The 144,179-nt window shown below is 42.3% G+C and overlaps 4 protein-coding genes and 2 non-coding genes across 10 annotated transcripts; 3 read left to right on the top strand and 3 right to left on the bottom strand.

Moving 5' to 3' along the window:
* Nucleotides 1-22,610: 22,610 nt before the first annotated feature.
* Nucleotides 22,611-27,901, bottom strand: LOC103184204 (probable G-protein coupled receptor 83). Its single transcript, XM_007902090.1, has 4 exons — nucleotides 27,594-27,901; nucleotides 26,341-26,466; nucleotides 24,632-24,765; nucleotides 22,611-23,270 (listed from the first exon to the last, which is right to left on the bottom strand). The coding sequence occupies exons 1-4, from the start codon at nucleotides 27,876-27,878 to the stop codon at nucleotides 22,649-22,651; spliced, it is 1,167 nt and encodes a 388-aa protein (XP_007900281.1). The 5' UTR covers nucleotides 27,879-27,901; the 3' UTR covers nucleotides 22,611-22,648.
* A 32,259-nt stretch (nucleotides 27,902-60,160) lies between these two features.
* mre11a (MRE11 homolog A, double strand break repair nuclease) lies at nucleotides 60,161-94,863 on the bottom strand. 2 transcript variants are annotated; one of them, XM_042333972.1, is made up of 20 exons: nucleotides 94,814-94,863; nucleotides 93,007-93,111; nucleotides 91,188-91,320; nucleotides 90,123-90,283; nucleotides 85,552-85,639; nucleotides 83,280-83,421; nucleotides 82,893-83,007; nucleotides 81,483-81,668; nucleotides 80,210-80,381; nucleotides 79,340-79,420; nucleotides 77,702-77,825; nucleotides 76,310-76,416; nucleotides 75,523-75,696; nucleotides 72,790-72,852; nucleotides 72,195-72,411; nucleotides 71,390-71,494; nucleotides 69,894-69,952; nucleotides 69,689-69,759; nucleotides 64,873-64,960; nucleotides 60,161-60,657 (listed from the first exon to the last, which is right to left on the bottom strand). In XM_042333972.1, the coding sequence occupies exons 2-20, from the start codon at nucleotides 93,024-93,026 to the stop codon at nucleotides 60,604-60,606; spliced, it is 2,160 nt and encodes a 719-aa protein (XP_042189906.1). In that variant the 5' UTR covers nucleotides 93,027-93,111; nucleotides 94,814-94,863; the 3' UTR covers nucleotides 60,161-60,603. The 2 variants fall into 2 exon arrangements, with proteins under 2 accessions (XP_042189906.1, XP_042189907.1); XM_042333973.1 differs by having other exon boundaries at nucleotides 94,766-94,846.
* On the top strand, nucleotides 65,208-101,179 carry ankrd49 (ankyrin repeat domain 49). Of its 4 annotated transcripts, none has more exons than XM_007902083.2 (3): nucleotides 65,208-65,261; nucleotides 98,614-98,949; nucleotides 100,131-101,179. In XM_007902083.2, exons 2-3 carry the CDS (start codon nucleotides 98,662-98,664, stop codon nucleotides 100,590-100,592), a joined length of 750 nt encoding a protein of 249 aa, XP_007900274.1. In that variant the 5' UTR covers nucleotides 65,208-65,261; nucleotides 98,614-98,661; the 3' UTR covers nucleotides 100,593-101,179. The 4 variants fall into 4 exon arrangements, with proteins under 4 accessions (XP_007900274.1, XP_007900256.1, XP_042189908.1 ...); XM_007902065.2 differs by lacking the exon at nucleotides 65,208-65,261 and adding an exon at nucleotides 94,888-94,943; XM_042333974.1 differs by lacking the exon at nucleotides 65,208-65,261 and adding an exon at nucleotides 94,903-94,964.
* trnae-cuc lies at nucleotides 84,802-84,873 on the bottom strand. The gene has a single exon. It is a non-coding gene; the product is annotated as a tRNA-Glu (tRNA).
* A 20,559-nt stretch (nucleotides 101,180-121,738) lies between the features above and the next one.
* LOC103185149 (alpha-(1,3)-fucosyltransferase 4) lies at nucleotides 121,739-123,006 on the top strand. Its single transcript, XM_007903530.2, has one exon. The coding sequence runs from the start codon at nucleotides 121,739-121,741 to the stop codon at nucleotides 122,759-122,761; it is 1,023 nt and encodes a 340-aa protein (XP_007901721.1). The 3' UTR covers nucleotides 122,762-123,006.
* Nucleotides 123,007-142,259: 19,253 nt separating this feature from the next.
* On the top strand, nucleotides 142,260-142,332 carry trnae-cuc. The gene has a single exon. It is a non-coding gene; the product is annotated as a tRNA-Glu (tRNA).
* The last annotated feature ends 1,847 nt before the right edge of the window (nucleotides 142,333-144,179 follow it).

Genomic DNA, 144,179 nt, shown 5'->3' with positions numbered 1-144,179 from the left:
ATAAATAAAGAATTATTGTTTGGTCACTGAATCCACGACTGCTTTTCTGGGGGTAATAATTCCTTAAAAAAAAATTGGTCACTCATTCCACGAATGTTTGTGGGACACTGCTGTGTGCAATTGGATGCCACATTTCATCCACAAAATACACAGTCAATTCAGTTTACAGTATATTTATTCTGTGAAGCGCTTTGAGATGTCTCAAAGACGTGATAAGGATCCATATCAAATGCAAGTATTATTATTATTATTATTATTATAATACTCTTTTGTCCAAGTGCAAGGCTCAGGGAAGCTCCTAACAAAACTGTTAGGATAATGGCAGCTAACACTCAGTGAGCAACAGTGAGATCTATAGTTGATCCCATGTATGAGCCAAACCTCCATATCCCAGATGCTATGACTTCCAAGGTTATCCTGTTTCATGTGGTCCACGTATAATATTTATTCATTTGGGCTAAAAAAATATTTTTTGCTTGGTAAGTCTAACAAGGGTAAGCAACCTCAAAAGTTTATATTATCTTACATTTGTAATGTCAGTTATTTATAAATTAAAATTGATTATAATTATTTATTATTGTATCAGTCTGGCTCAGTCATTCACTCCATGGCTGCTTGTGAGACATTGCTGTGCACAAATTGAATATTTGTTTGTCCACAAAACACAGTCACACTACTGTATTGTATATCACGTGAAGCACTTTCAGATGTCCCATGCTGTGATAAGGTGTGACATCAAATGCAAGAATTATTATCATTCATAATAATATAGATACAAAACTTAGTGAATGGAAGAGAATACCCTTTGGCTCTTATCAATGAATTTACTACTATTACAGTTCAACAAACATTAAGTCCAGGATTTAAAATAGGTAGTAATGGATCCCTGATTTCCAAGATATACTTTGTGAAGAACACAGAGGATCAGTCAATTGTGAAGAAGTCAGGAACAAGATGGGATGACTGTTCTTGCCAGGGTATGGTGAGGTGTATTAGTGTGACAGGCTGGACTGCCCCGACAAGTGCTTCCAACAAGCCAGACTGCCTGACAGTCTGTCATTAACAGTGCACAGAAGTGCAACACAAATAGGTAGACTGCTTCATTAACTGGAGTTACATTTAAACATTACTTTAAAGTTTGTTGGAACAATTAGATGCCGAAGCAGCATTTCAGCGATTGATGTAGCATGAAGAATGATGTAGAATAATGTAACATTCATGATTGTGATAGTAGAATGCAATTATAATAATGTTTTTTTACACGCCTACACATGATATCTCCACCAGGGTGGTGCAAATTGTATTCTGTAGCTGGCAAGAGCAGTTGTGCTAACAACCTTTTATTGTATTTCTCTGGTTCTAAGATCAATCCCGAGATGGAGAATGATTCAGCATGCAGCAGCAGCATGCTGTATCTGATGAATTAGTAAAACTACTTAGCCATCTGCTTGGTGTAAAGGATTATTGATCTTAAACTCTCCTGAATACGAAGACAGGTAGGGAATTGCACTGCCCACGCTTTGCATGTAGGTCGTGACTTCCTTTCACTAGTCGAACCAGTTGAACTGTCACAATGATGAGGCTTGATGTTCCCAAAACGTGGCACAAAAAGGAGGAAACAAAGTTGCCCTCGGAAGTAATTTATTTTTGTTGGTGAGTTAAAAATCCTCGTCATTGACTTTAAGGCTTTGCACCTTCCTACTCCTGTGTCCTGCTAACCCCATATCAACCAATCCACTTCTCTTCGACCCTACCCCTCCCCTCCCTGCCTTCCACACTCCCTGATCCCAACCCCCTGCTCGGGTTCAAATCCCTGACTGTCCAGCGTCTTGGGACATCCTCCTAACGTGAAAGGCGCTATACAAATGTAATTTGTTGCTGTTATAATGAATAGGATTCCAGCAATGTTTATTTTCAGCATTTGTTTTAATAATCAAATTTTTGTGCCAAATGTTCAGAAGTGTTTGCCACCGAGCCGCGATACTTATCAGTCCAAGTCACAGACCAATCGAATAAAATCGCCGTCTGATCTGAATCAATCCACCTTCACGAACCAGGAGAAATCCTATCTCACTGACCGCACTATCACACTCTCTGCCTGTCTACGCTGTCACTCTCTGACTGACCACACTGTCACACTTTCTGACTGACTACACTGTCACTCTCTCTCACTGACCATGCTGTCACTCTTTCTCACTGACCACGCTGTCACTCTCTCACTCTCTCTCACTGACCACACTGTCACTCTCTGACTGACCACACTGTCACTCTCTTTCACTTATCACACTGTCACTCTCTCTCTCACTGACCACACTGTCACGCTCTCACTGACCACACTGTCACTCTCCCACTGACCACACTGTCACTCTCTCTCACTGACCACACTGTCATTTTCTCTCATTGACCACACTGTCACTCTCTGAATGACCACACTGTCACTTTCTCACTGACCACACTGTCACTCTCTGACTGACCATGCTGTCACTCTCTCTCACTGACCATGCTGTCACTCTTTCTCACTGACCGCACTGTCACTCTCTCACTGACCACACTATGATCCTCTCTCACTGACCACACTGTCATTCTCTCACTGACCACATTGTCACTCTCTCACTGACCACATTGTCACTCTCTCACTGACCACATTGTCACTCCCTCACTGACCACACTGTCATTCTCTCACTGACCACATTGTCACTCTCTAACTGACCACACTGTCACTCTCTCTCTCACTGACCACTGCACTGTCACACTCAGAAATTATTGCCTCAGAGAACAATTGTTCATCTCATTCTATATCTGAACCTATATAATCTCTAAATTTTCCAAAACTATTCTCGAGCAGATAATTTTCTACTTTTTTGAAGGAATTAACCATTATCCAATCTTGTTGGAATCTGTTTCATAAATCCAATCCACTTTGAAAGGAAATTCAAATCTATATCGTTTTTGAAATGCCTTAATTTTAAACCTTTGTCTTCCAGTGTTGCTCTTATAGTTTAAATCAAAAAGCCTACTTACACCTATATCACTTACTCTGCTCATCATTTTAAACACCTAAGAACTGTTCCCTTATCAATCTTCTCTTTTCCAATGAGAACAACTTCAACTCTTCAAAGCTTTTGTCATACCTGGGAGTTCTAAACCCAAGGATTACGTCAAAAAGACCTCCAAGCTCCGAAACACTAGCCATCTGAATTGCTTTATATAACTACAAGTTGTTGTGGTTCGAGAATTATCCTTCTTCACAAGATCATAAAATGAGTTCTGATGGATGATCTTTTCACCCATCTGATCTCAACCTGTAACAACCAACAACAACAACATTTACATAGCCCATACAATATCCATGATATTGGTAAAAAACAAGGGCTGAGATGCAACAAGGTGAATATCAAAAGCTGGGGAACAAACTAAAGAATAGAACATCCAAGGTGGTGATCTCTGGATTACTCCCTGTGCCTCGGGCAAATAAGTACCATAATGGCAGGATCGAGCATATGAATGCTTGGCTGGAGAAATGGTCCAGAAAAGAGGGCTTCAGGTTTCTGGATCATTGAGACCAGTTCTGGGGCAGGTGGGACCTGTATCATATGGATGGGTTACACTTAAACAGGGCTGGGGCGAATGTCCTTGCAGACAGGCTATCTAATGCTGTTGGGGAGGGTTTAAACTAGTTTTCAGGGGGGAAGGGAATGCAAAAAACAAAGAGCTAGAAAATGGAGAAGTAAAAGTGGGGTAAGTGCAGAAATCAAGTCAGTCTTGGAGTGCATGTGCTTAAATGCACGGAGTTTAGCAAACAACAACAACAACAACAACAACAACAAGATTCCATTTATAAAGCGCCTTTCACGTCAGGAGGACGTCCCAAGGCGCTGCACAGTTGGGTCATGACCCGAGCAGGGGGGAAATGGTCAGGGTGAGGGGAGGGAAGGGAGGGAGTGAGGAGGGGGGAAATGGTCAGGGTAAGGGGAGGGAAGGGAGGGAGCGAGGAGGGGGAAGAGAGTCGAGAGGGGAGCTGAAGGCTCAGTCAAAGAGAAAGGTTTTGAGACCGGCCTTGAAGGAGGAAAGGGAGGAAGCGGCGAAGGCACTGGGGGATAGAGTTCCAGAGCCTGGGGGCTGAGAGGCTGAAGGCCCGACCACCGATGGTAGGGCGGTTGGGGCGGGGGACGTGGAGCAGACCGGAGCCAGAGGAACGGAGGGTACGGGCAGGTAGGTAGGGGGATAGTAGGTTGGAGAGGTAGGAGGGAGCAATAATAATAATAATAATAATAATCCTTGCATTTGATATAGCGCTTTTCACGTCGGGAGGACGTCCCAAAGCGCTTCACAGAATAGACTGTAAAGTGAATTGACTGTATATTTGTGGGCGAACGCGGCAGCCAATTGCGCACAGCAATGTCCCACAAACAGTCGTAGATTGAAAATGACCAATTTATTATTGTTTTTGTTTTGGAGGGATTATTATAGGCCGTGAATGGCCTTGTAGGTGAGGATGAGGATCTTGAAATCAATCCTCTGGGGGATGGGGAGCCAGTGGAGGCGAGCGAGGGTGGGAGTGATGCGGTCCCGAAGCCTGGTGCGGGACAGTACACGAGCTGCAGAGTTCTGAATGACCTGCAGCTTGTGGAGGGAGGTGGCGGGAAGGCCGGCGAGGAGAGAGTTCCCATAGTCCAGCCTTGAGGTGACAAAGGCGTGGACCAGAGTTTCAGCAGCGTGAGGGGTGAGGTAGTGCCGTAGTCTGGCGATGTTCCGGAGGTGATGGAAGGCGGTGCCAGTTGTGGTGCGGATGTGAGGGAGAAAGGACAGCTCAGGGTCGAACAAAACGCCGAGGTTCCTGACTGGCTTTGAGAGGTGGAGAGTGCAGCCTTGGATGCTGATGGTGTCAGCGCCTGAGGTGCGGAGGCGCTGACGTGAGCCAATCAGGAGGGCCTCGGTTTTTCGCACGTTGAGCTGAAGAAAGTTGTCTCTCGTCCAGGACTCGATGTCGGACAGGCAGGCTGTCAGGACATCGGTGGTCGTGGAGTTGAGAGTAGAGGAGGAAAGGTAGAGTTGGGTGTCATCCGCATACATGTGGAAGTTAACTCCATGTCTGCGGATGATGTCACCAAGGGGGAGCATATAGAGGGTGAAGAGGAGGGGACCGAGGACAGAGCCCTGAGGGACTCCACATGAGACAGTGCGGGGGGTGGAGGAGAAGCCATTCGTCGAGACGAAATGAAGACGGTGAGAAAGGTACGACCTGAACCATTCAAGGACAGTGCCTTGAAGGTTGAGGTGGGAGGACAAGCGGTGGAGTAGGATAGCGTGGTCGACCGTATCGATTGCTGCCGATAGGTCGAGGAGGACGAGGAGACAGAGGGAGCCCTGGTCACAGATGGTCAGGATATCATTGGTGACCTTGACCAGGGCAGTTTCTGTGCTATGGGCAGCACGGAAACCTGACTGAAGGGGTTCGAAAAGAGAATGGGTGGAAAGGAAAGAGCGCAGTTGGGAGGCGACAACTCTTTCCAAGACCTTGGAGAGAAAGGGGAGGTTGGAGATGGGCCGGTAACTTGATAGCTGCGACGCATCAAGGGAGGGTTTTTTCAGGGTGGGCGTGATGATGGCAGTTTTTAATGGAATGGGGACAGAGCCAGAGGAGAGGGACAGGTTGATGATGTCAGTGATATGTGGGGCAAGAAAGTGGAGCTGGGAGATAAGGAGTGGAGTGGGGATGGGGTCAAGGGAGCAGGTGGTTGGTTTTAGGGATTGGATGAGTTCAGTGACAGAGGGTGGGGAAACGGGTAGGAAGGTGTGTAGGGGAGGATGGGTAGGAGTCGGAGTGTGGGAGGGAAGGGGTGGGTGGTGGGTGGAAGTTGGAGGGGAAGTGACCGCGCAGCGGATTCCCTTGATCTTGGATTCAAGGAAATCCAGCATCTCCTCGCAGTGAAGGTTGGAGGAGATGACCTGTGCGGGGTGGCGGGGGGGACGGAGGAGTCGGGTTGTGGTGGAAAACAGTAGCCTGGGGTTGTTCTTCGCCTCCAGGATTAGCAAACAAGATTGGTGAGCTGCAGGCTCAAGTGGTCATATGGGGATATGATGTAATAGCAGTAACAGAGAGTTGACTCAAGCAAGGACAGGAATGGGAGCTGAATATTATGGCTATAATGTATTCAGGAGGGACAGGGAACAAAAAAAAAGGAGGGGTTGTGGCAATGTGAATCAAGGATATGGTTATAGCCGTGGAAAGGGTTGAGGTGCTGCAGGGCCCCAAAATGGAATCTATCTGGTTAGAGTTAAGGAACAAAAAAGGAGCAGTTACACTGGTAGGGGTATACTATAGAGCACCAAATAGTGGGAAGGAAATAGATGAGCAGATCTGCAAGCAGATCTCAGACAGATGCAAGGCCAATAGAGTCATGGTAATGGGGGACTTTAATTATCCCAACATAGACTGGCAAAACAACAGTGCAAAGGACAAGGAGGGGGAAAGATTCCTAAATACAGGACAACTTTCTTGATCAGTACGTTTCCAGCCCAACGAGGAAGGAAGCAGTGCTGGATCTAGTTCTGGGGCATGAAGTAGGGCAAGTGGAGCAGGTTTCAGTGGGAGAACATCTGGGCAATAGTGATCACAACATCATTAGATTCAGAGTGCATATGGAAAGGGACAAGGAATCATCCAGAGTGAAGATATCAACTGGAAGAGGGCAAATTTCAGTGAGTTAAAAAGGGACCTAGCCAAGGTGGACTGGAAAGAAAGATTGGCAGGTAAAACAACTAAAGAGCAGTGGGAAGTCTTCAAGGATGAGATAGCTCGGGGACAGAATAAATACATTCCCACAAAAGGGAAAAGTAGGGCATCCAAACCTCCCTGGATGACAAAGGTAATTGTATCTAGAATGAAGCAGAAAAAGGAGGCGTATGATAAATGTCAAACCCAAGATACAGAAGACAACCAAAGAGAATATAGGAAGTGCAGAAGAGAACTAAAAAAGGAATAAGAGGGGCAAAAAGATTATACGAATAAAGGTTAGCGGGTAACATTAAAGGGAATTCTAAAATATTTTACAAGCATATCAAGAAAAAAAGGTTAGTGAAAGATAGGGCCAATTAAGGACCAAGGGGGAAATCTTATTGTGGAGGCAGAGGGCATGGCTGATGTACCGAATGAGTACTTTGCATTTGTCTTCACAAAAGAAGTGGATGCACCAAATGCCGCAGTATCGGAGGAGAGAGTAGAGGAAATGGATAGGATAAGTATAAACAGAGAGGAAGTACTGAAAAGGTTGACTGTGCTGAAGGTAGATAAGTCGCCCGGTCCGGATGGGATGCAACCAAGATTACTATGGGAGGCACGGGTACAAATAGCGGAGGCATTGGCTACAATTTTTCAATCTTTCTTGGACACAGGAGTGGTGCCAGAGGACTGGAGAGTGGCCAATGTGACTCCCCTGTACAAAAAGGGACAGAAGGATAAACTTGGGAACTACAGACCAGTCAGCCTAACATCAGTAATGGGGAAACTCCTGGAGACTATAATCCGGGACAGAATAAATCTTCACTTAGAAGAATATGGGTTAATTAGGGACAGCCAACATGGATTTGTTAAAGGCAAATCTTGTCTAACAAATCTAATAGAATTTTTCGATGAAGTAACGGAGAGGGTGGATAAAGGTAGTACAGTTGATGTAGTTTATATGGACTTTCAAAAGCATTTAACAAAGTGCCATATGAAAGACTTGTAAGAAAGATAGAAGCCCATGGTATATAAGGGACAGTGGCAGCATGGATCCAGAACTGTCTGGGAGACAGAAAGCAGAGAGTTGTGGTGAATGGCTGCTTTTCTGACTGGAGGGAAGTGTACAGTGGCGTCCCCCAGGGATCGGTATTAGGACCACTGCTCTTCTTAATATACATAAATGGTCTGGACTTTGGTATAGCAAGCACAATTTCCAAGTTTGTGGATGACACAAAGTTAGGTAGTGTGGTAAACAGTGAGAAGGATAGGAGCCAACTGCAGGAAGACATAGACTAGAATGGTAAAATGGGCAGACACATGGCAGATGAGTTTCCATGTGGAGAAATGTGAAGTAATGCATTTTGGTAGAAAGAATGAGGGGAGGGAATATAGGCTGGTAATACAATCTTAAGGGGGGTAAAAGAACAGAGAGACCTTGGGATGCAGCTAAATGAATCCTTGAAGGTGGCAGGACAGGTAGATAAAGCTGTAAAAAGGCATATGGGATTCTAGGCTTTATAAATAGGGGCATAGAGTACAAGAGTCAGGAGGTTATGATTACGAGGAGACCTAATAGAGGTCTTCAAAATCATGAGGGGATTTGATAAGTTAGAAAGGGAAAAACTGTTTCCATTGGTGGGTATGTCGGTGACTCGAGGTCACAGATTTAAATAGTCTCTAAAAGATGCAGAGGGAAGGTGAGAAGAAATTTCTTCACGCAGAGAGTTGTTCGAATCTGGAACGCATTGCCTGAAAGGGTGATGGAGGCCGATTCGATAACAACTTTTAAAAACGTGGTGGACAGATATTTGAGGAGAACAGGTTTGCAGGGTTATGGGAAAAGGGCTGGGGAGTGGGATTGACGTTACATTGCTCTTTTGAAAGAGCCGGCACAGACTCGATGGGCCGAATGGCCTCTTTTTGTGCTGTACAATTCTATGATTCTATGATACTTCATGCAAGCTAGTGTTTTGGAGTGCTACTAGCCAGAATACAAAACTACTGTCTTCTGATTATAGCTTCAACCAGCTTCTTAAATATCTTAGGCTCAATCCCAAACCTCAAACCCAACTGAAATTCATAGTGCAGGATGATACTCTAGTGCGTTACTGTGGAGTTCTGCATTGCTGATAATGCCGTCTATGGAATTAGATGTTAAATAATGTCCTATTAATTTCCAAATCAATTTGGATGAATGTTAAAAGATCCCATGACACTTGAGAAGAGCAGGGATTTTCTTCCAATGTCCTGGGTAACGATCCTCTAGATTATTTAGTTACTCACTGCTTGCTAGGTATCAGCCTGCCTCACTTGGTAGCATTATTACCTTTAAGTCAGATGGTTTAGGTTCAAGCTCCACATTGGCAGATCATTGTCTGGGATCACATTTCAGTCCAATGCTGGGGAAAGCTACATCGGCAAAGGTGCCATCCTTCAGCTGAAACATTAAACCAAGGTCTGGTCTACCTGTTCATATGGATGTTAAACATTCTACAGAACTATTCAAAGAGAGAAGGGTTTCTCCTGTTGTCCTCCACAGATAATTATTGGTAATTTATTCAATAGCTGTTTGCAGAACTTTGCTGTGTCTAAATTGGCTGCAGCAGTCACCTACAATAATAAAGTCCCTATACTCTACAGTAAACTTTATGAAGAACTTTGAGATGTATTGACAACATGATAAGATACTATGTTTTCGTCAACCAGGTGTCTGACACACTATATCACATGCCAGGATTATGTATATATTATAGATATAATATAATAATTCCATGGTTTTCAGATATCCTCCCTACTTGAAAGGAGCTATATAAATGTAAATTTGTATTGTAAGTTGTATTGAAGAGAAGGATCCCTCTAAAAGATCTTTTTTCATAGATGAAATGCCATATTCATTTGGAGTCCTGTAGCTCAGTGGTTAGAGCACTCGCTTTGCAAGCGAGAGACCTGAGTTCAATTCCAGGCAGGTCATGGCGAAACCTTGGGCAAGTTTCCTTACTCCACACAGAGCCTAATAATAATCCCTCCAAAACCAAAAACAATAATAAATTGGTCATTTTCAATCTACGACTGTTTGTGGGACATTGCTGTGCGCAATTGGCTGCCGCGTTCGCCCACAAATATAGTCAATTCACTTTACAGTGTGTTCTGTGAAGCGCTTTGGGACGTCCTCCCGACGTGAAAAGCGCAATATCAAATACAAGGATTATTATTATTATTATATCTTATCAAATCATTACTCAAAGCTCATCCATCCAACATTTCCTTACCCTCGTGTTTTATTATGATACATCAGACTGATACCAGCAGTGAAATTGAATCTTGGATTATAGAGAACAGTTCAAAACTACTTGGGTTTTGGTCTTGCAGCTCATGTCTCAACTATATTATTGGTTCATATTTAGTCAAGAAGGAGGTTTATCTGAACTCTGACCAACTCCATCAAGATCGAAAGATCTAATATTGTACTGTAATTCAATATAACAAATGTAACCTAAAAAGGAAACCATACTATGTTAGAATAATTACTTTCAACTTGGGTTGAATGCCCTCAAGATGCCCACAAAGTGTTTGATTAGTTTTGTTGACATCAACTTAACATTGACTGGAAATATTTAGTGAATGATCAATACATTTTTTCGCTGGTTATTTAAATCTAATTCAAGCATCAACTTAAATCTTCCACTTTTGTTCATTGATGGTACAGCTTTAGCAAAAACAGCTAACAGCACAGAAGTGGCTGAATAATTTATGCTTGGTTCTGAAGTGTGAATGGAAGAGCTTTCTCATGGCCCAAGATAACCTTGTTCAGAAATTCATGCTTAATTTTGTATTTTAACTCCTACGCACAAGGCAATACAGGGAATTCCAATTTCATGGCGAGAGCTTGACAGGCAGAAGTAGTAATATGAAAAGACTTCACAATGTGTAACATTGACTTACATGTTCAGCCACTGCAATAAGTTTTGTATTCTTAGTGCAAAACATAGACATTTGACCTAAGGATCAATGACTCATGCTGATTGAGTAGAGAATTCATCATTTAGTCACATCACTTTTATATTTTAGAGGATTGACTATGTTACAGGGAAGGATATTGTCAACGAATCTGCTGGACACCATGAGTCTAAAAACTCTGGAAATAATTGAGTTTACCAGTTTGTGTTCATCTTTAAAACAAAAATATTAAATTAATGCTCTGTCAGTGGCATATGTGCGTAATCCATTATCCAAGTACCTTGGCAAGCCCACAACAGCTCAAAATTGCTACTAGCTTCGTACTTCAATTTCAGGATCCTTGCGGGGGTGGGAGGCTCAAAATCTTGACTATTCTTGTGAACGTATTAATCAACTACTGGAAGCTTAAGTACAAAATCCCAAGATTATAACCAAGTGAAACTCTATTAGAAAAAAAATCAGTGTTCTTTACTGCAGGAGAACATTGTGCTGACCACTGAAGAAACAGTAATGAAAATAATCCTTGCCTCTAATGTAACACCTTATCATGTTAATACACCTCAACCTTACGACAGCACATTGCACAGGTGTTACGGGCTCATAGGAACTCTCAGCCTCCATTGAGAGCTACTCAGTATGATCCAAATAGGATAGTTAGAGTCTGTGGACCCTCAATAAGCTCTCAATAGATGTTTTTAGGTGCAAGACCATTTTGTTTTAAAACTTAAGTCGCCACAGAATTGTGCAAAAATCTTAAAATTAGTTTTAATTTGGAAATCTGTTTTCCACAGGTCTTAAAATAATTGACTTCTAAACTATGAAGTAAATTAAAAATTTTCCACAGTGACTGTTTGTGGGACACTGCTGTGCGCAATTGACTGCTGCGTTTCGCTCACAAATATACAGTCGATTCACTTTACAGTATATTCTGTGAAGCGCTTTGAGATGTATAGAAGACGTGAAAAGCGCTATATCAAATGCAAGGATTATTATTATATTATTTAATTCTGCTCCATCTTAAATTTTATGCCAAACTGGTCTCAGAATATTCAAACGTATTTTGTACAGTGGTCAGATTTAAAGCTTTTGAATTATTCCTGTTTTTGTGATGTGAACTCAAAGGTCATAGAAGTAGAAAAGCTTTCAGTACGGAATTCAACCATTCATATCTGTGCTGATGTTTGCTTCTCCATTCCTATACTTTTCTAATCTCATTCCTATACCAATATCAGTTTTGCCCTCTGGAATTTATCCAATTTCACAATAGGTTATGAGGAATATAATCTTTGTTCATAACTGGAACTGTATATACATTAGACACAAGTGTAGACTAATGCTCCTGTTCACCAAGTTTTTGCTGTCACTAATAATGCTTGAATTTGATATAGCATTTTATCATGTCGTTGAGATGTCTCAAAGCACTTCACAGCCAGGATTTTACTGTTAAGTGGAGTGACTGTGTATTCGTCGGTAAATGTGGCCGCCAATTTGCATTAGAGATTGTAATGCAAACACAAATGCCCTGATCCATGAAAAAGTGTGACAAGGCACCCCAGAACAATAAATATAAATTGCAAAAATCAGAATCTCTTAAGACCATATAAAAGCAGAGCTGGTAAAATCTGATAAGATTTCCTGGCAGTATAAACTGAAATTTGTGCTGAACTCTACAGTGTTCTGAAGTGCCACCAATATCTCACGATGTACAATAGCAATTATGCTTTCAAACAGAAATCTATCACAACCATTTTTTCATGAATTTGCTTCAAAAAGCAATACCTGCATAATTGTTTCGTCCTGAGGTTTGCTTTTTATACAGCTTGCACTTCATTTTGGAAATGTACCAAGGTTTAGCTTAACAAAACAGTGTGATAGGAAGGGGTAGCTGTAATGGAAATATATCATCTGTTTTCAATAGTGCAACAGCTCCCATTCTTGTATTCTGTGACCAATGTACTCAACAAAAATAAATGCATATTTTTACTGATTAAGGAAAACAAGACATCTTCTTGCAGAAGTACCTGGAATTGTAGATCAGAATTTGTTAGAATTTTCCTGGCAATAAGCTGCACATCTTTGTATGTCAGCCTTGACCCGGTTGGTAGAACTCTGGTCTCTGAGTCAGAAGGTTGTGTGGACAAACGTAGTCCAGGACTTGAACTCATATAGTCCAGGCTGACACTTTTATACATTGGTGGAGATGCTCTGCATTGTTGGAGGTGCTATCCTTTGGATGAGATGTTTAACTGAAGTCCGGACTGCCTGGTCAGGTGGACATTAAATATCCCATGGCATCATTCAAAAAGAGAAAGGAGTTTCTGCCAGTGTACTGGCCAACAATCCCCCAAATAAAATTTGTCATTCACTTCATGGCTGTTTGTGAAATATTCCTTGTGTGCAAATTGACTGCTGGGTTTGCCTACAAAATACACGGTCATTAAAATTACAACAAATTCTGTAAAGAATTCCACCCCCATGTTAGATTGATCTAACATATACATATGTGTATATGCAAGATGTGCATGAAAGAGAAGAAAAGTATTGAGAAAAGAAACGGAGAGAGAAAAATAGAAATTTAAAATGAGAATGTTAAAGAATGAAGGAAACATATAATAACAAAAGAGATTTACCATGAACCTGTGGCCAACATTTTAAAGACTGTTGCTTCCTCTTCCATACTGTAAATCTAAAGGCTCTCCAAAATGGTGATATTATGATCTCATCTTTCTTATACTAATTTGACAGACTTGAACACTAAGTGCACATTTGATTCCAACAATTTATCTCTTGGATTTCCATGTGTAGGTGGGATATGTGGAAATCTCATCTTGGTTTGGATACTCTTAAGCATGTTGATGGGTTTCCACAAGTGTCAGACACCTGGCTAACCAAAAAATGCAGAATGCTTGCTGTGCCGCTTACCAAGGCTCAGGCTTGTGTCATATTTCCATTGGAATTTGACCACAGTAAGGATTGGGACTCTGTTTATTTAGAGAGGACCTTTTGTTAGTCTTTGTATCAATGCAGAAATTGTCAGTTTAAAGCAGATCTTTATTTTGCCAACACTGGCAAGGATATGATGAGCAAAAGCTCCAGACTATAACCAATATTGTCCTTTCTCACTTCACTTCAACAACAACAACAACAACAACAACAAGATTCCATTTATAGAGCGCCTTTCACGTCAGGAGGACGTCCCAAGGCGCTGCACAGTTGGGTCATGACCCGAGCAGGGGGGAAATGGTCAGGGTGAGGGGAGGGAAGGGAGGGAGAGAGGAGGGGGGAAATGGTCAGGGTGAGGGGAGGGAAGGGAGGGAGCGAGGAGGAGGAAGAGAGTCGAGAGGGGAGCTGAAGGCTCGGTCAAAGAGAAAGGTTTTGAGACCGGCCTTGAAGGAGGAAAGGGAGGAAGCAAGGCGAAGGCACTGGGGGATGGAGTTCCAGAGCCTCGGGGCTGAGAGGCTGAAGGCCCGACCACCGATAGTAGGGCGGTTGGGGCGGGGGACGTGGAGCAGACCGGAGCCAGAGGAACGGAGGGTACGGGCAGGTAGGTAGGGGGATAGTAGGTTGGAGAGGTAGGAGGGAGCAAGGCCGTGAATGGCCTTGTAGGTGAGGATGAGGATCTTGAAATCAATCCTCTGGGGGATGGGGAGCCAGTGGAGGCGAGCGAGGGTAGGAGTGATGTGGTCCCGAAGCCTGGTGCGGGACAGTACACGAGCTGCAGAGTTCTGAATGACCTGCAGCTTGTGGAGGGAGGTGGCGGGAAGGCCGGCGAGGAGAGAGTTCCCATAGTCCAGCCTTGAGGTGACAAAGGCGTGAACCAGGGTTTCAGCAGCGTGAGGGGTGAGGTAGTGCCGTAATCTGGCGATATTCCGGAGGTGATGGAAGGCGGTGCCAGTTGTGGTGCGGATGTGAGGGAGAAAGGACAGCTCAGGGTCGAACAAAACGCCGAGGTTCCTGACTGGCTTTGAGAGGTGGAGAGTGCAGCCTTGGATGCTGATGGTGTCAGCGCCTGAGGTGCGGAGGCGCTGACGTGAGCCAATCAGGAGGGCCTCGGTTTTTTTCGCACGTTGAGCTGAAGAAAGTTGTCTCTCGTCCAGGACTCGATGTCGGACAGGCAGGCTGTCAGGACATCGGTGGTCGTGGAGTTGAGAGTAGAGGAGGAAAGGTAGAGTTGGGTGTCATCCGCATACATGTGGAAGTTAACCCCATGTTTGCGGATGATGTCACCGAGGGGGAGCATATAGAGGGTGAAGAGGAGGGGACCGAGGACAGAGCCCTGAGGGACACCACATGAGACAGTACGGGGGGTGGAGGAGAAGCCATTCGTTGAGACGAAGTGAAGACGGTGGGAAAGGTAAGAGCTAAACCATTCAAGGACAGTGCCTTGAAGGTTGAGGTGGGAGGACAAGCGGTGGAGTAGGATAGCGTGGTCGACCGTATCGAATGCTGCCGATAGGTCGAGGAGGACGAGGAGACAGAGGGAGCCCTGGTCACAGATAGTCAGGATATCATTGGTGACCTTGACCAGGGCAGTTTCTGTGCTATGAGCAGCACGGAAACCTGACTGAAGGGGTTCAAAAAGAGAATGGGTGGAGAGGAAAGAGCGCAGTTGGGAGGCGACAACTCTTTCCAAGACCTTGGAGAGAAAGGGGAGGTTGGAGATGGGCCGGTAGCTTGATAGCTGCGACGCATCAAGGGAGGGTTTTTTCAGGGTGGGCGTGATGATGGCAGTTTTTAATGGAATGGGGACAGAGCCAGAGGAGAGGGACAGGTTTATGATGTCAGTGATGTGTGGGGCAAGAAAATGGAGCTGGGAGATAAGGAGTGGAGTGGGGATGGGGTCAAGGGAGCAGGTGGTTGGTTTTAGGGATAGGATGAGTTCAGTGACAGTAACTTCAGTAACAAGCTAAACCATTCAAGGTTTAGTAACAAGTAACTTCAACTGACTGCCCTGTTTCCTTCCTGATTTTAAAAGCTCCTTCATTCTTAGGAGACAAAAATACTGTTAGATTGTATACTGTGTTAGGGTGTACAATGCACCAAGAAAGATAAATTATTGTTACTGTGAACCAATGATAAAAGTTTAATGGCTTCAACAAACTGAATCTTTAGTTTTCTTATTACTGTTCAGTGAACAGGTAGTAAATTCAGCAGATGGCCATTACACCAAAAAAATCAATATTCTGTTAAGCAAACATTTCACTATAGTGACAAATTAGTGTGAATCTGTTTAGTTCCAGTACCCAATTACTGCATCACATAAACCCACACTCTTCCTTCAAGCTCTGGTGAGGCTAGTTGTGTGACAAGCTTATCAAAGCAAAATCCATGCTCTTTTTCCCTTCTATGAAATTCTGGTTACATTTAAAAGCCCAATTATCTTTGGTGAATTCCTTTTCCATTTCCTGTGTGTGAACACGATACAGATAAACTGTTGAAATACATGAGTAAGCTTTGCCCACAATGACACATTCTGCTATCAGATGCTTCTAATTTGATAATTGATAATCCATATGTCTAGCCTGCCCATATGTCTATGAGCTTGACATAATGAAATAAAAACTATTTATGGTTTTCTACTGACAGTATTAGTAAGAAATACTAAAATTATATTTTTTTTCCTTTGGTATTTGCCAGTAGAGAATAGCTGTCTCATTGCAGTGCAATGTCCATCAATTACTGTTATATTAAAAAGAAAAACGTCAAATGTTAGAAATCAGAAATAACACCAGAAATACTAGAAAAACAAGGCAAGTCAGCCCATAACTGAGAGAAATGTTGGTTAACATCTTGAGACTATCCCTTCTCAGGACCGAAGCAATGGACCAATGAGCATTTATTTATAGAGACTGAGAATTGTAAAAAAAATTAAATTAGGAAGATGTTAAAAATTACAACATACACCAAGAGGCACCCAATGAATTAACAGATTGCGAAATTATGTTAATGGAATGTTTATGGCATGATTATCAATAATATTTCAACAGATACCTAGATGATCAGACTAACAAAGCCACTGTAAATAAAACGGCAGAATCTGGCATTGACCACAGGAGAGATTAATTGCTGGGTATTGTTTGTGCATTGTAATTAACTAATAAGTGAAAGATTAAATCTGAAGATTCTGAAAAATCACTTTCTGAGGCGGAAGGAGCCTGATACATAAAAATTGATGCTGGGAGTATCCTTCACCAATTCAGTAGCTAATAGCAGACTAAAGGTTGATAGATTTCTAAGGGATAGAGGGATGTGACTAGTGGAGTGCCACAGGATCATTGCTTGGGCCTCAATTATTTACAGTCTATATCAATGATTTAGAACTTAACATATCTAAATTTTCAGATGATACGAAGACAGGTGGGAGAGTAAGCTGTGAGGATGACACACGAAGAATGCAAATGGAAATAGACAGGCTAGGTGAGTGGGCAAGAACAACAATAGCAATAAAATTACATTTGTAAAGCGCCTTTCACGTCGGGAGGACGTCCCAAGGTGCTAGACAAATAGAGTTACAGACCCGAGCTGAGGATCGTGGTGAGGGAGGGGGAGGGCAGGGGGGGAAGCAGGGAGATTGAAAGCACGGTCAAAGAGGAGGGTCTTGAGATGGCTCTTGAAGGTGGCAAGGGAGGGGGGAGACAGAAGGACTATGGGATGGAGTTCCAGAGGATGGGTGCAGAGTGGCAGAAGGCCCACCTGCCGATAGTGGGGTGAGCAAGGTGGGGAGACGTGAAGCAGGCCAGAGCCCGCTGAGCAGAGGGAGCAAACAGGGTGGTAGGGGATTAGGGGGTCGGAGAGGTAGAGGGGAGCAAGACCATGAAGGGCTTTGAAGGTGAGGACCAGAATCTTGAACTGTATCCTCTGTGTGATCGGAAGCCAGTTGATTTGGCAAGGATGAGGGTGATAGGGTCATGGAGTCTAATGTGGGAGAGGACACATGCTGCAGAGATCTGGATGATCTGGAGCCTGTGGAGGGAGGAGTTTGTGAGGCCGACAAGCAGTGAGTTTGCATAGTTGAACCTCGATGTAATGTAAAGGCGTGTATGAGGATTTTGGCGGCCTTTGGTATGAGACAGTGGCAGAGCTGGGCAATGTTGTGGAGGTGGGGGAAGGCAGAGCAGGTCATGGCGCAGATGTGGGGTAGAAAGGATAGTTGAGGGTCAGACTAGACCCCAAGGTTCCAGACTCGCTTAGTAAGGTGGAGTGTGCAACCATGGATGGTGATGCTGTCAGCGCCTGAGGTGAGAAGGCGCTGACGGGAGCCAATCAGGAGAGCCTCGGTCTTGTTGAAGTTCAACTGAAGAAAGTTAGCTCTCATCCAGGACTTGATGTCTGACACACATTCTGTCAGGACAGCAGTGGTCCGAGAGTCAAGGGTGGAGGCAGAGAGGTAGAGTTGGGTGGCATCCGCCTACATGTGGAAGTTGGCCCCATGTCTGCAGATGATGTCACCAAAGGGGGACCAAGGACAGAGCCCTGAGGAATGCCGCACAGGCCGGTGCGGGGGCTAGAGGAGAAGCCATTTGAGGAGATGAAGTGCAGGCGGTGTGAGAGGTACGATCTGAACCAATCCAGGGCAGCAGCTGGAATATAACGTGGGGCAGTGTGAAGTTATTCACCTAGGTAGTAAAAATAGAAAAGCGGATTATTTTCTAGATGGGGAGAGACTAGGTAGTGTTTGTGTTCAGAGGGATTTGGGTGTCCTTGTACACCAGTCACAAAAAGTTAATAAGCTGGTACAGCAAGCAACTAGGAAGGCTAATGCATGTTGGTGTTCATTGCAAAAGGGTTAAAGTACAAGAGTAGGGATGTCTTGCTACTGTTGTATAAGGCCTTGGTGAGACTGCACCTAGAATATTGTGTGCAGTTTTGGTCTCCTTATTTAAGAAAGGACATACTCACCTTAGATTCAGCGTAGTGCAGGGTAGATTCACTAGGTTGGTACCTGGGATGAGGGGGTTGACCCTTGAGGATAGGTTGAGTAAACTAGGCCTATATTTTCTAGAATATAGAAGAATTACAGGTGACCTTATAGAAACCTATAAGATTCTTAAGGGTCTTGACAGGGTAGATACCATGAGACTGTTTCCCCTGGATGGAGAATCTAAAACTAAGGGTCATAGTCTCAAGATTAAGGGTCAGCCTTTTCGAATTGAGTTGAGGAAACATTTCTTCACTCAAGGGTAGTGAATTTGTGGAATTCTCTATCCCAGAAGGCTGTGGATACTCAGTCTTTGAGCATATTCAAGACTGAAGTTGATAGATTTCTAATGGATAGAAGGATTCAGGGATATGGGGATAAGGCGGGTAAATGGTATTAGGTTAGAAGATCAACCATGATCTTATTAAATGCCAGGAGCTCAAGGGGCCGAATGGCCTACTCCTGCTCCTACATCTTATGATATTAAAGTATAGCTGCTTCCAAAGTTGGAGAAATCACTTATGGTAACTTATTTTATAAGCACTCTTAAATCTTTAACTGAACCTTAGACATTCTTCTTTACTCCACACTCCTCTATTTACCTAGTAGTTAGTAGGAACCCAGTTGTTAGTAGATTAGTGGTTCCCTTTCGGGGGGGAAATAATCCCTCAAAAAAATTGGTCAGTCAATCCATTACTGTTTGTGGGACACTGCTGTGTGCAATTGGTTACTGTGTTTCATCTACAAAATTCACAGTCAATCCACTTCAGAATATACTCTGTGAAGTGCTTTGAGACATCTCAATGACATGATAAGGCACTACATCAAATGCAAGAATTATTATTATTCGAGGTTCAATGTAGCCATTTATTCATGGAAAGCGAACAATAACATGAATTATATTAGCATGTTGGACTTTATCCATTCTGTTATGTAAGATTATGATCAGGACAAGAACAAATCAAGCATTGAGGATGGTGCAACCAAAACCTAAAGCTTTACCTTGGGATGTATAGTATCTTCCAATCAATGCCAGATATATATTTTAAAAATTGGTCACGTCAATCCATGACCGTTTGTGGGACACTGCTGTGCGCAATTGGCTGCCGCATTTTACACACAAATGTAGTCAATTCATTTTACAGTATATTCTGTGAAGCACTTTGAGGCGTCTGGAAGACATGAAAAGCACTATATCAAATACAAGGATTATTATTATGACTCAGTTGGAAGTATTCTTCCATCAAGATTACTAAGACTGTGAATTCAAGCCCAATGTCTGGACTTCGAATTCACAATTTAGCCTGACACTCTTTTGCAATGCTGGGGAGCCACTACATTGTCAGTGGAACTATCCTTCGAATGAGATGTTAAACCATATTTCTGTCTGCCTGTTCAGGTGGATGTTAAAGATCCCATGGCACTATTCGGAAAGAGATGGGAATTTCTCCTGATATCCTGCCCAAGAATCCCCCAGATAAAATGCATTCTCTTCATGGTTGCTTGTGCAATGTCAAATTGGGTGCTGCATTTGCCTACACCTGCAGTGTACCCAAGGCTCCATCCTTGGCCCCCTTCTTTTCCTCATTAACATGCTACCTCTCAACAATGTCATCTGCAGACATGGGGTAAACTTCCACATGTATGCGGATGACACCTAAATCTACTTCTCCGCCACTTGTGACTCTTGATCCACTGATCTTCAGCTTGTCTGTTGGACATCAAAGCCTGGATGAGCAAAAAAATCCTTCAGCTTTACATCAACAAGACGGAAGCCATATTCCTTGGCTCCCATTGACATCGTCACTCCTGTCCTGCGGTTCTAACCTTCTCAGCCTCTCCCTAAGATTTACCGAATCTGTACATAACCTTGGCATCAGGTTCGATCCAGCTATCCTTCCTATCCCACATCCAGTCCCCAATCAGGGCTGATTTCCTCCACCTCTGTCACATGGCCTGCCTCCAACTGTACCTCATACCCAATGCAACTGAGACCCTCATCCATGCTTTTGTCACCTCCAGCCTTGATTATACCAATGCCCTCCTCACCAGTTTCCCCAGCTCCAATTCAACAAAATCCAACTCAATCTCTCCACCTTGCCCTCACCTTCCTCTTTTCAGATCTCACCTGAAGATTTCCTCTTCAACTGTGCTTACAATCACCTCATCCCTCCCCCCAGCTCAGCATCAGGGTCCAACACGGTCAAGCATGCCAAGACATTACCCCACATGAAGGGCACTATATAAGACATTTTGTTGACATATTAAAATATTATATCAAATGTAAGGATTCTTATTATTTATGAAATTTTTAAACAGCAGAAATCCAGAAATGATCTATATGGAACTGTACTATTCATTGGCCCTAACATCACGTTCTGCTTACTATTGCTCAAGCAGTTTTCAATTAAATCATTTGTCTTGTTTTTTACGTATACTAATAAAACGACAATGTCTGTCTGCGCTTCAAGAAGGATCTCAATAACCGATTGATGTAAAGACATGATTTGTATCGAAAAGTTCATTCATCGGAGGTTATACATCGGAAAGGTCTTGCATTTGGGAGTGACATGGGCATATTTGTTTTCGGGTATCTCCTATTGTTTATGAGTTATTTCAGGGGTTTTTTCACTGCAGTTACATTTGATGGCTGCTGAGTCAAATGTCGCTGTGGCATCGTGTGTCAAAGAGCACTTATATATGTACGCACACACTACAGTTACATCTGGTGGCATCCTGCGTCACAGAGCACGGACGTAGCCAAGCAATGGGAACAAAATAAAGAACACAGATGAAGCTAAGCCACGGCAACAGCAACAAAATAATATTTTTAAAGCGCCTTTCACATTGGGAGGACGTCCAAGTGATTATAAATTATACATTTATATTTATCATTATAAAGATTGCTAAGTGAAAATCAAACCTTTCAAGGATAAGTAAAAATGCTAGACAAAAGAGAGAAGGCCCATTAAATGAAACTGAAGAACAAAATCCTCCCACAGGAGTCCTCTCAGGTGAGTATAGATAAAGATGAAATGTCTGTTTGTGTGTCTATCTGTGTGTCAATCTACATTTCATATTGGATCCTTTGGTTGCAAGCGTAGCTGCAATGGGTACAGCTGGTATATTACAAATAAGTACAAATAGAATCCAAGCTCAGAGTTTCTATTTAATAATCATATCCATTTGAAATACATTTTATAAACATAGAATGGTACCTATTATGTTGTAAAACTTAGGTCATTTGTTGCCACAGGAACTCATTCATTTGCACCTATTCAGTCAGTAACTTGCAGATTACAAATAATGGTATGTTATGAATAAATTACCATTACTACTTTTTATTCTATCACAACCCTATTATTTTACACAATTGTTGGTCTATCAGCTAGTTTTTCTTTAATTGACATTTAGCTGCCACATCAATCAATCAATTAATCATTTTTCTTAATCTTCACATGACCAGATATGCATGTCAGGCCTTATGGATAGCTATAGGATGATTTTTCACTCATCATTAAATGTGCAGACCTTAGGCCTGAAATATGATTGTAAGACTATTTGTCTTCATACCTAAGATCATGCAGAATTGTGGAAAATCTTTCAATTCCATATCAATTTAGATGCGGTTTTCAGATGTTAATAAAAGGAACCAGCATCTAAATTAAAGACTGAATTGAAGAATTTCCACAATTCTGCATGATCATAAATTTCAAGACAAAATTATCTTAATGGCTAAGGGTGCCCTTCGAGCACTGTAGCAGTGATATCATGCTGCACTTTGCTTCACACATTTCCAGACTTTGGCAATGTGCAGATATATTATGGGATTTGCTGACAACTGTAAAATCAACCCTTTAATGCTTGAGACCCCTTTAGATAACTAATATCCCACCCTCAGTACTTAAGTGCTCTGATTGTACATTATACAGTAGGTTCAGCTACAAAAACGGCAATAGCACCATTGTAGTAAGCCAGCTTTTTAGAAAAAAGATATCATCTTCATAACGGTTGTCTTGCAATATATGAAAAGGCAGAAATTTCATCAATTAGCTGACAGCAACTATTGGTTCTACTGCCAAAATATCTGTCTTTCCTGACTGTGTGTTGGAGCGAAGATTCTGAGGCACCACTGGTTCCCTCTTGAAGTTCCTATGCGCAGGCCAAGCTAGTCTATAAGAAGGGGCTGTGGAGGGGAGGATGGCTTCTGGTACAGTACGCTCTCTTCTGCATATATTCAAAAGAGATTTTAGTTCAGAGCGAAAACTCTCATTAAGCCAGCAGTAGATAAAAGGGTTGTAGCAGGTGCTGCTCATTGCAAACCAATGGAAAGCAAAAAAGAGAGCATTGTTGGTGCGAATGGTTTGGCTAGAGATAAGGACCACATAACAATTCAAAGGAAACCAACACACAGCAAATACCACCACAACCAGCATCAGCATTTTAATTGTCTTTTTCTTTTTCCTTCGATGTGCGAAATATTGCTCTGTTGTCACGTCCCCAATGGCATTGCGAAGCCATAGCTTCTTGGCGACCATGGTGTAGGTGATAGTGATGATCAAAAGAGGCAGCACATATAGCAGGATAAAGGTGGCCAGATCCAGGTATTTCCAGAATAGGTCTGCTGGTTCTGGGAAGTCTGGGACGCACAAACTTCGAATCTTTTCTATGCTGCAATTATTTAAAAAACATAAGATTTTTAACATATATCATTTAGTATAATTATAATTAATACTTTGAAGAATTTATTACAGCAACAACAACTTGCATGTATATAGTATATAGGATGTAGGGTGTCTCAGAGTGCTCAGTGGTGGTGGAGCTTGACTTGAATAAAACAATTATAAACCTTGTTATGCTTTTATTTGAATTAATGCTATTCTAGAATGATATTTCTTTGTGGTAGAATTTCTGGGAATATTGTATTGTTACATGTCATTTAATATTTTGCATTGTAAATGACTGCACTTCCATAAAAAAACCTGCATTGATCTGTTCAGAAGCTGTAAACATAATGCGATTATAGCAAGAATTGTTTAATAATAATCCTTGCGTTTGATATAGCACCTTATCATGTCTTTCAGATATCTCAAAGCGCTTCACAAGTCTGTGAAAAGTTTGGCACCCATATTACTGGGCTAGTCTTTAAAAAAAACTAATAAGTTGTGCATTTGATATAGTGACTTGTCACACTAAGACTTCTCAAAGTGCTTCAGAGTTTTCTGTAGTGTAGTGAAGTAAGCCTGCGTTTGTCTACAAATCCGGCAGCCAATTTGCACACAGCAATGTCCCACAAACAGTCATGAAATGAATGACCAATTTTCTGGGAGACTGTTGGCTAGGACATTGGGAGAAGCGCTCTTCTCTTTTTGAATAGTGCCATAGGATCCTTGACATCCACAAGAACAGGCAAGTGGGACCTTGGTTTAAAGTCTCCTCCAAAAAGGGCAGAGGAGTATCTAGGGTGGAAGCATTGGAAGGATCGAAATCAGTATTTGTCTGACTTGGCTCCACTTGTCTGCCTCCTCCCAACATGGCTCTGATTGACAGTCTGGGCTGTCAGTCAGTCAGCAGGTGGGTTGTGGACAGATGAAACAGCAAAACGATCGCGAAAAGGTACAAGTGAGTTTGGGCTGACTTTGGCCAACTTCAAAGTGATTGGGGGGGAGGAGTCGTGAGCCTCTCTGAGTCTCTCCTCTCACTCCTGACCCCACCAGTGGAAAGAGAGCAAAAATGCAGTGCTCCCCCATTGGAATGTCAGGCTGGACTAAAACATAACAATTTATAAATGACAAATGGCTGTGGACTTGCCTATTAAGATTTTATTTTTTATAACGGTTTCTGAAAGGGCCCTACACAGGGAATTATGTTTTTTTTTAAACATAATTTAAACATTAAATTATTTTTTAAACATTAAAAGCGAAACGGAAGGCCTAATTTTTCAAAGAATAACAATGTACTCAAATTCCACGCAAATTCACTGCATGTGAAATACAGAGAATAACAATCTACATGTATTTGCATAGATTTACCTGTATTCGAATTTGAAGAGTTTCTGATAGATTGCGTGGGGGAGGGAGAAACAGCAGCCCATGACCCAGATGATAGTGATGTAAATCACACCCTTGTCGGTTGACATACGTGGTTTCAGAGGATGCATAATAACCTATACAAAATGACAGCAGCCTATCAAATAAATAGGAATCAAGCAATGCATTACATTGTGCAATTTCAGCCCCAAACTGCTACCTTACATCTAAAGTGACCTTCTAATTTGACCGCGATCGTGAGAATTACTTGAGTTATTCTTTAGTCCCAGAACAGAAGGGGTTTCTGCTGGAAGCAATGCTCTCAAGCACGAATGCCGGCTCCAAAATACAGATCTTCTGGGAATATTGTATTGTTACACTTTAATTAATATGTTGCATTTTAATTGACTACGCCTCCAAAAACAAACTCCGTAGAGAATTAAGAGAAAGGAAGAAAGGAAATGTAATGTAAAGGAGAGTAAGAGAGTGATTGGGGAGAGAAGGGGTGGGTGGGGAGTGTTGAAGCGACAGTAGATTTTAATTTAGACAGATACACGTTGAACTGTAGAGGGTCCCAATGTCAAATGAAGAATGTCGTTGCAACTTGTGAGCCTTGCCCTTTATTCAGGGGGGGTTTAAACATTTCCCACTGATGCCTGCATTTTGCAGGTGAGATCAGCAATGGCACAATCAGCACCAAGTGCTGAACAGCACCAGATCTGAGAGAGAGAGAGAGAGAATGAATGAATGAATGAATGAATGGGCTGAGCCGGAGTGAGCAAAATAGGGACCTCAGAGGTAATAGCATCACGTGTATCAATCCCAGCAGGAAGGGACAAATATGGATTGCCTTCCTCGGTTCCAGCTTAGTCACCAGAAGCAAACTGTGCGCGGGTGCAACATATTTCATGTATTTAGTGACTCGGGAAAGGTTACAGTAAGGATATCCGCTGCTGCGAGTTGGCTGTGGGCTTGTGAGGACATGCATCGATGCCCAAGGTCACTGGGCGTTATTCGTGGTGCAAATAGGACGGCGAGTCTGCAAATTCACTGCGATTGATTCGAAATATGGATTTCAGAAGCGAAGAGGTTGGAATTAGATGATGCAGGAGATAGTGCGAAATGCAACGTTAGTTGCCTTTGGGAGTGGAGGCTACACTGGCAGCTCAGCTACGGCTTACAGGGCGGTTTCACCAGGACCTTTCCATTCTTTACACGAATGCATCCCTCGGGAAATATATCAAAGGCAAAAGCAATTGTATCGCATTTTTGTTCCAGGTTTTTTTTTTTCTCTCAACAAATTCGGAACAACAATGCAATCTTGTTGTCCTGCCTCCAGCTTTACATTCTCTGCAGTGAGTGAGGGCAGGAAACCAAGTGAAACCATATTGTGGAGCTGCATTTGTCTTAACCACACTGTTAGATTTTCAAATGTACTTCATTTGATAGTGATTTGGACATCCCCCACCCCACCCCTTCGTATCACAAGGAACTTTTTTTTCGTAAGACTGGTTAGGAGCTTTTTTTTATGTTAATGCAACAGCAGTCAAGTTTGCATTCATTCAGCAAGGTTGCACTACATAGAAATAAAAGTTAGTGTCTGGAAACTTCTCAAGGAGATGAACTAGGAAATATTTGTACACTTCCTCTCTCCCCCCCCCCCCCCCCCTCCCTTCCTGAAGGATATTGGGTTGTTGTAAACTGATCAGTACCTGATGTCTGTCCAAGGCAATAGCTGTCAGGGTAAGAGTGGAGACGTGTAGGGAGCAATACTGAGCAAAGCGACTGATGTGACACATGACCTTCCCGAAAACCCAAGTGCTGTTCACAAACCGGACCTGTCAATCAGAATCACCAGAAAAGGTTACTCAAGCACTGCAATGTTCATCAGAGATAAGACAGGACAGAAGCTCGACAATATAGGATAGATTGCCTGTCGGCGAGGCATACGAGGCAATCCATCAGGCACTAAATAAAAGGGTAGAAGTTAAGTTCCCAAGGTTAAAGATAATACAAATAAAATATTTTTCGCAAATAAATCATGTCTTTGTGATTGTATTTAATAATGAATACAGTTAAATGCTAGTGTCATCTTAAACGTTTTGTTAGGTTTACTGCTCTATGATTATATTGATTAAAAACTATGAAAGTTACACCAGTGCTATAAGAATCTTTCCACACCTGCTGCAAACCAGCATTCCCTTCAGCTACCTTGGCACATCAAGCAAAGCTTACTATTAAAATCGCGCGTTTTAGTTATCTGTGGTATTCACCTGCATCTACAAACATTGGATGACTTAAAAAAAATGAATACATGTCGTGCGTGAAAGGCTATTTGAAGTGGAAAGTACACCTGTGGACAGGTGTTCAATAAACACAGAACTACACTCAGACACTGAAAGCGCCCGAGGAATTCTATTGCGTTATTGAATAGTTATTTACTCTGTTTATATAGTCTTATTGAAATTCAGATACAGTAGAGACTCTGAGTGAGATGGACACATAAGGCGACGTGTTTGGAGCAGGACTGAGTGTATGATTGACAATCTAACCAGTTAGCACTGCTGGCCATGCTCAACTGACATGAGTATTGATATGTGATATAGACTTCTCTTGCACAGAAAGGTAGCCCGGTGGAGAACATGGTTATTTTTATACCTGGTGCTGAGCTTGGGACATGATGCGAATATCGAGTGGAGTACAGACTTTTAGGAAATCCCGACGTAAGTCGATCCACGTCAATGTCTACATTGGACGCAAAAATACCAAAGGCTATGTTGCTTATTGCACAGATTGAAACAGATCAGTCCCACCCGCTGCACCGTGTGTAATTTTGATTCAATGCAACTTTCTCCCCCACCCTCCGCCGCTGCTGGTGACTGGTTGCAGTTGTTTCATTGTGACTAAAGCAGAGTCTGGTTGAAACTCTGCATTTGCACGGCTCGGGAGAAGAGTTCAGCCTTACCAGAGTGAAAGGAGTATTGAGAAGAGTGATCATGATGTCCGCTATGGCCAGGTTAACGATAAACAGGCTGGTGGCAGAGTGCATCCGTTTATTCTTTATCACGACCTGGCACACCAGGACGTTTCCAAAGAGAGAGATGACTATGATAACGGAGTAAGCCACGATCAGCAAAGCTTTCACCGTCGCATGTTGGGATTCCGCCTCGTATTTTGCCGAGTCCACAAAGCTCTCCCAATCGTCCAGAGTGAAGTTGCCCCACGGAAAGGACACCGACCTGTTAAACATGACGCGCGACCCGGGGCCGCCGGTGTTACAGAGCCGGTGCCGTTCTTTCAGGAGTATCGGCTGCGGTAAGGAAGCGAGAGAGCGAGAGAGAGAGAGAGAGAGAGAGCCCCCACCTGGTGCACAGACACGACCCCGGGTGTTTAAAACCCCTCTCGGCAAAGTTCTGCTTCTGCAAAGTTACTGCGGGGTGTGAGTGCGAGCAACTGGGCTTTCAGGTGGGACATCAATGTACCAACCATTCAGATCCGGCCATGTGCCCTCACAGCCTCCAGCTCCAGTGCCTCGGCCGCCGAGGAAGTCCCGGGAGCTTTGCTGACTGTGTGCTGAGTGCCAGTCCAGTGTTTGGCCGCTGTTTATTATTGCAGCGCTGTGATGTGACATCTTATTGCTGTCGGTTCTGTTGATGCTTTATATATATATATATATTTATATATATATATATGAATGGAGCTGGAAACCCACGCACATGGTGACACACACTGCAGCCAATTGAAGCTCCTGCCTCTTCTAAAACAACTGACGTCTTCTTTTCGTCAAAGATCGCCCCTTCCTCCTCCATGACCTGAATAGTATCACAGCGTTGTCTTCTTTTGTATTCCGCAGAACCAGGTAACAGTCAGATGTGATTAAGGAAAAGCAAGAGCTCTGCTCTTTCAATAAGACCACCCCCCCCCCCCCCCCCCCCCCCACGCCCCCACCATGATATCCGTGATCTTCTTTCCTCCACTCCTTCAAAATACATTGATGCCACAAAGAAAAAAAAACTGCAAAATAATTCAACTGCAAACGTGTTCCAAGCTATATATTTATATACACACACATATATATATATATATATATATATTTAGAAACTCTTAGTAAAATTTAACAGAGTCGTAACTTTTTTTTCCCCCCACGCACTGCATTTCCCCTTTGAGCTCTTGAAGTCTATCTGCAGTAGTAATTCATTCATAAAATCCATCCGAGTTGAAATGCGTTTGCTTTAAGATATTAGCATTGGTTGTAAATGGGGAAGACGGGATGAATTCATGAAGTTTCAAATTCTGGCATTGTCGGATCGCATTGCCAACCCGGGGTGAAATAAAGAGCATTTTGTTGGATTGCTGTCTCCCTGCCTTAGGATCGAAGCAATAATTATAAAACTCCACTGCATCTCCTGTTTCCCTTCGCCTGGCTGTCCTCCACAGGCAAACATTCCCCTCACCTAACAAATGTATTCCAATAGCTTTGCGTAGGTGTTTGTACAAGAGGGAGCCTTGCTCCTATTTCCAGTTCGTTTGATAAACTTCTGCAGATCCCTCTTTACCCAGTTTCGACCAGTCTGCAACATATTTATTATTTGCCTTGATCCGGTATTTGACAAAGTCGGGGGCTAATCTTTATAATTCTGAGCACAGATGTTGCAGGAAATGTGTAACCCCGCATCATTTGGCAGCCACCAGGCAGCCACTTACTCCTAAAGTTATTTGCATATATTTGCTGTAAACTAGTGCTATTTGACCACTTATGGAAGGAGGTTTGTGCATTCATTTGCGGCCAAGGACTTGCTTCCTTTCATCCTTCATTACAAATCTCACCACCGCTCCCTCTAATCATAATAATAATCCTTGCATTTGATATTGTCTTGGAAACGTCTCAAAGCACTTCACCAAATATACTGTACTATATATTTTGTGGGTGAATCGTGGCAGCTAATTGAGCGCAGCAGTGGCCCACAAACAGTCATGGATTGAGTGATCAATTTTTTTTTGAAGGAATTATTCCCCCGGAAAAGCGATCCGCCAATTGACTAACAACGGGGATCCTACTTTTAAGCGCTCTGTGATGCTACCCTTCGTCGAGGGCACTATATAAATGCAAGTTGTTGTTGTTACCTGTCCCTCTCCTCTGGCTCTGTCCCCATTCCCTTAAAAACTGCCACCATCACGCCCACCCTGAAAAAACCCTCCCTTGATGCGTCGCAGCTATCAAGCTACCGGCCCATCTCCAACCTCCCCTTTCTCTCCAAGGTCTTGGAAAGAGTTGTCGCCTCCCAACTGCGCTCTTTCCTTTCCACCCATTCTCTTTTCGAACCCCTTCAGTCAGGTTTCCGTGCTGCCCATAGCACAGAAACTGCCCTGGTCAAGGTCACCAATGATATCCTGACCATCTGTGACCAGGGCTCCCTCTGCCTCCTCGTCCTCCTCGACCTATCGGCAGCATTCGATACGGTCGACCACGCTATCCTACTCCACCGCTTGTCCTCCCACCTCAACCTTCAAGGCACTGTCCTTGAGTGGTTTAGGTCGTACCTTTCTCACCGTCTTCACTTTGTCTCAACGAATGGCTTCTCCTCCACCCCCCGTACTGTCTCATGTGGAGTCCCTCAGGGCTCTGTCCTTGGTCCCCTCCTCTTCACCCTCTATATGCTCCCCCTCGGTGACATCATCCGCAGACATGGAGTTAACTTCCACATGTATGCGGATGACACCCAACTCTACCTTTCCTCCTCTACTCTCAACTCCACGACCACCGATGTCCTGACAGCCTGCCTGTCCGACATCGAGTCCTGGACGAGAGACAACTTTCTTCAGCTCAACGTGCGAAAAACCGAGGCCCTCCTGATTGGCTCACGTCAGCGCCTCCGCACCTCAGGCGCCGACACCATCAGCATCCAAGGCTGCACTCTCCACCTCTCAAAGCCAGTCAGGAACCTCGGCGTTTTGTTCGACCCTGAGCTGTCCTTTCTCCCTCACATCCGCACCACAACTGGCACCGCCTTCCATCACCTCCGGAACATCGCCAGACTACGGCATTACCTCACCCCTCACGCCGCTGAAACCCTGGTTCACGCCTTTGTCACCTCAAGGCTGGACTATGGGAACTCTCTCCTCGCCGGCCTTCCCGCCACCTCCCTCCACAAGCTGCAGGTCATTCAGAACTCTGCAGCTCGTGTACTGTCCCGCACCAGGCTTCGGGACCACATCACTCCCACCCTCGCTCGCCTCCACTGGCTCCCCATCCCCCAGAGGATTGATTTCAAGATCCTCATCCTCACCTACAAGGCCATTCACGGCCTTGCTCCCTCCTACCTCTCCAACCTACTATCCCCCTACCTACCTGCCCGTACCCTCCGTTCCTCCGGCTCCGGTCTGCTCCACGTCCCCCGCCCCAACCACCCTACCATCGGTGGTCGGGCCTTCAGCCTCTCAGCCCCGAGGCTCTGGAACTCTATCCCCCAGTGCCTTCGCCGCCTCCTCCCTTTCCTCCTTCAAGGCCGGTCTCAAAACCTTTCTCTTTGACCGTGCCTTCAGCTCCCCTCTCGACTCTCTTCCCCCTTCTCGCTCCCTCCCATCCCTCCCCTCACCCTGACCATTTCCCCCCTCCTCGCTCCCTCCCCTCCCTTCACCCTGACCATTTCCCCCCTGCTCGGGTCATGACCCAACTGTGCAGCGCCTTGGGACGTCCTCCTGACGTGAAAGGCGCTTTATAAATGGAATCTTGTTGTTGTTGTTGTTGTTGTTACTTATTGCTAGGTAAACTGAGGTGGGTGAATGAAGAAATTTGCCCAATGTTTCGTCCTGCCGGGAATCAAACCCAGGTCGCTCGCTTGCGAGGCAAGTGCTCTAACCACTGAGCTACAGGACTCCACTGATTGGAACAGACATTGAGTCCATCTAAAAAGGCCTGGAAAGGATAACAACAATTTGCATTTATATAGCATCTCAGAGTGCTTAAGACGCTACCCCCGTGTGTAAGTGCTATATACCTAAAAATGGCACGTTTTATGTCTCAACAAGTGTTTTTTGCTATATGGATATCATATAGCTATCAAAAGGAACTAGATATCTAAAACGGAGTAAACTGCAGGGGTAATGGAGAAAGGGCAAGTAAATGGGACTGGAAGAATTAACACAATAGGCCAAATGGCCTTCTATGATGTAAATGTATATGGTTCTATGGAAAAGAAATATGCCACAGTCAAGAGTAAAATTTGGATAGGGGTCAGTGGTGTGTTTAAAAAACCCAAATGATAATAAAAATAATAATAATAACTGCTGCTATCATGTTGAAAATGCAGTGTCTTAAGTATCTCAGTGCAGGAAATAGTTATTAACTTAAATACACACAGATGCATACATTAAACTGCAGAGCACAGACTCGGAAACGAAACACAGAGACAAATTTTCCTAAAGTCTGGGAGCAAATATTTTTAAGAACCAATTGGAGGAAAACATTATAAAAGCAACATCAACAGCAACTTGCATTTACTGGAGTCCTGTAGCTCAGTGGTTAGAGCACTCGCTTTGCAAGCGAGAGACCCAAGTTCAATTCCAGGCAGAGGGCGAAACCTTGGGCAAGTTTCCTTACTCCATACGCCTAATAATAATCCCTCCAAAACCAAAACAATAATAAATTGGTCATTTTCAATCTACGACTGTTTGTGGGACATTGCTGTGCGCAATTGGCTGCCGCGTTCGCCCACAAATATACAGTCAATTCACTTTACAGTGTGTTCTGTGAAGCGCTTTGGGACGTCCTCCCGACGTGAAAAGCGCTATATCAAATGCAAGGATTATTATATAACGCTCTTAAATCAGGATAGCATCTCAGAGTAATAAGAGTGTTACTTGATGACAGTATTTATCATTGTACCTTTCTGTTAGTATTTTAAAAAAAGTGGCCAATCTTGGTAAGAGTCTAAAATGCAGATTCGGTTAATACCCCATGGATTAACCTGATTCAAGTTCATACAGATTCCCTTAATTATGTAAATAATCATATTTATCTAAACCCACATTTGGGCTTTTAGCTCACAGTGTAGGCTATTACTCCACCACAGTGCTGGGCTGGAGAACTGCCTTGCCGGAGGTGCCATCCTTTAGATGAGACAATATATAATATTATAATAATAATAATCCTTGCATTTGATATAGTGCTTTTTATGTCTTATAGACGTCTCAAAGCGCTTCACAGAATATATTGTAAAGTGAATAAAATGAGGTCCCATTTGTCTGTTCAAGTGGGCATTAAAGATTTCAGGATATTAGTTCAAAAACATCAACAACTTGCATTTATATACTTCCCTTCATGCAGGGAGCATTTAGGACTTATGCAGAGCACTTACCCATTGTAGAGCATGACGCCAAGCTGGAAGGTGTGGGGGGTGGGTGGGGGGGGGGTGTTGGCGGGTGTAGGAGGTGACCGTCGGCACAGTCAAAAGGGAAGGTCTTCATGTATAATTCGAAGATGGACAAGGAGGGGACAAGCCAAGGCAATTATTTCAAAAAGAAGTGAGATTCTCCTAATGTCCTGCCAACAAATTTTCAGATAAATAGACAATTCACTGACTGTTTGTAGGACATTGCTAAGTACAAATTAGTTTCTGAGTTCACCTACAAAATACACCGTCATTACACTTGACACCAATTAGTTGTGAAGTCCTTTGAGATGTTTCAATGTTATAGGCACTATATCAATGTAAGATTAATTATTATTACAGAATAAAGGATGGGATACTGTAGCACTTAATGATTATCAGCAACTCAGATTATTCCAGAGTTTGCTGATGGTGACTTTGAAACATTACTTCAATCTTCAGAAGTCTATCGTGAATCAGTCTGAGCTTTTAATCCTCATGATAAATTTGGCAGAACCCATAAGGAAGAAAAATGGAATTGAAATGGTGTTATAGCACAACTAAGAATGTTCCGAACCTAATTTCATATTCTATACTTTACAGCCATGATTTAAGTGGAAATTAAAATAATCCCTAAAATCATTTATTACTGGACTTCTTTACCATACCAGAAATGTATATGTTTATGAAAGAATTGATCATCCAAGAGAGATCCCATTTATTTTGGTTGAGTGAATTCTCCTCATCTATCATTAATCACATTTTCAGTTCACTCACAGGCTATCATTCTGATGACTCAGCTAGAGCTAATTGAATTTTGAGAACTAGAAAGTTGTCATCTTTAGTTTATTTCATTTTCCGATATTTATTATATTTTCCTGCTCTACATCGAGACATGCAAATCACATGGAGATATGTTGCATTGCTGGAGGTGCTATCCTTCGGATGATATGTTAAACCTGATCAGGTGAACCTGGGCTCTTACAATATTCACAATGACATCAGGACTCAAATCAGAAACATACTACATCAGTATAGCTCTGTTTAAGCACAGACTACATATGGCTGCAGATTTGGGGACCATATTAAAGTTGTTTCATGGGACAAAAGGCAAGATTTTCATAGACAAAGGCATGGCACAAGTGGGAAAGAGAAGTTTCTCCCAACATCATGGACAACTATCCTCAAATAAAAATGGTCATTCACTTCATAGTTATTTGTGAGACATTGGTGCGTGTGAAATTGACTGCCGCATTCACTCACAGAATACACAGTCACTTCACTTTATATTAAATCTTGTGAAGTGCTTTAAATTGTCCTCCTGAGGTGAAAGGCACTATATCAAATGCAAGAATTATTATTATTATTACTATAATTCCCACCACAACAAACAGTGTACACCATGAGCACTCTCTACAATTGATCAATTAGAGAAGCAGCACAAGGTACTGGATACCAAGGACACCAAGGCCTGACTTGGATACACAGGGACACCAAGGCTTACTTGGATACCAAGGACACCAAGGGCTTACATGGATACACAGGGACACCAAGGGCTTACTTGGATACCAAGGACACCAAGGGCTTACATGGATACACAGGGTCACCAAGGGTTTACTTGGATACACAGGGACACCAAGGGCTTACTTGGATACACAGGGACACCAAGGGCTTACTTGGATACACAGGGACACCAAGGGCTTACTTGGATACACAATGTCATTGTGAATCTTTCCAGGATTCACAATGACATCAGGTATCAAATCAGGAACACACTACACCATCATCATCATTGATCTGTTGAAGTACAGAAGACTGCAGATTTGGGGACCATATGTTAAAGTTGTTTTATGGGACAAAGGCAACATTTTCATATACAAAGGATGTTTCAAAGATAATAATAATAATAATCCTTGCATTTGATATAGCGCTTTTCACGTCTTCTTGATGTCCTAAAGCGCTTCACAGAATAGACTGTAAAGTGAATTGACTGTATATTTGTGGGCAAAACGATGATGATGGAGATTGGGCCTCGGCCATCTTAAACTTTTGGAATTTCATGTAAGAACATATGTGCAACATGTCAAGCGCATCGCCTAATATTTTCACTTTGACTGGTCACAGTTTCATCTAATTTGCAATAATAATAAATAATAATAATCTTTGCATTTGATATAGCGCTTTTCACGTTTTCTAGACGTCTCAAAGCACTTCACCGAATATACTGTAAAGTGAATCGACTGTATATTTGTGAGAGAAACGCGGCAGCCAATTGCGCACAGCAGTGGTCCACAAACAGTCGTGGATTATATGGTCAATTTATTATTTTTTTCTCTCTTGAGGGATTATTATCAGGTATGTAGAGTAAGGAAACTTGGCCAAGGTTTTGCCCTGTCAGGAATCAAACCCAGGTCTCTCACTTGCAAGGAGAGTGCTATAACCACTGAGCTACAGAACTCCAATATTCATAAAAGGTTTGTAAATAGTTAATCCTGGATTTGCGAAACCTCCAGAACTCCACTCAGACATCAATTTCATTAAACTTGAAACCAACATTAGTGAAATCATCAGAGTCATCTTCCAGAGAGTCAGCCATGACACATCTCAGGTTCACTATTAACAAATCCTATTACAAACATCATGAATTAGATCACCGAGTGTTAGCTTTCAGAATGACACTGTTTCTAACACTAGAGATTACTTTTTGATTTTACAATTCACTAAGCCTCTTGATCTCTAATATATTGGAGGTTTGGAGAGGGTTCAGGTAAGAGCAACATCTCTGGAAGATGGAGCTCCAAAATGTGAGGAGATGCTGACAGAGCTGAATTCATTTGAAAAGAAAATGATTCAGACCTTTAAAATAATGAGATGAATTGAAGCAGTCTTTCAGGGGAGTAATTTTTTTTGTGTGGGGGAAAGCAAATACATTTCCCTCCCCGCACTGAATAGTGAATTAGTGGAACAGAGAGCTTAAACCAGTGGTGCCAACCTTGGTAGTGGCCCGCAACACATTTTAAAAATAACTCCAGTAACAGTAACAATTACTGGATCTCACACTGAAGTAACATCATTGCCGCATCCGCTCACTCTGAACGCTAACAAGGTCAATGCCAGTCTGTGAACTGCAGCCTTTGAGTCAAGTGTGTTGAGGTTTAATTGTTTGACCTTGCAAGTGTTTGATTTTTACCCCAAAACATGTCGCTTAATAGCGTCAAAAAGAAACGTCAAAAAGAAAATATGAAGAGCACATCGCGTTCAGAGTTTAATCCGCTTTGGAAAGGAAAGTTTTTGTTTACATAAGGGAGAACTTCAAAACTAATGTGCTTGGTTTGTGGTGCAACAGTTGCTGTGCCTAAAAGATTTTATTTGGAGTGGCATTTTGAACAAACACATGCTGAATTCAACACAAAATATCATGTTGGCTGGGCTTTGTGTACAGATTTTACTTCCAGCCTCTCAGCAAAACAGTTTATTTTCATTAAAAATGAGGATATTATATCTATGGTCAAGGCATCCTATGAAATTTCTCTACTCCTAGCTCTGAAAAAAAACTTTACTTAGACAGGGAAACAGTAGTTAAAGAGAAACAAAACGCAAAATACTGCAGATGCTGGAAATCTGAAACAAAAACAGAAGTAGCTGGGAACACTTAGCAGGTCTTAGTAGCAGGTTTTAGTGGTTAAAGAGAGTCTGTTAATTTTTGCTGCACATATCGGTGATCCCAAAATTAAAACAATGGTAGATGATTGTGCTTTCCTGAAACACCGTTATGAGAAGGATTAATGAGATGTCTAGTAATGTGTTAAAAAGCAAATTATATTTTCTATCTCCGTTTAAGTACTTTTCATTAGTACTGGATGAAAGTTGTGATTCTACTACACGGCACAGCTCAGTGTCTTTGGTAAGTGTATCAATGAAAATTGTGATCTAACTGAGGAACTTCTTGGTTTACGTCAGCTTGTTTCAACCATAGGAGCGGCTATTTTTGAAGAACTAAAAAAAAAAGTATTGAAGACAATAAACTTGACTGTTTCAAATAGGAGAGCATTTGATGCAGATGGAGAACTTGCAATGACTGGAAAGAGGAATGGTTATGTTTCTTTGTTGGAAAAGTTATTCAAGTACCATTGTATTATTATCAGGAGGCCCTTTGTGCCTAAAACTTGTACTTCTCTTGTGTACTTGATCCTGTGGTACCTTGCATAAACAAAATTTCTGCGCATGCATTAAACCGCTGGGAATTTCGTAATTCAATAATAATAATAATAATCCTTGCAATTTTATCTTCTAGACGTCTCAAAGCACTTCACAAAATAGACTGTAAAGTGAATTGACTGTATATTTGTGGGCGAAACGCGACAGCCAATTGCGCACAGTAGTGCCCCACAAACAGTCATGGATTGAAGTGACCAATTTATTATTGTTTTTTTTCTTGAGGGATTATTATCAGATGTGTGAAGTAAGGAAACTTGCCCAAGGTTTTACTCTGCTGGGAATCGAACCCAGGTCTCTCACTTGCGAGGCGAGTGCTCTAATCACTGAGCTACAGGACTCCGACAACTTGGACAACTTGTTTGATGAAGACGCAAATGAGAAAGGGGAGTTACTCCTTCATTGCAATGTTCGATGGCTATCAAAGCGGAAAGCTGTTGAAAGATTTTGGAATTTAAAAGAAAAAGTGCTTATGTTTTCAGAGGAGAAGGGAGAACTTCTTGAAAACTGCAAAATCCTTCAAGACAAAGACTAGCTCTGTGACCTTGCTTTCCTTATGGACATTACCAGTCATCTTAACAACCTCAGTGCACGCTTGTGTAAGATACATATTTTTCTTTGGTCCCATACACCATTCTGATCTCATCAATCCCAGTTTCCCAAACAATGCAGATTCCTTGGGATTGATCTCCGTCAACTTCAATCTCTCTGACTGATTTCTTATCTATGCTGAGCTGTGGTCTTGTGTTATTCTGCAGATATTTAAATAATATTAGATTAAATAAGATAGCAACAATTAAGGGTTGAAAGGAAGTGTTAAGCTAAGTAGAGGCATTAAGGTAAAAAAAACAGATGCAATTAGTCAGAGTTGGTTAGAATCTAATTACAACTAGACAAGGAGGAATTGTTGATGATAATATGTGTGACAGATGAACTTTGTAATAATAATCCCTCCAAAAAACAAAAACAATAATAAATTCGTCATTTTCAATCCATGACTGAAAAATCCTTTTTCGATTTGTGGACACTGCTGTGCGTAATTGACTGCTGCATTCGCCCACAAATATACGGTCAATTCACTTTACAGTATATTCTGTGAAGCGCTTTGGGACGTCTAGAAGACGTGAAAAGCGCTGTATCAAATGCAAGGATTATTATTATTATTATTATTATTATTATTATTATTTGTGTATTGGGTCATGCCTTAACCATATATGGGTAAAACAGATTAAGAATTAAGGTAGAAAACCTGTGTGCTTAGCACAAGAGAGTTGAAACGAGGCAAGTACAGGAATGAACAGGGTCAATTCGCTTCCCAGAGGAACTGGGTAATACCGTTTTCTCTGTAAAACTGCCGTTTTAATCTTTGTGTGGGTTAACTTTGTACTTGTTAACCAAATACAATTGCTTGGCATCGCACCACTATTTTGGTAGTCTCCTCTGAATCTTACTGATTTACGCTTGCAAGGAAAGGATTGCCTTTTTCGATATCTGTTTAATTTCAGCTTTCAAGGCCAAACTTGACATAACCATAATGTGTCTCGAAAAAAACTGGATCACTTTATTCATTTGCAGCAGTTAAAGAGTGACGGTAACATCATCATCATTTTCAAAAAATATCAGAATGCGATTTCTTCACTAATTAATACCTTTGATGCCAGTTTTCAAGATTTTAAAGAAGCCAAAGATAATACAGCACTTTTCGCAAATCCTTCCTCTCTTTCAGATACCGAGGTTGAACATTATCCACCAGAAATGCAGTTAGAGATTTTGGAACTTAAAAATCATTCAGATCAAAATTTTAAAAGATTTTTTTTAAAAAAAAGCAAATTCAAAGAACGGTATGCTTTTCCAGTAAGCCAGGACTTTAAGTCATTTTGGAAATTTATCCCTAAATTTTCCTAAATTACAATACCATGCATCTGTACAGATTTGGATCAACCTACACCTGCGAGCAGTCCTTTTCAACAACAACAACAAGATTACATTTGTATAGTGCCTTTCATGTCGGGAGGACGTCCCAAGGCGCTGGCGCTTTTCCACCATGAACTTCATTAAAAAATAAATACGGTTCCAAACTAACATATGATCACCTTAATAATCATCCTCTACTGGCGTGCTTAAAACTGACACCAAATATTGAAGATATCATGAACAAAAAACAAATTCAGAAGCCTCATTAAGTGACTTGTTTGATATTTTATTGTGAATTTCTTAATAAATGCATCTTTCTTTACCAGTAATATTTTTCTTCTTAATTTTATTTTTTTCAAAGTGGCACAGCGATATGTGCGATATCTCACACTGTAGCACACCTTAGAAAAAAGTTGGCCATCACTGGCTTAAACGGTCATAACCCTAAGACCATCATCTTAAAATTCTTTTTAAAACTGAGGAAATCCAGCGAAAGAGTTGTTTAGGCTTACCAGTTTGCAAACTGCCTGGCTTTTTTACTTTTCATGTTGTTTCTCACCTGAGAAAAGGCCTGAAAAATTCAACCAAAGTTGGGAAAACAAACCATCAAATGGAATGGCCATAAAATGGAATGTATTTTTGTGTTTTTTCTAATTTTTTGTTGAATTTAACCTGTAAACCTGTTGCAGCTTTTGAGAACACTGTGAGTTGGTGCTTTAAATAAATATTGATACTTTACTGAATAAATTAAGTCATACCACGACTCGTGTAGTTTTAAGCCATAACCTTCCACAAATAATCCTTCTGGAATATCTTGTAAATTTATATGCTCCCTCTGGGCATGTCATCTGCAGACACGGGTTAAACTTCCACATGTATGCGGATGACATACAAATCGACTTTGCCTCCTCCAGCATCGACTCCAGGTTTTGCCAAAGTTCTAGCAGCTTGTCCAGCAGACACCAGGGCCTGGATGAGTGCAAACTTCCTGCAGCTGAATGTAGACAAGACGGAAGCCATACTCCTTGTCTCCCATCAACATCTTCACTCCTGCAAATCTAAACTGCTCAACCTCCCTGGGCTCTCCCTCAGACTCATTGAACCAGTGCACAATCTAGGCATTCGATTCGACCCCCAGCTGTCCTTCCTCCCTCACATCCGGTCCCTGACCAGGAACCGCCTTCCTCCACCTCCACCAAATTGCCCGATTCCGACCGTACCCTACCCCAAATGCAGCCGAAACCCTTGTGCATGCGTTTGTCACCTCCCGCCATGCACTCCTCACCGGTCTCCCCAGCTCCACTATTCAAAAAATCCAGCTCATTCAGAACTCTGCCGCCCACATACTGACCCGGACCAAACTCCGTACCCACATCTCATCAGTTCTGACCAGGCTCCACTGGCTCCCAATCACCGAACAGATCTACTTCAAGATCCTCACACTCGTGTTCAAATCCCATCACTCCCTGGCACCTCCCTACCTCTCCGACCTCCTCACTCCCCAATCCACCGCCCAGTGCCTCTGCTCGACTGGCACCAGCCTCCGACCTGTTCCTTGCACCCTCCGCTCAACCAATGCGTCGAAACTGTGGAACACTCTCTTTCAATCCCTCCTCCTTGCCCTCTCTCTTCCCTTTTTTAAGTCCCATCTGAAAACCTTCCTTTTCAAACGTGCTTACAATTACCTCACCATTCCCCCCGGTTCGGAGTCAGGCTCTGCCATTGTTAAGCACTCTGAGACACTACACTGCGTGGAGGGCGCTATACAACTGTAAGTTGTTGTTGTTGTAAACCTTTTGTGTGTAGATAATTTTGTACAATGTGTTGTGAGAAAGATGGTGAATTTTTAAAATAATAATTCTTGCATTTGTTATAGCGCCTTTCATGTTGTTAGGATGACTAAAAGTGCTTCACAGGTCAAGTATAAAGACTGTATTTTGTAGGCAAACATGGCCAATTTGGACACAATATTGTCCTGCAAACAACCTTGAAGTAAAAGACCAATTTGTTCTGGGAATTGTTGACCTCTCTTTCTGGAGGACATTAGAAGCACCAATGTACATCAAGTCTGTAGAACAGCAAAGTGAAGCAACAGTCCACAGCATACTGTGAAATAAAACTGGATCACACATGAGATTATCAAAGACAGCCTTCCTGCAGTGAATGGACAGGAAATTTCAAAACAGCTTGCCGTCTGAGCAAATTAATTGTCTAATCAGAGTAAGTCAAATCACAGCCTGTGTCTCTGCTACTTGCTGTTTTCTTCAACAGTATTATAAAATGAAATAAGGCACACAGCACATTTTATTGCATCAGTCCGTTTGTTTTCTTCGGATTAAGTCTTGGAGAATTAAAATATCCCTGAACAAATACTCATGCATCTTATCAATGTTGCACAGTAGGCTCAGGCATGCCCTAGATCCCAGGGATTTCTCAGACTCTTATTCAGAAGTGCTATCGACGAGGAGCTTTGAAAGGCAGCATATGACTGAGTAACAACAGTGACTCACATTTGGTTAATAAAATGCTTCACTTTTTGCGAGACAAACATTGTTTGGTGACTGAATATATGTTAATTTGTGGTGTAAAATTCCAGCTGAGATGATATTTACTTTATTAACCTAGCCTTTCAGAATACCCAGAATTTATCAAATTCTTAACTTTAAATTGAAAGTTGCTTTTAAGAACTCAGAAAAAAGGGCTTCAGATTTAAAACTGAATTCAACAATTTGCCAAATTCTATACTGTACGCTCTGGAACATCATGCTAATAGAATAAATCTAGATTTGGGTGGGATTTTTACCCCTAATGTTTCCACTACCTGAAATCTCATCTGTGCCTTCCGATTTTCTTTCCCTTTTGCTTTAACAACAAGTCAATTAAAAGACTATTTAGCCTAATGAAGTACATTAGTTCTACCATCATGGCATCTAACGGTACTTTGAATAATCCAATGTTTTTGCTTCATTTACTTTATAGATTCATTCTAAACATTTATAACTATTTGAGCACTGAAGAGTTTCCTCATATCGTTTTTTTCGCTAGTTTTGATTATAATTATAATCTTTACATTTGCTGCAGCGTCTTTCATGTTGGGAGGAAATCTCAAAGTGCTTCACAGGATTTTACTGTGAAGAAAAGTGACTTTTATTTGTATGCAAATGTGGCAACCAATTTGTACATGCACAACAATGTGGCGTCCTGTACCGTCTTGGTTAGAGCATCAACTCACAAGCAAGAGGGCCTGTGTTCGATTCCCAGGCACGGCGAAACATTAGATAAGTTTCCTTACTCTACACGCCTCTGGGTACCTAGCAGTGAGTAGAAACCTGGTTGTCAGTTGCTTGGCAGATCGCTTTGCCAGGAGTAATAATCTCTTTTTAAAAAATTTATATTGGCACGCAATCCACGAATGTTTGTGGGACACTGTTGTGCATAATTGACTGCAGGATGTTGCCCACAAAATATACAGTCAATGCACTTTGAAGTATATTCTGTGAAGCACTTTGAGACGTCTCAAAGACGCGATAAGGTGCTATGTCAAATGCAAGGATTATTATTATTGTTATTATTAATAAAATAACAATAATAATAATCCTTGCATTTTATATAGCACTTTTCACGTCTTGTGAAGCACTTTGAGACGTCTCAAAGACGCGATAAGGTGCTATGTCAAATGCAAGGATTATTATTATTGTTATTATTAATAAAATAACAATAATAATAATCTTTGCATTTGATATAGCACTTTTCACGTCTTCTAGATGTCTCAAAGCGCTTAATGTCCTCAAACAGCCAAGAAGTGAATGAACAATTTTATTTGGGGGATTGGTAGCAGGACATTGGAAGAAACTTCCTTCTCTTTTTGACCAGTATCTCTTTTCAGCTAGTACTAAGAGATCTTTACCTGAACAGACAGATGGGACCTCAGTTTAATGTCTCATGCGAAGAACAGCATCTCTAACAATGCAAGACATCACCAGTACTGCATTGGACACGTTTATGTGAGTTGTGGGTTCAAGTCCCAACTTGGGGCTTGAATGTACAACCTTCTGACTCAGAGGAGAGAGTGCCACCAAACCAGACAGGCTGACACAGGTTATGTTGCATGCCTCTACTTTCTCTGAAGTAAGAGTCAGAGTTTACCATATCCATTAAATGTTTTAGACTGTGTTGAGGTTTCTCATTAGCCAGGCTGTTTCTTTCAGACTTTAAAACTTAAAGATGATTTTCTAATCTTCCTTCACAGCTCATCCCATTGACACTGAGATGCATTGTTGTTACTCTTTTCTGTATCTTATGTATTGCAAACATATCATTTGTATGGCATGGTGACCAAAACTGAACACGTGTGTGATAAGTTTTGGTCCTCATGCCACACAAATGCATTATGAAGCTTTAGGATAATTCCTATAGATTTGTATGTTATTGTTTTAGTCATATTCCTCCCATATTTCTCCTTTTAAATTTATTTAACAAAACAAGGTGTATTTTACACTGGATCGCTCAAATTAGCAATTTTCACAATGCCTTGAAAAAAGGATTCTCCGTTATAGATGTAGAGAAAAGATTGTTACTTTTAACAGTTGCCATAAGCTTTAGCCATTTACTCTAGGGTTCCTTTCTGTGTCTCCCTGCTTTAATTTGTTCCCCCATTGTATACTGATCTGCACTACCTCACATTTATCACTGTTACATTTAACTTGACAATAGCCTACAGATTATTTTAGTATCCAGGTCTTCTATGAAGAATAACGACAATTAGGATTTTAGCACTGATGCTTGTGAAGCTCCATTCAACACTTCTCCAAGGCTGAAATATACAATTCACAAATATTCTCCATTGGTGATGAACCGATTGTTATTAAATTTAACAAGTTGAAGAAAATCAGACCCACTAACCTACTTAGGCTCATTGTCCTCTGTTTCCTACTTTTTGACCTATTTTTTATTCAATCTAATCTTATACAAATGTAATGTTCTTCTTCTTCATCTTCGTCTTCTTCACTAGACTCCTGTGACTTTTAATTTAACCTTTTGTATGTAGCTTTGACTAAAGACATCCTCACAACGTGAAAGGCACTGTATCAAATACAAGGGTGATCTATTAAAAGCTTTCTGAATGTCGGAGTAAGCTACATATAGGAAGCTCCACTATTTACATAATCTTAACTATCATCAGAGAAGTGAAGGACACTTGCCAAGGAATAGGTTACCTTCTAAATTATTATTTTAATACTTATTGCTATACAGGACACTACAGCCATTAAAACAGATTCCATTATTTTGCGTTATCAATATTAGATTAATAGACCTACAATAGCCAATCATTTTCAGGTTTGTCAATTTGTTTAAATGTAAGTGCTATTTTTGTCTGATTCCACTTCAGTGGAACCTCCCCAGCATTTAACAATTCCTTGTATCTTGACAGCCAGTGTTCCACATATTTCCTCCAAGGTCTCCTTCAGCAGCACTATATGGCTCAGGAGATTTGTTAGTTTGGGTTTGTACATTATCAAGTACCTCTCCCAGTGGACTTCTGTGACAATAGATAAAACTACAACATTTGAGTGCCAACTTGTTTTCACTAGTCAATACTCCTAAAATGATGTGTTTAATATTTTAGTCATTTGTTACTTTTAGAGTTTGTTTATTTCTCTTTGTTTGTTGAATCGTGAAAGAGTGTGATATTGCTGTATTTAACATCTTTAGCTAAATCATGTTTGGAGAAACTAAAACCATGGTTGGAGAAACTAATACCAGGGCTCACAACCTTAAAATCAGAGGCCAGCCCTTTCGCACTGAGTTGAGGAAGAACTTCTTCAATCAAAGGGTGGTGAATGTATGGAACTCGCTACCCCAAAGGGCTGTTGACGCTCAGTCCTTGAACATATTGACTGAGATAGATATATTTCTTATTGCAAAAGGAATTAAAGGATATGGGGATAGGCAGGGTTATGTTATTAGCTGGAGTTAGATTAGAGGATCAGCCATGATTGAATGGCGGGGCAGGCTCTTAGGGCCGAATGGCCTACTCCTGCTCCTACATGTTATGTTATGTCCAGGATCCTCTATTCACTACTAATACTTCTTTGAGATAGGTTTGGTATAATTTGTATTTAATATTTATTTCTGTTTAAATTAAACTGCTCATCCATTTTGGGGGAATACTTGTTTCACCTGCACTTTGGTCACATACTTAACATTATAGTTTTAAGAATTTCCCATTTTTTCTCAACCAAGATATCTTTCAGCAATATTTCCCAGTTATTACTTCTGTTAGTTTATTCCTCGCTTCACTGAAGTTCATCTTTTAATATGTTTCTATCCTGCGATGATTAACACATCACAGAAAATTCTGATCTGTCGATGTCTGACTATGGATGTGACCCCCACCTCCTCCCAATGTTATCACTTGGTTATTTATTGGTTATTCAGATGGATTTAGATGAAGGTTCTTTGACCCATTTGATCTCATCCTTCCTACTATTTGTGTTTTTGGGTCAGGCTGGTATTTGACACTTGCGGAAACCCATCACTATGCTTAAGAGTATCCAAACAAAGCTGTGATTTCCATGCATCCCACCCACACATGGAAATCCCAGAGATAGTTTGTTGGAATGCAATGTGCACTCTTTCCCTGAAGGATGCATCCTGCTCACCTAATTCAACAACAACAACTTGGAAGTATATAGCACCCTCCACACCAGACGTCGTCTCAGAGCGCTTTACAATAACGGATCCCGGGACCGAGCCAGGGGGAGGGGGAAGAAGGTGACCAAAGGCGCAGTCGAAAAGGAAGGTCCTCCAGCAACAGAATTCCTGAGAGTAATAGGCGCAGTTTGGCAAGAGCCAAGGCTTGGGGACCCCAGAGTGTGCTTTGGGGTACTGCTCAGGAACTCTATCCCCCAGTGCCTTCGCCTTGCCTCCTCCCTTTCCTCCTTCAAGGCCGGTCTCAAGACCTTTCTCTTTGACCGTGCCTTCAGCTCTCCTCTCGACTCTCTACCCCTTCCTCGCTCCCTCCCTTCCCTCCCCTCACCCTGACCATTTCCCCCCTGCTCAGGTCCTGGCCCAACTGTACAGCGCCTTGGGACGTCCTCCCGACGTGAAAGGCGCTCAATAAATGGAATCTTGTTGTTGTTGCTGGAGTCTAACCAGCTAAAACCGCAGAGCTTGCCATGGATATGTCCGGCAAGCTTTCCCACTGCTTGTCTAACTAGGACCCCCCTACTCGTTAGGGATCTGGCTTGCAGGGCTAACAGGAGCTCAGTGAGATGACTCCCTGCCCCCAATGACTGGTCTGCCCTTCTAGGTCGTGCTGATGACCCAGGCTGGTCATGTTGTTATCAGCAGTGCCCAACTCCACTGGCTTCCCATCACATAGAGGATACAGTTCAAGATCCTGGTCCTCATCTTCAAAACCCTCCATGGTATTGCTCCCCCCTACTTCTCCGACCTTCTAACCCTATACCATCCCGCTCACTCCCTCCGCTCAGCAGGCTCCAGTCTGCTTCACGTCCCCCACCTTGCTCGCTGCACTATCAGCGAGCGGGCCTTCCGCCACTCTGCCCCCACTCTCTGGAACCCCATCCCGCAGTCCCTCCATCTCGCCCCCTCCCTCGCCACCTTCAAGACCCACCTCAAAACTCTGCTCTTCGACTGTGCTTTTGATCTTCCTGCTTCCCCCCCTGCCCTCCCCCACCCCAACCCTCAGTTCGGGTCCATAACTCTATCTGTCCAGCACCTTGGACGTCCTCCCAACGTGAAAGGCACTTTACAAATGTAATTTTGTTGTTGTTGTTGTTGAATGTTGTTGTTGAATGTTGTTGCTGCTGAATGCTGCTGCTGCTGCTGAATGCTGCTTAATGCTGATGAATGTTGTTGCTGCTGAATGCTGCTGTTGCTCCCTGAATGCTGCTGCTGCTGCTGCTGAATGCTGCTCCTGGCTGGCTGGGCTGGCACCTAAAGCAATGTGAGTAAAACTGGACACAATACTCTTAACTGGTCTGACTAATAATTTATACAACTTAAGCATCACTTCCTTGGTTCAATTTTCAATTTGGTTACAAATCCCAGTGCACACAATGCAGTTCTGTCACTATGAATGGACACTGCTGAAAACTTTTGCTGTGTTCTGCATGCTGGCAGTGTACTATTACATTACAAACAGTGTACTGGTCCCTCCGTCACGCCCCCTCCCTCGCCACCTTCAAGACCCACCTTAAGACCCTCCTCTTTGATTGTGCTTTGGATCTCCCTGGTTCCCCCCCTGCCCTCCACCCTCCCCCACCCCGACCCCCAGCTCAGGTCCGTAACATGGTAACTCCAGCGCCTTGGGACGTGATGTGATTTTGCTGCTGCTCCTGGTACTGCAATTAAGCAATTCCTTCATCTTCTTTCAGAACACAATAGTCCTCTGAGATGGACTTAGTCAGGTCAGCAACGAGCGTAATCTGCATTTAGCCATTGCCACCATGTTTACGTGGGGTATTGGTCCAAGCCAAGTGCCTGAAGTGAGAGTCTGTGGATGCTCAAATCACTGCACAGTTGATCTTTTTATAATCTTCAGAGTGTCACTGAATGATGATGATGCTGATGCTGATTATAATTATGGCGTTGCATATTCGTGCTGCTGCTGACGATGATGAATGTTGTTGCTGCTGAATCCTGCTCCGCTGCTGCTGAATGCTTGCTGCCGCCGCTGCTGCCTGTCCTAATCTCCCTCTACCTTGCTAACCATCTACAATTGATGCCTTTTAGTCCCTAACTCACTCACCAGTCGAAATATTTTTGATTCACATCCAAACCTCTCACAATTCAAAAGACCTTAACCTTCCCTGTTCCAATGAAAATAGTTCCAGTTTCTCTAATCTCTGCTCATAGATCGAACCACTCATCCCTGGTATCATCCAAGTGAATCTCGTTTGCACCCTCCCTATGGTCCTGTTACCTAAACCGAAGTGACTAAAACTGCACACAATACTCTCCATCCTGCTGCTCTGCCCTGGAATACTGCAGACACACCTGGCTCAGGAACCAGACCGCCACAGAGGGCTGGCTCGATTCTGACATTCAATTGCCAGCAAGTCACCTTGAAGCCAGTTTAGCTCCAAGCATACCCCGCTTACCTCACATACCTTTCCCATCACATCAAGCTTTTATTTTAAACGAGTTCAACATCTGGCTTCAGCCATTATTGCTGGTAACTTATTACAGTCACTTTGGTAAAGAAATACTTTTTAGTGTCTGTCTTCCAATTGCCCTTTGCAAGACTGAATCTGTGCCCCTTTCTTCTTTTGTCTCTGTATGTCTGAAAGCAACTTGCTTTTAACACAACAACAAAAAATCAGTGTTGAGTCCTACAAACCAGCCCTGATTGATGCACACCATGGACAGCAAGTCCAATGGCAGCAAAAGAAAGCTTTTAATTCAAGCATTACAACAAAATTAAGGGGAGCAGAAGGTTACACCAGAAATTAACTGGACCTTCTGCTCAAGGGAACTACTCATTTGACTATAATTTTATCCTGTCATCTGTCCTTCAAATAAATGTAATGGCTGAAACATTAAAGCATATACTGGCTTCTTAAAAATCATATTTAATATACAAATTTTGTCAATTTGTCCCCCCTTAAGTGAATAAACAACTAGACATGGTGAGGGTGAAATGTAAATTAATTCTCAGTTTAACAATATTTTTTAAACAGTTTACCATGACAGAAGTAGAAAAGTTACAGCGTTCAGTTCAACAGAACTTCATCAATGCTCAATAATTATTTTTATCATTACAGCCAATAATCCCCATATAGGTGTCAGCCTTGCTCAGTTGGTAGCTCTTTCACCTGAGTCAAAAGGTTATGGATTTAAAACCCATTATAGAACTTTGAATTTACCTAGTCTAGGCTGCTAATCCAATACAGTAATGGAAGTTCACTGCATTGCTGGAGGTGACGTCCTTTGGATTATATAATAAATTTCATGGCTGTTTGTGGGACATTGTTGTGTGCAGGGTATTCACTTACAAAATGGTAAAATCTGTGAAGCGCTCTGAGACGAGTCTCAATGTGAAATGAGCTTATGTCACATTAAACAAAGTTTGTTATGTTTTCCTTCAAGGGTTTCCTCTAGCACATCTGTCCGTAAGTGCCTTGAGACATCTTCCCAATGTTTGAGGATTGTATATAACAATGTGTATTGCCTCACATACACAACAAAATGCATGAATATATGTTGCAGATGGTTACATGATAATAATTTCCCTGGCAGGTCTACACCATTGGTCTACCTGCTTAATTATCCAACTTCTCAAAAGATCCTTTGGACACAACCATTTCTTATCTATTTCTTAGATAATTCCTGTTCCTTGTTGAATGCCTATATCGTAAATCAAAAATGCATATACGGGGAGGGCCAGGTAAAAGGGGTCCGGAAGGATTGCTCTATAAAAGAGCCATCATGGACACGATTAGACGAATGGCCTTCTTCTATGCATTAAATTGTTCTAAGCTTCTAAAACTTTATTATTAATTAACCATAAATTCTGTGCTTAATTCCTCCACTATAGTAAACACTTGTCCAATTTAGCTGCCGAATGTCTAACTTATTTTCAGCTCTTCACTGTATTTTCGATTTGATTTCTGCAACAGAAAATACTTGAAGTACTTCATACATGTTTGCATTTTCCTTGCTTCCTGTTACACTTGTGTTGGCACCACTGTCATAATTTAATCTTGTAGCGCCATCTGCTGGTAAACTAGAATGTTTAACAAATTTTAAGTAAGAAGTGAGGTACAAAAATGAACAGAGGGAAAAGTGTTGCGCAACAAATGCATTAAATTGCAGTTATCAGCAAACAATCTTTGCTTTGATCAGTTGAGGGAATCCCAGGTTGTTATTTCAGGGGAGTGTGAAGCTTCTACTGGTTATCCTTTTCTTATTTAAATTCACCTAAAAAATGTTTTAATTAATTGGCTACTCCTCTCTGATATTTGTAATTGGCGTCGTCTTGGCGCTGAATTGGCTCCAAGGTGATATGCTTGGCAACGGAATGTCAGAATTAAGCCAGCGCTCTGTGGTAGACTGGTTCCTGAGTTAGGCGGGTTTGTAATATTCCAGGGCACCGCTAATGAAAACACATGCCTCAAAGGCAGGAACTTGAAGGACAGACAAGTCACTGGGGCAGGGTGTCATCCCACTCAGCTTTTGCAAGCCAAAGCCCAATGCGTAGGGTGGTCCTAGCTGGGCAAGCAGCAGGAAGGCTTACCAGGACAGTGATAGCAATGGCAAGCTATGCTGTTTTAGCTAGTTAGACTCCAGCAATAACCCAACACACACTCTGGGGTCTCCAAGCCTTGGCTCTTGCCAACCTGCACCTAATACTTTCCAGAATTGGGTAACAGGATGCATCCCTCCAGGGAGAGAGTGCGCATTCCATTCCAACAATCTGTATCTGGAATTTCCATGCGTAGGACGATGCATGGAATTCTCAGTTTGGTTTGGATACTATTAAGCATAGTGATGGGTTTCCACACAAAAAAACAATTGTGAAACGTTGCTAATGCAGTGTGTCATTGAAAGACAGGATCAATTGAAGCTGCATTCTAGGGTACCTGGGACAAAGATTTGAGTCAGTTATAGGAAGTATACTTTATGGTACATAGAATTACAGTCATTCAATAACAACATTTATATAGCGACCTTCATGCAGAGTAACGTCTCAGGGCACTGCATTATGGCAGTGAAGATATCAATCAGAGAAAAGGAGAAGTGGGAAGTGACCATAGCCCATTGAAGAGGGAAGTTTTAAGGTGGGATTTAAAGATGGATAAAGATGGGCAAGGACAAGAGTTTGAAGCAGGGAGCACAGCCTGAATACCTTACAAAGAATGTACAGTATGGAAGTATACATTACCTACCTCTTTCCAGTCTGAGAAGATATCCTTACTCCTGTCCTGTATTTTCAGTTTCCTAACCATTCTATCTCTCCCAACATAAGAATTTTCTAAGTATTCCATTGGCCAGTCTCCAGTCCTCCGACATGATTCCTTTCTCTACAGAGTTCTTAAATATATATTTGCTTAGGTGCAGTCCATCTGGACCAGGTGTTTTGCCCTCTTTAAGTTTGTGTAATTATGTGCCCAAATGTGATCTTTCTTCATCTTAACTCTCAACACATTTAAAGTTGAGCATGAGCAATCTAGAAGACAACGTAGTTGATCGCTCTGCCTGCTAGACTTTCCCTATACGCATAGTGGCTTGACAGCGACGGCTTTCCCTTATCTAATAAACTCAATTGGTAATTATGTAAATTTCTATACATTCAGGTTTCAAAATTGTACATTTGTTATTTAACTCTTTACAATAAAATAAGGTGACTTTTCTTCAATATATATTTAAACAGTTATATGTAAAGATCTGAAAGAGGTAACCCTGAAAGAATTAGAGGTTTTCAAGTTATAAGAATGCAAATTTAGATGTGGGAATGTTAACGCTCATCAATTCTGGCATGTGAATGATAGTTATAGTCCCTGGAAGGGTCATAATTGAACTTCAAAAGAGTAGCCAATTAAATGAAACCCCCACAACTGCCCAAAACACGTTATCCACCATAACAAGGTTATTATTGGCCGAAGGAAAGTGTTTGGGGTATATTGATACCGATTTGCATTGAAAAACATGCAAAAACAAGTAAACAAAGAGAAATGCAGCAGCAGTATAAACGGGGTCGGTAACCTACAATGAAGTAGTTCCAATTGTACTAGAGGAGGCTGCTATGGAGATTCATGTCCATTGTCCGTGGAGTCCTATAGCTCAGTGGTTAGAGCACTCGCTTTGCAAGCGAAAGACCTGGGCTCAATTCCAGTCAGGGAGAAACCTTGGGCAAGTTTCCTTACTCCACACGCCTAATAATACTCCCTCCAAAACAATAAAAACAGTAATAAATTGGTCATTTTCAATCCACGACTGTTCGTTGGACACTGCTGTGCTCAATTGACTGCCGCGTTTCACCCACAAATATACGGTCAATTCACTTTACAGTATATTCTGTGAAGCGCTTTGAGACCTCCAGAAGACATGAAAAGTGCTATATCAAATGCAAGGATTATTATTATTATTATTATTTTGGTTGTTGAAGATTCAGTTGATCATAGGTTGGAGTATCATTTGCAAATGATCATACTAAAATAAAAGAACCTCTTCACAAATGATGAGCACAGGAAGAAGTCAATTGAGATGTGAGGCAATTGCCAAGGGGGATAAAGGTTCAGTTCTTACCATGTTGTTGAAACAAAAATAGGCTGACACTGGAATAGCCAGCAGGCTGGAAACCATAAACAAATACTGACAGGCTAAGGCAGGTCAAATACTGACAGGTCATGCAATATAATCTTTTTGACATTTGGTTTGGTAAACATCTTTGGAAATATATATTTATTTATAAATATAATATTTGGTACAACATAAATCCAAAACAAACACAACGTACAACATCTTCTGTTGCAATTGTTTTCCCTTTCTTCCAATACAAAAAACTTTCCGTTGTTTACGATACATTTTTTCACCACACACAGGTTGTGCACACATTTTTTGGGATGTTCCCTTTCAAACAGTCGCTAGACACTCCTGTGTATACCACATCCTAGTGCGCGCTATCGCACACCCTGATAAGGCACACTTGCCGCTTTTGAAAGGGGCCCCAATGGGCACTGTACGGTGCAAATGTTTACTGTACATACATTTTCAAGACACTCTTTGGTTACATCTCGAGCGATCTTCTGTAACCTCACATTTCAGTCCTAGTTTTGGGTGAGTTCGTGGGCTACCCGGTGGGTGCGCCCTGAGCGATTTGTGCAGGAGCAGCTCCTGCCAGGGGTCAGACCCCACCTGGCCTTTGCTCTGGTTGAGCCAAACTTCAGCTTGTCCCTCAGTATATAATCGCTGATCCTAGCGTGCTCGAGCTTGAGGCAGGCCCTCATCATCCCCTTGTTCTGCCAGAAGAACACTTGGTTTCGGGAGTGCCAAAAGGCCTCCTTTACCAAGTTTATGATTCTCCAGGCACACTCGATGTGAGTTTCACTGTGAATGCCCGGGAAGAGGCCGTGTACCATGTCAGTGGATCCCCAGGGACAAATCGTGGGAGTATCCATTTCATCTTTTTCCAAATTGCTTTTGCATATCCTGATGGTTGTTGGTCAGGGTTTTGCCAGATATAGCTGGCCGTCGCCCCAGGGTACCTTCCGACCAGGTCTGCCCCCTTCCCCCTTTCAAACTGCTTTGACTACCTATCACGGACCACTCGGTGGTTGCGTGGGGATCTGGGATGCTTTCCTTCAGGAATTTGGTTTGGTAAATACATAAGCCCACAAATGTCGACTGATGTCAAAGCTTTATAATGAATTCATGTTTGATAAACTTTCTAGGAAGTAATAGTTCACCTCTTAGGTGGCATGATTAGTTACATAAGTGAATTATCCCTTTGTTTTCTATTACTTGAGATAGGAATCTGATTCTGCTGGTTGTTGCACATCTGCTGGTGTTTACTACAGAACTCCTGTGTCCCCTAATATTCATTACACTTGTATTTGATATAATGCCTTATCATGTCAAAGATTTTTGAAGTGCTTCACTGTTTTCTGTAAAGTGTAGTGACTTTGTATTTGTAATCGATCACAACTGCTAATTTGCAAGCAATGTTCCTACAAATTGCCATGAACTGATTTTTCTCTGGGGGATTGTTGGCCAGGATACTGGGAGAAACTCCCTTCTCTTTTTGAATAGTGCATGGCATCTTTAACATCCTCCTGAACAGTCAGAGGTGCTTAAGTTTAATGTCTCATCCTAAGAGCAACATCTCCAATAATGCAGCGCTCTCCCAGTATGTCACTGTAGATTATGAGCACAATGTCCCGACATGAGGCTTGAATCCATAACCTTATGAATCAGCAACGGTACTACCAACTGAGCCAGGCTAATACATTCATGCCTCTTGGTCAACAAGTTAGCATTGAGTAGTCACAGATTTTCAACCATACAGAAGCCATGTGCACTGAATCAGAGCCATCACTGACCATTTGACCCTCAGCGTTCCATTGATGAGCCTGAAGGCTGGTCAGTCATAAAGATTACCATGGAGTGCTAAGCATGAATCTTTTATCATTAAGCACAAAACAGAGTTGATTCGGCTCTGTTAACAGGCATGTCACCTTTGTGCAAGAAAGACTTCACATATTTTCCCCAGGAGGGTTGTAACAAGATAGATAAATCCTTTTAAAGGATATCAGATAAATGAATATTTTATGGGAAATAGTGTAGTTCCAATGAAGATCATTGCTCTCATCATAGAATGCTGTGGTGTTAGTCAGGTGTTGAATTGTGTCGTTTGCAATTTCTGATTGATGTCCTGTTGCTCTTGAAGACATTTCAGTGTTTTAACTTCAAAGGCTTTACCTGTGGTTGGCCAGTTTTCTCAAGGGAATGAGTGAGACAGACAGCACACTATAGGACATGAAGAGGGAATACATCTCACTTTTCTTATATTATTACTGCTTTAAATAGTGGTTTCTGTAGTGAGCACTGATTGTTTCAATTGAAATGTCAATACATGTCAATGGCCTTTCAGTACTTAGTGAGCTGTAGAAATCACTATTTATGCGCTTGTGTATTTTTTTACAGGAGCACATAAGTGATTTGTAGACAACTGTATTTATACAATAGTCCCAGCATTTAGTGACGTATAAATAATGCAAAACAAGTCTGCCATTTACTTGAATGATTTTTAATTGGAGTAGGACACTGGGAAGAGTGGGAAGTATCATGGGCGAGTTGTTCTTAGCATAAGAATGATGCATCATGGAAATATATATAAATATATACATACACACATATACACACGCTCACTATTGCAAAGCTTTGCCAGCATAAGACAGATTTGTAATCATTTTAGTATTGTATTAGACTGTTAATTTGTCTATTAAGCAGTTTTATTGTATAATTATACAAATACCGTTATACCTTTCAATGAAATTCTGTTGAGAATCTTTGTAAGCTTCCTAGAAATGAATAGCGTGTTTTTCCATTATCTAATGTCCTTGTTTTTGTCTTGCGCAGTTAATTAGAAAATGAATATCTCGAGGGTCTTATAGAAGTGGGATAGAGAATGTGTTGAAGGTCTCAAGTTTGAGAAACGGGATGTAGCTGCAAGGAGTAACCAATGAGAGTTATTTGAAGTCTTTGCTTTCTTTAAAAAAATAGCATCAGCTTAATGATCAAGAGCAGCATTTGATTAAAGTAGATGCATGTAAGAATATAGCAGATGAAAATTATAACATGATTGAAACAACAACTTGGATTTATATAGCGCCCTCCACGCTAGACGGCGTCTCAGAGCGCTTTACAGTTTCGGATCCCGGGGCCAAGCCAGGGGGACGGATGGGAAGGTGACCAAAGGCGCGGTCAAAAAGAAAGGTCTTCAGCAGAGACCTGAAAATGGGGAGGGAGGGAACGAGATGAAGGGAGTGAGGAAGGCAGCTCCAGAGCCTCGGGGCATAGTGGCTGAAGGCACGGCCGCCGAGGGTGGAGCGGAGGAATCAGGGGACAAGGAGGAGGCCAGACCCAGAGGAACGAAGGCAACGAGTACTGTGCTCAGGAGAGAGGTCAGAGAGGCAGGGGGCTGCAGAGGAGTGTACGTACTTGAATACAGGGGTGAGGATCTTGAAATCGATCCTCTCTGGGATAAGGATCCAGTGCAGTCTGGCAAGGACTGGGGTGATCAGGGAGCGGAGTTTCATGCGGGTGAGAATGCAGGCGGCAGAGTTCTGAATGAGTTGGATTTTATGGATGGTAATGCATGGGAGACCGGCGAGGAGGGCGTTTGAATAGTCCAGCCGGGAGGTGACAGAGGCATAGACCAGAGATTCAGCAGCTTTTGGGGAGAGATATTGGCGGAGATGAGCGATGCGTCGGAGGTTGAAGAAACTGGTGCTGGTGAGGGACCAGATGTGGGGGAGGAAGGATAATTGGGGCTCGAACCTAATGCCTAGGTTGCGTACGGGGGTTCGGGGAGTTTTAGGGGGAGGTCGGGTAGTTGGAGGAGGTGAGAACCGTGAGATTTTAGACATTGACGCGAACCGCAGAGTATGGCTTCCGTCTTGTCAATGTTCAGCTGAAGGAAGTTTGCACTCATCCAGCCCCTGAGATCTGACAGGCAGGCTGACAGAACATCAGGGGACTGGGGGTCCCAAAGAGAAGTTGAAAAGTAGAGTTGGGTGTCATCTGCATACATGTGGAAATGTACGCCATGTCTGTGGATGACATCCCCAAGAGGAAGCATGTAGATCAGCAAGTGGAGGGGGCCAAGGATGGATCCTTGGGGTACCCCGCAGGTGACCGGGTGAGAGCGGGAGGAGAAGCCGTTTATACAGATGTACTGCTGGCAGTTTGTGAGGTAGGACTCGAACCAGGCGAGTGCGGTCCCACCGAGGTGGATGACGGAGGAAAGGCAGTGGAGGAGGATGGTGTGATCGACTGTGTCGAACGCAGCGGAGCAGTCCAGGACAAAGAGTCAGGGGGAGTTCTGGTCACAGATAGAGAGATGTCGTTTGTGACTTTCACAAGCGCAGTCTCTGTACTGTGGGTGGGAAGGAAACCGGACTGGAGGGGTTTGAAGAGGGAGTGGGAGGAGAGGTATGCGCAAAATTGGTTTGCAACAACGTGTTCTAGAACTTTTGAGAGGAAGGGCAGATTAGAAATAGGGCGGTAATGGCTGGGGCTTGAGAGATCTAGGGAGGGTTTTTTCAGGTGGGGGGTGATAACAGCAGTTTTGAGGGAGGCAGGGACTGATCAGGAGGAGAGGGACTGATTGATAATGTCAGTCAGTAGTGGGCAGAGAAGGGGGAACTGTGTGACCAGTAAGTTGGTGGGGAAGGGGTCGAGGCAGCAGGTGGTGGGTTTCATGGAGGTGATGGTGGGTGAGAGGGAGGAGGGAGAGATGGGGAGGAAAGAGTGTAGAAAGGGGGTGGTGGTAGGAGCAGATGATGAGGAGGGTGAGGGGGACAGAGAGGACGTGGTGGTGGGTGACAAGGGGCAGGTGGATGAGGCTGCCTGACTGATGTTCAGTATTTTAGTTGAAAAGAAGTCCATGACCTCCTCGCACTTGGCATTTGATATGAAGATTGAGGAGGCCTGAGGGGGGGCATGGAGGAGGTAATGGGTGGTGGAAAAAAGGATTTTGGGGTTTAGCCACCAAGATGATGATGGAGTAGGCCATTTTTGCGCGTGTCAAAGAACAGCGGTAGCTGTGGAGATGCTCGAGCCATAGTTGGCGGTGAACTATCAGGCCAGTTTTCCGCCATCTGCACTCGAGCAGACGGGTTAGGGTTTTTTGGCGGCGGAGATGGTTGTTGTACCAGGGGGATCAGGTGGGTTTGGAGTGGTCCTGGATTTTAGGGGGACGAGGGAGTTGAAAGTGGAGGAGAGGCGATCATGGAGCAGCTGGACGGCTGCTTCAGGGTCTCCGTGGGTGGAAGGCCAGACGGATAGGATGTTTGAAGATGAGAGGGCATTTGTGAGGGTCTCAGGGTAGCCTTTTCCAAGGGCGATAGAGGATGGTTGAGGGCTTGGTGGAGGAGGATGTGAGAGGAGATGAAAAAGTAGTCCGGATGGCCTTGTCCACTACACGGAGGTCGAAAATGTCAAGGACATGGGTGATGATGAGGTCAAGTGCATGACCACGGTTGTGGGTAGGTGAGTTTATATGGAGGGTAAAGTTTAGGGAGAGGAGGGCAGTGAAATCAGCGGAAGTGGTGCAGGGGGAGTTTAGGTGGAAGTTGAAATCACCCATTATGAATAGGCGCTCGGAGCAGAGGAACAGGGAAGAGAGATGTCTGTGTGGAAGGAGACGGGGGGCGGTAAACAAGGAGGATTTTCAAAGGGAGAGAGGGGTGGAAAAGGGTGAGGTGCTCGCAGGAGGGGAAGCAGCCAGGAGTAGGGGGTGAGACCAAGGGAGGCTGTGGAAATGAAGGCCACCCCGCCGCCCCGTTGGTTTGGACGGGGGGGTGTGGTGGAAGATGTAGCCTGGAGGGGAGGCTTCCACTATGGGGACAGGGTCATTGGGGGGAGAGCCAGGTTTCGGTGAGCCCAAGAATATCAAGGTGCTCGTCCTGGATGAGGTCATGGATGGTGAAGGCTTTATTTGAGAGGGAAAGATGATAGATTCATGAAAGACGGTTGACCACAGGGTCAAAACACATGTTTGGCCAGGTGTGTAAGTGTTGGTCATTAACTAGCCTAACAGCTTTCCCGGGAAGATAAATACAAAGAAATATGAAGAATCACAAGAAATACAAGTCACGGTATTCTCCAGACCATTGAAGTACCTTTCTGTCATTCACATTGATGTTTCAAGGTTTCTTAAACCAAAACTTCTTGTGAGCTTGATTATTTCAGCGTCCAAAAACAAAGACTTACAAATAAACAATGTAATCTAAATTAAACAAATATATACAATTAAAATATACTGTAGTGACGATTTAAGTTAATGGGTGGTAAAACCAGGATACTCACTTGACACATTCAAGTTACAGCTTGATTCTGTACCAGGAATATGGTATGGTGTTTTGGAAGGACGAGATCAAAATGGATTGATGGAACCCTCATCAGAACTGCTCTTCTAAAGTACAGTATGTCTAACAACTTGCATTTATGTAACACCCTTCACACCAGATAGCATCTTGGAGCTCTTAGCAATGGTGAAGCCCGATGCCAAGACAGGGGGAAGGGGAAGGTCATTGTAGGCACAGTCAAAGAGGAAGGTCTTCAAGCTCAACCTGAAAATGGGAGAGGGGGCAAGGCGAAGGGATTGAGGGAGAGTTCTACAGCTTCAGAGCATAGTGGCTTGAATCACGTCCCACTGATGCTGGGGCGGAGGGTCCAGGAGACAAGGAGGAGATCAGAGCCAGTCGAGCAGAGGCAGCAGATGGTGTAGGGAGAGAGCAGATTGGAGAGATATTCAGTGCGAGGGTGTCATGTTACCCGTTTGTTTTCTTGCAATTAATTTTTAATTTCTGTTGCAGATGAGTCAAGTGTATTATCTGCCATGAAAATGATGGCGCTCACATCAATCCACTGGATGTCTAAATAGTTAAACACCAGTACTGAATACAAGTAACTACTTCTAAGTACAATTATCATCATTCTTCCACTTGTTTCAATTGTTTTTCAGTGCACTGTAGAACAAAAAAACATGGGGGTGCAGATCTTTGTGAACACCCTGCACAATTCCATGGAGTTTATAGAGTGAAATAGGAAAATTACATCCCAATGAATCAATTTCAGTTTTCTGTTGTTACTAAGAGTTTGAGCAGCTTTGTTGGCACTCAGGTCTAAAAGCAGATGAGATGCTGTAGGTGGAGAGCTAAAATCTTAAACAGCTGCAACACAGAAGTAGAGTGTTCTGTCAAATATATAGGATTCTATTTTCTGTAGAGCTACATAGACCCAGGAAACACAATCTAATTGAACATTTGCAGCAGCTGTGAATAGCTTGCATTAGTTTTTGGAAGGATTTACAGAATTCCATGGAAGGTACTTAAGGGACATAAACGAGGACTCATCTGATGTCTAAAGTAATTTCATACTCAGAAAAGTCCCTCTAGAATGAAACTACAATATAATAATAATAATAATCCTTGCATTTGATATAGCGCTTTTCACGTCGGGAGGACGTCCCAAAGCGCTTCACAGAACACACTGTAAAGTGAATTGACTGTACATTTGTGGGCGAACGCGGCAGCCAATTGCGCACAGCAATGCCCCACAAACAGTCGGAGATTGAAAATGACCAATTTAATTATTGTTTTTGGTTTTTTGGAGGGATTATTATTAGGCGTGTGGAGTAAGGAAACTTGCCCAAGGTTTCGCCCTGCCTGGAATTGAACTCAGGTCTCTCACTTGCAAAGCGAGTGCTCTAACCACTGAGCTACAGGACTCCACGACATTTCACTGAATGGCCCTATAACACCAAACATAGATAGATTGCTTGAAGAAAAACAGTCCACACCTTTAATTTAATAGGATTTTTTAAAGAAACTTAATCATATTTTGTTTGACTTGTTCATTAATTGCCTCACTCAGATTTTTTCTTCATAAACATAATTACAATACTTTGTTAACAAGTATACAATTCAAACATGTTTAATCATTAGACTGTTGCATTGGACTTTACTTTGTAGATTCAAAAGGATCTTCCTCAAGTTAATGATTAAAACAAAAACAAACATTACATTGCTATTGATCTAATGTTTACTTATCTTAAGTTTCAAAATCTGCAACAATAAAAAAAACAATTCTACAGAGAAATATGAAGCACAACATGTATTTTGAAATAAGATGAGAAAATAAGCATGGAGGTGCACTTTAGGAATATGTCCCACATTGTTCTTTAAAACATCACCTAAAGGTCACATATATACTTTTGGTAAGTCATCTTCTGTTTTGCCTTGAACTTGTAGAATTCTTGAAGGGGTCATCTTCACCCTGAAATGAACAAACACAGCAATATTCACACAAGATGCTCAACCTTAATTCAACCTTTAAGTGTCAGTCTGGATCAGTCAGTTGTACTCACGCCAGAGTCAGAAAGTTGTGGTTCAAGTGCCACATCAAGACTTTGAACTCACTGTCTAGGCTGACAGTGTGCTGGACTGCTTGAGGTTTCCTTTGAACAAGGCATGAAATCGAGGTCCCGTCTGCCTGTTAAGGTGTATGTTAAAGAACCCATGACAAGAGTCCTGTAGCTCAGAGCACTCGCCTCACAAGCGAGAGTCCTGGGTTTGATTCCTGTCAGGGCAAAATATTGGTTTCCTTACTCCCCACGTTTTTGTTTATCTAGTAGTAAGTAGGAACCCGTTTGTCAGTCGATTGACGGATCACTTTTCTGAGTGTAATAATTCCTTCAGAAAAATAATAATAATAATAACAAATAATAATAATAATAATAACAGGTGGAGTCCTGTAGCTCAGTGGTTAGAGCACTCGCGTGGAGTCCTGTAGCTCAGTGGTTAGAGCACTCGCGTGGAGTCCTGTAGCTCAGTGGTAAGAGCACTCGCTTTGCAAGCGAGAGACCTGAGTTCAATTCCAGGCAGGGCGAAACCTTGGGCAAGTTTCCTTACTCCACATGCCTAATAATAATCCCTCCAAAAAAACAAAAAAACAATAATAAAATTGGCCATTTTCAATCTACGACTGTTTGTGGGACATTGCTGTGCGCAATTGGCTGCCGCGTTCGCCCACAAATATACAGTCAATTCACTTTACAGTGTGTTCTGTGAAGCGCTTTGGGACGTCCTCCCGACGTGAAAAGCGCTATATCAAATGCAAGGATTATTATTATTATTAATAATAATTTGGTAAATCCACAACTGTTTGTGGGACACTGCTGTGCGCTATTGGCTGCTGTGTTTTGCCCACAAAATTTAGTCAATTCACTTTATAGTATATTCTGTGAAGTGCTTTGAGATGTCTCGAAGACATGATAAGGCACTATATCAAATGCAAAGATTATTATTTTGTTATGGCAATGTTCAAAAAGTGAAAGGAATTCCACCTGGTGTCCTAACCAACAATCCCCCAATTAAAATTGGTCATTTGTTTCATAAAATTGGTTACTTCAAGGCTGTTTGTGGGACATAGTTGTATGCAAATCGGTTGCTGATTTCACCTACAAATACACAGTCACTGCACTTCACAGTAAAATCCTGTGAAACACTTTCAGATGTCTCTAACATGATAAGGTGCTAAATCAAATGCAAGTAATATTATTATTATATATGCACTTTTTTCATGAAGTCAATGTATTCCTATAACCAACTGCACTTCCAAATAGATATATATCCAGATTCCTCTGAATGAGTGAGTCAGTTGTGTACCTCCTTTGCTGGGAACCTATTCCAGGAGAGTGGCTAACAGGAAGAAAACAGAGAGTAGAGATAAACGGGTCCTTCTCAGATTGGCAGGATGTGACTAGTGGAGTGCAACAAGGATCAATGCTTGAACCTCAATTATTTACAGTCTATATCAATGATTTAGATGAGGAAATAGAACTTAACATATCTAAATTTACAGATGATACAAAGATAGGTGGGAGAGTAATAATAATAAAATAATCCTAATAACAGTAAGCTGTGAGGATGATACACAAAGAATGCAAAGGGAAATAGACAGGCTAGGTGCGTGGGCAAGAAGGTGGCAGATGGAGTATAATGTGGGGAAGTGTGAAGTTATTCACCCAGGTAGTGAAAATAGAAAAGCAGATTATTTTCTAGAGGGGGAGAGACTAGGTAGTGTTAGTGTTTAGAGGGATTTTGGGTGTTCTTATACACTAGTCACAAAAAGTTAATATGCAGGTACAGCAAGCAACTAGGAAGGCTAATGCCATTTTGGCATTCATTGCAAAAGGGTTAGAGTACTCTTAGGGTTAGAGTAGGGAACTCTTACTGCAGTTGTATAATGCCTTGGTGAGACTGCACCTAGAATATTGTGTGCAGTTTTGGTCTCCTTATTTAAGAAAGGACATACGCACCTTAGAGGGGGTGCAGGGTAGATTCACTAGGTTGGTTCCTGGGATGAGGGGGTTGACCTATGAGGATAGGTTGAGTAAACTATAGAATACAGAAGACTTACAGGTGATCTTATAGAAACCTATAAGATTCTTAAGGGTCTTGACAATGTAGATGCCGTGAGACTGTTTCCCCTGGTTGGAGAATCGAAAAGTAGGGGTCACAGTCTCAAGATTAAGGGTCAGCCTTTTCGACTGAGTTGAGGAAACATTTCTTCACTCAGAGGGTTAGCGAATTTATGGAATTCTCTACCCCAGACGGCTATGAATGCTCAGTTCTTGAACATATTCAAGACTGAGGCTGATAGATTTCTAAAGGATAGAAGGATTAAGGGATATGGGGATAGAGCGGAAAAATGGAAATAGGTTAGATCAGCCATGATCTTATTAAATGGCAGGTAAGGCTCGAGGGGCCTACTCCTGCATCTTATGGTCTTATATATTAATCTCCCAGAAAAATTGATTTCTTATAACTTCTAATTTGAGTTTGTTGCCATGAAGCAGGAACGACATGCTTTATTAGACCCTCAGTGAAGAGCTGCTGGAATAATAATTAAGAATAATGGAGAAATTGAAAACAATAATAAGATTTAGAAGTATAAACCAATTGGATGCTTCAAAATGCATTGTCCTTGAATTAAAATGTGACAAGGTTTTTATTATTAGCCTTAATTTTGCTCTAGTGCAGCATATTCCAGTATTTTGTTCAGCTTGACCTAGTCGGTAAATATTAAATGTGCAATTTACAAATGTAGAATGAAATAATAATCCTTGCATTTGGTATAGCGCTTTTCACGTCGGGAGGACGTCTCAAAGTACTTCACAGAACACACTGTAAAGTGAATTGACTGTATATTTGTGGGCGAACACGGCAGCCAATTGCACACAGCAATGTCCCACAAACAGTCGTAGATTGAAAATGACCAATTTATTATTGTTTTTAGTTTTGGAAGGATTATTATTAGGCGTGTGGAGTAAGGAAACTTGCCCAAGGTTTCGCCCTGCCTGGAATTGAACTCAGGTCTCTCGCTTGCAAAGCGAGTGCTCTAACCACTGAGCTACAGGACTCCACATGTAGAATGAAATTTAGACTTAACATACTGTGTTTATTTTTCCATTAAAAACAATGCTAAGATACATTAAAAAAAGTGCTTAGTTCAAAAAACCCTTTTAAAAAAAAGCTCAAAATTCAAAGCCCTTTTGGACTAAATCCCCTACTTTCACACATTTATATCAAAGCCATTGGAAATTCCGTGCACTCGAATTTTAACCAAAAAATCTTTCGTGAAACCTTATCAAGAAAAAGTTTTCTGAAAACTTGCGTAACCAATATAGTTAGATCCCTCTCTAGAACCTCTGTGAACAAGAGAATAAAAGTACTCTCACTGATCTTCAAATTCTCTTTCAGCTGTAGAAGTGGACTATTAGGCTTTCTCTGTGCAGTCATGGCTAGTTTTGCTCTTGGCCCTCTTCTGACAGTGTGTGAAGTTACTGGTGATGCACATTTTCCCTCCCCTGTCAGTCTAGATAAAAACTGATGAAATTCATGGATTTTCTGGTGGATTCAGTGACTCCAACACAAAGACTGATCTGGACATATGTTTCTCTGATAGCTTAATTCATAAAACCAGAATCTTATGTGGAAGTGAGCCATGTGGACCTAGCTTTTCCAGGTTCAATCGCATTAATTAAACTGGCTAATCTCAGCCACAGCACCAGTTGGACCACGAGAACGGCATTTATACCAATACACTAAGCAGTATGTTTGGGGGGCACAAAATCAGCCTGTGTTCCAGATCTATACGAGTAAAAAAATAAATATTTGTTTTCTTGAAAAGATTAAATGAATATCCTTTTTTTGTTAAGGCTTTACTGTGACACTCTGATTCCTTGTATGCTGTATGTGTAGCAATTCTTATAGTTAATTATTATTAATAATTAACACAGCAGACAATTTCCACACAACAATGTCCCAACATTATGTACAAACGCAACCGTGAAAGCTCACACACAGAGCACAGCCACTTGGGCGAGATAGAGAATGTGTTCAGTGCTTAAGGTAACTTACACCAGCATGAGTCAGCACCTTCAAGAGAGGTAAGACTTAAAAAATATAGAAGTAAAACTGGAATTACCTCTTCGTCGTCGTCATAAAAAGTTACTCCTTTAGCTGCCAGGCTTTGTGAACCTCTTTTACTGAACGATTCTGACATGCTTGAGCCCCTTTTGAAATGAAGAACATTACAATTCAACAAAGCCTGATAGCGCCCTCCACGCCGGACGGCGTCTCAGAGCGCTTCACAGTAACGAATCCTGGGGCCAAGCCAGGGGGAGGGGGAGGAAGGTGACCAAAGGCGCGGCCGAAAAGAAAGGTCTTCAGCAGAGACCTGAAAGTAGGAGGAGCGAGGCGAAGGGAGTGAGGAAGGCAGTTCCAGAGCCTCAGGGCATAGTGGCTGAAGGCACGTCCGCCGAGGGTGGAGTGGAGGACTCGGGGGACAAGGAGGCCAGAATCGGAGGAATGAAGGTAACGGGCACTGTTTTGAGGAGAGAGGAGGTCAGAGAGGTAGGGAGGTGCGGAGGGATTTGAAGACAAAGGTGAGGAACTTGAAATCGATCCTCTCTGGGACAGGGAGCAAGTGCAGTATGGCGAGGACTGGGGTAATCGGGGAGTGGAGTTTGGTGCGGGTGAGAATGCGGGCGGCAGTTTTGAATAATCTGGATTTTATGGATGGTAGTGGAGAGGAGGCCAGCGAGGAGAGAGTCTGAATAGTCCAGCCGAGAGGTGACAAAGGCATGGACCAGGGTTTCAGCGGCTTTTGGAGTGAGGTATTGGAGGAGACGGGTGATGCGTCGGAGGTGGAAGAAAGCGGTGCTGGTGAGGGACCGGATGTGGGGTAGGAAGGATAATTGGGGGTTGAACATGACCCCTAAGTTGCGTACGGGTTCGGAGAGTTTTAGGGGGAGGTCGGGTAGGTGGAGGAGGTGAGAACCGTGAGATTTTAGACGTTGACGAGAGCCAAAGAGTATAGCTTCCGTCTTGTCAATGTTCAGCTGAAGGAAATTTGCTCTCAGCCAGCCCCTGAGGTCTGACAGGCAGGCTGACAGAATATCAGGGGACTGGGGGTCGCAAAGAGGTGGAAAAATAGAGTTGGGTGTCGTCCGCATTCATGTGGAAATGTACCCCATGTCTACGGATGACATCCCCAAGAGGGAGCATGTAGATCAGAAAGAGGGACCAAGGATGGATCCTTGGGGGACTCCACAGGTAACTGGGTGAGAGTGGAAGAAGAAGCCATTTGTGCATGTAATTGTAGTACTGTGGCAAGATAATTTAATTTGCCAAATGTTTCTTTTTTGTAAAGTGCCAAGACAAAGATCATGGACAGAACAGTAGTTCAGTGCTCTACAGCTCTTAATAGACTAGAAGTGACACTCGGGTGTGTTTTTTCCGCTGGCTCAGCCATTTAAACCCCTAGACAGCTGATCAGGGCAACAGAGTGGTCATTGTTTTAAATAATTTCATCCCCCAATTCCATTCAGAATTTGCGTGTTCCATTCCCATTGGTTTAAGTGGAGAAGCTTGGATGAACTACAACACAAAGGCACACAAAGTGTCCTTGTGCTGAATCAGGCAAGATCTGCCTTTGTACTGGAACTGACTGGTACAAACTCTTCAACACTGGCACAAGCCAATACTGATGCCTTAGTTCTGGGCACAGGCCATTATCATGTAATGCTAGAGAAAGACAACTGTAGAAATTTGCTGAAAATAACCAAACACATCCTTAATCTGTCGTAGAGGTAGTCATATTTATTTTATCTTCTCATCTCCTTTGATCTTTTTAAAGATTACAAAAAGTGAAACAATTAAGTGTGGAAGGCTGCTGACTGGAGAATTATAGGCAGAGTGTGATTGTCATGTTCACCATGGACATAAGGCTCACAATCTGTCATCTCTGCCAATAAAAAGTCTAAAAATATTCATCCACTAAAAATTTATTTCTTGCACAGCTGTTAACTAAACTAATTGAAGACAAATGTCTCCTCTTAAACCTCAGCAGCAGATTAATGTTTCACTTAGAAGCAATTCACTCCAGTAGATATCTGCCACCCCTGGCAAGAGCAGAGGGTTGTGGCATAGAAAACATTAATTCAGTTGTGATTATTAAAGATAAAATTGGAATTTTTTTCTAATCAATCAGCTAACAAATTAACCATTTAGATCTTATACTTAAAAGACATTGGTCACATATCCCATTTCCGGTTTATTTTTCACTCCACAGTATCCACTTTAACATAAAAAGTTCAAGTTAAACCTCTCGCCATGCAGAGGATATAAGAATTCAGTTCTACATTAATTCATTTGCACTTGATGTTATTCTTGAGCCTAGTCCAGTTGTAGTACTGTAGTTATTAGGGAGGGGATGGCAGATGGTTGAATTTTTTGATTCACCAAATGAAAGGAAGTCACTGCTGGAGAACGACAGGCTGACAATATTTAGCACAGAGCTTTCCGGCACCAAGTACTTACAGATAAGGTGTAGCATGGATTAGTTACGGAGTAATGCTTTTTCTTCTCTACCCCAACAGAGTGCTCTAATACAACATCAAGAGGTTTTTTTTAACCTTTCCCCTCCACTTCCCACATTTCACAGTTGTTGTGGTTTCTGGGTGAGATGCTTTATTGTTGCTGAATTATGAGTGGATTTGTGCTGAGGTGACAAATCCACTAAAAACTGATCAAGTATCCCCAAACTCAATTCACTTAAGACATTTACACCTTAGAGAAAGATGTTAATTTCTCCACTCAGTCTGGATTTCATTCAAAACTAGAAACCAAAAGTGAAAAGGGATCATCCTAATTCACTGTGTGCCATTCAAGCCCTCTATTTACTGATCAGAACAACTGTGGAACTCTATTGGAACACAGTGGACACTTGAAACAACCCAGTGCCTACTTGCCAAAATGGTCAACTTCTGGGTGATTGGGTCACTTCCTCTTACTGTGCATGTACAACAACAACATGTACTTATATTGCACCTTCCATGCAGGATAGCGTCTGAGAGCGCTAAACAGTGGTGGAGCCTGGCTCCGAATTGTGGGGGGGGGGGGGGGGAGAGAAAGAGGTGACCATAAGCATAGTCGAAACGAAAGGTTTTCAGACGGGACTTGAAAAGGGGGAGAGAGGGATCGGAGGGATTGAAGGGGAGCATTCCACAGTTTTGGGGTGTAGTGGCTGAATGCACAACCTCCAATGGTGGAGTGGAGGGCACGAGGGATAAGCAGGTGACTGGTGCCAGTCAGGCGGAGATGCAGGGTGGTGAACTGGGGAGTGAGGAGGTCGGAGAGGTAGGGAGGTGCCAGAGAGTGAAGGTCTTTGAAAACGAGTGTGAGAAGTCGATCCGTTCGGTGATGGGGAGCCAGTGGAGTCTGGCCAGAACTGGTGAGATGGGGGTACAGAGTTTGGACTGGGTCAGTATGCGGGCGGCAGAGTTCTGAACGAGCTGGATTTTTTGAATAGTGGAGCTGCGGAGACCGGTGAGGAGCGTGTTTGAGTAATCCAGGTGTCAAATGCATGCACAAGAATATCGGCTGCATTTGCGGTAAAGTACGGTCAGAGGTGAGCAATGTGGCAGAGGAAGGCGTCCTGGTCAGGGATTGGATGTGGAGAAGGAAGGACAGCTGGGGGTCAATCTGGACGCCTGGATTGTGCACTGGCTGGGTTAGTCTGAGGGAGAGCCCAGGTAGGTTTAGGAGTTTAGATTTGCAGGAGTGAAAACGTTGACAGGAGCCAAGGAGTATGGCTTCTGTCTTGTCTACATTCAGCTGCAGGAAGTTTGCACTCATCCAGCCCTGATGTCTGCTGGACAAGCTGATAAAACATCGTTGGACATGGAGTTAATACCGGAGGAGGCAAAGTAGATTTGTGTGTCATCCACATGCATATGGAAGTTTACCCAGTGTCTGCGGATGACATTGCCATATATACATTGAGCATGTATATGAGGAAAAGAAGAGGGCTAAGGATAGAGACCTGTGGTACCCCGCAGATGACCCGGTGGGGGCGGGTTGAGAAACTATTTGCTGAGATGAAGTGTAGGCGGTTGATAAAGTAGCACTCGAACCATGTGAGTGCGGTCCCACTAAGGTGAATGAGGGAGGAAAAGCATTGGAGGAGGATGGTATGGTTGACTGTGTCGAACATGGCACAGAGATCCAGGAGGACGAGGAGGTAGAGGACGTCGTTTGTGACTTTAACAAGCGCCGTCTCTGTGCTGTGGGCAGGGCAAAAACTAGACTGAGGGGCTCAAGGAGGGAGTGGAGGGAGAGGTGTGACCGAAGTTGACCTGCAACAATGCGATCCAGGATTTCGGCAAGGAATTTTAGCAAGGAAGGGCAGGTTGGAGTGGAACAGAGCTTGCGGAGAGAGACTGGTTGACCGTGTCAGCCAGCAGGGAGGAGAGGAAGGGGAGTTGAGTGACCAGCAGCTGGGTGGTGAGGGGGTTGAGGCAGCAGGTGGTGAACTTCATGCAGGTGATTGTGGTTGAGTGGGAGGAGGGAGAAATTGGGGGCAAAGGAGTGTAAAGAAGGGGTCGTGGCAGGAGCTGTGGTGGAGGGAGAAGGTGGTGTGGAGGACATGGGTGGGGGGTGGCGGTGGTGGAAGACGATGCAGCCAAGCGGATGTTTTCAATCTTTGAAAATTATACCATGTACAGTGTTCAGGATGCAACCTTGGAGGCAACCTGATTGATTAGAAATCAGTCATTTTGTTTTCCTGCACTCATCAATTATCTGAAGCATCGCTGGAGCAGTTTGGATATTTTTGATAAATGAATGTTGAGATCTATACCACTATAAGCAAATCCCAGCACTAAGGAAGTTATTAGGGTTCTACTGTAGTAACATTCTGTCCTGCCAATATTTTCTACAATTATGTAAAATGTACATACCTTTGCTTTGTCTTTGAAGCACTGGATGAACTAACATCCTCTAAATCAGAATCATCATCTGTACTTATAATCTATAAAATAAAAAAATTAATAGTAATGTTTGCCTCCCAAATCTTACTGCTGTCCAACCAAAAGAATTGGCGCACAGTCCAAAAATGTGATAGATAACAACAAGATTAATACGGTAAATCATTGAAATTCGTACCTCAGTGTAATTACTTTGATTCAATGTTCGTGTAGGACGTTGGTTGGAGGGTTTAAAGGCTGACAGAAAGAGAAAGAAGAACAGAGGGAGGTCACCAGTAACTTATTTGACAACCAGGCAAATGTTTTATTTTACTGCACCTGCACTGAAGATTTAAAACATTGCAACGCACAATAGATCTACTAACTAGTTATCTCTTTTTAAGGCAATGACTGCCTCAAGAAGAGCAGGGGAGTAACACCCGACAATGGAAGGTCAGAATCAAATCAATCCTCAGTGGCGGTCTCAATTGACCTGTTGCTAAGACACGCAGGCCTACAGTGCTCAGAGATACTGTTGGTGATAAATCAGCCAACCATGCTTGGTACCAGGAGTTGAAGGAGCAGACTGGTCACTGAGGACAGGGATTCTTTCCATTCAGCCCATTCAACATGCGAAGCCCTGTTAGGAGGTATCTGAACAAGGAGCATGAAGGTTATCAGTGCCCTATAATGGTAAATTGCATGGTTTTACCTAATTGAGCTCCAACTTACCAAAAAAAAGTGCTGAGTCATATTGAGATATGGTTGCACATGTGCCAGTCAATCACCCTTCATGTCAGTGAGCTATTTCACCATGGAAGACACAATACAGAACCTTACCTCACCTTCATCCAATGGCAACTGCGCATCTTCCAGTCAGAGTCTCAAGATGGTAATGGTAAGCAGCTTCTCTGTCCCTAGTCCAAGAACATTGAGGCTAATTTTACCACTCCTTCTGACACCCTAGCTGACATCAGCTAACTCAGCACAGACTTCCGGCGGCCGGTGGGTAAAGGTCCTGCCATACATATGGCAGCACTAAGCCATTCTGGACATAGTTGCAAAGTCAAATCTAAATCTGAGCTAATTGATCTCAGCTAGGGTGATCTCTGCTACTAGCATCAGGAAGGTCACAATCAGAAAAGACAGATCAGCATCAGCCATAACGACTTCCATGGGTGAAAAGGATGCTGACATTTTGTGCTTCATGCATAATAAAGGCTATTTGTTCAGCAATGTACAAAAAGTTGATCAGAGCTTCTGAACTTTAACAGGTTGTTGTTCACAAAACTGATTGCAGCACAAAGTCTTAACAAATGCAAGGATTATTATTATAAACAGCAATAGCGCGGTGGCTAATCAATCTGCTAGACTACAAGCCGGGAAGCTGCAGAAAAACTCCCTTTTCTCTCAGGTAATGTCATCAGATCTTGAACAGCCATTTGAATAGACAGGCTTTGGATAGAACATGTGTTTAACATCTCATTGAATAGCAACTAAACTAAATCTAATATCCAAGTAATAGCTCCCTGTACAAAAATAAGGTAGAGCTACGGCTACAGAAAAGAACAAAATAAGCACTATTTTGTGTACCAAAAGTTAATGTATTAATAAAGAGGACAAATAAAAGAACTTTACTCTGAAAAGTGAGTATCTGGATAGTGACAGCATTGGAAATACTTAAAATTGTCCTACCGTCAATTATTGACTTGTTCTTTGTGGTAGTAACTACTGGAGGCTTGTATGACCTGCTGCCACTTGGGACTCTTGTTTCCTTGCCAGTTTCTCTGCTATTGCCCCCTGGTGAACCAAATAGAATAAAATGCATTACACATTCTATTGAACTTTTGGAACAGTGCTTAATCAAATTCATGCTGCAATATCACTTATAGTACAATAATAGAAAAGTTTCTGCTATCTCACTCTGCTCTCCTAAAGATTGTCTTTCTCTCATAATGGCAGACACCATTTGTGTTTTCTTTTCTCTCATGACAGAACAAGTGCAAGTCTATCGCTCATGACTTTCTGTTTTCATATCATGAGAAATACTGAGATTCCTAGATACACTTTGACTTCTATAGTGATGACGACAACATCAATATTAAAAATTACATTTATACAGCATGTTTCAACGCCTATCTCAAGGACATCTCAAAGCCATCACCAAAATGACTGAGATCCCAAGCTGGAAGAAAGCCGGGCAGAGGAGGGGAGGGGAATGGGAGCCAAAATCATGAGAAAGATTTTAAGGTGGTAGCAGCTGCAATTGAACAAGACACTGAGGTTCCGCACCGGCTCCATGAGGCCAAGTGAGCATCTGTGAAGATCAATGCAATCAGAGCCTAAGGTTAAAAGGCACATGGGGAAGCCAAGAAAAGCCTCAGTCTTGTCGTCACTCAGATGTGGAAATTTGGAACTCATCCACGACAGTCTAACTATAACACTTTAGCCTACAAATTATCAAGGCAAAGCTTTCGCTAATGTTTTAAACAGCTCTCACTGCTTCCTCTTCTGGACCCTCCTCTTTCTGTGGAGGAGCTCTGGCCTCTGCTGCCCCTTCCACGACCTCTTGCATGCCCTTTATTGGTAAAAGCCATTGGGATTTCATCTGCATCTTCATCCTTTTCAGAAGTAATGGTCAGATCATCATCATCATCACTAATCCGTGTTGAGATCTCTTTTCCTTCAGTCCTATGGGCCCTGGCTCTCTTCATTGCCTTTTGTGTAAAGAAAAATAACTTGCCGTCAGAAAATAATACTCAGGTTACCTGAAATTTTCCATCCAGTTCAATGTGATGCACAGGCTTTGTTTGATATATTTCTGACAGTAATGTCCAAGATCAGAAAATTCATCAAATGAACTACAATAAGGCGCAGGCTTATACCACTTTCCAATGCAGTGTATTGGAGGAAGTGATTTACATAATTTAAATGCAATTTAATACCACTGATGTAGAATTCAGGGCAGATCTACTTTTCAAAGAATAAAGCATTGAAGCATTTAGATGAACAGAACCAACTGCTTGGCACCAAGTCATACAAGTACCAAAGTAAATATAGACTCCAGACGTTGCTCTCAATGAACAAACTCTTACCTCACGAACATCTGCATCTTCGTCTGCCTCATTTTTTTTCCGACTGTCACGGAAATGTCGAACCTACAAATGAAAGATAATACCTTCTGTGAGTAGACCTACAAGAATGTACAACCTGTACATTCACCTGTACAACAGCCAGATAATACAGTAATTATCTCATTAATGCAGAAAATAACTGCTGATTAAACTTAACTCAAAGTATTAATTCTACAACATTTGTTTTGCTTATTTTATCAAATTTGTGAACAGTTCAGGGCACATTTCCCCACTTCATATCAGATCCCAAAAAAAGTGAGTATTATCAACCTTTTAAACCAAATTCTTAGACAAACAGGTATAGTTGGGTCAAACAGGTATAGTTTAGTTATTTTTCAGACTTTAAATTGCTGAGTTGAATCCACTTTTGCTATAACGTGAAAAATGAAGATAAGTAGCAATCTTCTCTTCTCCAATGAATGCAAGTTCAATTTCATGAGTAATTTAAGGAAAAAATGAATAAAATAATATTCCTTGCATTTGATGTAGCACTTTTCAAGTTCAGGATGTCTTAAAGTACTTCACAGCATTTATTGTAAAATGTAATAACTGTATTTTATAAACAAACACAGAAGCCATTTTGCCTACAATATCCCAGAAATAGGCATGATAATTGAATAATAAATTTTATCTGGAGGATACGGATATGTTACAAGGATCTGTTACTCAGTAAATAAACCTTACCAAACACTTTTGATGCCCTTAAATAGTTATTTATCAACTTCATTAAAAGTACCACATTTAAAGCACAGTTAATCAAATAATAATGAGAATGAAACAATGCTAAAAGAAAAGCAACATTTTTAGTGTTGAATAGCTTGCCAATGTTCACTATTTCAACATGAACAACTGTTCTTGTCTAAGGACAAGTGGTACACTAGAACGACTTCTTTAAGAAAGAAAATTTCAATAAATAAATAAATTTCAGTAAAATAATTGAAACTAAACAAATGTTCTGGTTGGTCTAGTTTACAGGTGAGACAAATGATGAAGATATGGTTTAAAATTCATTTTAGCTTTACTGCCCCACCTGCAAGTTTCAAGAACACCAGGCTTCCATTTGCAGACATACTCAGGAATATATGATAAGCCTTGTATTTGATATAGCACTTTATCATGTCTTTGCAACGTCTCAAAGTGTTCACAGAATATACTGTAAAGTGAATTGTCTGTATTTTGTGGGCAAAACACGACAGCCAATTGCACACAGCAGTGTCCCACAAACATTTGTGGATTGAAGTGACTAATTTATTATTTTTTTAAGGAATTATTACTCCCGGGAAAGCGATCTACCAATCGACTAACAATCAGGTTCCTATTACTGCTAAGTAAACAAAGGTGTGTGGAGTAAAGAAACTTGCCCAACATTTCACCCTGCTTACCACTGAGTTACAGGTCTCCACATATGCATTGTTACAACATTTTATGTTAAGAGAAAGTACAGAGGAAGGATGATGCACACTTAACTAGGGAAATCAAGCCAGTCGCAGCAGTCAAATAAAGATCAGAAGATAAACATCAGCCACATCGAAAAAAACAGTGCAGAATCTGTTAACGTAAGTGCCTCTTATCTGCAAAAGATTCTTGAAAATATGACTGAATAGTACAAAGGTAAAGGCACTTACCTTTCTTCTCAAAGATCTGCACTAAAATGGCTTGGAGCAACAAAGAAATAAATTGTTGCTCCTTTATTCTGTCGTCAGTGAATTGTTGGGCAGAACACATATATAAATTCCTATATATGCCAAGTTGATTAAAACATTTTTTAATAAAATGGTAATAAAGTGGCTCTTCTAATGAACATAAGGTGTTCCTAATAACTCTATCCTTGGTCCATTTCTCATTCCTCATCAAAATGAAGGAGCAGCACTTCCACACACATGCAGATAATACACAACTAATCCTACACTCCAGGACCACTGCTGTTCTGACAAACTTCCCATCAAATAATATGTCCTGAATGGACCTCAACATTCTCCAACTAAATATCAACAAAACCAAGGCTATTCTGCTCCTCACCTATCTTGTATCAATGTCTGGTTGCTCACACAGGTAAGATGGTGAAGCAAGATGATAAAGAATATGTCTGAGGAATTGAAAGAAACAAGATTTCTAGTTCCCCATTGAAGGTCACAATCAAAATCAAGGTTTGTATTATGAGAGTGCGCTGAGGACATGCAATATGATAGAAGAGGAAACATCACAAAAGGGGATAAATCTTCAACCCAACATTGCCATCATCCAAGCTAGTTTCTCTTGCTGTTCTTTCAGCCTTGGTGATGTGCTGCACAATGGACTAAGGCCCTTCATCTCATTAAAAACAAATCCAACCTCCCTTTCTAACTCTTGGCCTCTTACCTATTCAAAGCACTGTTCAAGGCACAGGAAATGAGCTATAGTTGCATCATTTGTTCCTGTATTAACCTTAACCTGAGCTGGTGTCATACCACGTGGGTGCCAGAAACAAGCTTGAATATCCTCACCCAATATACACATACTGCAATACTTTCCATGAGTTACCACAGAAGTGGGAACCATGATTTTCTTCCTCCTCCCTAACCTGAGAACAGCTATTTCAATACAAGGTATGAATTAAAGATCTTCTACTCCAGTATGGCTCTTTGCATTCCAAGCAGTGGTTTTACCAACCAAGCTATCAGTGGCACTGGTAAATGTTCCTTAAAAATGACTTACTTCTTCATCAATCTTGTCTTCAATGCCTTCGATGCGACGTTCTTTAAGAAAACGCTGTGTCTTTTCCAATTGAAATTTTACCAGTTCATCAATGGCGTCCTTCTCTTCTTTATCAACAAACTCTTGCACAGCTTCTCCCATCCCTCGTTCAGTCAACAGTGACAACTGGATACTCTGCAGGAAGAATAAAACATAGGAGATTGGATTATTTTAAAGACGGACACTATTTATTGTCTTGCTAAATTGGAAGGCAATAAAACAAATCACTTTATCATCTTCAAAAGGGTGAAGGAATGAATGGACACAGCAGGCTTCAAAACCAGAACCTTCCAATCCCAAGACACAAATAATTAATGTTTTCCAAAACTACAATAGGGTCAGAATCTTTTTATTACAGTTTTTGGGCAAAGAAACTGATTGCAGTATTACAGTACTGATAGCGTTCCTACAGAATACAAGTTTACACAGTCACTGAAAAATGTTTATGTGCTGTGAAGAACAAAAAAACAATTTAAAACAAAAATGATCATTTAGCATCAAGATTCCATAAGGTGCTGAGTGGAGCTGGCAACAATTAAATTAGGTGATCTTTAACCAGACACACCTTGTGACTGCACTATTTGAAGGTCACGCAGTACTGAAGTAGACTGAATATTTGAAGACTGGCTTCACTTAACTAAACAACTGTCTTCCAAACTGTTGAAATTACTTATTTTTCCCCTCACAACCTAAAAGCAGCATTTGCAATTGGCAAGAGTATGTGACTGCTTAAGTGGCATTTACTTACTTTCTCTGCAGTCTCAAAATACTGCTTCACTAGGTCTTCGACTCTTAAAGTGAACCCTTCTGAAGCAGACCTGATAGTACATTTCTCAAAATTAATCTTTTGGTCATCTGTAACAAAATCACAAAAAATAAAAATGCTTTATCTTACATTGCCTAATTACACAAATGTTTTTCCTCCTTTGAAAGTATTATTCTTTCACCTTCAAATAAATATACTGAAAAGAAATTGCAGGACATTGTTCCTTTTAAGGTAACTTTTCTCAATAAACGGCAGACCACTAGGAGTAGGGAATCTTCCCACTCAGCAGACAGGTCAGTCCTAGCTGGACAAGCAGAGAGAAACCTTACTAGACATCAATATCAATGGCAAGCTATGCAGTTTTGGCTGTAACCCAACGCACACTCTGGGGTTTCCAAGCCTTGGCTCTTATCAACATAGGCCTAATACAATCCAGACTTTGGTAAGTAGGATGGTCCCTCCAGAGAGAGAATTTCCATTCTAACAATCTATCTCTGGAATTTCCATGTGTAAGTGGGGTGCATGGAATTCTCAGCTTGATCTAGTTACCCTTAAGCATGGTGATGGGTTTCCGCATGTGTCAGACACTCAGCTGACGCACCCCTCCAAAAAAAAAAAAGAGTCATGTGATCTCCCTAGACTACTGTAGTTAGTTCCACTTCTGTAATTCCTTCCCCTCTTCTCTTAAAGAAGCTGACAGCTGATATGTAATAGGTTATGGCTCCATGGCACAAGCACAACTTAAAACAATTTGGGTCAACTGTTAGCAGGCTATTCAATGGAGGAAGGGGTGTGATATTGGAGCACCACAACAAGACTGATATGGATGGTATCTCAGTGCTTACAGACAATAATCAGGAGTGGAAAGCCTAATTACAGTGAGAAAAATATAGCACCCCTCCCTCACTCATTGCTGAGTCATTGATCAGTTAGCTCAGCACAGGTGGGAGAGCTATTGAACAGCTCAGTTTCATGCAAGGCATAGGAACAGGAGTAGGCCATTCAGCCCCTCGAGTCTGTTCTGCCATTGTATAAGATGATGGCTGATCTGTATCTCAACTCCAATTACCAGTGGCTTTGCAAGAGTTACCGGGAACTTGTGGAGAGGCAAAGTCGTGGAGCGAGGGAGGTGGAGCCTCTTTCAAAAATGTTTAGTAATAAACCAAGGATCATATTTATTAGTATCATAATAAGAAATCCTGCTGGTCACTGACAGTATATCACAATGATGTTGTGGGGTTCCTGCTGTGAAGCAATAAAAGTAGAATATGCAATTCCATTGTGATATACTGCCCAAGCAAGCGTAGCCATTTGCTATTAGTAAATCCCAGTTCAACTACCAGATTTTTGACCCCACTGTATTGTGAACATTACCTTTTTTGTCTTTTTGCTCCTTTTGCCTCAAAAAGTGAATAAGATCCTTAGGGTTGGCAACTCGTTCTACAAATCTCTGGCTGAATCGAAGCATGCCAAACGGTTCAAATCCACTGTAATCCACCTAACCATGTGAAGGACAAAGACAGACAACTCACAAAATCATAAGATTGGTCTGGATGAAGAAGGCCCTTCGAGCCATCTGATCCACCCTACCGGGCCCCTAGAGATGCAATGCAGATGTTGACAGATCAATTAACTCTTTCATTGATTTTGTCAATATTCTTTCCTGAAGGCACTGATTCTTACTAGTGTAAACCTTTTCCAAGTAATCATGCACAAGCAACTGTTAAACTAATTGGAGGTTGGGTTCATACACAGGGCATTTTCAGAGGCATTGTTTTTCCAATAATATGTTTAATACCAAGGTTCTCTCTGGAGTCAATAAAATGCCCCATGACACTATTGGAGACAGTATCCAGATAAATCGGCCATTCACCTTATAGATGTTTGTGGGACCTTTCTGTGTGCAAAATGGCCATTATCTACAAATTCATTACTACACCTGTCAGTCATTACTGTAAAGCACTTTTGAGATGTTTTTGAGTGATAAGACATTATAAAAATGTTCTCTCTCATCACAGTTGATTAATCAAGATATCTTTAAATAAATAACAAGTACAATGGAATTGACACTACTGGTTTTCAACTGGTGTAACTCATACCCACAGCAGCCGAAACCCTCGTCCACGCCTTTTGTCACTTCCAGGGTGGACGTTTCAAAAGCCCTTATCGCTGGTCTCTCTAGCCCCACAATACACAAAATTCAATTAATTAAAAACTCCGCCGCCTGGATACTAACCCACACAAAACTCTAGCCTCATCACACCAGTCCTTGCTAGGCAGCACTGGCTCCCAATTACTGATCACATCCACTTTAAGATCCTCTCACTAGATTTCAAATCCCTTTGTGCCCTCGTATTTGGTTTCCTTACCTATTCGATTTGCTTATCCCCACTCCACCACCCGCCGCCTGCGCTCGGCCGGCTCCAGGCTCTTGCTCATCCCTCGTCCCCTCCACCATCGGTGGCCGTGCTTTCAGCCACTACGCCCCAAAGCTCTGGAACTTGCTCCCTCAATCCCACTGCCGCACCACCTTCCTCCCCACTTTCAAATCCCACCTAAAGACCTTCCTTTTTGAACATGCTTAGTCAGCTCCCCCCTCCCTTTCCCCCTGGCTCAGGGTCAGACTCCACCACTGTCAAGCACTCTGGGACACTACCCCACATGAAGGACACTATATAAATGTAAATTGTTGTTCTGTAAGCCATGCTTTCATTTAATCTCAAACTCTGTGCATTTACAGTGATCATATAAATAAATTATATTTACATTTGATAAAGTATCTTATCTGAAAACATCTCAAAGAGCTTTATGTACTGAGTTACTTTGAAATGCCCATTAATGACCAATGAACATCTTGAAGTGCCTCCCAAAATATTATTATTTTATCCCATTTTAAGACCTATTCCTTCAACATTTTATTCAAGCCAGTTCAATCACTTAAAATCTCAGTTGTTCAAATTTAATTTTACTTTGAGATTCTTTTAACCAGCAATTTGAAGTCTCTACACTCACTCTTAGCCTTATGAGAGGTTTTTCCGGTTGGCCTGGATTTCCAAGATGCTCTCTTTCAGCAAGATCCAGCAATGCCTCTACCTAGAATACAAATACAACAGTTAAAATGAGGGCGAACTCTTACTTCACACTAAATTATTCAGATTTTATGAAGCTTCAAGACAATTACCATAGGCTCAACGTACATTTACAAGTCTAGCAGGAGTTGAACTTCTATGTTGAATTTCAACTTAAGAAGAATGCATTTTAAATATGCTTCAATGCAATGAACACATTTTCTAAACATTGGCCACAGATAAACATGGTAAAATGTAAATGTATGCTCCATTTGCACTTTCAATGCTTTATTCTAAGCTTTGTACAGAGGAAAGTTATTGTAACAGTTCACTTCCAAACGGTCTGCTCCCACAATTTAAGTAACAGATTCATACCTACTTTAGTATCATCATTTACACTAGCATCTATCATTTATACTACTAGCTAGTGTTTCTTACTACCAAGTGTAGATATCATTATGTTACTACCTAGCATTTGTTAGTATCTAGCATCAATCTGTGTAACACTATAAATGTTCTCACACCAAGCACAGAGAATGTGAAATGCACCTGGCCCAAAAGACCTTAGATGCACAATCGTTTGGAATAATGTAAAGGGAGATTCAGTTCGACATCGTTATATTGCACGTCTTACACTGTGAATTTGGATCCAATGTGGGCACCATACTTCCTGCCTCTGGCACCAACTCACCAACTTCAGAGTCTTGGGATATCAGTCTGATTTGGGTACTCATAAGCATGGTGATCAGTTTTCACATGCATCAGATCCCAGTTGACCAAAAAAAGGTTACAGCTGAATTTTCTATTGGCTTACCTTTTCTGCACAGAAGGCCTCTATTTTCTGTGTGACTTTGGGATCTTCTGGGTTGAAAATGGCTGAGTGATCTCTAAGAATGATGTCCTCAATATGAAATTGTCGAACTGTTTTTAAAGGAATCTTCTGCATTCTCATTTTCTTTCCTTTGATTTGTAGCAACCCTATATGTCTACGTCAAAGAGTAGCTTTATCAGTAATACCTCACAAATCCTGTTCACTACAAATGAACTCCAGGTCAGTACAACTGACTTTGAAGATTAGGGAACTGTAGAATATATATTGTTTCCTAAGAAACAGTTCAATCCAAAATATAGTGGAACTCCATTATAACAGATTCACTTATGGTGTTTTGGAGTGTCCACCCCAGCATTTACTTACTAAGTAATTATAAATGCATAATATTGGAAACGCCTGTGCCCGTTCACTGGTCTGCTGCTCCTTCTCCTTTTAACCACAAGTCCACCTCACTGCTTTGCCCTGGACTAGGCTAATACACTGAAGGAAAGCCCAACTAAATAATAATAATCTTGCATTTGATATAGTGCCTTATCAGACATTTCAAAGCGCTTCACAGAATGTACTGCAAAATGAATTGACTGTATAACTCATGGGCAAAACGTGGCACCCAATTGCACACAACAGTGTCCCACAGTCGTGGATTGAGTGACCAAATTGTTATAATAATATTTTTTTAAAAAGGGAATTTATTACCCCGGGAAAAGCGATCTGCCAATCAACTAACAACCAGGTTCCTGCATACTGCTGGGTAAAAAGAGGCGTGTGGAGTAAGGAAACTTGCCTAAGGTTTTTCCCTGCCCAGGAATCAAACCAATGTCCTCTTGCTTGAGAGGCGAGTGCTCTAACCAATATGCTACAGGACTCCACAACATCATATCCAATGAATAAGTCCGATATCAGCGTGTACTTGTAACCATTCTTCATCAATTATTCGATTCTATTCCCATCATGTATTCTCTTGATTTCTAATAAGATAATTTTTTAAATCTAAATTGTAAGATGGGGAGGACATACATCGTACTGAAAAAGTGATTCCCTAATACTAAACCTCTCCCTCAAACCTTGGGATAGTTACATTTGTTTTGCTTCAACACAAAGTGTGAAGAATTTTCTTCACTGGACTCATGGAAAAGGTCAAACTATAAGTAAAATGGGTGAGGAATCAACAGGTGCAGCTATACGTAGTGCAGTGTGTCTGTTAACTTGTTTGTTCTGAACTAGAAAATAAAAGAGGAAAGAGAAACAAACATACTTTTTTATGGCTTCTCCTGGAGAAAGAGACGTGACAACAGAGCTGCCTGGCTGACAGACGTAAAAAAGCTGCTGTTCATTGCTTATGGGAGTTATTTTACACTCATGTTCATGACCCCAAATTACTAGGTCAAGGAAGTCATCCAAAAACTGCTCAGGAATGTAATTGGTCGCTCCATGTTTGCTCCTGTGTGAAGGAAAGAAAAACTGGTCAAATGTTCATTTGTAAAGACATTTTTTAAAGTATCTGTATTTTCCTCTCTAAGGAATATGTTTCAGCACTCCAGGAAAGCTGACTACATGTGTCAATTTGTACGTTATACGCAGACTTCCTTAATTTTGTTAATTTTAAACAGATAATATTGCCTTTTACTTTGCTTGTTTTTCAATTTTTAACAAGGTTTCGACTACACAAACAACCTCCAGATAGCTAGTGAGCAACACACAGGAAGTGAGAGGGCAGGGAGGGTAGGGATAGGAAGGTGGCCGAAGACACGGTCAAAGACCAGGGTCTTGAGGCCTGCTTTGAATGAGGCGAGGGAGGAAGGCAAAGAGACTGTGGGAAGGCGTTCAAAAGGGTGGGGGCAGAGAAGCTGAAGGTCCAACCGCCATGGAGGGTCTTGAAGACGAGGATTTTGAACTCTATCCTCTGGGGGATGGGGAGCCAGTGGAGCTGGGCGAGGGGTTATAGGGTCATGGAGCCTTGTGCGGGAGAGAACATGAGCTGCAGAGTTACACAATAATTCTTGTATTTGATATAGCACTTTATCACATCTTCGAGACGTCTCAAGGCGCTTCACAGAATATACTGTAAAGTGAATGTATATTTTGTGGGCGAAATGCAGCAGCCAATTGCGCACAACAGTGCTCCACATACACTTGTAGGATTGAAGTGACTAATTTATTCTTATTTTTTTTAAGGAATCATTGTCTCCTGGAAAAGCATTCACCAATCGACTAACAACCGGGTTCCTACTTACTGCTAGGTAAACAGAGGCGTGTGGAGTAAGGAAACTTGCCTAACATTTCGCCCTGCTGAGAATTAAACCCAGGTCCTCTCGCGTACGAGGCAAGTGTTCTAACCACTGAGCTACAGAACTCCATTAAACTCCACAAGCTTAATCACAAGAGAAATGGCATCTCTTAAGCCAAGAGGAGCCTGGGGTTGTCCTTGGCCTCCAAGATTATCTTAGGAGTAGAATCTCACGAGTTGGCATAGCATTAAATTCTTTGCAAAAAAATCTAGTTTATGCCACGGGGCATTCACTTGAGTGCAAGATAACAGTAACATGGCAGGGACTCCTTTCAATCCAAGTTTCAAAATACAAGTTTTCCTTTTTTAGTGCCCCAACTCATGTAAACACTCTAAATCTTGAGTTTTCATCAGATGCTTCAAAATCCCATGTCTCACCTGTTTTGATGAATAACAAATATGTTAAACCAACTGTCTTCATCTTCCTTTGGTCTAAGTGTAGTAACCTTTTTATCGACAAACATACGATACAGACGCTCATCTGGAATTGATCCTGTAAATTATTAAACAATGTACAGTCAAGCTTACAAATCCAAAATGTCAAACAGCAGAAGTTGAAACTTCCATACAGGGAAGTCGTTTAAAATATTATTACATACAGACATTTCTCGCTCTCAATTGAAACTAGGGGAAGAAAAGTACAGCATAGGATATTGAAGACATCAGATTTGAGTGCAACTGAAACCAAATACAGACTTAATTCAGCAAAGAATGTTTTAATTCTAACGACTTAAATGAATTGTTATTCACTCTTCAGAATCTCACCCAATCCATAAAGTGCCAGCTTTGAATTTCCTTTCTGGATCAGAACTGGACTGATGTCAATCTTCTCTAAGGACATTGACTGACCAAAATGATTTATTAATCCCGCACAACTCAAAAGATCCAATGCACACAGCGCATCTGCCTAAGACAAAAGAAAACCCAAGATTTTGTTAACAGAAAATATTTAGTATACTCTAAAATGATTATCTGCAAATACAGTCACTTTTAGTAAAATCCTGTGAAGCACTGAGATGTTTCAACAATGTAATGAGGCATAATCTCAAATCCAAGGATTATTATTATAAGTAAACAGCAGATCTTGGAAAAGGGAAATAAACAATTATCCCTACTACAATAAATAATAATCCCTACATTTCATATAGCATGTTTCACGTCAGAAGGATGCCTCAAAGCACTTCCAGGATTTATTGTAAAGCATTGTGACTATGTTTTGTAGGCAAGAGTGGCAGCCAATTTTACAGTAATGTCCCACCATCAAGTCACAAAGTGAATGACAAATTTTACGGGGGGATTATTGGCCAGGACAACAGGAAGAACTCCCTTCTCTTTTCAGATAGTGCCATGACATTCTTAAAGTTCACCTGAACAGATAGACAGACTTCTGTTTGGCACAGAAACAGGACTAGGCCATTCAGCCCCTTACCCACCCTTGCCAATATCCCTCAATATCCTGATCTAACAAATATCTATCCACCTCAGTCTTGAAAACGTGAATGGATCCAGCATCCACAACCTGTTGGGAGAGAGTTCCAGATTTCCATGACCCTTTGGGTGAATCACTTCCTCCTGATTTCACTCCTAAATAGCCTAGCTCTAATTTTAAGATTATGCCCACTTCTCCTGGATTGATCCACTATAGAAAAGCATTTCTCTGTATCTACCCTATGGAATTCCTTTGTCATTTTAAAAACCTCAATCAGATCACCCCTCAACCTTCTAAACTCAAGGGAATAGACACCAAGTTTATGCAACCTGTTCTTGTACTTTAACCCTTTAAGCCCTGGTATCATTCTGGTGAATCTGCACTGCACCCTTTCCAGAGCCAATAAATCCTTCCTGAGGTGTGGTATCCAAAAATGAACGGAGTACTCCAGATAGGGTCTGACCAAGCCTCTATACAGTTGAACCCAACAGCTCACCTCCAACAATGTAGCAGATTCCCACCGCTGCACTGAAGTGTTGGCCTAGAGCAGGGTTATCCAATACACTGGCCACATGTGGTGAATTGGGAATCCAGATGTAGTTAAATTGCATTTTTGATTAGTAAATAAAGAGTAATAGATACGAATGTTGGGCATGTGATCTTCTAGACATCTCAAAGCACTTCACAGAACAGACTGTAAAGTGAATTGACTGTATATTTGTGGGTGAAATGTGGCAGCCAAATTGCACACAGCAGTGTCCACAAAGTCATGGATTGAAGTGACCAACGTATTATTGTTTTCTTTTTTCTTGAGGGATTATTATTAGGCGTGTGGAATAGGGAAACTTGCTCAAGGTTTCGCCCTGCTGGGAATCGAACCCAGGCCTCTCGCTTGAGAGGCGAGTGCTCTAACCACTGAGCTACAGGACTCCACACCACTGAGCTACAGGACTCCACATGACATCATGACTGATGAAGTCAAAGTACCAGTTGCAACTGCTGGACACAAAGCTAGAAGCTGCACGAAGATGTGCAGTGTCTGATATATTCATGCCAGAATTCCAAAATTTGGTAAAAGAGAAAGGCTGCAAAGTTTCACACTGAAGGGTGGTAGATGTTTGTTAAGCAGATGTTTAAGTAAACATACATGTGAAGTACATTTAACTGTATTGTGCGAGTGTATGTGAGGTGCTTTTTTTTAACTAAAAAAAGTGCATGCGGCTAAAATGTTGTCGCCTTAAGACAAAACCTGTGGCTATTCAGTGATTTCTATTCAACAACACTGGCCTAGAATAGTGGCTGCCAACCAATAAATGTGGTATCAAAGCTCGGTAGCTACTGGAACATTGGGGTGGACTGGCCTGGCACAGGTCTTTGGTAAGATACTTCTTGATGCTACAAGAAGTCGATCGCAATCGACCAGTTGGAGACCCCTGGCCTAGAGTATATGAGTTCCAGTGGAAAGTAGTGGTTTTCAATATCTTGATTACATATCAGATGAAAGCAGAAGTTTAACTTTAAAACTCCATAAATAAGCTTAGTGCTAAATAATCAAATAATACTGTATGACTTTAGCATTAAAGTCAGTAAACACTAAGTTCTACTTACCCCTGTAGGATCATCGTGGTTACCATGAATACTAAAAACAGGAATGGAAATGTTTAAATTTCCATCCTGATAGTTAACCCAGGGAAACCTGAAAACAAAATGTGGTGCTGTTGTCAAGCAAGCTTTTATTTTGAGGAGTACAAAATAAGTCTCAAAATGTTTATATTAAAACAGTAATAAGATTGTTGGGATTATGTTCCCCATTACTTTTCAGTTAGGAATCTGCTGTCTTTTCACATACTGAACTAGGAGATGACGCAATCATACGTAACCTGCAGCACTAAGACAGTGAGGAGGCAAATGTGTCTCAGTGACCTTTTTCCCCCCCGACAGAAAATCATAATTTTAGATGCAGTTCAGTCAAGAATATACAACATAAAATGAAAAGTGAAAACCATTCCACTAAACTTCCCTACATACGCTGTTGTGGAACATGCTGAGCAGAAGACAGATTCTTTCCCTGGGGTTTGAACAACGCAAGCCATTCTAATCTAGTTCAGTGACACCCTGATTATCCACCACAATAAGTCACTACATTTGTCAATAATTATTGTGTGTTTTGAGACAATTTCCCAGGATTGGTTTGGTTGCAGAAGGCCCTTCGGCCAATTTAATTTCATTCTTCCAAAACACCCTTACAGTCTTCCCATTAAAACATCAACCTGCTTTTTAACATGAGTCCCGCATCCTAGCCTCAACCATCCTTCCTGATAACCTGTTCCGGCCATTAATTTCCCTCTGGGTAAAGAAATACTTCTTGACGTCTGTGCTGAAATTGCCTGTTGTAACTCTGAACCACTGGTGCTTTCTTGTCGACAGTCTCAGTGCATCCAAAAGTAAATTCAATGTTCTAACATTAAAAATGTAAGTTCCTCATCATAGGATAGAGGACTCCATCCCTATTCCAGTGAATAATTAGAATTGGCAAATGGGTTCTCCCATACCACCTAGAATCATACAGCACAGAAGGAGGCCATTCAGCCCATCGTGGCTGTGCCGGCTCTTTTAAAAGAGCTATCCAAATCAATCCCACTCCCCTTCTCTCTCCCCTTAGCCCCCAAACTTGTCCTCCTCAAATAATTATCTGCTTCTTTCTTAAAAGTTGTTATCGAATCAGCTTCCACCACCCTTTCAGGCAATGCATTCCAGATCCGAACAATTCGCTGTGTAAAAAAATTCTTCTCACATTCTCTGTTTCTTTTAACAACTATTTTAAAACAGTGTCCTCAGGTTACACCCACCAGTGGAAATACTTACTCCTTCTCACCCTATCGAATCCCCTCATAATTTTGAAAACTTCGCATTTCTCCTTTTAACCTTCTCTGCTCCAAGAAGAATAATCCTAGCTTCTCTAGGCCCTCCTGATAACTGAAGTCCCTCATTCTTGGTAACATCCTGGTAAATCTCCTTTGCACCCTCTCCAATGCCTTGACATCCTTCTTAAAATGTGGTGCCCAGAACTGAACACAGTACTGTAGCTGAGGCCTAACCAGTGTTTTTATAAAGGTTCATCATACCTTCCTGAGTTTTGTATTCTATGCCCCTATTTATAAATTCTGTATTTTTTTTTATAAACAGCTTTATCTATTTGTTCTGCAACCTTCAGTGATTTACTGAAATGAACCCCCAGATCTTTCTGTTCCTTCACCCCTTTAAGATTGTACCATCAGCTCATATTGCCACTCCTCATTCTTCCTCCTAAAATGCATCACTTCGCATTTCTCCACATTAAATTTCATCTGCCACGTGTCTGCCCATTTTACCAATCTGTCTATATCCTCTTGCAGTGCTACTATCCTCCTCATCATTTACTACTTTTCCTGGCTTAGTATCGTCTGCAAACTTGGAAATTGTACTCCCTATACCCAAGTCCATTTCATTTATAAAGGTCAAAAGGAGCAGTGGTCCCAATATTGACCCCTGGGGGACACCACTGCACACTTCCCTCCAGTCAGAAAAACAACCGTTCACCACAACTCTCTGCTTTTTGTCTCCCAGCCAGTTCTGTATCCATGCTGCCACTGTCTGTTTAATACCATGGGCTTCTATTTTGCTTACAAGTCTCTGATGTGGCACTTCATCAAACGCCTTTTGAAAATCTATATAAACTAAATCAACTGCACTACCTTCATCCACCCTCTCTGTTACTTCAACAAAAAACTATCAGGTTTGTCAGACACAATTTACTTTTAATAAATCCATGTTGGCTGTCCTTTATTAACCCATATTTTTCTAAATGAAAATTTATTTTGTCCTGGATTATAGTCTCTAAAAGTTTCCCCACTACTGACGTGAGTAACCTAGGAAGCATCCCGTCCAGACCGGGTGACTTATCTATCTTGAGCCCCATCAACTTTTTTTTAAAGTACCTCCTCTGTTTATTCTTATCCTATCCAATTTCTCTACCCTCTCCTCCAATACTGTGGTGTTGGCTGCATCCTCCTCTTTTGTAAAGACAGCTGCAAAGGACTCATTCAGTATGTCAGCTATGTCCTCCGCCTCCACAAGAAGCTTTCCTCTCTGGTCCCTAATAGGCCCCACCCTAACCTTTTGACTAACCTTTTATTCTTTATATGCTTATAAAATACTTTAGGGTTCCCTTTTATATTACCTGCTGATCTTTTCTCATACAGTCTCTTTGTCCCTTTTACTTCCTTTTTCAGTTCTCCTCTATGCTTTCTATATTCAAATTGATTATCTTCTGTATTTTGGACCTGATATTTATCATAAGTGTCCTTTGTCTGATTTATTTTAATCCCAATTTCCTTACTCATCCAGGGAGGTGTGGATGCCCTACCTTTCCCCCTTTGTGGGAATGTATTTGTTCTGTCCCTGAACTACCTCCCCCTTGAAGGCTTCCCATTGCTCGTTACCTGCCAATCTTTCTTTCCAGTCCACCTTGGCAAGGTCCCTTTTTAACTCACTGAAATTAGCCAGCTTCCAGTTGAGTATCTTCACCTTTGACCTTGTCCCTTTCCATAAGTACTCTAAACCTAATGATGTTGTGATCACTGTTGTCCAGGTGCTCTCCTACTGATACCTGCTCCACTTGCCCCACTTCATTCCCCAGAACTAGATCCAGCACTGCTTCCTTCCTCATTGGCCTGAAAATCTACTAATCCAGAAAGTTATCCTGCACACATTTCAGGAATCCTTCCCCCTCCTTGCCCTTTACACTGTTTTTGTTCCAGTCTATGCTAGAATAATTGAAGTTCCCCATTATCACTACTCTATTGGTTTTGAATCTTTCTGAAATCTGCTTACAGATTTGCTCATCTATCTCCTTCCCACTATTAGATGGTCTACAGTATACATCTAACAGAGTAACAGCTCCTTTTCTGCTCCTTAACTCTAACCAAATAAGATTCTGTTTTTGGACCCTGTAGCACATTGTCCCTTAATTAACCACGTCTTTAATTAATATTGCCCCACCCCTCCTTTTTGTTTTCCTTCCCTATCCCTTCTGAATGCATTGTAGCCAGGAATATTCAGCTCCCATTGCTGCCCTTGTTTGAGCCAGGTCTCCGTGGAGTCCTGTAGCTCAGTGGTTTGAGCACTCGCCTTGCAAGCAAGACACCTGGGTTCATTTCCAGGCAGGGCAAAACCTTGGGCAAGTTTCCTTACTCCACACGCCTAATAATAATCCCTCCAAAAACAAAACAATAATAAATTGGTCATTTTCAATCCACGACTGTTTGTGGGACACTCCTGTGAGCAATTGGCTGCCATGTTTCATCCACAAATATACAGTCGATTCACTTTACAGTCTATTCTGTGAAGCACTTTGAGATGTCAAGAAGACATGAGAAGCACTGTATCAAATGCAAAGATTATTATTATATTACCACAATATCATAACCTCAACTTGAGCCTGCAGCTCACCAACCTTATTTGTTACACTCCATGCATTTACGCACTTGCACTCCAATGATCCAGAAACCTGAAGCCCTCCTTTCTGCACTATTTCTCCAGCCATGCATTCATGTGTTTGATCCTGCTGTTTTGATACTCACTTGCACGCGGCACTGGGAATAATCCAGAGATCACCACCTTTGAAGTCCGACTCTACCTTTTTTTCCTAGCTTCTGATGCGCTCCCTATAGAATCTGAACCCTTGTTTGTCCTACGTCATGGATCCCAACATGGACCATGACTGCTGGGCTCTCTGCTCAAGTGAAGCGCTCGCAAATCTCCCCTTTATATAGGCCTCTGAGACAACCAGTTTCAACTGGTCAGCAAATAATTAACTAATCCCTAACAGCTAGCCTGTGACTAACTGCCAATTTAATTTGTTTACCTGCTTGTTTGAAAAGTTTTCTCTTGCTGACATATTTTTCCAGTTTGTTTAGAAAAGTGAGGCACTAAAAAATTCTAACATTGTTGTACATCAAAATAATGGATAAACTTTCTGTTTTAAGAGTATGATTTCAGGAACATAAAAGACAAAACAAATAATCCAAAATTTGCTAAAAAGAAAACGTTGGTTAGTTTTTGTTTGTATTTCAATTCTGAATAAAAATAGTTAAATTGAGATATGTAAATAATATTAAATGTACAAGAAAAGTACTTACTTGCTAAAACTGAAATTAACTGACTGGTCGCTTAAGATTTCAAACTGTATTGGACGGTCACCCATGCAGTATTTTCTCAGTAGCTGAATGCAGGTGTGCATGGTTTTACGAGATGGTTTGTTGTCATGGAAGAGGTCGCCACCCAGCAATATAAAATCGACCTGTGAGGAGAACAAAGCAAATACGTTGAAAAAATAATATTAATCCTTGCATTTGATATCGGCGCTTTATCACAGTAGCAGGAAGTAGGAACCCGTTTGTTAGTCGATTGGCGGGTCGCTTTTCCGGGGGTAATAATTCGTTCAAAAAAAATAATAATTTGGTCATTCAATCCATGACTGTTCGTGGGACACTGCTGTGCGCAATTTGCTACGCATTTTGCCCACAAAACATACAATCAATTCACTTTACAGTATACTTTGTGAAGTGTTTTGAGACATCTAGAAGACGTAATAAGGTGCTATATTAAATGCAAGGATTATTATTATTAACACATCTTTGAGACGTCTCAAAGCACTTCACAAAATATACTGTAAAGTGAATTGACTGTATATTTTGTGGGCGGAATGCAGCAGCCAATTGCGCACAGCAGTGTCCCACAAGTAGTCATGGATTGAGTGACCAATTTATTATTTACTTTATTTTTGACGGAATTATTACCCCTGGAAAAGCGATCTGTCAGTCAACTGACAATCGCCTTCCTATTCACTGCTAGGTAAACAGAGGCACGTGGAGTAAGGAAACATGCCCAATGTTTCGCACTGCTGGGAATCGAACCCAGGTCCTCTCGCTTGCGTGGCGAGTGCTCAACTTAGGAGTGATCCCCTGAATCATCGTACCGATGTGGCAGCTCCACATCTAGAATGCATGAATCTTTGGTTGGACTCACTTAATTTTTTTTGCAGTGAAGACTAATGGAGGCTTCTTCATTGCAGACAAAAACACAAGCTCAATATTCAGTCTTTTTTTTACTAAAAGGTTAAGAGAACGTAATGTATATAGTGCACCTGAATAAAACATAAGTTGCAAAGTATTCTAATGGTTCTGTAGCACAACTTCGCTCACCTCATTTTCCTCTGCGTGTCTTAATATTTCTTCAAAAGTTACAAAAGTGTCGTTTCCTCTTATTGCATCCTTCTCCAAATAGCCAAGATGAATGTCAGTTGCGATCAAGATTTTAAAAGTGTTTTCATCGTCACTGTAACAATTATAAATAAACAAAAGGCACTCACATAAAAAATATAGACACTTACATTTTAAGATCCATATCCGTAACTGGAACAATTTACAGTAAAAATCACATAAGTCGTATCAGTGTGGACCATAACATTTAATATGACTTACGCAAAGCCCAATTTGCAGTCCAACCGCATAAGTCATAGAAAATCCAATTTAATCAATAATTACCACTACGCATGAGTAATTCAATGCAGTCAATAGGTGCGCTTGAGGTGACAGATAAAGATTACCTTCCCGCGATTCAATGTGTCTTGACCTGTCAACGCAGGTGAACTTACCAGCAAGTACTGGAACCGCTTTGAATCACGGGAAATTAACTTCTTCTGTGCATGGAGCAGGTCTACATTTCCTACGATTCAATGCAGCCGGCTGGTAAGTGCGCATGTGCCAACGGGTCAGGATGCCATTTCTCACAATTCAATGTAGCTGGTAAGTGCGGGAGTAATGGAGGGAGGGGAGCGGTGGTACGAGTTAGGAGGTGAGTGGAAATTAATCTAAGTGGTTTTGATTGAAAACTGAATGGGACTCGGGTGAATGTACGACTTGGTAATCATATTTATAAATATGATTTATAAAGATAAGACTTATACAAGTGTTATTGTATTATGCGGTGCACCAAGCTACAACCAATACCATTGCTCCTGTTTCACTGCAATATGATTTACAGTCAAATAGACAATACAGATGTCATGAGCCGAAGGAGCCTCTTTAATTGATAGGTAATCAATTTCCTTCAGTGACATCACCTCTGGATGAGAACAAAAAGGCACTACAGAAGCAAAGTAAAATAAAAACAAAGCACATTCAGCTTGGGATAAGACATCATTACTAGTAAAACCCATCAGGAATTTGGTTTGCAGGATTAAAAGGAGCTGAATTAGAGGAATCCTGCTTCCAGTGACTGGTCTGCCCCTCCAAATTCTGTCAATGAGCCTGGCTGGCGGGGCTGTCATCAACAATGCTCTGGAGTACTGCAGATCCACCTCAGGGACTGGACTGGAGACAACCATAGAGGGTTGACTCAATTCTGACATTCCGTTGCCAAGTGGCCAGTTTAGTTCCAAGGAGACCCCACTTACCTTAATGCATTAAACTTAATCTGCCATGTGCCTGCCCATTTCACCAGTCTGTCTATGTCCTCCTGCACTCTGCTACCATCCTGCTCAGTTGTTTACTATGTTCCCAAGTTTTGTGTCATCTGCAAACTTTAGTGGAGTCCTGTAGCACAGTGGTTAGAGCACTCGCTTTGCAAGCGAGAGACCTGAGTTCAATTCCAGGCAGAGGGCGAAACCTTGGGCAAGTTTCCTTACTCCACACGCCTAATAATAATCCCTCCAAAACCCAAAACAATAATAAGTTGGTCATTTTCAATCTACGATTGTTTGTGGGACATTGCTGTGCACAATTGGCTGCCGCGTTCGTCCACAAATATGCAGTCAATTCACTTTACAGTGTGTTCTGTGAAGCGCTTTGGTACGTCCTCCTGATGTGAAAAGCGCTATATCAAATGCAAGGATTATTATTATTATTATTAAATGGATCTTTGCTGGAAAAAAAAGTGAGAATCTCTAATGTCAATTATATAGACAGAAAAAGAAAAGTTTAAAGCTACAATGGTGTGAACAAACTCCTTTTGAAAACTTACAGAGTGTTCCCAGCACTCATCTTTGAAAATTGTTCAAGGTGTTGCTCACCAACTCACAACTCTGAAGTGTCCACTAGTTCATGTAGGCTACCAATTGTTAAGATTCTGAAAAGAAACACACACACAAATAATGTAAGATACAACAGCAACAACTCAGACATAGTGCTGTGTATGTACAACAATTTACATTTATATAATGCCTTTAATGTCAGGAAGACATCTCAAAGCCTTTCACATAACTGACTGAAAGCCCAAGTTGGGGGCAACCTGAAAAGAGGGTGAAAAGTGGCCAAAAGTATAGTGTGTATAGTATCTTATCTCTAACTACATATGGTATGTGCACATACAGTGTATATCTCTGTGTACAGTGTATATCAGTGTGTATCTGTGTGTATATCAGTGTGTATCTGTGTATATCTGTGTATCAGTGTATATATGTGTGTATATCTGTGTGTAAAGTGTATATATGTATGTACAGTGGATATCAGTGGATATCAGTGTGTATATCAGTGTATATCTGTGTGTACACAGTGTGTATCAGTGTGTATATCAGTGTGTATCAGTGTGTATATCAGTGTGTATATCAGTGTATACACAGTGTGTATCAGTGTGTGTATCAGTGTGTATATCAGTGTGTATATCAGTGTGTATCTGTGTGTACAAAGTATGTATCAGTGTATATCTGTGTGTAAACAGTGTGTATATCAGTGTACACAGTGTGTATATCAGTCTATATATAGTGTACACAGTGTGTATGGTGTACACAATATACAGTGTGTATATCAGTGCGTATATATAGTGTACACAGTGTGTATACAGTGTACAGTGTGTATATAGTGTACACAGTGTGTATATAGTGTGTATATAGTGTATATAGTGCACACAGTGTGTATATGGTGTATAGTGTACAGTGTGTATATGGTGTATATAGTGTACAGTGAGCACTGACCTGGTTGTGTATATACTGTACAGTGTGTATATAGTGTACACCGTGTGTATATAGTGTACACGGTGTGTATGTAGTGTACACAGTGTGTATATAGTGTACAGTGTGTATATAGTGTACACAGTGTGTATATAGTGTACAGTGTGTATATAGTGTACAGTGTGTATATAGTGTACAGTGTGTATAGTGTACAGTGTGTATATAGTGTACAGTGTGTATATAGTGTACACAATGTGTATATAGTGTACACAGTGTATATATAGTGTACACAGTGTGTATATGGTGTATATAGTGTACAGTGAGCACTGACCTGGTTGTGTATATAGTGTATATAGTGCACACAATGTATATAGTGTACATAGTGTATATAGTGTACAGTGTATATAGTGTACACAGTGTATATAGTGTACACAGTGTATATAGTGTAGTGTGAATAGTGTATACAGTGTGTAAATGGTGTATACAGTGTACAGTATGTATATGGTGTATACAGTGTACATAGTGTACACATTGTGTATACGGTGTATATAGTGTACAATGAGCACTGACCTGGTTGTGTATATAGTGTATATAGTGCACACAGTGTATATAGTGTACATAGTGTATATAGTTTACACAGTGTATATAGTGTAGTGTGAATAGTGTACACAGTGTGTAAATGGTGTATAGTGTACAGTGCGTATATGGTGTATACAGTGTACATAGTGTACACATTGTGTATACGGTGTATATAGTGTACAGGAGCACTGACCTGGTTGTGTATATAGTGTACACATTGTGTATACGGTGTATATAGTGTACAGGAGCACTGACCTGGTTGTGTATATAGTGTACACAGTGTATACAGTGTTTATAGTGTACCGTTAAACGCAGAATCAGCCTCACGTGTTTGACCCGGAAGTTCTTGTTGCTCTTCCTCTCAGCAACACAATCACATCCGGAGCGGAGTCACCGCCTCCAACTGACAGCAAATCCTGAGCCCTCACACCGCGTGAGTCTGTCTGTACACTGAGTGAGTCTGTCTGTGTACACTGAGTCTGTCTGTCTGTGTGTACACTGAGTGAGTCTGTCTGTGTGTACACTGAGTGAGTCTGTCTGTCTGTACACCGCGTGAGTCTGTCTGTCTGTGTGTACACTGAGTGAGTGAGTCTGTGTCTGTACACTGACTCAGTCTGTCTGTCTGTGTACACTGAGTGAGTCTGTCTGTACACTGAGTGAGTCTGTCGGTCTGTGTACACTGAGTGAGTCTGTCGGTCTGTACACTGAGTGAGTCTGTCGGTCTGTACACTGAGTGAGTCTGTCTGTCTGTACACTGAGTGAGTCTGTCTGTACACTGAGTGAGTCTGTCTGTCTGTACACTGAGTGAGTCTGTCTGTCTGTACACTGAGTGAGTGAGTCTGTCTGTCTGTACACTGAGTGAGTGAGTCTGTCTGTCTGTACACTGAGTGAGTGAGTCTGTCTGTCTGTGCACTGACTGAGTCTGTCTGTCTGTGTACACTGAGTGAGTCTGTCTGTACACTGAGTGAGTCTGTCTGTACACTGAGTGAGTCTGTCTGTCTGTACACTGAGTGAGTCTGTCTGTCTGTACACTGAGTGAGTGAGTCTGTCTGTCTGTACACTGAGTGAGTCTGTCTGTACACTGAGTGAGTCTGTCTGTCTGTGCACTGACTGAGTCTGTCTGTCTGTACACTGAGTGAGTCTGTCTGTCTGTGTACACTGAGTGAGTCTGTCTGTACACTGAGTGAGTCTGTCTGTACACTGAGTGAGTGTCTGTCTGTACACTGAGTGAGTCTGTCTGTCTGTACACTGAGTGAGTCTGTCTGTCTGTACACTGAGTGAGTCAGTCTGTCTGTACACTGAGTGAGTCTGTCTGTCTGTACACTGAGTGAGTCAGTCTGTCTGTACACTGAGTGAGTCTGTCTGTACACTGAGTGAGTCTGTCTGTCTGTACACTGAGTGAGTCTGTCTGTCTGTACACTGAGTGAGTCTGTCTGTCTGTACACTGAGTGAGTCTGTCTGTCTGTACACTGAGTGAGTCTGTCTGTCTGTACACTGAGTGAGTCTGTCTGTCTGTACACTGAGTGAGTCTGTCTGTGCACTGACTGAGTCTGTCTGTCTGTACACTGAGTGAGTCTGTCTGTACACTGAGTGTGTCTGTCTGTACACTGAGTGAGTCTGTCTGTACACTGAGTGAGTCTGTCTGTGCACACACTGAGTGAGTCTGTCTGTGCACACACTGAGTGAGTCTGTCTGTGTATGTCCACACTGAAGCTTTATTATTATATTATTATTATAATATTATGTCCACACTGAGTGAGTTTGTCTGTGTGCACACACACTGAGTGAGTGTCTTTCTACACATTGAGTGACTCTGTCTGTCTGTCAATACTGAGTAAGTCCATCTGTCTGTGTGCACTCACTACACTTTATAGAAAACTGAAGTGCTTTAAGACGTTATGACACAATAAGGTACTTTATCATAGAAGGATTATTGTTATACAACAATCAACCTGTTTGTGGAGTCCTGTAGCTCAGTGGTTAGAGCACTCGCTTTGCAAGTGAGAGACCTGATTTCAATTCCAGGCAGAGGGCGAAACCTTGGGCAAGTTTCCTTACTCCACACGCCTAATAATAATCCCTCCAAAACCAAAAACAATAATAAATTGGTCATTTTTAATCTACGACTGTTTGTGGGACATTGCTGTGCGCAATTGGCTGCCGCGTTCACCCACAAATATACAGTCAATTCACTTTACAGTGTGTTCTGTGAAGCGCTTTGGGACGTCCTCCCGACGTGAAAAGCGCTATATCAAATGCAAGGATTATTACTAATATATGTGTAACATTAGACCACATGTGTTATCTTCATTTAGTAGCATTCAGAAGCTTCATGCCCCATGTCAAGATTTTGAGTTTATCATCTAGGCCAGGGGTCTCCAACCTGCCACTAGGTGGTGCATGGGATGTGAAGATGCTTTTCTTTTTCTGCCCTTTGGCAATGTGAGCTTGAATCATTATGTGCAAATACTCCAAAGGTCATTAAATTTGCTGGCAATATGTAAATAATATTCACCTGTTTCAAAGGTTGTCAAATTCAATAACAAGCAGAAATTACCACTTCCCTCCTATGAGGGTCTGAGAAATCAAATATGTGGAGCCTGAAATGATTGCACTGAGTATGAGACATAAAGACAAAAAAGCACAAGCATGATACATGAACTTGAAACTGAGGATAGGAACACATGAAATCCATAGTGAGATACCAGAAATAAGAAAAATTGGGACACAAGATTGTGGATTATGAGGCATTGCATGCAACATAATGAAATTGAATTGCGGAGTCTGAGACAACGTGTGAAGTGATTGCATGTGAATGCAGTGAAGCAACTGAACATGGGGATTCAGAGAGTAAGATGGTGTGTTTGAGAAACAGCAAGAGGCAAGCATGGAGGGAGGAGGCACAGAAAGGCTGGACACTGGAAAGGTGCAGAAATGAGACATTGAGCATAGGTTGAGTCTTTCATAGCACAGAGCCTGAGTTAATAAATGCAGAGGAAGATAGCAGTTTGAAACATGATTCAATGAGCACAGATGAGGGAGCTGTACCGTTTCATGCATCCAAACCAATGCAGCCCGTAAAATTCCAAGTTCTGCTTGCCACAATGCAATTTTGAACTATATCGTGAAAATAAATGAAGAGTGTGGTTTGGTTGTGACTTGGAATACTGTGGGAATAGGGGTAGGGAGAATTGAGGAGAGAGAAGTAATGTTAATGTTACTGTACGTACGTTCATCACAACTGAGACAAATTGGAAGCCTATAAAAAGAAAACTAAAACAAAAGTTGGGTGAGACAATCATTTGAGAAATAAAAGAAAATGAATATTTCATGCCAACCAAGTGACCGGTGCAATCCACATTACTAGTTAATGATTGAAATCAAAGAAATTAACAATGGTTTAAAACAACAGGCACAAAGACATGCATTGTCGGAGGTGTCATGCTTTGGATGAAACAATAAACCAAGGCCCGTTTGCTTGTTCAGGTGGATGTTAAAATGCAGTGTTCAAAAGAAGAGTTTCTTCTGGTGCCCTGTGAAACAATCTTTCAGATTAAAAATTGGTCATTCACTTCGTGGGTCATTGCTATATGCAAATTGGCTACTGCATTTGGCTACAAGTACATTTCAAGATAACTCCTGTGAAACACATTGAAACACTCAATGACATAAGGTGCTACATCAAAAGCAAGAATAATTATATCATTATAACCAAGCCTCTAACGGCCATTTTTACTTAATAGTGGAGAGAAGAGAAAAATAAGATTCATGTCAATGAGTGTTACCCTTCACATCGGTGGCTTGCCCCATCAAATATGATGACGAGAGAAGAAGAGAGAGAAAACCTTACTTAGCATATCTTCTTGCTCCATCATGAATTTCTATTCATGACTCACAAAGAGTGTTTTTCTAATCTTCCTGCCTCTCACTAATCGAATATAAATCTAATATGTATGCCCTAACTTCATGTGTCCTGATTTTTAATGTCACAGGATTGCCGCCCAATACAAAACATTGTTCTGTCAATTTAATGTACTAAAAATGGTGAATAGTGTAGTTATTTTGGTTGTTCTATCATGCCTAATCAACATTTTATATTTCAGAGGAAGATGTATGAATAAGAGAAGAATAATGCCAAAGTAAAAAAGAAAATGTCATTTGTTACACATTCAGAAGAAAATAACCCGACTTTTCCTAAAGTAATCGAGAGCCCTGAAGGCAGGACTGAACTGATGCAAGACCTTCCAGATTACTTTAACCAGCTTGAATTGTTAGAGACACACAGACATCTGATCCCAATGGGAACTCAGAACATGTGGCCAGGAGAATCCGACGAAGAGGAAGATGAGACTGAAAATGAGGAATGTTTGAAAAGTAAAGAGAAAGAATTGGAGAACGATCCAGCAAATCTATTACTCTGGGCTTCTGAAAAAAATCGGGTAGGTTACACCCAAACTGACCATTGTTTTTCCTCCTGATCTGAAGCCTGCATACAAGAGAGCAAGTACATACTCAGATCTCAGGCTTCTGCCAATAGCCCTATAGATGGTTGCCAAAAGGTGTTAGGGATCATCCAAGAATAATTGTCTGTTCCTGCTCTTGTGGTACTTACCATGAGTAGGCTAGTAGTCAACAACAGCAACAACAAAATTGCATTTATATAGCGCCTTTCACGTCGGGAGGACGTCCCAAGGCACTGGACAGACAGTTTCAGACCCGAGCTGAGCATTGGGGTGGGGGAGGTGGGAGGACAGGAGGGGAAGCAGGGAGATCGAAAGCACGGTCGAAGAGGAGGGTCTTGAGATAGGTCTTGAAGATGGCAAGGGAGGGGGCGAAACGGAGGGACTGCGGGATGGAGTTCCGGAGGGTGGGGGCAGAGTGGCAGAAGGCCCACCTGCTGATAGTGGGGCGAGCGAGGCGGGGGACGTAAAGCAGGCCAGAGCCTGCTGAGCGGAGGGAGTGAGCAGGATGGTAGGGGCTTAGGGGGTCGGAGAGATAGGGGGGAGCAAGACCATGGAGGGCTTTGAAGGTGAGGACCAAGATCTTGAACTTTATCCTCTGTGTGATGGGAAGCCAGTGGAGTTGGGCAAGGATGGGGGTAATAGGGTCGTGGAGCCTAGTGCAGGAGAGGTCACGTGCTGCAGAGTTCTGGATGATCTGCAGCTTATGTAGGGAGGAGTTGGGGAGGCCGACAAGCAGTGAGTTTGCATCGTCGAGCCTCGATGTAATGAAGGCGTATATGAGGGTTCCTGCGGCCTGTGGTGTGACACAGTAGTGGAGCCGAGCAATGTTGCGGAGATGGGGGAAGGCAGAGCAGGTCATGGCGCAAATTTGGGGTAGAAAGGATAGTTGAGGGTCGAACAAGACCCCAAGGTTCTGGACTGGCTTAGCAAGGTGGAGTGTGCAACCAAAGATGGTGATACTGTCAGCGCCTGAGGTGAGGAGGCGCTGTTGGGAGCCTATCAGGAGAGCCTCGGTCTTGTTGACGTTCTACTGAAGAAAGTTAGCTCTCACCCAGGACTTGACGTCTGACAGACAGTACCACTTTACCATCCCAAAAGGCATGCTTTATATCTGAGAAAATTGTCTATGTATTTTATTTTCCTCAAATTCCTTGTAGATTCCGATACTAAGAAGACTTCTCTCTGAACATCCAACACTAGTTAACATCAAGGATGAAGACCAATATACACCACTTCACAGGGCTGCCTACAGTGGTCACTTGGAGGCTGCTCGTGAGCTGATAAGCCATGAAGCAGATATCACTGCTCGTACTGTAGATGGCTGGACACCTTTACACAGTGCTTGCAACTGGAGCAATACTGAAGTGGCTTCTTTCCTACTACAGCACGGAGCAGACATCAATGCTCAGACCAACGGCATGCAGACATCATTGCATCTTGCTTCAGGAAATAAAGCCACCAAAGCAACCATTGAATTGCTGTTGATGAATCGTTACATCAATCCAAATCTAAGAAATAACTTAGGTGAGACCCCATACGATGTTGCTCGGAGAACCAACCCTTACTATTACCTCTTTGAAATTACAGAAAACTGCACAAATTCTGTACTTGATTCCTGATGCAATGTATTGTACCACCTATATCCAATGTTCTAAGCATTCACATAAAGGAAATTTTCAGTTTGTTTATGAATATTTGAAAAAAAATAACCTGGTTCAGGAATTTAGGATGTATCCTGGAAAAAAATCCTTTTTTTAAAAAAGTGATATGTTTCAAGAAGCATTGGTAACCAGAAGAGCAGCTAATACTGTGTCACAAAGGAACAACCAAATGAATCTACATTGTTCAAGACCTTTAGTCAGGCATTTGGGAAAAATAATTAAAAACAGACATTTCTGATTGTCTGCTGCTTTCGCTAATTTGATGTGGACAGGCTAAGAAAAACACAGCCTATATTTTCTTATATCTATAAGTATTACCTCATTTCCAAGATATCACATCATGCAGGGACAGAGTTATAGTAGCAGTAAAATGGCTGGTGTGGGATGCAGAAAGTATTCACACTGGTTAACTTCTCTAGTTGCAATGGTGAATGACAGTGGAAGGACCTGCATCTAGTTAACATCCTTCTGACCTGTGCCTTTGGTGTTAACACAGGTTTTGAAAGATGGAACAACAACAACAGCAACAACAAGATTCCATTTATAAAGCGCCTTTCACGTCAGGAGGACGTCCCAAGGCGCTGAACATTCTGTTCCACAACACTGAACTCTCAAGGAGCTCACACACAAATGCACAAAAAAGTGATTGTAATGTTTCAAAACTAAAGTGAATAATAATACAGTAATAATTCCTATTTCCCTATCCCAATAGAAAAAGGAATATACGTACTGTATACATACTTTAGGATTATTCATAGCTAATCCCAGCGCCTTGGGACGTCCTCCCGACATGAAAGATGCTATACAAATGTAATCTTGTTGTTGTTGTAGTTGTCTTGGGAAGAATGTGTAGAAAGAACCTTCATTTGTGGTATCTTATCACGTCAAAAATCTTACAATAATTACTGTCAAATTCTGTGACTGTTTTTGTAAGCAAATCTGATAGCATTTTGTCTTTAAATATGTAATGGAGGACCAAATCTGCTGAGAAAATCAAAATAAATCCTAGACCTCACAGACACTTTTTTCAGCCTTGTAATAAACTAATTTAAATTATTTGAACATTTCAAGATTTACTTAGCTTCTCAAGTTAAGGGGAAGTACAAGTGTGTAATGCAATTTAATGTGCAAATATGCATTTATAGGGCCTTGCACATTTCAGTACATTAAGGTAGTACTATTCACTAGCCCGAGTTGGATCTTCCCTTTACAGGGGCAAATTGTTCATAACATGAATGGCAAGTCTGTATGATGTACTGCAATATCATATGTCAGCTCCTATATGTCTAGTGGGTGAAGTTTTCAGGCCCTAACATTTTCAGTTTTCATTAAATACAATCAAAAGCCCTTCCTTAACACCAAAAAAAACCCCACAGAGCATGTGTTTATGTATTCATAAGTCTATTAAGTTTCCACAAAATCTGAATCTATAACTGCCAAATGGTACAAAAATTGAAAGCACGAATAACAACAGTAAGAGTTACTAATATTGTGTAGAAATGTTAAGGTTCATTTAAACAAAGACTTTCTCCATGCAATACCTGAACAGGATTACACTTTTACATACAAAAAATATTAAGTAGTATGTTACATGATGTAACTTTTGAGCTCTTATTTTTTGTCAGCTTCTCCTATTCCATCATTTTTTTGTGTGGAACTTGCATTTGATCTCCTTTTAAAATGTTGTTGAGAGGAACTCTTGATATAGAAAAGATCCCTAATGTGGGCATTTAATTTACATGGTCTATGGGAAACCTAAGCCTTTTTTCTACTAATGATACCAATCATTCTTGATGATAAAGTTAAGCAAAAAAAACTCATGATTTGGTGACCATTTTATTTCATCTTGTGCAGTACTGGTGTTATACAGTCAAGCACAATTGGTGTTGAAATGTACAAACTGCTTGCTCAGTTGCTCTGAAATGACCTTTCACACTGAAATCACACTGAAATGACCTTTTTCTGCAATTTTCGACATAGTTAATGTTGCTTTTCAAAATAGTTGGTGACATGATGGGTCTAAATTAAGCTTTCAGAAGGCAAAAGACTGGCTTGCATTGATGCTGAATGGGTTTTGAGTCCATTAAGATAACTATCAATAATGGATGATTTGCTTGTCTCAGATGCTTGAAAAATAATCCAGAGTATCAAGGCACCTGTAAAAATGGCATTAATATTGCAATATATGTCCAATATTGTACTATTTCCTTGTTCTGCATCATAAGAGAATTATTTAGCTTGAACAAAAGATTAGTTTCCACAATATTTCTTAGTTGCAATTGTTGAAATGTGAATTCCCAGTCAAAATTGAAATGAAATTTGTTCTGTTGTAATTATAATGCCAATTTCACTTCTGCACAAAATTCCACTTCTACTGTTTGAAGCACTCCATTTTTCAGCTTACAAGATGGCTACAATCTATTTTTTAAAAAAAGATTGAAGCTTTGTTTCATCCAATGTAGGTAATGGGCATTGAATGAAAAGCAAATGCTCATTGTGCTAATTACAGGCTAATATTCTACATGAGCTAAAGGACAACAATGGAGGGAGTTGTTTGGGTTGTTTCTCATGTATGTAAATGTGTATTGTTTATTTTCAATGTCATCTTATTTGCAACAAATAGTGATTACATTGTAAAACTGCCTTTATTTAACAGAAAGGAGTGGAATAAATACTTCACCTGTGGAATTATGTGCAGTTTTGGGACGCTATATAAATGCGAATTGTTGTATTGATACAGTACGTTTCTCTATTCATTAGGGACGACCTCCCGAAGTGAAAGCACTATACAAATGTAATTTTGTTCTTGTTGTTGATTTAGTACATTACTCTATTTAGTCAGGTAGGTGTTTGACACATGCGGAAACCTTTCACCATGCTTCATCCAATCCAATGCAAACAGGGTAACATGCATCTTACCTACACATGAAAATTCCAGAGATATATATTAGAATAGAATGCGCGTTCCCTCCTGGGAGGGATGCATCCTTCTTACCTAATTCCACAAAGGCACAGGTTGGCAAGAGCCAAGGTTTGTGGGTTGGGGTCCTGCTGGAGTCTAACCAGTTAAAACAACAAGATTACATTTGTATAGTGCCTTTCACGTCGGGAGGACGTCCCAAGGCACTGGACAGTGTACAGCATTTCAGACCTGAGCTGGGGTCAGGGTGGGAGAAAGGAGGGGAGGGGAAGGGGGGTGGCTGATGGCATGGTCGAAGAGGAGGGTTTTGAGGTGGGACTTGAAGGAGGCTAAGGAGGGGGCGAGACGGAGTGATTAGGGGATGGAATTCCAGAGGTTGGGGGCAAAGTAGCTGAAGACTCTCCCACCAATGGTGGCGGGGGTGGGTCGAGGGACGTGGAGCAGGTCGGAGCCGGCTGAGCGGAGGGAGCGATTCTGGGTTGGTAGGGGGCTAGGTCGCAGAGATACAGTGGGGTGAGGCCATGGAGGGCTTTGTAAGTGAGGACCAGGATCTTGAACTGGATCCTCTGAAGGATAGGGAGCCAGTGGAGTTGGGGGAGATAGTGGCACAGAGTTTGGTGCGGGAGAGGACATGGGCTGCAGAGTTCTGGATTATCTGCAGCCTCTGGAGGGAGGAGTTGGGAAGGCCGACAAGCAGGGCATTTGCATAGTCGAGCCTGGAGGTGATGAAGGCATGAACAAGAGTTTCAACAGCCTGAGGGGTGAGGTAGTGGCGGAGTCGGGCAATGTTACGGAGGTGAGGGAAGGCAGAGCGGGTCATGGCTTGGATTAAAACCATATCAGTTGTTATTGATAGCACTGTCTGGCAAGCGTTCCACTGCTTGTCCAGCTCAGACCACCCTACCCGTTAGGGCTTTGGCTTGAAGGGTTAACAGGAACTGAGTGCAAGGAATCCCTGCCCCCAGTGACTGGTCTGCCCTTCCAAGTCCTGCCAATGAGCCAGGCTGGCCGTGCTGTCATCAGAGGTGTCCTGGAATAGCGTGGACCTGCCTGGCTCTGGGACCGGACTCCAAGACCGTCACTGAGGCTCGATTCCGATTTCCATTGCCAAGCGAGTTCAGCTCCGACCGAGGAGGCCCCACTTCCCCGAGGATAAATATACAAAATATACAGTCAATTCACTTTACAGTAGCTTTTGTGAGGGGCTTTGAGACGTCTCAAAGACGTGATAAGGCGCTATATCAAATGCAAGGATCGTTATTATTATAGTCACTAGTTGGTCGTTCGGTATCTGCCCAGAGGGGTGTTGAGCCCTCGCTCGGCGGGTGGTAGGTGCAAGAAACTCCCGGCGAGCGGCAACGTAGTGAGCGTAGTGAGCGGCATGAAGTGCGGGAGAAGCACTGGCCACCGTCTTCCCGTCCACCGCTCGGGCGTGAGTCCCTTCCCACCGAGAGCCATGGTCCCACCAACTGGCCGTGCGGGATTGGAGGAGGAGCAGCAGTGCCGACCTCCCCGCGGGCGGCCCGACTCACTCCCTGCGGCGTGCGCAACACTGGCCGCCACGTGACCGAGGCGAGAACGCTCGCCGGCTTCAAGATGGCGCCCTCGGGGTCGGGGTGGGAAGGAGTGAGAGCGAGAGAGAGCGTCCCGGTTGCCATGGCGACGGCGGCGGCCGGTTGTTGCCGTGGCAACAGGATGGGGCCCGAGGCGGCGTGGAAGGGAAGAGGAACATGGCTTGTGGGGCCAAGGAGGACGCGGGCGCTGTTTGCTTCCAGGGCGGAGACGGCATGGACAGGGCGGGCGGGTCCAGTGAGTATCAGCTGGTCAGCCATGGCTTGTGATTGCTGTGTGTGTGTGTGTGTGTGGTAGGTGCCCCTACCTACCTGCCCGTACCCTCCGTTCCTCTGGCTCCGGTCTGCTCCACGTCCCCCGCCCCAACCGCCCTACTATCGGTGGTCGGGCCTTCAGCCTCTCAGCCCCGAGGCTCTGGAACTCTATCCCCCAGTGCCTTCGCCGCCTCCTCCCTTTCCTCCTTCAAGGCCGGTCTCAAAACCTTTCTCTTTGACCGTGCCTTCAGCTCCCCTCTCGACTCTCTTCCTCCTCCTCGCTCCCTCCCTTCCCTCCCCTCACCCTGACCATTTCCCCCCTCCTCTCTCCCTCCCTTCCCTCCCCTCACCCTGACCATTTCCCCCCTCCTCGCTCCCTCCCCTCCCCTCACCCTGACCATCTCCCCCCTCCTCGCTCCCTCCCCTCACCCTGACCATTTCCCCCCTGCTCGGGTCATGACCCAACTGTGCAGCGCCTTGGGACGTCCTCCTGACGTGAAAGGCGCTCTATAAATGGAATCTTGTTGTTGTTGTTGTTATCCCGGAGGCCGGTGGTTCGGGCCCCACTCGGGAGGGAGGCGCAGCTCACCATTTAAATTCAATCATTTAAATAATCGAAATACCTCATTTGAATCGTAAAAATCTCCCCACCCACTCACTCCACTCACTCACCCGAAAAGTTTTTTTTTGGGGGGAGAGCCACTGTGCACAAAAAAACTGCCCCGACGAATTTATTACAGGCACATAATATTGCAAAACCTTCCGTGGGTGGATGGGGGAGGAAGTAAAACTGAAAGAAGAAAGTGAGAACGCTGAGTAAGTGCTGGGCCGTTTATTCCCCCCCCCCAAAAAAAATACACCCAAAAGCAGCCTGAAGCAAAACCAGTTTAATAATCTGTTGAATAATCTGTTGAAATTTGATGACGAGGTTGAAGCTGTTTTGAATTGTTATTGCGATGGCAAAGGCAAAGTGCTTCGTACTTAGTATTTCAGCCCATTCAAAGGTAATTCAAAACTAAGCTTTACGTTATCCAAACATCTCAAAGCGCTTCACGAGTAATTGCCGTGAGATGTAATTTGGCTTTTTGGAGACGAACACCGCAGGCATTTGTGCCATCAAAATCATGCAAACTGTGGTGAGGTAAATGGTGGATGAAGTTTTCTCTTCAGATAGTGTTATCTCTGCGGCCTTACTCCTCTCTACCTCTGTGACCTCCTAACCCCCTACCGACCCGCCTCGCCCGCCCGCCCCACCATGTTGCACTTCTCAGTATAAAGTCATTTGCAATTGGTTCATTTGGGTTTCCTGTTCTTCGATTGTAGTGTTGTGGTTTAATGACTGTTTCCTGGTACAGGAAATTCTGTGTGGGTGGAAGGAGGGCAGTTTTTTTTAAAAAAAACTCTAATTGACCAGTAAACATACTTGTAATCCGTTGTTTCTATGTACAAAATACTTTCACACAACTGGGGCTCTTGTTTCTCATGTTTTTCTTATATCGTAAGATGAAGAGAAAGCATCTTATGATAACAAATTCCTGTGACCTTTTCTACAGGGAAGAAGTTTCTGTATATTAGTCCACTAAAAGCCCAAGACACAAGCCTAACTATGACCCAAAGAAATGAAGTACAAGATAAGAAACAAACGGCATGTGAGTCTTATTTAATTGATCTACAAGAATAATTAAGTGATCATACATTAATAACTGACAAAGTCAGGGTTAGAAGAAATTGTTCAAAACGTATCTTGTGCCATCAGAATTACAACCTATTAGCAATTTACCTAGTGCAATTTACACTCTTCAGAGCACTTAACAAAGGGAGAGTTGGACACCAAGCAAAAAGTGAAAGGTTTTTAGATGTGGCTGAAGGCACAGTGGAAGAACTCTATCATTTGGAGGTTTTTAAAAGCAGAGAGAGAAGGAAAAATGTCCTGTGGTTTTGAAAGAAAGTGCCAGAGGGTAGTACAGAACAGAGTGCCTGAACACTGGCATGATTTCTGATGATCGCTAGCTAATAGCAATCAACTTTTCCCCAGAATTTCATGTAATGTGCATTAAATGAGGACAAGGTTAAGCTTGGTTATGATGCCCCAATGGACGCTCACTGTTCAGGTTCATCAATAAAGAATGGTCACTTAGGCAAGTAAGTAGAGGATGACAAGTAACCACAGGATGACAAACCTGAGGAATAGTAACCAGCATGATTTGCTACATTCAGAAGATCGGTGTTGAAAAAAAGAGAAAATTGGAGGAGGGGAAGTTACCTGGATTAAGGTATAGCCACAATATAGTATTTTACAAAAATAATGGAAATGAAATTCCAGCAACAACAACAACTTGCATTTATATAGCTCCCTTCACGCAAGGTAGAGTATCCGAGCGCTTCATGCACATATACATAATCTAATTATGTTTATTCATGAGTAGTGTGACTGAAGGATACATATGCATAATTAGATCCATAACACATGTCCAAGAAAGTGATTTACTACTAATAGTTTATAAAACATTAGTGAAATCTATGTGGATTATTGTTTTCAATGGCGGATACTTGTGAAAGATGTAGAGGCAGTGTAAAAAATATAGAGAAGGGCATCAAATATCACTATGAAGAAAAGATAAGGAATGTAAATTTATTCCCATTAGAAAAAATTGTTTCCAAGGACTTTGTGCAAGTTAATCAACAGAATCAAAACGAAGATACAAGAACGAAGGGATCACATTTTTAAACTAAAATGCAATGTAGTAAAATAAACTGAGCAATTATTTATTCACACTTGGGTTTGTGACCAGTCAGTTTGCTGTAAGCCATTGTAATATTTTAACAAATTATGTGGGGGGGTTCCAATGTGTGAAAATATTATATTAGTGTTAATAATAATAATCCTTGCATTTGATATAGTGCCTTATTATCATTAAGACATCTCAAAGCATTTCACAGAATATAATGTAAAATGAATTGACTGTGTTGTATTTTGTGGGTGTTAGTAAATGTAACCGGTCCTAAAATCAGCTTGTCATCTTTATTTTAGGAACACTGTTTCAATAGGACTATAAGGAGACATATTCAATTCTGGACATAGTAAATTTTAATATTTTCCCGTAGTTATTGATCTGGATGCAGTATGGAACATCAAAAGGAATATGTCTTTGGGAGATCTGAAAACCGCAAGGAGTTCATTATCATCTACCAATAAGTATTATTCTCGCTATGGTGGATTTAGAGGTAAGGTAGAAGTTGAAAACTTGTTTTCAAGCTATTGTACATTGCAAAGAATGTACAGCATGCAATCATGCCCAACCAATTCAAGCTGGTATTTATATTTCATACGAGTCTTCACCAATTGCCTACTCCCTCCCATACCCTTCTATTCCCTTTTCACTTATTTGAAAGTTTAGAGACCTCTTGAATGCATCTATGCTATCTAATTCAGATGAATATACAAACAGACATAATGCGCTTTTGGACAATAACAATGTTTCCAAGTGCTTTCAGCATGGGGTGAATTTGAAAGAGGATATCACGGTCATTTCCAAAAATTGATTAAACTTTAAAGATGGCTTGATGGAACTTATTCTTTAAATTGAGTGAATATTAATTCAATAGAATAATATTTGTTTCTAAATGTAATGTTGTGAATTTATTGTGAGTTATATAAAGCAATTACTTCATGCAACAGAAATTATGGGTATCGCCTGTACTTTACAAACATGCCCTTTTTTCTCAACACCCTTCCAGGTCATAGTGGAACTGGACCAAACATCCATAAACTACCAAGAACTACAGGTAACATTTCTCATTTCTAACATATTTTGCTCATCATTGCTTGTTATTAAAAGAGAAATCTATACACTTAAGGGTCTGTCTCAGAAATCCCATACTCTAGCAATGCTAGGCAAAAGAACCATGAAAACAGGCATTTGTGTACAACTACCTTTGATTCAAAAACATGAGGTCTAGTTCAAGTTACTTCAGGTCTGGGAATTGTGGGCTGCAAACCTTAGTCATGGTATTAGGACAAGGAAGGAGACTGGTATGTAAAGCATCTTCTCAAGTGGGTAAATTTCTGTCTATTTTCTGCAACTTGGGAAGTTGGAGAGTTTGAGTGTTTTCTGCAAATTGGTACATTGGAAGTTGAGCTCAAAAATAGGTGACCAGCCCAAATATTCACCCCATGTTTACTTTGAATGTAAATTTTTAAGCATGGTGTTGAAATTGAGAAGATTATTAGGATTATTAAATTATTGTTAGTTAATTATTAGCGGTGACATAGTCACACCAAACATTGGGCAGATTCACCGTGACTTATTTTTCGTCAATCAGGTATCTGACACAACAACAACAACTTTTACTTGCATAGCATCTACCACGCAGGGTAGCGTCTCAGAGCACTTGACAGTGGTGGAGCCTCCGAGCCCGGTGGGTGGGTAGGTGGGAGGTGACCGTAAGCACAATCGAAGAGGAAAGTTTTTTCATGCGGGACTTCAAAAAGGGGAGAGAGAGGGCAAGGCGGAGGGATTGAGGGAGAGTGTTCCAGAGTTCCTAAAGGATCGACCTCTGATGATGGGGCGGAGGCTGTGAAGGATAAGCAGGAGGCTGGTGCCAGTCGAACGGAGGCGCCGGGTAGTGGATTGGGGAGTGAGGAGGTCGGAGAGGTAGGGAGGTGCCAGCGAGTGAATGGATTTGAACACTAGTATGAGGATCTTGAAGTCAATCCATTTGGTGATGGGAAGCCAATGGAGACTGGCCAGAACTGGTGAGATGTGGATAGAGAGTTTGGTCCGGGTCAGTATGTGAGCGGCAGAGTTCTGAATGAGCTGAATCTTTTGAATAGTGGAGCTGGGGAGACCGGCAAGGAGTGCATTGGAGTAATCCAGGCGGGAGTTGACAAACGCATGCAAGAGGGTTTCAGCTGCATTTGGGGTAAATGGTCGGGAACGAGCAATGTGGTGGAGGTGGAAGAAAGTGGTCCTGGTCAGGGACCGGATGTGGGGAGGAAGTACAGCTGGGGGTCGAACCGGACGATTAGATTGCGCACTGGTTCGGTGAAGCTGAGGGAGAGCCCAGGGAGATTGAGTGATTTAGATCCGCAGGAGTGAAGGCGTTGACGGGACCCAAGAAGTATGGCTTCTATCAGCTGTAGGAAGTTTACACTCATTCAGGCCCCAATGTCTGCCAGACAAGCTGATAGAGCATTGCAGGACCTGGAGTTGGTACTGCAGGAGGCAAAGTAGATTTGTGTGTCATCCGCATACGTGTGAAAGTTTATCCCGTGTCTGCGAATGACATCGCCCAGAGGGAGCATATAGATAAAGAAAAGTAAAGGGCCATGGACAGATCCCTGGAGTAACCCGCAGGTGACCGGGTGGGAGCTGCAGGAAAAACCATTTGCTGAGATGAAATGGAGGCGGTTGGTTAAGTAATAATAATAATAATAATCCTTGCATTTGATATAGCGCTTTTCACATTTTCTAGACGTCTCAAAGCGCTTCATAGAATATACTCTTTGTATATTTGTGGGCGAGTGCAATCCCACTAAGGTGGATGAGGGAGGAGAGGCGGTGGAGGAGGATAGTATGGTCGACTGTGTCGAACATGGTAGAGAGATCAAGGAGGTGCTTAAGAGTATCCAAACCAAATTGAGACTTCCATACGTTCCACCTACATGGAAATTCCAGCAATAGGTGAGAGGATTCCCTGCCCCCAGTGACTGTTCTGCCCTTCCGAGTCCTGCCAATGACCCAGGCTGGCTGTGCTGTCATCAGCAGTGCCCTGGAGTACTGGAGTCAATTCCGCCATTCCGTTGCCAAACGTCAGCTTGGAGTCACTTTAGCCAGTTCTCCTAAATTGATAGAACAATGAATGTTTCATATCTTACTGAGTAATAATTTTATATAACAGAAACATCAAGTCCTAGATGAGAGCCAACTTTCTACAGCTGAATGTCAGCAAGTCCAGAGCCCTCTTGATTGGCTCACGCCAGCACCTAAGCAACTCGGAGTGGCTGCATCACCATCCAAGGATGCACACTCCATCTCACCAAGCCAGTCAGGAACCTGGATGTCTTGTTCGACCCTCAACTGTCCTTTCTCTCCCATATCCATGCCATGACCCGCTCTGCCTTCCCCCACCTCTGCAACATTGCCCAACACTGCCTCACCCCTCAGGCTGCCGAAACCCTCATACACGCATTCGTCACCTCAAGGCTCAACTACAGAAACTCCCTCCTTGTTGGCTTCCCCAACTCTTCCCTCCACAAGTTGCAGATCATCCAGAAGTCTGCAGCTTGTGTCCTCTCCCACACCAGGCTCCATGACCCCATCACCCCCACCCTCGCCCAGCTCCAATGGCTCCCCATTCCTCAAAGGATAGAATTCAAAATCCTCGTTCTCACTTTCAAGGCCCTCCACGGCCTTGCCCCCTCCTACTTCTCTGACCTGCTAACCCTCTGTCAACCTGTCCGCTTCCTCCTTTCAGCAGTCTCTAGCCTGCTCCATGTTGCCCCCCCCCCCCCCCCCCCGACCCGCCCTTTCAGCCTCTCTGCCCCCACTCTGGAACTCCATCCCACAATCGCTTTGCCTTACTCCCTCCCTTGCCTCCTTCAAGGCACAACTCAAGACCCTCTTTTTCGACACTGTCTTCAGCCGCCCTCCTACCTCTCTGTTCTCCCTCATCCCACCCCTCCACGCTCGGGTCCTGATCCCTGACTGTTTAGCACTTTACAAATGTAGCTTTGTTGTTTATATAACAGAAATATTGTCTGTGTAATACTATTACATATATAATGGAAGCCGCTTAAGACGGACACGTCGAGGCCGGCCTTTTGTCCAATTTAAGTGGTGTCCAAGTTTAATCAAATTTCTCTTACCTCTTCCTGCCCAATACAGGAGTGACGGGGGCACCTCCTCCTTCCCATTGTCATTCCCATTGTGCGGGAAGGGGATCAATTGGCAGCAGCTCCGAAGTGATTGACAGCCTGAAGCCTCTTGTGAATGGAGAGCACACCACCATTCATGAGCAGCTCCAGCTGTCAATCAATCGCCTATTCCCTCCCTTGTTTTGTCTATGTTGCTCCACCCCCTCTCTGATTGACAGCCCAAAGCTACTTGTGAATGGTTGGAGTACACTGTCAATCAATCGCAATTTAACCCCTCCCATTTCCATCCCGGAGCCACTCATGGTTGAATGGAGCCGCTCAAGACAGATGCAGTGGGTGGTTCTTTTGTTCCGATTTTTGCTCGGATTACCTGGTATATTTAAAACAGGTAAGAATACAAATGAATCAGGGCTGGGCATTTTGTCCGATTTACCCGCTGTCTGGGTTTAGCAAGCGTTCGGCTAAAGCGGATTCCACTGTATATTGTAACACTGCTGTATAATGTGGAAAGAGCAACTCTACAAAGTGCTTCTGAACACTCATTGCTATGAAAATTCATTGATGTGTAATTTAGAAATGGTACAATCTATGCAGTCAAAATTGCAGTATTGCTAAATTCATTCCTTTCCTTAATTATTACCAGCAATAGTGATTGAACACTTTATCAACTGGAAACTTATTATGATACCTTTGGGACTGAACATCCCCGCTTGACTTTGGCAGAACATTTTCACCCTCTTGTCAATACAGATTGGGAACAGCACTATCTTTGTTTTTGATATAGTGAAGTAATCATTTGTTTGATTCCTAACTGCAAGAGTTTTTTTTATTTTAAATGATTAGTTTTTTGATCTCACAGCCTAATAATAAAAGTACGATCCTTAACCATAATTGTTTAAAATGCATAATTTATGAGTCGTGTAGCTCAGTGGTTGGAGCACTAGCCTTGCAAGCGAGAGACCTGAGATTGATTCCTGGCAGAGCAAAACTTGGGCAAGTTTCCTAATTACACAAAAACCTCTGTTTATCTAGCAGTAAGTAGGAACCCAGTTGTTAGTCGATTGGCAGATCACTTTTCCGGGGGGAATAATTCCTTTAAAAATAAGAAAATAAAAATTGGCCACTGAATCCACAACTGTTTGTGGGACATTGCTGTGCGCAATTGGCTGCCACGTTTCGCCCACAAAATATACAGTCAATTCACTTTACAGCATATTCTGTGAAGCGCTTTGAGACGTCTTGAAGACGTGATAAGGCGCTATATCAAGTGGAAGGATTATTATAATTTTTGAATTAGACATGTTACAAGTAACTTTTGGAATGTATTTATGTTTACTTCAGATGTAAATCAATTTTTTTTCTTCAAACTTGAACAGAGAGTAATCTTGACAGGAAATGGTCTTCAAAATCAAAGGAAAAGCTGGGAAACAGGTCAGCTCATAATAGTATGAATGAAGAAGACTAGTTGGATTCCTAGCACTTATTTATAGTCATCTTCATCTGAACATCTTACAGTTTCATGCTTTATGTTCTTATGTTGCTAGTAAATTGAAACAATAACTATAAATTATTTAAGGTGCAAATTTGCAGATTCATCTGTGCACCTCAACAATTCTGAGATTGGTATAGAATTTAGTTTCTTATTTATTCCTGGAATAACTTATATGCCTTTCAAAGTTAATTTTTAAAGTGTCTCATATTTTCTTATTTACTGAACTTGCTTTAACTACTGTTGAGTTTGTTTAGTTTACATGTTATCTGATGAAAATGCCAATTTAAAATGTAATTTGCAATAAAAGTAAAGGCAAAACACCCTACAGTTTTTTTATTGTGTGTATATATATATAAAACATTTGTTTATGTATTTATTGCAATGGTAGATTGTACATTGTAAGAGAAATGTGCAGTGGGTAAAACTAAGCATTAGATTGGAACCTTATGGTTTCACGGCTGAGTGGTAATCCAACACCTTACTTGTTCTTTACTCAAATTCGACCTCTTTGAATCCTAACTATGACCACCTTCCCCTCCTCCCTCTCCTCCCTCTGCTGGCATCCACTCCATACCCCATTCTTGTCAAGCGCTCTGAGACGTAACCCTACAAGAAGGACACTATACAAATGCAAATAGTTTTTTCTTCAGCAAGTGAAGGGTAAGTATTACCTTCTATGTTTGGGCCACTTTCTAAAGCATCTGAATCCCCATATTCTTTGTTGAGGTTACCACGTTTGGAATGCATCTTTGTGCTGTATATAGGAGAAAATTCATGAGACACACATACCCAAGTCCAAAGAGATTTTCAATTAGAGCACTAATATGCAATTCATTGGGTTTAGATCCATTTTGATTTGTGTGATTAATTTTCTTTAGGATCATGACCCAGTATTGTATCTTGGAACAAGACCAGAATATATGAAACAGTTTACCAACCTTGCCACATCTTCACCATACATCTGGGATATTGTTGTCCCAGGGATAAAAAGCCATATTTGTTTCCAAATTCTAAGGACCACTCCTACCCACAAGTGAGCTGCAGCTCCCACTACTATTCATGAGGTAGAGAAAAAGCTAAAATGGTCTAATGGAATAGGCTAGCAACAGTTATGTTCCATTTACACTCAAGAATATTACTACAATCAATTCCAAGATGAACTGTAATTCAGCTACCCACAACTAGAGTATGTTAGAATTTACACTTTTTGTATAATGTTAGAATCATAATAGATGTTGCGAACGGGTTAACTTTTAAGTTAAGTGTGGGGGGCAACTGGACTGACAGTCATCGGATTGGACACATCTGTTTTTCTCTGTTTTTGAAAGAATAACAGGACAGCTTTGGAATAGGGCAGGGGGTCACCTCTTATCAGTAAATAACAACAAGCCCAGAGAGATAATGGTCCAAGGTACCGGTCGACACAGGATCTCGACTTAGCAATAAGTCTCTAGATTCTGACAGGGCCTGCCAAGCGACAGAAGGCAACCCTCAAGAATAGCAACTAATGAGCAAGTTGCTTAAACTGGAGGACCTTGGTACCATCCCGGGATACTGATAAGAAATAACCAGTCACTTAAAAGGAATGTACTAATGATCCCACACCACAAAATAATGAGCACCAGATACAGCCCTAAACTGATCAATCCTCTATCTTAGACAAGGACAATGTGTATGTGTGCTGAGGCACGTACAGCCCATGAGGCGTTCACGTGAACCCAGCATGATTTCGACCAGGTGATCTAATGTCCGCACCATGATTGGACAAACATCAGTATAAAAGTTCCGATAACTTTGTGTACGGGGCCGTCCCGGGTCACGGAGACAAGGATACGGGAGATGGGGCCGTTCCGGGTCGCGGAGACAAGGATACGGGAGATGGGGCCGTCCCGGGTCGCGGAGACAAGGATACGGGAGATGGGGCCGTTCCGGGTCGCGGAGACAAGGATACGGGAGATGGGGCCGTCCCGGGTCGCGGAGACAAGGATACGGGAGATGGGGCCATCCCGGGTCGCGGAGACAAGGGTACGGGAGATGGAAGACTGAGAGCCAGAAACACTGGGACTGAGGATATCGGATGAAAGATTGAAAGCTGTAAGCAAGAAGACTGAAAGCATGAAGAATCAAGCTTGTGTGCTGGAAAGACACACTGTTGAACTCGAGATATCTACGGTGGTATTATTCTGTTATAAGATCTGTTGATTGTACCGGCCTTTGGTCTGACCCATCGGGATATTGGGGAATAACGAATGAACGAATAATAATAAAACAGTCAGATATCTGGTTAAAGGAATTAGACTTTAGTTGCTTTAGTCGGTATTTCCTTACAGATTTGGCTGATTTTATTTTCTAACAGATTTCTTTACAGCACACAAGCTTGATTCTTCATGCTTTCAGTCTTTTTGCTTACAGCTTTCAATCTTCCATCTGATATCCTCAGTCTTAGTGTTTCTAGCTCTCAGTCTTCCATCTCCCGTATCCTTGTCTCCACGGCCTGGGACGGCCCCATCTCCAAAGTTAACGGAACTCTTATGCTGATGTTCGTCCAATCATGGTGCGGACATTAGATCACCGGGCCGAAATCATGCTGGGTTCACGTGAACACCTCATGGGTTGTACAACAACAAGATTCCATTTATAAAGCGCCTTTCACGTCAGGAGGACGTCCCAAGGCGCTGCACAGTTGGGTCATGACCCGAGCAGGGGGGAAATGGTCAGGGTGAGGGGAGGGATGGGAGGGAGCGAGAAGGGGGTAGATAGTCGAGAGGGGAGCTGAAGGCACGGTCAAAGAGAAAGGTTTTGAGACCGGCCTTGAAGGAGGAAAGGGAGGAGGCGGCGAAGGCACTGGGGGATAGAGTTCCAGAGCCTCGGGGCTGAGAGGCTGAAGGCCTGACCACCAATGGTAAGGCGGTTGGGGCGGGGGACGTGGAGCAGACTGGAGCCAGAGGAACGGAGGGTACGGGCAGGTAGGTAGGGGGATAGTAGGTCGGAGAGGTAGGAGGGAGCAAGGCCGTGAATGGCCTTGTAGGTGAGGATGAGGATCTTGAAATCAATCCTCTGGGGGATGGGGAGCCAGTGGAGGCGAGCGAGGGTGGGAGTGATGTGGTCCCGAAGCCTGGTGCGGGACAGTACACGAGCTGCAGAGTTCTGAATGACCTGCAGCTTGTGGAGGGAGGTGGCGGGAAGGCCGGCGAGGAGAGAGTTCCCATAGTCCAGCCTTGAGGTGACAAAGGCGTGAACCAGGGTTTCAGCAGCGTGAGGGGTGAGGTAATGCCGTAGTCTGGCGATGTTCCGGAGGTGATGGAAGGCGGTGCCAGTTGTGGTGCGGATGTGAGGGAGACAGGACAGCTCAGGGTCGAACAAAACGCCGAGGTTCCTGACTGGCTTTGAGAGGTGGAGAGTGCAGCCTTGGATGCTGATGGTGTCGGCGCCTGAATGTACGTGCCTCACACACACAAACACACTGTCCTTGAGACAGTCCGTTATCTTGTGTACATGCAGGGCAGTAGTACACATTTTGTCCTTGAGGCACTCACGTGATCTTGGGTGTAAACTCATGAGGTTCAGTCCAGTTGCCCCCCCACACTTAACTTAAAAGTTAACCAGTTTGCAACATCTATTATGATTCTAACATTATACAAAAAGTGTAAATTTTAACAAGTAGGAGGTTAGGAAATGTCATTTTAGCTTCAGTTAAATGGAAATGGCTGAATGAAATAAAAGACTATCTTCCTTTCCCGCCAAATGGTCCGATGAAAGATCTGGAACAAGTAGAAGATCTAGGATTTACATTGATTTTACGATCACTAATTCTGTCTAGCTGGGATAACTTAGGAGTTCCAATGATCCAACTCATCCTGTATAGACCTAAATATTTGTATAATGGCAATTAGCTTGTAATGTATTTGTCTTACATAGATTACATCATTGTATCAACAACAAATTGAAATTGGTGTGACTGGATTTGGTTTTAAAATTCTTATGCAATACTGGATGTATGTGAGAGAGTATCAGTGTAACAATGATTATTATTTAGTTGAAAAGGGAAGTGAGTTTCTCCTGGTGTCCTGGCTAATACTCAACCAGATAAAATTTGTCATGCCTGTTTGTGGGAATTTCTTTATGCAAATTGGTTGCCACATTTGTCAATAAAATGCACAGTCACTACACGTTACAATACATCCTGAAAAGCACTTTAAAATGGTCTCCCAATGTGAAAGGCACTATATCAAGTGTAAGGATTACTATTATTTTATTTTTACTTATGGTGTACACCATAATTCTATCCTTTGCCCTCTCCCACTTCTAATTTACATGCTAGTTCTTGGTGATATCATCCATAAGTATAGGGTTAGCTTCCTGTGCTCATGATACCCAGCTCAACCCATTTTATAAAGTTAAACGTCAACATGAATAAAGCCATCTCACTAGGAGCTCTGTGCCTCTAATTCTTATTCCATTAGCTTCTCCTGCTGCTCATTTAGGCCTAACTAAGTAGTGCACTTAGCTCATATCTATCAGTCCATCAGCAAAATCCCCTTCTCCCATCTCTAGAATTTTTCTTTTGGTCAGCCTGGCGTCTGACTTGGGGAAATCCATCACCATGCTTACGAATGCCCAATCCACAGGAGTCCTGTAGCATACTGGTTAGCACGCTCGTCTTTCAAGCGAGAGGACCTGGTTAGAGTTCCAAAGGGTAGGATCAGAGAAGCTGAAGGCCCAACCGTCGATTGTGGGGTGGGCCGGGTGGGGGAAGTGGAGCAGGCCTGAGCATGCTGAGCGGACGGGTTGATAAATGCATGGACGAATGTTTCAACGGCTTGAGGGGAGAGGCAGTGAATCAGAATCATAGAATTATACAGCTCAGAAGGAGGCCATTCGGCCCAATCTGTCTGTGCCGGCTCTTTGAAAAGAGCTATCCAATTCAATCCCACTCACTCGCTCTCTCCCTATTGCCCTGCAAACTTGTCCTCCCCAAATAATTATCTATTTCTCTCTTAAAAGCTGTTATCGAATCGGCTTCCACCACCTTTTCGGGCAATGCATTCCAGATCCGAACAACTCACTGTGTGAAAACATTTCTCTTCATCTCCCCTCTGTTTCTTTTAACAATTTTTTAAATCAGTGTCCTCGGATGACCGACCCACCCGCCAATGGAAAGAGTTTCTCCTTGTTCACCCTATTGAATCCCCTCTTAATTTTGAAAACTTCTATTAAGTTTCTTCTTAACCTTCTCTGCTCCAAGGAGAATAATCCTAGCTTCTCCAGCCTCTCCTGATAGCTGAAGTCCCTCATTCCTGGTACCATCCTGGTACCATCTCCTTTGCACCCTCTTCAATGCCTTGACATCCTTCTAAAGTTGAGAAGATGGGGGAAGGACAAACGGGTTATGGCACGGATGTGGGGTAGAAGCGACAGCTGAGGGTTAAACAAGACGCCAAGTTTCTGGACTGGCTCAGTGAGATGGAATGTGTAACCATGGATGGTGATGCTGTCAGTGCCTGAGGTGAGGAGGCTCTGACAGGAGCCAATCAGGAGAGCCTCGATCTTGTTGACATTCAACTGGAGAAAGTCAGTTCTCATCCAGGACTTGATGTCTGACAGCCATTCTGTCAGGACAGCAGTGGTCTTGGAGTCAAGGGTTGAGGCAGAGAGATAGAGTTGGGTGTCATCCTCATACACATGGAAGTTGACCCCATGTCTGCAGATGGTGTCATCAAGAGGAAGCATTATAGATATTGAAGGGGAGGGGACCAAGGACAGAGACAAGGAACAACGCAGGAGTGTGTACAAGCAATGGCTTTCCAGTGTTTTCCAGAGATTCATATCTCTCACCATCTCAGACCTGCGCACAAACCCCCAATGGTCTGTGCGGGTGTTGATGAGGACTGTCAGAGATGGGGAGATGATGGACATGATAGGGGGGTACCCTCGAGAAACTGTCAGACTGATCTGGCAGAACGCCTCGTCGCCGGCCTTATCCAACAAACATCAGGACATGGCCTGGCTGACAGTAAAAAGGCCATTTCTCATCAGGTCCTTCCTGCACCACCGGGACCTCGCCGCCACCGCATGCTGCCCTCGGGACGGCTGTGGAGTTGAGGAGACGGGGGAACACCTCCTCCTGGAGTGTACGTACACAAAGGCCAACTGGAAACAAATGGACTGGCTGCGCTCGCGGTTCATCCCTGGGGATCCGCTGTCACGGCACTCAGTGATGCACAGCCTCTTCCCGGGGGGGACACAGCATGACCGACATCGAGTGCGCCTGCAGGATCATCAGCTCGGTGAAGGCGGCCCTCGTGGTCGCCCGAAACCAGTTGGTGTACCAGCACAGCACCATGTTGGAGAGGGCCTGCTGCAGGCTCACACACTCCGCCATCAGGGACTACGCGTTTAGTGGGCGCACTGAAGCTCGGAACAGCCTCGACAACGGAAAGATGGGGCCTGACCCCAACCGGAGCCGCCCCCACGCCGACACTGGGGCTGTACCCCAACACGCCAGGGTCCCAACCCCCACGGAGGCTGACATCAGGGGGCACGTCTCGTGTGGAAGAGCGTCCCCACGAAAACAAAATGTCACGAGCAGAACAAAAGAAAGTTTGTATCTGGGTACAGATAAGGGGAATGTAACGGAAGAGGTCGCCTTTCGCGTTCGTTGTGCTTTTTGGTTGTGCCAAATCTATTCTGAATAAATAGGTATTTATTTTTTTTTAAAAAAGCGAGTATTTTGCCCCAAAATGGACATACACGTTGCATTGGAGCCAAAGCAGTGTTTGTCCCCCTGACCCCAGAAAGAAGGGGGGGGGGGGGGGGGGGGGGGAGAGAAGAGAAACCTCCCCGAACAAGTTGCTTAAACAGCGACCGCTGCTGGCAACGTGTGCGGTTGACAGGTCATGTGGATACCGAGTCAACACGATGTTCCCTGCGCGGTCTCGGAGTTTACCAGCAGTGCCAGGGGAACACATGCAGAAGTAATGGCCATCCCGGGCTGAGGAGTTACAGACTGACTCGCGTCTCAGTAAATTGGGCATCGAAATAAATATATCAGGAGAGGAGAGAGAGAGAGAGAGAGAGAGGAGTGAGTGACACAACGGAAGAAAATCAACGAGAAAAGTAAGTTTCTTTTTCCGAAATTAAAACCGACGCGAATCACGATCCAACTCGCGCGCGTGTGTGTGTGTGTGTGTGTGTGTGTGTGTTTGGGGGGGAGTGGAGCCAGAGCTTTATTTTTTATTCACCGAAAAAAAAGTCAACCCTCCAGCGAATAGCTGCATAGAAATATAATATATAATATATAATATATGATAGAGATATATATATATGTGTGTGTGTGTGTGGGTGGGTGGGGGCAAAGTTTGACAATGTTGTAAAACAGAGCCCAACAGAGCGATATCTGAATGGCCACAGAGAGATACTGAGAGAATAATAAAAGAAGTCTTTGTGAGTTGGTAACGAGCGGTTCCTCTCTCTCTCCCTCTCTCCCCCTCTCCTCCCCCTCTCTCCCCCTCTCCCCTCTCTCTCCCTCTCCTCCCCCTCTCCCCTCTCTCTTCCCCCCTCTCCCTCCCCCCCCTCTCCCCTCTCCCTCTCCCCCTCTCCCCTCTCTCTCCCTCTCTCCCCCTCTCCCCTCTCTCCTCCCACAGTTCGTGCCACGTCAGAGTCACTTCCCATATACACACACACAAAAAAACACCGCCACAACTTCTTGAAAACGTCTGCGAGGACACGGATGGCGGCGGCGGCGGCGCTTCTTCGTCTCAGTCCAACCCGAACCCACGGGCTCGGGGTCGGGGAGTGGCAGTGAAGCGGGAAGCGCAGGCGGACAGTCACACCGCACCGCTCCCGCACCCGCTCTCTCGAGCTGAAGAGGGTTTCCGCAGCTCCCAGACCCCCCCCTCCCTCCCTCCCTCCCTCCCCCTCACACCCCCCAAACTTTCCGTTCGGTTGCCCCCCGCCCCCCCGCAATCGTTCGGACTATGCAGACGCACTATGCGGAGAGCTCTGCGCCCGCAACTCGCGCTGTTCGCCGCCGCGAGCGTCCTGGTAACTTTGTACCTGTGTTCGCAAGAGCTGCCTCAGCCCGTCCCGCCCCCGCGGGGCAGCGCGGCCGCCCGGCCCCCGCCCGTCACGGTGCTGGTGTGGTGGCAGCCCTTCGGCGTCGCCGGCAACACCCGCGACTGCGAAGCCGTCCACAACGTCGCTGACTGCCGGATCACGTCGGACCGGGATCAGTACCGGCTTTCCCAGGCGGTGGTCATGCACCACCGGGACATAGATTTGAGCGAACTGCCCGAGGGGAGACCTCCTTCGCAGAGGTGGATTTGGATGAACTTCGAGTCGCCCTCACACACCGCGAACGTCGAACGGCTCGACGGGATGTTCAACTGGACCATGACCTACAAACTCGAGTCGGACATCTTCATTCCCTACGGGTACTTCTACCGTCAGGAGAAGGGGGTCGCGAGGCTGGTGCTGCCCAGCAAAACCAAGCTGGTGGCCTGGGTCATCAGCAACTGGAACGAAGACCACCGCCGCGTCCAGTATTACCATCGGCTCAGCAGCCATTTGGACATCGAGGTGTACGGCCAACACGGGATGGACCTGAAAAACAACAGCGTGGTCGCCACCGTCTCGCAGTACAAGTTTTACTTGGCGTTCGAGAACTCGCAGCACATCGATTACATCACCGAGAAAGTCTGGAGAAACGCCTTCCTCTCCAGCGCCGTGCCGGTGGTCCTGGGTCCCACCAGAGCCAACTACGAGATCTTTCTGCCCCCTGACTCGTTCATCCACGTGGACGATTTCCCGACCCCCCGGAAGCTGGCCCGGTACCTGCTGTTCCTGGACAAGCACAGCCGGAGGTACCGGGAGTATTTCGATTGGAAAAAGCGCTACCGAGTGCATGTGACGGCGTTTTGGGACGAGCACTACTGCAAGGTGTGCAAAGCCGTCAGGAGCGCCGGGGATCAGCACAAGACTATCTCGCACCTGGCGGATTGGTTCCACCGTTGAGGTCGGCGGTGGAGGCTGGAGAAGAAGGAAGGGAACCCCCCCCCCCCCCCCCCCCCCCCCCCCCCACTCATGGATCAGTTTCGTGTCATCTCTTGTTAAGCTTTCGGAGAGTTTCACGTTGGATTGGAAGTCATTAAGTTGGGTGCTCTCCAAGCAAAAATCTGTCCTCAGAACGGGATTGCAACAGTGCTGTTGTTTCCAGATACTCAAAAGAAAGGACACCCCCCACCCCTCACCCACCCCCCCCATTCAGATTTTTTAATTTTTAAAAAAAAACTGTAATAAATATCGCACAAAGTAGTACTTGGAGCAGACGCATCATCGCTTCCGACTGTAGAATCTGATACTAAACCCAGGATATATATCATTCCAGAACAAGATCCGCTCTGTCTTGGCTGTGCAACTGTATGCTTGCTCTCTGCCATCATTGTTTAAAATTAAAATGTGATTTAAAAGCAGTCATCACAATGATGGATCATAATAATATTATATCTGATTAACCCAGTGCTCCCGAGTTTAGGTGTTACTTGGTTTTCAGCATAATCCTTTTCTTTCTACAGTCCTGTAACTGATACACGTGGAGACCCATCCTGAAATCCAAGCCAAACTACTGAAAGGTCCACAAATGTATGGAGTGTGATTCTCTCCCAAGAGGGGCACACCTTGTTCCTGTTATTAAGAAAGAGTTTAGGTTCAGGTTGGCAAGAGCTAAGGAATGGAGATCCCAGAAGGTGTATTGTGGGCACTCCTCCAAGTCCCGCTAATGATCCAAGTTGGCTGATTCATCATCAATAGTGCCCTGAAATACTGTAGACCAGCCCAACTTAAGAACTGGACTTTCAAGAAGCTTGAATCTATTTTGATCTTCCAATGCTAGGCATGTGACCATATTTTGTTGTGTGGAGCACATAAGAAGCATCAATAATGCTGACCTTGACAGGTGGTAGACTGGAAAGATGAACAGGACAGATTACATTGTAGTAAAGTCAAACTGATGCTGCTCTTAGCCCCCGAAATCTTGATTTGCTAAAAGCATCACTAAATATAAATGACCCGCTTCCTTTGGAGTGACTTAGCCAATTGTTATTTCTTATGTATAATGCTAAGTCCATGATAGTGCGAGCTGGCACCAACTGCACATCAGAGTGAAATTTTCACGTAAACCTCTGAAAAAAACATGCCTTCAACCATGAGTTTCAAATCAGCCTGACTTTGTTGCAGTGTGGATAGCTGCCAGGAATTGTCAAGATTAGCATTTTTTCTGCTTCTTGTGTGCCTTTCCCATTCCCACAAGAAACAGAATGTGGTGACATGACCTCACTTTACTGCTATATCTAATCCACACCAGCTAGGCCAGGTTTAAACGTCAGAGTCAAAAGTTATCTTTGTGATATACCTAACAAAACAATGATTCAAATTGTCTTGGTTCATTTCAGAAGATGCTTTTCTTCACATGCTGATTGTTTATCCGTGTAGGGTAATAATAATAATCCTTGCATTTGATATAGCGCTTTTCACGTCGGGAGGACGTCCCAAAGCGCTTCACGGTAATGAACAGGATAGATTACAGGAGGACTTGAACATTCTTGGGAATTGGGCAGATCAATGGCAGATTAAATTTAATGTAGAGAAATGCAAAGTGGTTTACATTGGGACAAAAAATACAGAATGCGACTATTATTTAAATGGGAAGAAAATAATCTGTACAGGAAATGAAAAGGACCTGAAGATCCTGCTTGATAATAAATTGAAATTATCCCAACAGTGCTCGGTAGCATTGAGTTAGGCAACCCAGATGCTAGGCTGTATTAAAAGGTCAATATTGAGCCAAAATAAAGGGGTAATCCTGCCACTTTATAAATCACTGGTGTGACTGAACTTGGAAGACTGTGTGCAGTGCTGGTCACTGCAACATAAAAAGGATTTTGCAGCAATTGAGAGGATACAGTGGAGGGCAACCAAAATGATTGAGGGGATCGAGGGACTGGACTATGAGGAGCAATTAGATAAACTAGGCACGTTCATGCTGGAGAAGAGAAAATTGATATTGTGTTCTTAAGATTTTGAAGAGAATAGATATTGTTAACCATGATAAGCTGTTTTATCTTGTACTGAACAGTAGAAGCAGAGGCCTGCAATTTAAGGGCCTAATTTAAGAGCCTAGTTTAAGGGCCAAAGGAACAAATCTGCGGAAACACTACTTCATGCCACTGTCTCACACCAAATTCACTGAACCCCCAAATATACAGTCAATCTACTTTATAAGATATTCTGTGACGCACTTTGAGGCGCTATATAAATGTAATTTATTGTTCTGCTTGTCCGCTCTCAGCTAATTTAGATCAGCTTTGGGTCCCATCCTCCCCATCAACACCATCAGTTGCCGAGCCTTCAGTTATATGCCCTATCTCTGGAACTCCACCCCTCCTTCCCATTCTCTAGCTCCAGCTCGAATCTGCCTTTAAATCCATTCTAAAAACTTCCTCTTTTGTGCCTATTGTCACTTCCAAGATTCGATCCTCGTGAGGAGTGCTTTATCATAGAATCATAGAATCATAGAATTGTACAGCACAAAAAGAGACCAGTTGACCCATCGAGTTTGTGTCGGCTCTTTGAATGGCGCAATTAATGTCAATCCCACTCCCCAGCCCTTTCCCCATAACCGTGCTCCTCAAATACCCATCCACCGCATTTTTAAAAGTAGTTATCGATACTGTCTCGACCACTCTTTCAGGCAATGTGTTCCAGATTCGAACAACTCGCTGCGTGAAAAAATTTCTGCTCACCTTCCCTCTGCTTCTTTTAGATACTATTTTGAATCTGTGACCTCGAGTCACCGACATACCCACCAGTGGAAACACTTTTTCCCTTTCTAACCTATCAAATCCCCTCATGATTTTGAAGACCTCTATTAGGTCTCCTCATAACCTTCTCTGCTCCAATGAGAATAATCCCAGCCTCTCTAGCCTTTCCTCATAATCAAGGTCCCTCATTCCTGGTACCATCCTCGTAAATCTCCTCTGCACCCTTTCCAATGCCTTAACATCCTTCCTATAGTGTGGTGCCCAGAACTGGGCGCAGTATTCTAACTGAGGCCTAACCAGTGTTTTATATAGGTTAATCATAACCTCCTGACTCTTGTACTCTATGCCCCTATTTATAAAGCCTAGTATCCCATATGCCCTTTTTACAGCTTTATCTACCTGTCCTGCCACCTTCAAGGATTCATTTACCTGCACCCCCAGGTCTCTCTGTTCTTTTATCTCCCTTAAGATTGTATTACCAGCTTGTATTGCCTCCCCTCATTCTTTCTACTAAAATGCATTACTTCGCATTTCTCTGCATTGAAACTCATCTGCCATGTGTCTGCCCATTTTACCATTCTGTCTATGTCTTCCTGCAGTTGGCTACTATCCTTCTCACTGTTTACTACCCTACCTAACTTTGTGTCATCCGCAAACTTGGAAATGGTACTTGCTATACCCAAGTCCAGATCATTTATGTATATTAAGAAGAGCAGTGGTCCTAATACCGATCCCTGGGGTACGCCGCTGTACACTTCCCTCCAGTCAGAAAACCAGCCATTCACCACAACTCTCTGCTTTCTGTCTCCCAGCCAGTTCTGGATCCATGCTGCCACTCCCTTTTATACCATGGGCTTCTATCTTTTTTATAAGTCTTTCATGTGGCACTTTGTCAAATGCCTTTTGAAAGTCCATATAAAATACGTCAACTGCACTACCTTTATCCACCCTCTCCGTTACCTCATCGAAAAATTCTATTAGATTTGTTAGACAAGTTTGCCTTCAACAAATCCATGTTGGCTGTCCCTAATTAACCCATATTCTTCTAAGTGAAGATTTATTCTGTCTTGGACTATAGTATCCAGGAGTTTCCCCATTACTGATGTTAGGCTGACTGGCCTGTAGTTCCCAAGTTTATTCTTCTGTCCCTTTTTGTACAGGGGAGTCACATTGGCCACTCTCCAGTCCTCTGGCACCACTCCTGTGTCCAACGAAGATTGAAAAATTGTAGCCAAAGCCTCCGCTATTTGTACCCGTGCCTCCCATAGTAACCTTGGTTGCATCCCGTCCGGTCCGGGCGACTTATCTACCTTCAGCGCAGTCAACCTTTTCAGTGCTTCCTCTTTGTTTATACTTAACCTATCCATTTCCTCTACTCTCTCCTCCGATACTGCGGCATTTGGTGCATCCACTTCTTTTGTGAAGACAGATGCAAAGTACTCATTCAGCACATCAGCCATGCCCTCTGCTTTTATCCACCCTTTCTGCGATGTCTAAGACTGTTGCACCAGGGAGGCAGCATACCATCCTTGACTCCCGTCATCTGTTACAGAAACGTCGGTCTATACCTCTCACTGTTGTATCCCCTATGACAACAGCATTACTCCTGTTACCTATGTCCCCCTGTTCCACCAATTGGTTTATACTGTCCTCCCTGGAGATATCCACACTCTCAATGTTCAGTACAGAGTACTGGTTTGAGAGTGCTACACTATTGGGGGCATTCTGCCTAGCCAGTCCCCTCTTCCTACCATGCCGGACAGTCACCCAGTCATTTTCGTCTGAACCCTCGGTGTGTGGGGTGGGGTGACCACCTCTTGAGGTGTCTGGTCCATCAAATACTCACATCAGTTGATCAAGTTTGATGACCAAGGCTCGATCACCCCTCTCTCTCAGGTGTCCCATTATCTGCAGGACTGATGAAAACATCCTGTCCGTGAGCATTAACCAGATGCAAGCATCTCCCGGGCCTCAGGGGAGTGATGGTTTCCTCCAACATACTGTCCAAGAACCTCTCACTGTCCCTGATGGAGCGCAGTGTCTGCACCTCGGCTTCCAGCTCAGCTACCCTCAGCTGGAGCTTCCTGAGTTGCAGACACTTGCTGCAGATGAAATCGCCCGGGCTCAGGGCGCCCTCCATTAACTCCCACATGTCACAGACTTCACATTTAACTTGCCACATCATCTTCTCGCACAGTTAGACGTCGAGAAGACGTGAAAACGCTATATCAAATGCAAGGGTTATTATTTATTATTATTATTATGGTCACCATTTAATTCTGAGCCTAACCAGGCTCAAGAGGCAGTACCAGAGGAAACAAAATGAAAATGATCCACAGAATTAAAGGATTGAATTATGAGGAGCTGTTAGAGAAACTTGAAAAAACACATCTCAAAGGAGCTCCTATTGAGATATATGTAATGCTAAGTAGAATCAAATTAAATCCAGAAACATTCTTTTTAAGATACACCAAGGTAACCAGGAAATAAAGAATAGGTTCAGGATTGTGAAGGATAATTTATGAGGCTGAGAAGTAAAGAAATATTCTTTACACATAATAATTCTTTACACAGATAATAATCACTTTACACATAAGAATTTTTTACACAGATAATAATCACCAAACTGGATTAGCAGGAAGCGGGGGTGAGTCCAGGACATTGTGTTCATTTAAGAAAGCTTAATGTAGCAATACAAAGAAGATAGAATGTATATTGTGGAAAAATGAGATCAAATGGGATAAATTGTCTTCTTCATCTGAACCTCTTTTATGATAAAATAATACATAGAATTATATAGGCTGCACAGCATAGAAACAACCCATTTGGCCCAACTAGTCCATGTATTTACATTCTACTTTCTTCTTCATGTATAAATTTAGTTTCCTCTTAAATATATTTAAGCATTTTGCTTCAACCACAGCTTCAGTAGTGATTGCCACCATTCTCTGCATAAAGAAGTTCCACTTAAACTCCCTTTAAGATGTACTGCCCATTTTCTATTTATGCTTCTTTGGTATTCCAGCGCCTTGGGATGAACTCCCGATGTGAAAGGCATGATACAATGTAATTTTGTATTGTATTATTCAACTCAAATTTAACTATATCACCAAAGGCCAGCATGAAAATACTAAAAGAATCTCCTTGTATATTCACCCTGGATTGAGTATCACAATTCATGTATTCTTGCATCACCTGTATCATAAACAGGGATTAAGAGAACAATAATCGTTCTCATAGCATTTTCAATTTGTTGTGGTTTGTTACTGAACAGAGCTCTGGTTAATCATTCAGGATTAAACAATTTCATAGCATTGTATGAGATAAATAAATTATATCAAAACATCATTAGGGTGTACTGTACAAGAAACATTTTCATAATAGCAGTTATAAAACATGTGCATCTAATTGTTTTATTTTCTCCTGGTAAAAGGTTGCAGTAATAAAATAATGCAGTAATTAATGTGTATATTTTGTTCTGGTGAGATTTCCTATTTCAAATTTGTGAGTGGTTGTGTAGATGTAGTTTTTTTTAAATAACTTGTTTTTTGCAATAGAATCTATCCAGAATTTTTTATTTATGTGTAATTCAAAATGTATCACTGTTTAATTAAATGAAATGCTACACATGATTAAAATCTTTGATCCACTGAGCCATTCAGTCTTGTGGCACACCAGGTATGATCCCTTTGTACTAAAACTCAATCCAAATCAAAGATGTGTTGGTAGCTTCTTTATTTGTCACTCCAGACTCCCAAGAATACATCATTCTAAACCCCACACTTTGCCCCACTCCCAGAGTCCTTTTATACTTCCTGCCCTTCTCATCGGCTTCTTGTCAATTGCCCATTTACTCCTAAAGGTGTATCCACACCCTTCTCTGTGCTAAAAGCCAATATGTGTATTAAACACAGGGCAATAAATTGAAACACAGTAACAAGTTAAGGTAGAATTAGACCATTAATCCATTCAGACCGGCGGTGGCCAACAAGGTGACAGGTCATGCCATTACTAGTGGAACACAGCACATGTTATGACTGGAGGCCACAGTCTGGAGGTTTCTGCTCCCCGCGCTCCCCTGTGCTGGTATCACTGGGAGCCGGGATGGCAGTTTTACATGGGGGGGCCAGACGCAGGGGGCGACCTTGGCCCCCCACTCTCAGTACCGCACCTTGTGGGTCAGCGGGAGGTGAGAGGCAGCAGAGGAGTAGAGGGAGCTGTAACTCACTGATTAATACACATCCCCTCGGGAAATATGGTGACTGTGTGAGTGTGTGTGTGCGAAGGTGAACGTGATTGTGTGTGTGTCTGAGTGTGTGTGTGTGTCCCAAGTACCTGACACACAGGGAGTTTGACATTTTGCTGTATTTGTAAAGCTCCTCCATATTCTATCTAACTTGTATTTTGCACTGTAAAAACCTTGTTTTTTAACTTCGTTGTATATTAATAATAGTGATGATAGTAATTGATGTGAACCCTTAACACAGCACTTTTCACCGTGGGAAGAAGTCTCCAAGTGCTTCGCAGGGCTTCGCTGTAAAGTGAGTGATTTTGTGATTTGTAGGCAGCTGATTTTGAGCACAGCAAAGTCTCCACAAACAGCCTCAAGCAATTATATCTGTCGGCCAGGACACCAGGAGAGAGAGAGAGAGAAATTCCTTCTTCTTTTCCCTGACAGTGCTGTGGGAGATCTTTAATGTCCGGCCTGGAACAAGGCATGGATGGGAAGTGAGATTTAATGACTCCGACAATGCGGTACTCTCTCTCCCCAGCGCTCTGTTGGAGCTTCAGCCTGGACTGCAAGCTCAAAGTCTCCCCTAGTTTCGGGTGGCTCGAACCCACAATATTCTGACTCGGAGGGGAGAGTGTGAGGGACTGAGCCAGGAGCTGACACATTTAGCCGAGTCAAGGGGTTAATTGGGGAGACGAGAGTCACTAAAGAGTTTTTTGAGCCTGGATTTAGTCAGGTAATCACTCTGAATTGTTGCAGTGATATTTTGACCTGCTGTGACTGGAAAGAGAAATGGTTGTGTTGTTTTGTTGTAAACATTTTTGGAACGCAAATTATTCAAGTACCATTGTATTATTTATCAGAAGGCCCTTTGTGTCAAAGACTTGAATTTCTCTTGTGTACTTGATCCTGTGGTGCGTTGGTAAACAAAATTTATGCGCTTGTATTAAACCAATGAAGATTTCATAATTTTTTTTAGTGACATGGCGATATGTATTGGGCTCACACTGTGGCACACCTTTGCAAAAGGTTGGCCTTCACTGATACAATCTATCCTTCCAAAGTTCCTACATGAATGGTAACATTGTAGTGAATTGGTAACAATTAATTCAGTGACATTTCAATTGGTGTCAACCTCCTTATTCGCCTGCCTGGTCCAGACTAGAAAGGGGAAAGCTCAATCATGTTTCCAACGCCTGATAAATAATTCAGTGAGGCCTCCCAGAAAGCTTGCACCTGTGAATAATGGTGAGCATAAGCTTGGGGTTAGTTGTGAATGCTGCAAGAATTGAAAGGCTTGCAGGCACTTATTGTCAAGTCTTACCCATGAAAAAAGGTTACTTCAGTAAAGTACTGAATGGCTGCCAACAGTCATGGAACAAGTCATATCCTCATGAGTCACCACCTAAAACATAGGGAAAAATATTAGGGAGGCGGAAATAAAAAATATCTGACCCTTGTTACCATGGCCTACAGTCAGAAATGAATCTGTATTGCAACCTTTGAAATCCTTGTTATAATAACAACAAAAACAACATTACATTTGTATAGGGCCTTTCACGTCGGGAGGATGTCCCAAGGCACTGGACATTCAGTGTTTTGGACCCGAGCTATGTGTCGGGATTGGGGAGGGTGAAGGGCACCGGAGGGAAGGAGGGTGATCAAAGGCACAGTCGAAGAGGCGGGTCTTGAAGGAAGCAATGGAGGGGGCAAGGCGGAGGGGTTGCGGGGTGGAGTTCCAGAGTGGCTGAAGGTCCGCCCGCCAATGGTGGGACAGGCGAGGCTAGGGATGTGAAGCAGGCTGGAGCCTGCTTAGCGGAGGGTGCGGGCAGGTTGGTAGAGGGCTAGGAGGTTGCAGAGGTAAGGTTTGAAATTAATACCTTTTGTACTACGTTCACTGTCGTCTTTTTCTCTTTGTCCTTGTTATTTAATGTTGGCTTATTCAGTTGGTAACCCATTTATCTGTAGGCTAGAAGATCATTATTCACCCTTTCATACCCTCCCAGGTGGACTTTTCAAATGTACTCCTTGCTGGTCTCCCTACTCCACCATCCATAAACTTCATCTTACCCAAAGCTCAACTGACCACATCTTCACCCTCACCAAACTCCACATATCCATCACCAGTCCACGTCAGGTTCCAATGGCTCCCTGTCTCTCACTAGATAAATTTCAAGGTTCTGAAGCTCACTTATAAATCTGTTCAAGCCTTAGCACTTTTCTATTTCTCTGATCTCCTCCTACCCCACTCCTCAGCTTATTTGCTCTGCTAACTTTGGTGGCTGAGCTTTCTGATTCTACACCCCTCTCCTTAAACTGTGGCTTTGTCTGCCTGTTCATGTGGACATTAAAGATGGCACTATTCAAAAAGAGAAGGGAGTTTCCCGAAACTAACCCCCTCCCCCCCTAATATAATTGGTTATTTACTTCCTGGCCTCTTGTGGGACCTTGCTGTGTGCAAATTGGCTGCTGCATTCATGCTTGCGCGCATTTTACAGTATATCTTGTGTAGTGCTTTGAGATGTCCTCCTGACATGAAAGGTGCTATATCATCTGTAAGGATTATTATTAGTAGTAAATAGTAGTACTCAATTGGAACTGCAGATATTTTGAAAATTATTTCACTTAGCAGAGAAAGATCATTTTTATCTTGCAGCATGGACTAAAGTTACATCCATATCCTCACGTAAAACCAAGTGTATTAACATAATGTACTGACTAGTTGTTTGTGTTTTCCTTTATTGAGCATTAATGAATGCAGTTGAGTCCAGTTATTTAAAACAAAGCTGACCCTTCAAGCTGAATGAATGTTTTTTGGAGCAATAAACAGAGTTAAGACATGCTGACATTTACAATTCTTGTCTTCCCACCAGTGACAGCCTTTCTGGAAGATTACAAATCAATTGGAAACACAATATTATGGAAAAAAAGAGCCTGTGACATTTTTAGCAAATAGAGATCACAATTTGGTTGTATTTAAATTCTTTAGTTTCTGAGATTCTGAGAGTGAGATACTGTAATAAGTTAGAATAGCTTTTCATTAATCAATGATGCCATTGAGAAATTATTGATCCAGACAATTTATGCAGTATCCATAATTCTAGAGTTTGTGAAAAAAAGACATGTAAAATTGTGTTTAAACCCTTTTCTCTTTCTCCCCCTCCCCCTTCTTCTTGCAATATAAATGTATTTTGCATTGTATTGTCTTTTTACTGGAGCATTGTCTGCATTGTAGTCCTTTTCTAACCTTACCAACCGCATTAAATTCATTGCTATCTCCCTCTGCTTGATATACAATAAACCCCCAGTTTAGCGAACTCTGGAATTCGAGCCTGATACCAAAAATTTCCACAGTGCATATAGACTCCCACTCGCCCATGAATCCCATGAACAGAAAATAGCTGAGTCGCTATCTTCTGCTTGCAGGATTCAAACAAAGACAAATAACTGCATTATTTATTTCATTGTAATTATAATGTCAAATATAAATTCAAGGTCCTCATTCTCGCATTCAAATTCTTCCCCAGTCTCGCTCCACTCTACCTCTGCAATCTCCTGGAATGCTACCAACCTGGCCGCTCCCTCATCTAACAGAATCCTGTTTCATGTCGCCAACGGTGGATAAGATTTCAGTATTCTATCCTGCTCCCTGGAACTATATCCCAGAGTCCCTCAGCTTTTCCAACTCCCCTCCTGCACCACTTTTAAAGCCTGCTCTTCTACTGCAATTTCAGTCATCTTTCTCTCCACCCACTCCCCAGCTCAGGTGTATAATCAGCCGTATAAAGAAGTTTGAGATGTCCTCCTTATGTGAAAGATGCTTTATATAGTAAATGTAAATTATTGTTATTTTTCTGCAAGCATATGTAGAAGGTTAATCAGATTATTTGCAGGTTATATTTAGAAATGGAATTCATTTCACCTGAATCTTATCCTGCTTCAATTTTGACCAAGTGTGTTGCTTTCAGATCATATGGAGGAACTCATGTAAAATCTAGAACTTGATGAGAAGTGTGTCGTTTTCCTTAACAAGGATGCAGGGTTGTATCAGTAAATTTATTTATTGATTTGTGTTTCTTTGCACCTGATCTTCCCACAAACATGAGACAAACAATTTGGGATTCTGTATTAATTAAATATTTCTTATTTTCTCCAAAGGAGTAACACTTTTTCCAAGCAGAAATAAATCACTTTAGGTAAAGTTACATGGAATTACACAGAACATTACAACATGGAAACGGGCAATTCAGCCTAAATACTCCAGGCAGATATTTATATTCCACATGAGCCTTCAAATGTCCAAATCCTCTCTCCTAAACCCCTCTATTTTATTCTCTCTCATCCATGCATCAAGTTTCCTCTTAAATATGTTAATGATTTTTGCTTCCACCACCACTTCTGGAAATGAGTTTCATATTCTGTGAAAGAAATTCCTCCTATACCTCTTTTGGATGTGTTACTTATATTTATGACCCTCATTTTCAATTCACCAACATGTGGGAACAGCCTATTAATATCTACCTTATATAACTCAACAGTATGGTATTATGTGCCTATTTCTTTGTTTCCCTTCTAGCACCCAGTCTATAGAGGAACAAATCTTATTTAGAAATGTAGGAGAGTAATAAAACCCATATTCATAGAACCATAGAATGTTTCAGCACAGAAAGGCTTCTGTTGTTCAGGAGTTTCTTTTTCAGTTTTCTTTATTCTTTTCCTAAAGTTGGTGACTCGTACTGGAGTATGGTTCCATAGTTACCAGTAACATTTTGTGAAGGTCTGACCTTTATCTGTGGTGGGGGTGGGTTTAGAAATCAGGCTGGATCCCTTTCTCAGCTCAGAATCCTACAAATTTTCCAGTAGCCAATGGTCAAATGTTGGCTGAATTATTTTCCCCTTCTGCGCTCAGGGAAAACGAAGCCAAATGTAATACCTCCAACACTGCCTGCCGATGGCTGAGAGCAGCTAACTCAGCACAGACCAGTGATCAAACTGGGACTTTTCAAGTATGTATGGCTCAATGCCACATCACACAGTATACTTACTCACTGAGCTGGAATTAGTCCCTAAATCCTATATTTTATACTCGGTTTGTTTGTGTCAGCAAGGCAACGAATGTTGATTGACTGTTATACAAATGTTATCGCAATTGGCCGGTTTGATTGGATTCCCTGAGGTATGACCATGCAGTATCACAAATATAATGTAATTCATATATGTTTGTGTTGGTATGTTGGGACTTTGGGAAACCAAGCTCGGGTGCCCCATCCAGCAATGTGAAGTGCTTTGAGACGCCCTCCTGATGTGAAAGTCACTGTACAAATTTAAATTGTATTGTATCTGCACAATACACAATATCAGATTGGTATAGTTTGTCAACTAAGCTTTGTGTGTATTGTTTCAAAGTTTGAAGTGACTTTGTAACTGTGATAACAGATATTTATGATCCTGGTGACATTTTTACCTTCCAATTTCCAATCCTTTTCTAAGAAAGTTGTTACAATTTCTGGATTGTTTGTTCTATGGCTTGCCATGTAAACTTGATCCTAAACTTTGTTCTATGAATCTATTCATAGTATGACAGAATTATACAGCACAGAAAGAGGCCATTCGGCTCATTGTGTCTATGCCGGCTCTTTGAAAAGAGCTGTCCAATACAATCCCACACCCCCGTTCTCTCCCGATAGCCCTGCAAATTTGTCCACCCAAATAATTATCTACTTCTCTCTTAAAAGCTGTTATCGAATCAGCTTCCACCACCCTTTCAGGCAATGCATTCCAGATCCAAACAACTCGCTGTGTAAAACAATTTCTCCTCACCTCCCCTCTGTTTCTCTTAACAACAATTTTAAATCGGCATCTCTCGGGTTAGCTACCCACCTGCCAGTGGAAGTAGTTTCTCCTTGTTCACCCTATCGAATCCCCTCATAATTTTGAAAACTTCTATTAAGGCTCCTCTTAACCTTCTCTGCTCCAAGGAGAATAATCCTAGCTTCTCCAGCCTCTCCTGATAGCTGAAGTCCCTCATTTCTGGTACCATCCTGGTAAATTTCCTTTGTACCCTCTTCGAAGCCTTGACATACGTCCTAAAGTGTGGGTCCAGAACTGAACACAGTACTCCAGCCAATGCCTAACCAATGTTTTTATAAAGATTCACCATAACTTCCTGACTTTTGTATTCTATGCCCCTGTTTATAAAGCCTAGTATCCCATATTATCTGTAATGTATTAAGGAAAGAAATATATTTTATGAAAGGAATAATTACAGTGCAAAGTACATCATAGTACGTCTCCCTTGTTCTTTTCCATTACCAGGAAACCAGGAGAAACTCCTTTCTCTTTTTAAATAGAAGTCATGGGAACTTTATCATCCACCTGAACACTTTGATATTTTAAAGTACATGAGCTAACTAAATCTATGCTGTTCAAGCTATAAATTCAGAAAAAAAGAAAAATAATCAGCATACTCAAGAACACACTAGACAATACATTGGCAGCAAGACCTTTGAAGCTGATTAGTTATACTGTATATGNAAAAAAGGCTGCACTTATCAAAAGAGAAAAAGAAGCTTGGAAATCTACAATTAAGAAACAGAATTCCGTCTGCAAATTTCATTCTTTGAACTTTATGGAAATATTCAAATTTTAAATGTAATGTAACTCTAAGTATCTTGTAAAACAAAGGCAAAATTTCATCTGGAAGTGCTGTATAACTAAGACAGTCTCTTGAGTCCATGAATATTAGGTTTGGACCAACACATGTTTTTGTGGTTGTGGCATTATGGAGTCTAATTTGCGCTACTGTATTTAATAAGGAATCCAAGTCCCACACATAGGATTTATTTCTGGTAACTGGAACTATGTTATGCCCACTGATGGGAACTCTGCTCTGGTTTCAAGCTGGTTCAGTTGGTAGCTTTCACCTCTGAGGAAGAAGATCCATGTTCAGGTCTTTGAGTTTCGTATTCTGGGCTGCCACTCCAATACAATGGTGGGAGAGCATTGCATTATCAGATGAGACATTAAACTGTGTACTAATTAATTCACATCTTGGCAACCTGGGCTCATATCATTACACCAGCATTATAAGTACTATGTAAACATCTAAAAGAAAAACAAGAGAACAAATAAGGTAACTAGTCTTGATTGAGCAAATGACACTGATTTGGCACAGTCCTACCTGCACTGCAAAGGAAAGAAATCAGAACAAAGGGAAACAAAGAGAGCAAACTTCTCAAACATAAATCGTTAATAAATAATGTGGTATACCTGTTCTATACAAGTCCAGTCTTATAATAAAATTTCTTCTAAAATTTATAACAAGCAATAAGCCCTGAGTTCAACCCTTCTGTAAAGAAATGTGAAATAATATAAGTGCCAGGAGGAGGAGGTAATTGGAGAGAGGTTAGCCTTTCACAAAGATTTTCAGACAGTTATTTAACATAAGCAGCTGCAAAATGCAAGGACTTTTCAGGGAATCCCCAATATATATTTGTAGAAATTAAATTGGATGGCCTGTCAATCAAAAATCCATTTTAAAGGGCATTCAAGTGTACAAAATCCGGGCAATTTGAATTTTACAAATCAAAAAGTCAATTTCCCTCAATAGAGCTTTTTATCGCCAGGAGAGGGCAAATTAGAGGTAGCTATGAAGAGAACTGTTCTATTTTCTGGTTATGATGCAGGTTCGGTTAATCTAAGTTCAAGGAAGGAAGCCAGCTGGTTCCTATAAATTGCTGGTTTCTGAGAGAGGTTGACCAGGCATCATAGACGAGGAGGTAGGTAAGTATCCTGGACCAATTAAATAACTCAGGAACAGGGAAAGAAACTGATTATACTCAAAGTAGGTTCAGATACAACATATAACCAATCTTTTTATTCAGGCAATTTATTTGATGCCGTGACCTCTTCACAACAGCGTAGGTGCTTGTTGGAAAATGCAGAAAATGGTTGTGAGCTTCTGCAGTATTTGGTCTCATACTTTGAAAAATAAGGTGAGTAAGTACGGAAATAAAGGGGATAGCAATGCTCCTGTCAATCACTGGCAATGTGGCTAATGCTGCACCTTGGCTCGTTGTTGACTTTAGCTAATGGGCATTCCCACTCCAGAAGTTTCTAATTTTGTGTTTTTTTTCACATACATGCAAGTACTTGATGTGCTGATGTCATTAAGGCCTTGTGCTGATTTGATCTATAGCTTTTATTTGTGTTAGCATGGCTTTCATATGTGTTATAAACATTTATGGTTCTATGAAAGGTATCAGCCTGACTAAGTTGCTGGTTCTCTTACCTCTGAATCAGGAAGTTGTAGGTTCAAACCACATATCTTTGAGTATACCATAAAGTGAATGATTGTATAGCTTGTGAGCGAAACACAGCAGCCAATTGCCCACAGCAGTGTCCTACAAACAATCATGGATTGAGCAATCCGCCAACCGACTAACAACCTGGTTCCTACTTACTGCTAGGTAAACAGAGATGTGCCTTAGGTTGCCTTAGGTTTCACCCCGCCTGGGAAGCTCACACTTGTGACTGTCACTAGCATCTCAGAGGTGCTGAAAATCGCCTGTACACAACTTTTTAATTATGTGACTACTTTTTAATTAAACTGGGGATAATAATAATTAATAATCCTTGCATTTGACTTAGCACATCGCCAAGACATCTCAAATCTCTTCATAAGAGTCACTGTGAAGTGACTCTTTCTTTTGTAGGTGAACGCATAAATCACACAGCAATGTCTCATAAACAGCCATGGAGTTAGTGACCAATTCTACCTGGGAGATTGTTGGCCAGCACACTGGGAGAAACTCTTCTCTTTTTAAATAGTGCAGTGTGATCTTTAATATCCGCTCGATCAAGCAGCCAGAATGTGTTAAAAAGGCCACCATAAGCCTTGTTAACACATTTCAATATTATGATTTTTTAATCTATACAGTATTTAACTACAGTACAGAGCAATTAGCGTTAGTCACCTATTAATTTTATTGGTTAATGAGTGGTTCCAGAATGCTTTTTAAGTTTTACATCCATGTTTAATGTTCCACCTTTCCATTAAGACTGCAGTATTGTTTTGGAATACTGAAGCTACACTGTTCATCCCATGGGATACGATTCCTCAGCTACACTTTTCCCAGAACCATTCGACTTACTTGTATGAAGAATATATTTAAGAAGACGCTTGATGGAGAAAGGAATAGAAGGGTTTAGGAGAACTTAGGAGAGTGTGGAGTCTTATGTGGAGTATATAGTTGAGTTGAAAAGCATGTTTGCATGCTTTCATTCTATGTATAGAAGTGTACACTGTTTAAGTTCCAATAGGTGTTTTCCTTCCACTTATACACTGGAGAAAATTCACGTTAAGCTACACACATTCCCTAGCAACCATACTGTCATCAACTAATCAGTCCCTAAGGATCAATCCGTGACATAAACACATAGTCTTTATTTCCACTTTAAAATGGTGAAAGGTGAAATTCTGGTTGTTGTTAACAGTGTGCACTGGGGAATGTTTCCAGTCAGCAATCTTCAAAATGTACATGCAAGATTCTATTAATCCTAATGTTAAAAAGTAACCAATGCTGACAAGCCAGATATGACCAGATTTTCATTATTTAGTAACAGCCATAACAACTTCATTGTATTGTGGGTGCTGATGTGCTGAGCAGAATAGAGATGCTTTGTTCATGTTACTGCACACAGAATATCTCAGCACAATAGCAATTTCGGTGTGAAGGTTTACAATTTTGGTCGACTGCATAAATATAATGACTGTGGTCTGCAGTGCATCTTTGCATTACCTGAATGTTCGTGAATAATTGGTAGTGGGCAAGGCAAATGTCCTAGTTTTGTTTGATGGTTTACAAACCTTCATACACTATATTCACAAAGGTAAAGTGTTTGAAAAGTGAGGGCATAATTCTGTTTTTGTAAGTTGTGGAGATATTGTGGCTGTGTGCCAGCACTGTGGATGTGTAGAGATACTTGCATTATGCATCCAAATGAAATGAGTGTGCATCTGTAGTCGAGGTATGCTATTGTCATGTAGCTTGTGACAAAACTGTGACGTATATGGGATCAATTTTAATTCTGTCAAGATCTTCAGATGTCAAATGAGTTATTCTATTACTTCATTCATTATTACCACATACATACTGCAAGTTAAATCACAGTTATTTTCAGCACAATATGCAAAAAGTTGAAGATCGCTGCTGCTTTGTCTGCTCATAATCATAGCCTTTTGAGCTCTCCTCCCCAACCCCCCCGGCATTGTGGTAAGTGACTTGTAGAATTGCAAAGTACTTTCAAGTCAATGTTTCAATGTCAAACTTTCACTGCATTGTCAATGTTCATGTCCGATGTACCCTCATTTACATTGTTATTCAGGATATGGCCATAACAATTCTTATTATTATGAAGTATATTGCATTCAAATTACCAATCTATATATGTAAAAGCATTAATATAACAATCCTTGCATTTCATATAGCGCCTCATCACATCATCTAGATCAGTGTTGCCCAATAGAAATCATTGACTAGCCACAGATGTGGCTACAGTGACATTGTTTCAATTTTAGTAGAAAATATTTGACATACTCTCACACAATACAGGTAAATGTACTTCACAACTTTGCAGGCTTTCTCTTTCACCAAATGTCTGGAATTCTGGCGTGCATATATCAGACACGGCACATCTTAGTGCAGCTTCTAGCTTTGTGTCCAGAAGATGCAAGCAGAACTTTGACTTCATCAGTCATGCCAACGTGGCAAACGGCAAGCAGCATCCAACTGTGTTCAGGTTAGAGAGCAGGGACGTGTCTACTCTTTCGCAAGATGTGCCAGGTGTGGCCTTTTCACCCATGTTACACACCATTTTAGCAGATAACCTGTAAGCAGTCACCAAGGAAGGAAAGCACACACAACGATCCAAAAACACTCACACACGCTGCTTGGTATCTTACCATTTTACCCCAAAACGCACAAAACGATGAAAGTACAAATGCATATGCCATGCGAATATGATTATTGAGATCACATGCCCAACTATAGTGTCTGTTCCTCATTTTTTATTTACTAAACAAAAATGCCATTTTTCCACATCTGGATTCCCAATTCGCCACATGTTGGGATATTGGACAACCCTGATATATACGACTCAATCATTTCATAGGATTCTCTGTAATATGTAGTGAGTGTGCATTCGTAGCCAAACATAGGAAAATACCACAAACAGCCATGGACCGAGTGACCAATTTTATTTGGGCAGAACACTAGATTAAACTCCCATCTCTTTGTAAATAGTGCTATGGAATCCTGGATAGACAGATGGGAGATCATGTGAAGGATGTATCCTCTGACAATGCAGCACTCCACCCCCACCGACCAACACAGTGCTGGAGTATCAGAATAGACTTTATGGATTTCAAGTCCCAACATTGGGGTTGAACCCACAAGCTTCTGTGAAAGTGCTCCTGACTGAGCTAGGCTGACTTCTCCCTTTTGGAAGAGGGGGAAACAAAAATTAATCTATTCTCAAAAATTGACCTAAATTGAGAAAATGTTCCATTCAGAAATCAAAGACAAACTTAAGGCAAGTGTGTCACAAGGTACGTTCACCTACAAAATATACAGTCACTACACTTTACAGTAAATGAGCAGAGTGGATAACAGATCCAGGCAAAATAAAATCTTCAAGGGTCTTCATTACAAAACCACTAATTTTATTGCAGAATCCCATAACATGGTGGATAGTGCACTCACCTCGCAAGCAAGAGGACCCAGGTTCAATTCCCGGGCAGGGCAAACCCTTAAGCAAGTTTCCTTACTCCACATACTTTTGTTTATCTAGCAGTAAGTAAGAACCCAGTTGTTAGTCGATTGGCAGATCGTTTTCCAGTGGTAATAATCCCTCCAAAATAAAATGGTCACTCAATGCACGATGTTTGTGGGATACTGCTGTGTGCAATTGGCTGCTGCGTTTTGCCCACAAACCACACGGTCAATTCACTCTACAATGCATTCTGTGAAGTGCTTTGAGATGTCTCAATGATGTGGTAAGGCGCTATATCAAATTCAAGGATTATTCTTATTGGATTTTATGGATTGCCACAAGTGTCAAAACATAGGAAAACACAGAATATGAAAAGAAGGTGGAAGTTACTGTAGGCCCAGTGAAACAGGTAGGTTGTTAAGCAGGATTTAAAACAGATGACGAGGTGAGATCGAGGGTAGAGGGAAGTAGTGTTGCTGAAGACTCATCCACCAATGGTGGGGTGGATGGATTAACAGGCCCAAGTTTACTGAACATAGAGAGCGAACAAAAGCGTAGGGTAGGAGAAGATCACAGAAATAGCACTTGACCCTATCCACTCTATGTTCTGGGGGAAAGTACCACATTAGTATCTTATGAACCCCAAAGGTAGTCAAATATTCATTCATCCCAACAATACTACATCTAGTGGAGTCCTGTAGCTCAGTGATTTAGAGCACTCGCCTCTCAAGCGAGAGACCTGGGTTCGATTCCCAGCAGGGCGAAACCTTGGGCAAGTTTCCTTACTTCACACACCTAATAATAATCCGTCAAGAAAAAAAAACAATAACAAATTGGTCACTTGAATCCACAACTGTTTGTGGGACACTGCTGTGCGCAATTGGCTGCCACGTTTCGCCCACAAATGTACAGTCAATTCACTTTACAGTATATTCTGTGAAGAACTTTGAGACGTCTAGAAGACGTGAAAAGCACTATATCAAATGCAAGGATTATTATTATTATCTGCACTCCTCAACATTTCCCAAAGGCAATATTCTTTTTTTCTTCAGCCTCGCTTCCCTTCCCTCAGACCCAGCAACATTGAAACCACTGTATCACTCGGTCAGTAAATAAATGTGGCTAACAGCTGAAAGGCTATCTGAAGGGCCTTTACATCTGAGAGAGCCCAAGATATTTATGGAAGTAATAAGTAAAGGGTACCTATTGTTTCAAGGGAATAGAATGAATTTGAACAGCTCGGCTCTGAGGAATGTCACTGAACAGGTTTCAGAATGGACCTCTGACATTGCAGTATCCCTAACAGATTTTTCTTTGCAAAGGCAATCCAGCTAAGAACTCTCAACACGTACTCACACACACACACACACACCAGTCTCAAACCTACACCTTTAATTAAGGAATTTGAATGGGGACTTCTTCCGATAACTGGAAGTCCAACACACTAAGAGGAGCTCATTTCCGAAAGTAGATTGAGTCAGAGGGAAGCAACAAATTTATACAGCACTATTCACATCAGGAGAATGTCTCAAAGTGCTTTACAAACTGACTGGGCCCAAGCTGGGAAGGAGCTGGGAGCTGATGAGGGTGTATGGTTGGAGGAAAGATGATCAAAATAACAGTCACCGAGATAGAATTGAAGGCAAACTTTAAAAGTAGGGAAGGAGTGGGCGAGGCAGATTCCAGGGATTCCTGGAATGGAGTTCCAGAGAGTGAGGCAAAATAGCTGAAGTGAATCAGACAGGGAACAGAACGAAGCAGTCCACTGTTAGCATATCTCTGCAATCCTGCTTTCAGCCACCTGCTTTCTCCGATGTTTAAGTGCACAATTTAGAACATCACATCATCTGACTATTCTTCAGATGGTTGTTATAAATCCCATCACACTAACTGAAAATAGAAGAGAGTTTTTCCCAGTGTGGCAGTCAACAATCCTCACGATAAATTGGTCATTCATTTTATGCCTGTTAAAAAATAATAATAATTTGAGACACCTGACTATGCTTAAATTGGCTGCCAAATTCACCTACAAACACAGTGTCTTGATAGCAATTACACTTGACAGCATTTACATGAGAACGTTATTGTTAAAGGGATTATTGAAGGGTTTGACTATGTATTTTGTGGGCGAAGCGTGGCAGACAGTTACACAAGCAGTGTCTCACAAACAGTCATGGATTGAGTGACCGAATTGTTATTCGTTTTTTGTGAGGGATTATTACGTGGAGTCCTGTAGCTCAGTGGTTAGAGCACTCGCTTTGCAAGCAAGAGACCTGAGTTCAATTCCAGGCAGAGGGCGAAACCTTGGGCAAGTTTCCTTACTCCACACACCTAATAATAATCCCTCCAAAAACCAAAAACAATAATAAATTGGTCATTTTCAATCTGACTTTTTGTGGGACATTGCTGTGCGCAATTGGCTGCCACGTTCGCCCACAAATATACAGTCAATTTACTTTACAGTGTGTTCTGTGAAGCGCTTTGGGACGTTCTCCTGACGTGAAAAGCACTATATCAAATGCAAGGATTATTATTAGAACCCACGGAAAAACAATCCCCCAAATTGCTAACAACCAGGTTTGTACCTACTGCTAGGTAAACAGAGGTGTGT

The sequence above is a fragment of the Callorhinchus milii genome, unplaced genomic scaffold, assembly GCF_018977255.1.
Source record: "Callorhinchus milii isolate IMCB2004 unplaced genomic scaffold, IMCB_Cmil_1.0 Scaffold4, whole genome shotgun sequence".
NCBI classification, from domain to species: domain Eukaryota; kingdom Metazoa; phylum Chordata; class Chondrichthyes; order Chimaeriformes; family Callorhinchidae; genus Callorhinchus; species Callorhinchus milii.
This window is presented reverse-complemented; position numbering and strand designations above follow the sequence as displayed.

Excerpts from the sequence above, each read along its gene's own strand:
- LOC103184204 (XM_007902090.1), bottom strand. The coding sequence starts at position 27,878 with ATGTTTAACAGGTCGGTGTCCTTTCCGTGGGGCAACTTCACTCTGGAC. Across the intron at positions 26,467-27,593 it reads TCAATACTCCTTTCACTCTG|GTCCGGTTTGTGAACAGCAC; the intron begins GTAAGGCTGAAC and ends TCTGATTGACAG. Across the intron at positions 24,766-26,340 it reads TTGCCTTGGACAGACATCAG|GTTATTATGCATCCTCTGAA; the intron begins GTACTGATCAGT and ends CATTTTGTATAG.
- mre11a (XM_042333972.1), bottom strand. The coding sequence starts at position 93,026 with ATGAGTGCTGGGAACACTCT. Across the intron at positions 91,321-93,006 it reads ATGAGTGCTGGGAACACTCT|TGACGATGAAAACACTTTTA; the intron begins GTAAGTTTTCAA and ends TAATTGTTACAG. Across the intron at positions 77,826-79,339 it reads AACCTCTCATAAGGCTAAGA|GTGGATTACAGTGGATTTGA; the intron begins GTGAGTGTAGAG and ends TCACATGGTTAG.
- ankrd49 (XM_007902083.2), top strand. The coding sequence starts at position 98,662 with ATGTCATTTGTTACACATTCAGAAGAAAATAACCCGACTTTTCCTAAA. Across the intron at positions 98,950-100,130 it reads GGGCTTCTGAAAAAAATCGG|ATTCCGATACTAAGAAGACT; the intron begins GTAGGTTACACC and ends AATTCCTTGTAG.
- LOC103185149 (XM_007903530.2), top strand. The coding sequence starts at position 121,739 with ATGCGGAGAGCTCTGCGCCCGCAACTCGCGCTGTTCGCCGCCGCGAGC.